This window comes from Dermacentor silvarum, chromosome 9, assembly GCF_013339745.2.
Source record: "Dermacentor silvarum isolate Dsil-2018 chromosome 9, BIME_Dsil_1.4, whole genome shotgun sequence".
NCBI classification, from domain to species: Eukaryota; Metazoa; Arthropoda; class Arachnida; order Ixodida; family Ixodidae; genus Dermacentor; species Dermacentor silvarum.
In genome coordinates, this window is record NC_051162.1 from 43,180,056 (window position 1) to 43,324,234 (window position 144,179).

Consider the following 144,179-nt stretch of genomic DNA (forward strand, 5'->3'; position numbering starts at 1 on the left):
TTACTGACTCTAGAGGCTGACTGGCGATCCTGAATTCTTGTTCCCTTGCCAGGTTATTGAACATTATCTTTGTCTTCTGCATATTAATCTTCAACCCACTCCTACACTTTCTCGGTTACGGTCCTTAATCATTTCTTGTAATTCGTCCCCATTGTTGCTGAATAGGAAAACGTCATCTGCAAACCGAAGGTTAGTGAGATGTTCGCCGTTGATCCGCACTCCTAAGCCTTCCTGGTCTAAGAGCTTGAATACTTCTAAGCATGCAGTGAATAGCATAGGAGAGATTGTGTCTCCTTGCCTGACCCCTTTCTTGATAGGTAATTTTGTACTTTTCTTGTGGAGAACCAAGGTAGCTGTGGAATCCTTGCAGATATTTGCCAAGATATTCACGTATGTCTCCTGTACTCCTTTATTGCGCAATGCCTCTATGACTGCTGGTATCTCTACTGAATCAAATGCATTTTCATAATCAATTAGAGAGGTTGATTGTACTCCGCAGATTTCTCGATTATCTGATTGATGACATAGATATGATCCATCGTAGAATACCCCTTCCTGCTAGTACTGGAAGTACTAGTCCAGTGATAGTACTAGAAAGGCTGCGGTAGCACTGGAAAGGTGCCTTGCGCCATCATGCCACCGCCGCCACAGCTGGTATGATGTCATGCTCCCCCGCACCGTCGCGCTACCACCGCGCACATTCAGTACTACCGCAGCCTTTCCGGTACTAGCACAGATGACGTACACGAGTATAGGTCTAGCTACGACCAAGAGACACAATCAATCGGCCAGCTTCGCTGTGTCTTGAGCACTCTTTAGGTGGGGACAATTCTTGGCTTCTGATGCTTGGCGGGAAATCCGATATGATTGAGTGACGCGCGAAAGTAGGTCACCGTGGTGAGGGACAGAATGGGGGAGAGGGAATCACCTTGACGAAGCACATACGGCAACGCGACGCCGCTTGCAGACGCTGTTTTCTGGCTGCTTGTGGTATCGAGCGTTCCTTTCCCTCGCAAGCTCTCGCGTTCGTTTTAACTCAAGTTGTGTCTTCCCGCCTATAGGTATCCGCTGCTGTCACCGGGCCGATGGACACGCGCCGTTGCTACATTATCTGGTCGATCGCGTCTCGCCAGTGTCCCCACCTAAAGAGTATATATGTTACCCCTTATGTAATGCCCCTCTGGGGCTTTTAAGGTAATAAAATGAAATGAAATGAAATATATCTTACACCGTGGTCTTGAGCTTTGCGCGGCCTAGTGCAAGCTTTCACCTTTTTTTTTCTCTCTCTCTCTCCAGGCTCAAATCGCCGAAGAGAGAAGAGAGGCGGGGGTCGGGAAGGGTGGGAGCTGGCGAGGAGGAGACCACGTGCGCATGCGCCGCGTCGCCCTCCTGGGTGTCGCCGTCCTCCCGGTGGTCATGGCTACGGCGCGGCAGTTTCTTGATACGAAACACGAACCACACATTACGGCTGGCTTAAACAGCTTCGCTGTTAAAACATTGGGCTTTATTTCACGCTTTGGTTGGCCAGTGAAGCTGTGGCATCACCTGATCCGATGGACTAATGTGACGTAGCCTTGCACGATGGAGCAATGTACTACATGAAATGATTGACTGCTGCGTCCTGTCTAGGCTGACCACGACGCTGTTGTGCATATTGACGTCACTGTTCCCGTCGCCGCTCATCTTGTTCACGCTGCTCTACGGGATTCCTAACTATGCGTGGCTTTCCCATATCGCTAACACAACGCAAATGAAATCACTTGCTTGGCGGGTTCTTTTACATGTGAAAGTCTAGTGACGTCCCTCCCTGCTTCGTATGCTACAGTTGCCGCTTCCCGGCAACTGCAGCGTATGCAACCGAAATCTTTACCGGGAAACGCATGCGGCGAACGCTAAGGGCTTCTCATTTTTCGAACGCGCCTTATCATCTATCATGTGATTTTGACACTTGTTTTGTGCTTTTCTTTATTCAGGCGTATAATGGGGTTTGACTTGCATGCGTCTTTCCAATGAACATACTTTTCACTTCAATTCGTGGAATGGTTTTCTGTCGACTGTTTTGTCGACGGAGACGAAGAAATGCCGGGGTGCGAGTCATACACAGCTTCGCTGTAAAAATGTCATGCTTTGTTCTATTAAGATATACGCGTATCCCCCTGAGACCCGATTACAGCTTTGGGGTATAATTGCTCTTAAAGCTGGTTTTTATGGTCTACTGGTACGTCTGGAACGTGCAAAACATCTTTTTTTAAACGCCACGATAAATTGTCAAAAGCTGCCTCTCCATGTACATATCAGAACTAAGCATCTCTTCAGGTTTGCTTTGAGAAGTGATGAGTGCTTATGTACACCCGTGAGCAAAAGTATACGGACCAGGGGTTGCTTGTTTATGCTTGTTGATTACGAAGAAACTCAGTTTTTTCGGTGAGTCTGTGGTCCGTATACTTTTGCTCACGGGTGTACATTAGACGGTAGCCCTACTAGAGCCGCTCGTCTAGCTTCGTGTTCTGCAGAAACTTCAACAGCGCTTTAGTTGCCCGCATTGAAGTTGCAGTGTCAGGCCACGGGCCGAGGGTAGCGTCCTCCGACAGTGGTTGCCTGTCAACACTGGCTAGGGAACCTTCCAACGTCCTTCGCTCCATCATATCTGCTGGGCAATCACGCAATATGTTTTCGAGCGTTTCAGGCGTCTGGGGCAATGCTCACAATCAGGGCTGTTCGACTGGCCGATGAAGTGTGCGTAGCGACGGGTGAAAGCAACGCCCAGATGAATCCGGTGTAGCAATGACGCTTTGCTCCGCGTAACCTTCGGGGGCAAACAGAATTTACCGTCTGGGTCGATCATATGTAGGCGTCTGTGGATATGTTGTGAGCATGGGCACTGTATGCCTTCGTAAGGTCCTGCATGAGTGTTTTGATCATTGAGTTGGTGTCAGGTCGCTAGTATGCAATCCGTACTTCATCCGAGGAAGAGAATGCCGACCTTGCCTCACTGTCCGCGAGTTCATTGCCAATCACACCACAATGACTAGGCACCCATTGAAAAGTGATCACGCGGCCACCTAGCTCGGCACTGTGATGATGTTCAGCAATTTCTCGCACGAACAGGTAATATGGTCCTTTCTTTAAAAAGCATTTTAGCGCCTGTAGCGCTGATTTGGCATCGCAGAACACCGTCCATTTATGAGGTGTCTGCGTTCTCATAAAACGGACAGCCTCCCGTATTGCCGCAACTTCCGCAGCCGTAGATGTCGATTTTTGGTCTAATTTAAATCGCCGACTAATTCCAAGTTCCGGGATAACAAATGCTGCCGTTGTGGCAGTTAGTATGACTAAACCACTATACAATATAAATTGTATAGTGGACAAGGTGAGCTGCTCGAAGTCAATGGAAGAAACGCGGGATTTCTTCGTAATTCCAGGTATTTGAAGCCTCACTAGTAGTCTCGGTAATGTCCATGGAGGTGTCTCGGGGATGTTTGTGGCCTGGAATGTTGCAGGTTTAATGCTTGCGTGACATTCAATTGCTTTAGAAAAAGCATAGTCAAGGTTGGTTCTTGGAAGTGTTGACAGAGGATGGTGTGAGTCTCTGGTCAGCAGGCGAAGATAGGTTCGCACAGGTTCACACGAACTGTATACGTCGATTGGGCGAGCCCGTGCTTCCAGCTATTGTGCCCTTAGTTGACGTGCAGCACGGCAAGCCAAGACATATGTTCTTCGAAAGTGGCGGAAAAAACAATCACATCGTCGAGGTACACCAGGCATGTCTTCCACTTCAGACCGGATAAGACAGTATCCATGAGCCTTTGAAACGTACGTGGCTGGGGCCGAGCATAAGCCGAAAGGCAGAACCTTGAATTCATAAAGCCCATCAGGCGTCACGAATGCCGTCTTCTCTCGATCACACTCATCTACCTCTATTTGCCAGTATCCACTCTTAAGGTCCATAGAGGAGAAGTAGCGCGCATGCCGTAGCCTGTCTAAGGAGTCGTCAATCCGCGGCAGCGGATACACATCTTTCTTTGTAACATGATTCAGCTTGCGATAATCAATGCAGAACCGCAAGCTACCATCTTTCTTTTTGACAAACACCACAGGTGATGCCCATGGGCTGTTCGACGGCTGGATGACATCATCCTGCAGCATCTTTTCAACCTGCTGCTGTATCGCCTCGCGTTCTTTCTGAGCTACACGATACGGGTTCTGTCGGATGGGTCTTGCTGTCTCCTCCGTGATGATGCGATGCTTTGTCAGCGGCGTTTGACCAACTCGCGACGTAGACGAGAAGCAGTCCTTAAACTGTTCAAGCAGTTCCATAAGCCGGTGTCGATCTGCAGGTGTTAAGCTCGGTCCAATGTCGACGGTGGGTGTGCATGGTGTTGTAGGAGCCTTGGCTTCTCCTTGCATAGCAAAACAGTCTTCAGTGTGGTCGATTTCATCGAGATACGCGACAGCGGTGCCTTTACTGATATACCGACGTTCGTTTGTGAAATTTGTCAATAGAACATCTGTACGCCCGTCGACTAAGGAGACGATGCCACAGGCGATGGCGACTCCTTGGCGAAAGAGAAGGGTGGTTGCATGTTCCGCGACCGCTTCTTCGGTGAGCTGTGTGCCACAACTGACGGAAACAAGGCTGCAAGACAGTGGCGGTATGCAGACGTCCTTGTCGATAATACGTAAGGTACGGCGCTGTCGCTCTGTTCTATTGGCCGTGTCGTTAGCAGGAGAAAACGTTACTATGTCATCGCGTATGTTGACAACGGCACCATACTCCCTTAAGAAGTCCATGCCTAAAATAAGTGATTTGCAGCACTCCAGCAGAATCACAAATTTGGCGACAAAAGCTGCGTTCCCGATCGTGAACCTTGCAGTACATTTGCCTGTAGGAGTCATAATCTGGCCGCCAGCATTGCGAATATAAGGGCCCGTCCATTTTGTCCTGACTTTCTTGAGTTTGTCTGCCAGAGGCTCGCTCATAATTGAAAAGTCCGCGCCAGTGTCCACTAAGGCCGTCACTTCGTGCCCGTCAATCGTAACAGCGAGGTCGGCAGTCACAGCTTTGTCGGCATTATTTACGTTTTGATCGGCGTCTTCCTTTCTCGGCAACAAGGGGGGATTTTCGGTAATTTGAGGACTTCCAACCTTCCCCCTTGAGGTCGCTGCTTTCAGTTTCCCCGCCGTGGGCTGGGAGAACGACCTCTCACGACGTCAGCAAAAGTGCGGCTGTTCGGCGAGGCGAAACGTGTTGGAGACGGTGAGCGCGACCGGCGATTCGAAGAGCTCGCTTGCCGGCCAGTACGGCTGTCGTTGAAGGGGACGCGGTTTTCGTCAGCCAGGCGACGCGTAGTGGCATATGGGCCGCCCTGGTAGCCAGCTGGGCGATGAGGGCAGAAACGATAGATGTGTCCTGGTTCGCCACAGTTGTAGCACAATGGCCGCCAATCTTCAGTGCGCCATATATCGGTCCTATGGAGCTGGGGCCGTCTGACAGGTTCCCGTTGGGCCCAGGCTGCGACAGGAGGCCGTTGACGGTATTGTGGCGCCGGCAGGGACGACAAGGGACGGTAAACAGCGTCTGTATGGCTGTATGTGTTCGGCTGGTACGGCGGCTCAGACGGCGGCGGACGGCGGACCGCGTCTGCGTAGCTGTATGGATTCGGCTGGTATGACAGCTCGGTACGAGGCTCGGAAGGGGCAAGCACCTGTCGGAGTTCCTGTCGTACCACTTCAGCGACGGAGGCAACCGGGAACTCGTGCGGCGGTGCGAGCCTAGCGTTCTCCTTCGCAATTTCCTCGCGCACAATCTGGCGTATCAACTGGCGCAAGCAGGATTCATCGTCCGTAACCAGTGCTGCGGCTCCTGTCGGTGCCCCGGCAATCAGACGATCGTACTGTTGGTACCGCTGCTGCAGCGCCCGCTCGATTGCTGTGGCCTCTTTAATGAACTCGTCCACTGTTGTCGGTGGATTGCGCACAAGGCCTAGCGAACAGCTGCTCCTTGACACCACGCATGAGATGGCTGAGCTTTTTAGCCTCCGGCATGTTGGGATCTGCGCGGCGAAACAAACGCGCCATGTCTTCGGCAAACATGGCGACACCTTCATTTGGCTTTTGGATGCGCGTATCGAGAAGGCGCAGTGCGTTTTCACGTCGATTTGTGTCCCCGAATGTGTCGAGAAACCGACGCGAAAAGTCCTCCCACGTTGTCAGACTTCCCTCGCGGTTTTCAAACCACGTCTTCGCACTTTTTTCGAGTGCGAAATAGACGTTGAAAAGCTTCTGGTCGGGGGCGCCAGTGATTCGATCTCGCTACCCGTTCATATTTCTCCAGCCAGTCCAACGCATCTTCGTGCGCGTCACCGTGAAATGGTTCAGGAATCCGAAGGTTTTGAACTGTTACCTGAGTTGGGCTGCTTGGAAGTGCCATTGCTGGAGCTGGGGTGGCGGCCGTTGATGAAGACGATGTTTGCAAGACGCCAAATTCGGGGCTCAAACCTTGCAGGCGGTGGCTTGTGCGGTGAACAGGCGTCTCGACGCGTGGGTGTCTTGTGGGGCTAGATGCAGGGCTGCTCGTAGGAGTGCCGATCATGAGGCGACGGTACCCAGCACCTCCACCAGTGTCGCGATGCACAAAGCTCAGGAGCTTTATTATAGAAGCACCGCGCCGTACTCGGGAGAAGGAACCAGAGAGGCGCAACAACAAGAATCTCTTCTTCTTCTCTAGATGCCTTCCGGAATCTCGAGCAGCCCGGTCGTCGTCTTTGTCGGCGCCAGGGCGCACTTGTGCACGAATACCGACGCGGCAATATGTGCGCGTTTTATGGATTCATAAGAGCTAATATTATATGCACGAGATTTTTGTCGGAACTTACCCTATCGTTAGGCAAAACATATCGGCTCTCATCGGCATTATTTTTCGATCAACATTCAGTTTCGGTCAACTTCAGCACCACAGGACGCGCCTATGAACGACACCCCCTCAAGATGCCCTGAATCCGCGTTCGTATCTGCGACAATTACACGCCAAACACCAGGGCTCATATAAGATGAAAATGAAGAGTATGATTACAAAGAACTTTGCAGGGAAAGGCAAAGGCATACTGGCTAGATGTACATTGGAAATCCTACTGCCAGAAGATCTGGGGCCAGTTTTCACAAAAAGATATTACAACAGCATTTGTAAGGGAAAATTCCAGCCAATGCTGATGCTGCACATATTATTAGTGAAGGCAATTAATGGACACTTTGAAAAAAGGTTACTGCGCATGCGCGAGCAAGTATATTTTCCAACCAACTAACCTCGACCGTGTCCAATTCAGCAACCATGGGGACAGATTGCAACAAATTATTGAGGACCTTAACCGAGAAAGTGTAAGAGTGGGGTTGAAGATTGAGATGCAGAAGGCAAAGATAATGTTCAATAGCCTCGCAAGGGAACAAGAATTCAGGATCGCCAGTCAGCATCTAGATTCTGTAAAGGAGTACATTTATCTAGGTCAATTACTCACAGGGGACCCTGATCATCGAGAAGGAAATTTACAGAAGAATAAAATTGGGTTGGAGTGCGTGCGGCAGGTATCGCCAAATCCTGACTGGGAGCGGTTGTGAAATCCGAGGGCCCGAGCGGCCACGAAGGTCCCATGGCTGGTGTCGTGCCAATTGCCGGGAGAAGGAGATATCCAGAGAGTTGAGAAAAGCGTTTTATATACATATGTACATGATATTTTAAAACAAGGGCTCCATGGTGATCGGACTCAACGACTTAGCATATAGTAATATGCTAAGTCGTTACATGTACGAGCGACTAAATCTCCGAGCGTCTACACGGTCGAGCGTCCCTGACAACACTCGAGCTCCGCTTTTTATGCCGTTAATTTCGCCCTTTCACTCGATGAGGGACTTCACTGCAGTTCTTCTTGGCCAATCACAAACTTCGACCTGGTCGCAATATCCCGCCCATGATGTCGCACCGTTCCGCCGGGCTCCGCCTCCAGTGTTGCCTGATCGCCCCCGCACACCAGGCAACGGGTGGCAACTTGGGAATCAAACGTCGACATGGTTCCCACGGGAAAGCTCGACATTGTCCCCTTGCAAGTATTAGTGGCGTCTCCGTGACGGTAAGTTTGACAGAGTCCGGAGACTGGCCTTCGCGGAAGCCACCGTTTCCAGGGAAGGCGGCGGCTGTTGTCGTCTCGGAAGGGGGCTCCTGGCTTGCGCGTCACAGTCGGCGCCGGGCATAGCCGTAGTCTGGGCGGGCGCTGGTGCTTCCCGGAAACACCCCAAAAGCGACGTTGTAATTTTAGCGTCGCACGAGGCCGATGACTCATTGCAGCCTGGGGTGCCAGAACTCGTCTCGCCCATCAGCTCTGGGCGGTCGAACTGCCGAAGATACGAGACAATTCGCCCCAGGTGACGCTGAATTAGTCGCCATCTCGTCGGCCTCGAGAAAACGACGAAGCGTGAACAGCACTCCACAGCTGCACGTCTGCCAGTGAAGTATTCTTTGTCCCGAAGGAGCGCTAGGCACAGCATAGCTTATACCACTCCACTGAAAAGAAAAGTGTACAATCTTTGCATTCTACCGGTGCTAACATATGGGGCAGAAACTAGAGGATACCAAAGAAGCTGGAGAATAAGTTAAGGACCGCACAAAGAGCGATGGAACGAAACATGTTAGGCCTAACGTTAAGAGACAGGAAGACAGCGGTGTGGATCAGAGACCAAACGGGGATAGCCAATATTTTAATTGACAATAAGAGAAAAAATGCAGCTAGGCAGGCCATATTATGCGTAGGATGGACAACCGGTAGACCATTAGAGTTACAGAATGGATACCAAGAGAAAGGAAGCGCAATCGAGGACGCCAGAAAACTAGGTGGAGGGATGAAGTTAGGAAATTTGCAGGCGCAAGTTGGAATCAGCTAGCACAAGACGGGGGTAATTGGAGATCGCAGGGAGAGAGAGGCCTTCATCCTGCAATGGACATAAAATAGGCGGATGATGATGATGATGACAGCCCTTGTGCAATCACCATCTTCGGCCACGGCGGCCGCATTTCGATGGGGGCGAAATGCGAAAACACCCGTGTACTTAGATTTAGGTGCCCGTTAAAGAACCCCAGGGGCGCTATAAGGTAAAATGATTCCAAACTGTTTTGATTCCAATTTCTGCAATCAGCCTCCACGATTGGTCAAAACATTTCCGGGCCACTTGCAAATTTGCCTGTCTGTCACGCGACGTCACGAAAACCGTGATAGCTCCCCATCTGATATAGCGTATACACACTGATTATGCATGAATAAACCGCGCAAAAGAAAAATAATCATTCCTGATTCGACGCCTTTTCACCATTAGCCCTCTGCTAATGGTCCAATGTTTTCTGGCTACGCCCACTTCGCCTGTCTGTCACGCGACGTCACAAAACCGCGAAAACTCACTACTTCAAAGTGACGTGTACGCAGAAAAACATGCATTAATATGCCGAACAAAGCTGAAAATTTTTATGAATAGCCACAGACTGCCCCGTTCCGAAAGGAATAGAAGATGGCTGCCCGCTGATCGTGCAGGCCCTCGGTACTCGAATCTGCCGGTGAGCAGTGTATTATTTGCGCATGATAAACCCTTTTTGCGTGGCAGTAAAATGTTATCGAGCCCTTTCGGCATGCATAGGACATCGCTCTTCCAATTCTTCCTTGCTGAGGATCCGTTTTAGCGGTATTCTTATCCTTCCGTTGCACGCCGCCGCTATTGTCGACCAACCATCGCAAGCTAAGTAAGGCGAACAGGACCAATCGGAGAAGCCGGCACCACACCGTTCATGCGGTTATCTATTTTCACTGTGCTGGCTCGGCCCCATCGAAACCCTCTCCACTTGAGCGTGCTGCTCACCTCTTGTCAGCCAATTAGATAAGAAAAACGGCTGAGTGTAAACAATGCTATTGGTTTTGAAAGCGAACAAAGGTGACCTCCTATAAACGATCAGAGTGTTTGATTGGATTGTTCAGACAACGCTGCGGATCACCGCCCGATGCTTGCGTCGGTAGTTACGTAAATTTGACGTCAGGAGTTAGAAATCAAAACAGTTTTGAATCATTTTACGTTATTGCGCCCCGGGTGGTCCAAATTTCCGGAGTCCCCCACTACGGCGTGCCTCATAATCATATCGTGGTTTTGGCGCGTAAACCCCCATAATTTAATTTTAATTTAATCACCATCTTCCATTTACCACTTCATATACAGGGTGTTTCAGCGAACACTTTCAAAATTCATTTAAGGCTGCCTGTGGCAGATAGCCCAATTTAAGTTAATGAGGTGGTCTACTCGAAGAGGTGGACATTACTTGCACAAGAAATTGAAATGCATAATCGAGTAATTAACAGAAATGCTATTATTAAGTTTTTAATAATTACCTGATGGCCCATATTGCAATTTACAAATTGTAGCCGTGGTTTTCACAAGGCGGATCCACTTGGAACGAATTCTCGGGATGACACCAGTTTCAAGATATTAATCCCCGAACTTTGCGGAGAAATGCATTGGCGTTCCAGTTAATTTTGTGCTTCCATGCATAAAGCGACGTTCTGTTAAGAACCTAACTGGAACGCCAATGCATTTCTCCGCAAAGTTCGGGGATTAATATCTCGAAACTGGTGCCATCCCGAGAATTCGTTCCAAGTGGATCCGCCTTGCGAACACCATGGCTACAGTTTGTAAATTGCAATATGGCCCATCAGGTAATTAGTTAAAAACTGAATTAGTTCATTTCTGTTAATTATTGGATTATGCATTTCAATTTCTTGTGCAAGTAATGTCCGCCTCTTCGTGTAGACCAGCTCATGAACTAGAATTGTGCTATCTGCCACAGGCAACCTTTAAGAATTTTTGAAAGTGTTCGCTGAAACACCCTGTATAGAGTGCTTCACAGTATTTTTCTTGGCACTCTTTGGCCATCCCTGACACTTGCGCCAATAAAATCTATATATCATCATACATACATACATACATACATACATACATACATACATACATACATACATACATACATACATACATACATGCATACATACATACATACATACATACATACATACATACATACATACATACATACATACATACATACATACATACATACATACATACATACATACATACATACATACATACATACATACATACATACATACATACATACATACATACATACATACATACATACATACATACATACATACATACATACATACATACATACATACATACATACATACATACATACATACATACATACATCAGGCGCGTAGCCAGGGGGGAGGGGGCTCATGAGGCTTCGGCACGAACATTGCGAACTCGGGCTGGATTTCGTGGCAACGCCCTTGCACCTGGAGTCACATAACGCAGGGACCCCATCCGAGCGCAAGCTTATAAGGTCTTTTCGATAGCGAGGGGGCGCGTTGCGGCATCTCTCAGCGGCCGCGGAATCTACGGAGCGCATGGATTTCAATTCCGAAACTTGCTGGGTATAAAGGTCTCATAAACTTTTGACACGAAAGGTGCACTACCATTTCCAAACGCATGCTTAAAAATTTTCAATTCCGGAACTTTAAGGGTGTAATGCTGTTATAAACTTGGACCAACATGCGCACACTGGGCCCTCGTGTCCAAGCCGTTCCAGAAATGGAAGCATGCGCTCGCAATCTTCCATACGCACGAAAATACTAAATATCACCGGGACTGTCAGATGGCAGCTGATAATTTTCTCCAAACATTTCCAGGAAGCGCACCCAATGTGATCGATCAGCTGGACCAGGGCAGACAAAGTAAAATGAGAGAAAACAGAAGAAAGTTAACGGTCTATTATTGAGGCAGTTCTTTTTTTTGCGGGCGACGAGGTCTGGCTCTCCGTGGCCATAGGGACAGTGGTCCTATGGATTTAAGCAAAGCCTCCGTTGAAACTACTGGTATTGTCAGAGCGCTTCTTCGCATGCGAGCTGATTGTGGAGATTCATATCTGAAGAACCATTGGGAATGTTGTCCCAGTAATGCCTCGTATTTAAGCCCAGATGTGCAAAACCAAATTATAGAAATTTGTAGTGAAATTGCCAAAGAAAGCCTAGATGCAAAAGTAAGCGCTGCAGGCTGCTTCTTCATACTTGCTGACGAAACAACGGATATTAATTGCTGGAATCGAACACCTTACTGTTTCTGGAAGGTACCTAAACATGGATGCCAACGACATCGAAGGAGTGTTTTTAGGTTTTAGCACCGGAATAGAGGCCCTCTCTCATTGTGACTGTAGGTTCTATGTAAATGTGTACAAACTGCTGCAGATTCTTGTCACCCTTCCAGTGACCACTGCCATCGCAGAGAGAATATTTTTTAACATGAGATTACTAAAAATCTACTTGCGCTCTACAATGTGCGAGGAACGCATGGTTAGGTTGGCGCTTCTATACACCCACAGAGACGTCGGCATCAACGTGTCCGAAGTCATTGCACGCTTCGCGAACTTCCCCGCCGAGTGATAGCTTTAGATAGCGAAGCAGCAAAAATCAATGCAAGTAAAAAGCTCTGTTCCTTCAGGTCCATAAACTCGTAATTATGAAAACGTATGACTGTTCATTAGCTTTTAAAACCGCAGAAATTTTCGCCGTTTATTCTAACAGTTAGCATCATGATCAAAATTATCAGGCGAATACGAAAATTATGAAGACATCAATGACCAATTTTAACCAACCTTGCTCATTGAAAGCCCGGCCCACGCGGCGTTTCCCAACAGACACACTCGGATATTGGGTAGTTCAACTTGCCACATGAACTGCTTTCGTTTGCCCTTTTCTTTCCTTTTTAGCTACCTGCTTTTACTTTTTGTTTTTGAACCGAAGCAATGCATTTCTTTAATTTTGTGTGCATAATATTTGTTGCCGCTCTGCAGGCCGTTAAATTACACATCTTCATGCTGATTTCTGTATTATTCCTCTATTATTTTACCCATATGTGCTGTCGCGACCGCCGCATGGCCCAAGTACATATCACGATTTCTGCGATCATAGTTTTGTTCTTGCCTGGATCGTCTGTCTTTCTATGCGTTACGTTTACTATCTGTGACTGCGGAACATGTTTATTTGTCTTGATTGGCGCATTATATACAGTGACGTTTGCTTAAATACGTAGATTTATTGCAGACTTATACGCATATAAATATTTTGTTGCTAGGTTTTGTGTATACAAGAAGTAAACTTTGTTTCCAGCGACAATTTTTTGCCCTTTATCAAGCTGTAACTTCGCAATCTGCTCATTTCTAATGCATATTTTGCAGAACTCCTGCTTTTTATATGTTACTCAGTGTTGCGACTATAATCTCGGTGTAATTACAATACACGACCGGTAACAGCTGCTCCTGCGCAATCCATTGCATCGAAGGACAGCATAATTGAGGTTTTTCCCTGGCCGTTGCATATGTACCAAATGTAAACAATGTTCTTGAATGCCAAAGATTCATCAAAATATTTGTCCTCAACTTGTTCATGTCAAGGCCTTTACGTTTTTCATATCAGCTGCATGCACTGCTTTGCTGGTTTCGAAATGATATAGTTCTGAGTTCGTCTGATATTTTCTTTACTCATTTTATGAATTTTTATCTATTATTTTATGAAAAATTACATATTTTACTTGACAATGCGTAGCGCTCAAAGTTCGCTTGCAGCATCGAATATACAACAGCATTGGCAATGGCAATGCAATTATAATTCATGTATTTGGTTGCTCGACAAATTCTATAGGGAGGAGGCCACGCTGAAACGTTAGCGCCCCCCCCCCCCCCCCGAACAATATTTCTGGCTACGCCACTGGCATACATACACGCATACATACACCCGCCGTGGCTGCTTAGTGTCGATGGTGATGGGCTGCTAAGCAAGAGGTCGTGCTTTCGAATCCCGGCCACGGCAGCCGCATTTCGAAGGGGACGACATGCGAGAACACCTGTGTACCTAGATTTAGGTGCATGTTAAAGAACCCCAGGTGGTCCAAAATTATTCCACAATCTCCCAGTACGGCGTGCCTTCACAATCAGATGGTGGTCTTTAGCACGTAAAACCACATAATTTAATTTAACATACATGTATATGCATACGTGTATACTCACACTTACATGCACACCTACATACGAATACATATGTGCAAATAGTACAAGACACTGACGCACATATATACATTCATACACGCTACTACGTACATCATGCACACATTTTTACGTACACGTATACCGGGTGTTTCAGCGAACACTTTCAATTGTTTCTTATTTCCTGTGGCAGATAGCACGATTGTAGGCCATGAACTGGTCCAGTCTAAGAGGCGGACTTTAATCGCGCAAAAAAATTGAAATGCATAATCGACCAATTAGGAAAAATTAAATAATTAAGGTTTTAGCTAATTAGCTTATTGCGCATGCTGCAATTTACAAATTCTAGCCGGGGAGTTCGCAAGTCCATTTGGAACGAATTCTCAGGATGACACCAGTTTCGAGATATTAATTCCCGAACTCTGCGGTAAAAATGCATTGGCTTTCCAGTTACTTTTGTGCTTCGATGCATAAAACTACGTTTCGTTAAGAAAGTAAGTGGAACGACAGTGCATTTTTACCCCAAGTTTGACGGCGCATATCTCGTAAATGACGTCATCGAGACAATTCTTTTCAAGTGGATATGCCTTGCAGTTTCACCTGCTAGAATTTGTAAATTGCAATATGTGCCATAAGGTAATTAGTTTAAAACATAATTAGTGCATTTATGTTATTTAGCAGATTATGCATTTCAATTTCTTTCGGAAGTAATGTCCGCCTCTTCGAGTAGACCAGCGAATGGTCCAGAACTCTGCTATCGGCCACAGGCAAATTAAAAAAAAGATTTGAAAGTGTTCCCTGAAACACCCGGTAGGTGCAACAAGCAGCGAATCTATGCATGGAGCCCCCCCCCCCCCCCCCCCCCTCGATCACGGACACTTCAAGCAAGCTGGTTGTCAGTTAAATTGGTCCAACTCGCACATAATGCTGGCAAGAACATTGTGCCGCGGCTGCCCGCACAATGGCTATTATTCACACAGAGGTCCGAAATTAGCGAACATGGGGACTTTGATTTCAGGCAATTCGGTGCATAGATAAAATATGCACCTGACGCTGTTACAGAATTCACAGAAGGCGAGGACGCAACGGCTTTCGGGAATGCCCGTGCGACGGGGCTCGCGCGAATTTTTTTAGACCCTGACGTCATAACTGACGTCAGGGACATCGCTGTGTGAACGCTTGTTTGCGTGTGCGTTTGCTCCGAATTTTGCTATCGAAATTATGAGCGTTGCACCGACGGTAGGGGCAGGCTTAAGCGGCCAAACCACTGGCAAAAAAAAAAAGAAAAAAAAAAAGAATAAGCAGAAAGAAGTCTTTGCAGGAAATCAACGACTGTGAAGTCGACCATTCGACCACTCGAAACGGCGCAAACAGAAGTTACGGTGTTTCTCGTCTAGATGGGGGCCCCGTTGTAAAGGACAGGCGGAATTCTTACGTCGCAAATGTCGTTCCGACCACGTCGCTAACATGCGAAATCTCCCACCGCTTTTACCCGCCAAGGTTAGGACACTTTCCAGGCTTTGTCGTTACCTACCTCTTTCATGCATTCGTAGCAAGGGCGCTCGCCGAAAATGGCCTCTATTTTCACATCTGTGCTTTAACGCCGGTCGTAAAAAGGGCGAAAATAACCTTTCTGACGCCATGACGAATATTACGATGAAGTCTGAAACACCTTTTTTCAGCACACTGCAATCGATTTATTCCAAATATGCAGCAACTCATGCAAGACCAGGGAGGAACGACTAATCATACAGCCCAGGCGGAAATCGCTGTATTCGATAAATTGAAAGAAACTCACTTAAACAACGACGTCGTATCATAACGCGTACGCGAAAGTGTAATGATAATTGGCGATGTAACAGTGCTATGAGGTCCGGAAACAAAAGAAAGAACGAACAAAAGCACGAAAGAAGAGCGCAAGTCGCGAAGGAAAAGCTGCACGCTCCAGCACCAAGCCTTCCACGAGGCGCAAACCGCAAAACAGAAGCAGCAGGATCGGCTCCTCAGCCCGCTTCGCCCGCGCAGGCAAACGGCGAAGCAGTCGAAAGAAATAGAGAGGAAGAGAGGTAAGAGAGAGAAGAGACGAAGCCGAGCACGGCGAGGTGAAAGAGAGTGAGAACAAGGTGGAGAGAGAGAAGAGGCGAAGCCAAGCACGATGAGGAGAAAGAGAGTGAGAAAAGATTGAGAGAGAGGTTGGAGAGAAAGAGAGAGAGCAGCGTGTGCGCGTGTCTCCGCCGCGCCAGGTTTTCGGCGCAGCAGGGCATGAGTCATCCCGGTGGCGTAAGCAAAAGCTGCACGGGGGGGGAGTCTGCCATGGCGGCCGAGAAGCGGCAGTGGCCGGTGTTGTGAGAGAGCTCTCGCTTCCTGCTGGCTCGAGTCCTTCCTTCTTCGACCACGATGGCACCGTCGCGTAGCGGCTCGAGTGTCCGCGGCCGCCGCACTAGTGGCCGGCCCGCTGCTTCGTCGAGTAGCGTCGTCGTCTAGAAGAAAAACACAAAACGTGCACCGCCGCCGCCGTGTGAAATGTGTGTGTGTGTGACTCGGGGGTGAAAAAGCAAGAAAAACACAGCCGACTCTGCTTTCGGGTTCGGATTCGTAAGCTGCTGCTGCTGCCCTGCGTCGACGGTTCTGCTATTGCCGGAGACGGCTGCTCTTGCATGGCCGCTGCTGGTCTAAACTCGGGGTGAGTTTTTTTGCAGTGGCTCAAATTTTTCTTCGCTCGCGCGCTTTGCGCGCTCGCGATCGCGTCGCTTCCCAAGTTTCGAGCGCGAGTCGCGAACGGCGGTCCCTGCGGAACGCGCGGCCGATGAGTCAGGGACCGCCGGATAAGAAACTGCCGGCGGATCTGACTCATGGAGAGAGGCGTACGTTGAACCGCCTCGCTCGCTAGCTCGACATCGGGGGGGGGGCTTTCTCCGCTGTCTGTGCCAAGTTCTTTTGCCCCTTTTTTGTGTGTTTTATCCAACGCCCTTGGCTGCGGAGGCCTTCCCAAAAACAGAAGCCCGCTGGGCAGCCTCCACCCGCGCAAAGCAACCCTTATTTGCGAGCGACTGTTCGCTTGCTCTCGCGCGCGCAGCATTGCGTGCGAAATTCGCAACCGCCGCTCGCAACAAACGCTATGCTTGAACGCCTTGCGCGTGTACGCACCAGCACAACACCTGCGCGTCACCTCGCGAGAACAAGAAGCTTGATCTATCTGATCGCTTGCACAAGGTGCGGGCAATACCGATGTCGGTTGCCCCACTGGCGTAAGGGTTTCTTCCAACACCTGCTGGCCGCTGTTTTGTCGCCTCTTGGTGGTTTTGCTGGACTTCAGATTTGGCGTGCTTTTTTTTTTTTTTTTCTGCTTCTGGACGAAAGGCCGCGCCACAACTTGGCGAGTGTTGCAGCAGAAAAGAGCGATCGGATGTCACCGATCGCCGAGTATGTTTTCTCGATCGAGCTGCATTCGAAAAGCGAGGCGTTGAATGCGCCGATGGAGCGCTCTGCCGTGACGAGGGAGGGGGGGGGGGGGGGGGGTGCGACAGGCAGCAACTTTTCGCGGACGTTCGTTTTTTTGGAACCGTGCCACGTTTCGAGTGACGACGTTGCAGTGTGTGCGCGGTGTTTGTCGCTTGCTCGCGGGGTTGTGTGTGGCTGGATGGAGGGGGGGAGGCTGATGGTTTTTCGAGCTCCGGAGCATGTACTGAAGAGGCAGGGCACCCCCCGTTACAATCGCGACAAACGCCGGTGCAGACTTCAAACGACCCGGTGCGCGCGATATTCCGGGTTGAATTCGACACCCTCCTCCCCCCCCCCCCCCCCCTCGGTCTTTTTGTGGGTCACTCGCTGTCGCTCCAGCGGTTGGCCTTTTCACGAGCGGTTTTTGTACGAGCGTGAGCGGCAGAAAACGCGAGTAAAATAGTGTTGATTGGAGCGTTCCGCCGGAGGACGTTGTTCAAGATATCACGTTAGATCACCTGTTGGTGTACGCGGTCGCGACCTGCGTCATAATCTAACCACCGTTCGTTCACCATGAAAGAGTACTGACAGAAAAACGAGGCACTAGTTTGCTTAACTGCCTGGTTGAAATTAGTTTTTAGTGGCAGACGGTGAACTTGCAAAGTAGCGATTTCAGCTGCTAGCTGGTGTCGTTTTACTGTACAGCGAGCGCCTTGCTCCTGAACTCGTAGCAAGCGCACTCATTCCGAAGTTTGAACGCTTCAGTGATTTTTCAAAGCCTCCATGAATGGGACCTCGCAGAGCGATGCGGTTTAACGCTTCTCGTCGGGTAGTCGCGTATGACGCGTTGTAGGGGGACATGGACACAAGACGAATGTCACGAGATGGGACGAGGGAGGTATTTAATAAACGGGGCGGGGGGGGGGGGGGGGCGAAGGGCGCTTGCTGAATCGAACTGATTGTCGCTGAGCGGTAACAGCTGGGTAGTCAGTTTAATTGCCGGCGTAATATCAGGTTTCAAGAGTATCTTCCTCAAATGCGTAAGTATGTTTTTCACATGTCAGCACAAAAAAAAAAAAAAAAAAACGAAATAAAATAGAAATAGTGTGTACTAAGAGAAGAGTACTATGACACCAGATTTCTTTCCGGTGGCAACGCACTCTGGTGGACGTGGCCGCTTTTGACGATCGGTGCTGTTTCGTGCTCAAATTATTCCACATTGTCGAATTCGCCGTGTCGTCAACTCCGATTCGATCAGATTAGGGTCGCTTCACTGATTGGCCCAGAATGCTAACGTAAACCAATTGGACACTATGGCATAATTTGAAGTCGTCCACATTGACACCATCGGTTAGTTTTGACGAGTGGCGTTCTTAATTTGTTTGTTAGGCTAGTATTGCATGCAGATTCTGCTGCGATTTTCAAATTTACTTAAGGAACTGTTCATTTGATTGGCGATTTGACTTAAGAAAATGGACGCTGGAGTCACTCTTGCGATCCAAAATTAAGGAACAAGTAGCTGAAAACTGCCATCACTACAGCATGACCTGAGCGCGCGCTCGGTAATAGGAATTAAACGTCATTAATGGCCTTTCGAAAAGCGGCGGGAACACCTGGAGAAAATAAAGAGCGATTTGGATATTTCCGACCCGACCGATAATGTAAAGGTGTCATTTAGCTGAATGTACAGTTCGGAATGCTTAAGCTGTCGCTATAGGTAGTTTCTATTTAAACAAAAGGATTGTGCTGTGGACTTTGCGGTGTAGAGCCGCACTAGGTAAACGGAGGAAGCTGCGCCACTAACGCGAATTTTTATGCCACATCGATGAAACTGGATAACACCGAACTACATATTACCATCCTAAAACAGTCTGCCACGGATGAGATCGGAAAATTGTATGGAAGGCTGTAAGTGAATACTTATGGGTGACCTGACCGAAAAATGTTTCCGCGCGAGCACTTGATCGTGGGGTTTAATTTGTGACCTTCTGGAACCTTGTTTGATAGCTGGCAGACAAATATCTGGATGTGCGCAGATGTAACCGGAAGTGGTTCTGTCGTCGACTTCCACTCAGTAGCTCGGAAATCGAAGATGGCGCTTCCGTAGTTCACTCTTTTTTTTTTTTTAACATTGCCACTTAAAATGTGGTTTATGGCGAGGAGACCAGCGCTGTAACTGGAACTTCGCCAATTATATAAAGAAAAATTTCGACATAACAGGAAACCATGAGACATAAACTGAGCCTCAGCATGTATCAGGTGTTCCTGTTTAAGCGGACCGATTATAAAAGACACTGTCATATGCACAGACCCCAGTCGTTCTTGCTGATAGGAAACGTGGCTACGTTGTGAATGTAGAACAGCGCTAAAAATATACGAGGACAAAGAAAAAGTAGACGTGACGTGCGCTGACTTCAAACCAACGTTTATTCAGAAGCACACGTGTAATATATGCTATTCTTATCCCAGCTATCTTACGTATCGCGCATAGAACAGGCAGAAAACAAAACTTAAGTACTATACAAAACTGTCATACAAAATTATATAAGTTGAATAGTGCAGGCACACATGTAAGTTACCAACCCGTCCAACTTGCTGCACTTGTCAGTTTAACTTCTACATGTCTACGTAAACATTGGCCAGCAAGAAAGTTTTGCTATGATGATTTCGCCAATTAGCTAAAATATATAGGCCAACTTTTGAATTACTAACTTTAGGGCACCTTTTGTGACTAGCACCACTTTCGAAATATGCGACCTTAAAATGGGTTACGAAATAAATTGGCGTTCTAGTTAACATTTTCCCAAAAAGCGTCCCTCCAACAGTTTGAGACGACTTTTTCAACTTTTTTTTTTTTTGTAGATTGCTCTTTGGCATCAAACAATTGCCATTCGTGATTGTAAGACTGACTTTCCCGCGTAAACATTAAAAACGTCATTTTATACAAGGGCGCTTAATAAATATAGATTACTTCAAGAATGCGCAAGCATCCGCCGGGGTGGCTCATTCAGCTAAGGCGTTGCGCTGCTGAGCACGAGGTCGCGGGATCGAATTCCCAACTTTCAGGAACACGCTATCGGCGGTGAGAAAGTCGCAGAAATCTGTGGCGCTGTGAGACGTGTAAGTTGGTTGCTGGTCTTAGTTCACATTACTAGCAAAAAAAGAAATATCAAGCCGGATAGGTTAACGACGCAGGCGCCAGAAAATATAGCGAAAAAAAGTTTTGTTAGTCCCACTCAGAGTACAGCTTTGCAATGTAAACTACATGGTCGCCAGGCAGGATTCTTTTTTTTTTTTTTTTGTTCTTGAAGGTGGACCCTTGAACCTCGAACCACTAATACCAGAACTTCAACTTCACCGATATTCAGTTTTCCTCTTTTTTTTTTCTATTTTCACTGGCGTCACTTCTGACGTGCGTTTTTTCTCTAGCGTTAATCGCGCGGTTGTTGAACTTATGTCGGGGTCCCTTCACAGTATTTAGTAATACGGTCACTACCGCAACTAGACACGGATCAGTTTGTAATTTTTTGTCAAGGCAAGCAAGTTACTTCGCATGCATATCAGCAATATAATAGCTCATCATCGGCAGCAACGATTTCCAAGAGGTCATGTTGTAATGCTAAACAATTAACAGTTCGTATGACACCTCCGCACTGAGAAGGTACGCCTCCATGAAAGACTCTGGATTGATTTGCGCCACCTGTATTTCTCCACAAGAAGATTCGTGTTCTTGAGTTCTGCCAGTATATTCGTATTCGTTACGTTTTCAACGGGTCTAACCTTGAGCGTCCGCGACGGGCGCGCGATTTCAAAAATTTAATAGCTGCTTGTGTAAATTTTATGAGTGTCCCCCTTCGCAATGTACATATATAAAACGTAATAACGCATAACTAAGTGCTATTTTTGTTTCACAAAGCTATCTTCAATATCGTGTTGCGCACTCAGTCAAACTTGTAAGGGGGAACCCGACTCCCAGTCAATTGGGAATAGACGTACACTTCTTGTTTGGGCCCATCCGTTTTTTTTTTTTTTGCAATTTTTGGGAGAAAAATGAAATTTAGTGCAATTCAGTGCAAACGAGGGCGATGACTGACGTCAGCAAGTTCGTAGTCTTCACCGTTGTTCTGCGTTTATTTCAGTCCCCTTAAAATGCATGATTCGTCTTTCTAAAATATGTCATTGCCCGAAAAGTAACGTTCCTTTCGTTCTGTCTTTTTCACCTTTCCGTCACCAGCCGTCTTTTCACTGTTCTCCACCGCCAGGTTCATTCGCCTTTCCGCTCCTCTCCCTAAAACTGAAGTCCCCGCGGAAGTTATATAGGTTCTCATTTACATGTGCATAGTTACAACGGCAGTCTACTATAACAAAGACATGCTCAGCAGTTTTCGTGCAGTTTCCGCACGCTAAACATCAACAGTGGTCACGGGCAAATCTCCGATAACTCCGCGTTCAGTGAGACCCAGATCTGACAGCCGGATCTCGGTACGGCTACGGGGCGATCCCATCCGGGAAACGAACCCGCGACCTCGATCGGGCTTCTGGGAACAGGACGGCAGAGCCCACGCGGTGCCGGTGGCAGGCTGAGCGGCTGTTGCTTTTGGGTGGAACGCCCTTGTGACGTCAGCGCAAGCTCCACTGGAAGAGCACAGGAAGCGTCCGAGGAAGCGCGAAGGGGTTTGTTCAACCGCTGTCGGGGTTTGGCAGGCGGGGCGGACCCCGGTTGGCAGGCAGTTGTCCTTGCGGTTGTCATCGCGCGGTCTCTCCAGTATCCGACAGCTGTTTGTACAGTCAACTAGTCCGTCCCTTATCTGAACTCCAGGAAGGGCAAACAGCAACGATAAATCAGTGTCGCCTTCATCCTGACGGGAGTCCTCTCCCCACTCCGTTTTTTTTTTTATTGGATGTTTGTTTTGCTCAAAAGGAGTTTGATCGCTTGATGTAATGTGGCTCGCAAAGTGATCGCGAAGTGGTGCGAAAGTGAAAGCGAAAGGAAGAAAGAAGAAAAAGTGAGGGATGGGGACACGGGCACGTGACGTTGCTCGGATGCACCCTTCAACGACCTTTCACCCCTTTCGCTGCTGATCGAGATAAAGTGGGCGTCGGTGATAAAGGGCTCTCTTGCAGCTTTAACCGCGTACTCGGCGCGCAAGCTGGCGGCGAGCGTCCTCGGCGTCGTCAGCGCGGGCAAATCTGTGGACGCCCTGGCCCGGTTCAACAAGCCGTTGCACGGGAGCACGTCTTCGAGGAAGTGAAAGAAAGGGCCACGTGCGAGCTTGCGAAAAAAAAAAAAGGTTTTGTGGACCTGCGGATGGCAGGGACTATACGCGGAGGACGAGGAGGAGAAGGACAGTTATTTGACGGAATGAATGGGGTTTATGGTGCGGGGCGCCCAATTGGTTCATGGGAGCTGAACAAGTCGTTCCAAGTTTTCTTGATGTATAACTGTCGGCATTAAGTGGTTGACGTGCGCTCAAATCAAAGTACAGGAGCGTTTATTATAATTTTTTTTAACACGAAAGTGTTTTATGCCGGGGTCCACCAAGACTTCACTGACGTATTTCCGTCACGGAAATGACGAAATGACAGTATTATGTTCTATGACGTATTTCCGTCACGGAAATACGTCATATAACATAATACAAAGAAAGAAACCAGAAGAAAAAGTTCCACAAACATGCAAAATTTGGAAATCGAACCCACGACCTCTCGGTCCGCGACGATAGATCGCCGAGCGTTTAACCCATTGCGCCACAAACGCATTTGCAGAGAGCTACACAGACGCGCCTTATATATCTAACGCTCCTCCGTGTACCCGCGCTCTTGCTCGGGGCGGTGCCACCGCCTACGAGCAGAAAAGAGAAGTACTGCATTATGACACTAACGCGCACCGACAGTGAACGCTTCGGTGGTCTCAGCACTACGACGCCTCGATGCCAGCATTCGAAGGGACGCTGGCATCAAGAAGCACTACCAACGCCACCTAGGTGGCGTTCACCGTACTCAGCACAGCGGAGCGTGGCCTCCGCAATTAGCTCTGAAAATGTTTCTGAAGTTGATCGCGGAGGCTGCAATTACGACGCGCTGTACGCGCTGATTTGACTCGGTGACGATTCAGTTACGTGCTTTGTCTTGCGCGTTGTATTAGTGTGTCAGTTACGTGCTTCGTCTTTCGCGTTGTGCTAGCGTGTGCAGCTTCCATATGCACGACGGTTGCTCATGGTCATCGACGTTGGTAGTCGTGATGGAGGAGACGTGCCACCAGGCGTCAGCGTGGGTGCATCAACGCCTAAGGGCGCTTTAGCCACAAAACACCAATAGACATTATATGTCAATGTGCAATAAACATTACACTACTTCTGTGAAGACACGTTTCACTTTCGTGTTCTATACCGATTTCTATATAAGAGGGATCAACCACCTTTTTTGCATTACGCTGCAATTGGGGAATGCGGCAGGGAATCGACCCTGCAACCTGGGGCTCTGCAGCAGCGCCACTCCACCGGGTTGAGTGTAGCAGATATAATCAAAATTGCTGCGCTGGCGTTTGTCGCTGCCACGTTCTGTTCGCTGTACACATCTGAGGCGTCGTTGTGAAAGTGAGGTGGGCCGCTTAGAGATAACGCGGCATCCAATCTTCAGCCGTGTGTGCATGCAAGGGTTCGAGAGCTGTAGATAAGGGATATTGCTCTCCATTGCACAAACAAGCCTCACCGAGCTGATCGTCGCGGAGCCACCATGCGTGGTATCTTATGCCATCAGGGAAGAACCTGGAAGAACGTGGTATTTTCGGGGAATTTGGCAGTTCTTTGAAATTCAGGGGGAAAAAAGGGCAGACTATGTTCATCCACGTGCTCTTAATCTGGGGAAATTGATGCTAATTAACAGTGGTTACGCCGAAGGTAGTGACATATGCCGAACGGAAGCGAAGTAGTCAAGTGAACCTAGATGCGGGGCTGGGAAGAGATACTTTTCAAGTGTATCGTGATAGGATACAAGATACTCGGGCAACAAGTGTTATAGATACAGATACAAGATACTACCGCAGTTATTGTATCCGGTACGTTACCTTCCATTTGTATGTTAAGATACTTCGATACATTCGCAGAGTTCTTATGATATACCTATATGACGTGGCAGCAAACGCGTATGCAAAAAAAAAAAAAAAATGTTTGCTTGGAAATTTCTTAGTCCCGACCAACCTCATTTCATTTGAATGAAATGTATGTTACTATCTGAAAATTGTGTCCTTTCTTGCTCAAAGTATCATATTTTCATTCCGAAACAATTTATTGGGGTTGCTTTAGCTGCTCAACATAAAAGCTCTTTATATGCTTCGCTGTGAGCGGTTTTCGCTTGTCGCTTTTGTAATTGATGGGGGTCGCTGCCCTGCTTGCCGACCAACACTGATACATGGTTACTCGTACGTGACAGTGGCTGTGCGAAACAAATAGCAAAAAAGGTATTGATACGGGATCGCCGAAACAGTAAAATTCGCGCATGCATATTGTATATAGTTGTTATAATTATGCTATCATTTTACGTTATAATTCAAAGTTATAATTTTTTGTACAATCGGTTATCTTTGGAAAACAAAACTATAAAGTTTACAATTCTGTACCTCAACAGTGAAAAAAATGATATCACAGTTCTGTCAATCGCATCTAATAGTACATCTAAAGCGGAGAAAATTGATGTAAAATGTATGGTTCGCAATTACACCCCTAATATGTGAGTAGCACTTTTGCAAAACCCTCGTAAACATTGTAACAATGTCACGTAACATAAAAATTAATGTCAAATTTCTGTGCTTTGGTTGTTCTAACGGATGGAATTTACAGAACTGGGGATATCTGTTCTTGGTGCATAGTTACAGATTTGTAAACATCGTGCGACTATTGTTTTCAAACTTATTAGGTTCCCGCATTTTGATAAAAAAAAAAAACAGGCCCTAAATCAAAGTTTTGCTTGCAGCAGTCATTAGAATTACACTTTTTCTCCAAAATCCAACATATTTCGCTAAAATCAGCCGAGCTTGCTTATCCCAGAAAAGAGCTTCTGCGTTTTACGCGTCGTATTTGAATAGATGGCATCGGATTTAGGCGCGAGCTAAAGCTTCATCTTAAATGAAAGTTCTCGACCTTATACTGACAGGCCTCGGAGCACGATAAATAATTTGCTGTAACTAGCTTTTTTTACGAACCAGCTTTGATTTCGTTTCCAAGGCTGTGCGTGTGGGTCATGATGCCACCCACTTGTACGTATATGCGTGCACCAGGTATTATGTTACACGTAAAATAACTCTATATAAAGTGCTATATATTAATTATTTTAAATGTTGCCCGTAGCAGATAGCACAATTCTAGTTCATGAGCTGGTCTACTCGAAGAGGCGGACACTACTTGAACAAGACATTGCAATGCATAATCGACTAATGAACAAGAATTCACTAATTAAGTTTTAACTAATTGCCCTACGGCCCATGTTGTAACTTACAAATTCTAGCCGTGGAGTTCGCAAGGTGGATTCACTTGGAATGAATTCTCAGAATGAACGTACCAGTTTAGAGATTTTAATTTCCGAAATTTGTGGTAAAAATGCAATGTCGTTCCACTTACTTTTTTATCAGAGCGTCGTTTTAATACACTGAAGCACAAAAGTAACTGGAACGCCAGTGCATTTCTCCGCGAAGTTGAGGAATTAATATATCGAAACTGGTGTCATCCTGAGAATTCGTTCCAAGTGGATTCGCCTTGCGAACTCCTAGGCTAGAATTTGTAAATTGCAATATGGGCCGTAAGGTAATTAGTTGGAGACATAACTAGTGAGTTTTCGTTAATTCGATTATGCATTTCAATTTGTTTGTGCCAGTAGTGTCCACCTCTTCGGGTGGACCAGCCGATGAACTAGAGTTGTGCTATCTGCCACGGGCAACCTCTAAGTATGTGAGAAAGTGTTCGCTGAAACTCCCGGTATACATCGGAGGCGGGGGCGCCCATATTCGTCGAGCTGCTGCGGCAGGTGCTGTTCGAGCAGCGTAACGTAGTGGCAAAAGACCAGGTGGAATGAGGGGGGTGGTATTGGCCTCGGCGTTCGCCGATCCCCACCAGGTGGCGTCGGACAGTTTCCGCCGTTTCTGTGCCCGCATGAGTGCGTCCTTGTTTCCGGCGGGTGTCAACGTTCTAGAACACGTGACCGCCGCGACCCCTGGCATACTATACTTACTGCAGGAGAGACACGTAGACGGCCAGGTTTCCGTCGTGTGAGGTCAGATCGGTGCATTCCGGTCGTATTGCGCAGCGCTGCGTGGCATTCGCTTGGCCATAGGACGTCTACACTCTTCTTATAGCAAACTATGCGTGCTGATTTTAATAAAACAGGCGGCGATTGTCGGACATCCAAGTCTGGAGGAAGATCGGGAAGTGTGATGTCACGGTTGATTTCTGAAGCAACTCAAGATAACTGTCGAAAAAAAAAAAGGAAAAACGCCAGTGAATAAACGAAACGCGAAATTGACGTTTCATTGCCGCATACATCGAGGCAACGGTTATTTTGCATGCCTTATTGTGGCAATACAAAAGAAAAAAAACACAAGGTCTAGTATTTCGAAACTTGGAACGGTGACAAAAACAAATGCTTATCTCTCATGCAACATAATTTACGAGCCTTCACAAAGAAAAAAAAAACATTTACAGTAATGTATTCTCAGTCTGTTTGTATTTGTCGAGCGTTGTGGGAAGGAAGTAAGAGAGTGTTTGAAGGCCGTAATTTCTACGTGGGTGTGGAACTGCCCGGTGATCAGTGTATCGCTTTAGGCGAAAAGCGAGATTCTGGTATAAGTTAGCAATATTTCTTATACGATTACTACCTTTAACTGTCTTCTATTTAAAAAAAGAAGATATCAGTTGAAATTCGTAAAATGAATTAGTAAACTTTTAAACTTTAGTAAGTTTAAACTTGATCTGCAACTATTCGAGCATATATAAAGGTATATAGGGTGTCTTTTTGTCATTATAAGAGTTCTCTTTCATTGCGGGATATTCGCCGCAAAGCATGTGTACTAAAAGAAATAAACAACAGACATCAAATAAGCACATGCAGCCCTGTATGATGCAAGTATTGCAGCAGTTAGCGCATTTGTTGACCGTCATCCAATGGTTTCATTCCTGTCCAACATTGGACTTGAGTTCCGCCTCCGTGGGCAAATCACGTGCCTATATCCTGAGAACCAGGGCAGTGTCACAGAAGGCACTGAATGTTGCTGATTGCGCGTCTGCGTTGTGGCCTGTGTGCACGTGGTGTTCAGCCAATGCGTTCTATACCAGCTGTGTGCCCTTTGAACGCGCGCTATTTAGATGCTGCCTCAGTCGTTGGTTACGCTGCGGAATTTCCGATATAAAATGCTCCAATGGTGAAAGCACGGTATACCTCGTAAGCAACTTCCACGTAACGTGCTTCTTCTATCGGGTGTTTTAGGTGAACCAAATTGTTCCTCAGCTTGTTAATGTATTGGTACCCGTAAACGGGCCCCAAGACGTCAACTTTTGTTTTGTTCTTGTTTTGTTTTTTTGTTTTTTTTTTTGAGGCAAATCTCTTGGCTCAAAGTTTGTTCACAAACTTTGTCAATCACTTGACAAAGTTTGACCCTTGTTAGACCATCGTTCTTCGCATTATTGTCAAATAACAAGGACAACGCTGTCTACGAACTTCGAAAAAAAAAAAAGAAATTGTACAAATGCCGCGGGCAGACGTTGTCCGATAAATAACATTATTTGAAACGGTCAGTTTTGGTCTAAGAATGATACATGTTGTATATCGCCCAAACATACAGTGTACAGCCGACGTTAGTCTGGGCAGAACGCACACTCCATTCTTGATGTTCAACTAGAGGGGATGCTGTGCACAAGTTCAAATGTGTCACTTTGGTTACGCGATTTACTTTGTTTCAATCGGCAATGAAAATGCCACCAAATGATTTTTTTTTTTTTTGTACACGGCTAGCAACTCCAACGAACGGGCTCACCGGCTGGCGCGCGAATTCACGACCCGGGCAGCCGACAACGGCCCTCTTCGTAACGAGGCTTGCATCCAGAAAGACCCATTGTACACCTTTCACGAAATAGTCTCACACTACCGCTTGGAAAGGAGGTGGTTCTCTCCTCCCCACCCAAAACGAAACAAACCACAAGCTATAGCACGCTCAGAATGCTACAAACCCGCACGTACTCCACTACGCTGTCTCTTAGCAGGATAGACCCAGACTTCCCGCAGTCGTGCCCCAAATGCGCAGCCGATTCATGCTATTTCGATCACATGCTCTGGCTGTGTCCCAGCCACAGAAAACTCTATACTTGCCGCAAAGGAACAGTGGAAGGAATTGCTCCAGGCAGTCCGGAGGGCCCACGACATCGCAACGGGACTCCGTCTCCCGGTGCCTATCGTGGGCGGAGCCACCGACTTGACCTGAGGAGCTTACGGACACAGTTTATCAGGACCCAATAAAGTTCTTGTCACCGTCACTGAATGTGTCGCCGCTTCCAGTAGTGCTGGCGAACCATATTATTACAAGTCTCACGTTTCTTCCGCACACGTTCTCAGAAAAAAAAAAAGAAAACGTAAATGTTAGATGATGTTCAGCAATGTTGTCAGAATTCAAGTAGTTACAGAACGTGGCTGTGCTATTCACATTTTGTTCACATTTTCTTATTGCGCTATGGGCAGAAACACGGATACGCAAACGAATGATGTCCAAACTTGCAACTGGTTTATTAGTGTCGTATCACTCATATATAAAGGGTAAGTATCATGTTCAGGAAAAAGTGCAAAGAAAAACTGAAGGGAAACACACCAAGGGCCGTTGATGCTTACCCAAGCCACTCCTGCAGATTGCAGGTTTTCATGTCGCATTTAGCACCAAAGAAATTTCGGCTTCAATTGGCTCTATGGCGGACGTGCTGAAACAATTTTTCTCTTCCCGAATACGCTTCTTTAATCTCTCCTATATCCTTGTCATCTCCTTTACATATGCGTGAGCTTACATACTAATAAACCAGTTTAGGTTAGTGTGAACAGCCGCCAACTAGCCCCCTTCGGCGTCCTTTTGGCGTCCAGCGTTACAGAACACGTTATGAAGCTTACCTATACGTTTCGCGTTTATAAACAGTATATTCTAACTGTGCGTGCTTAAGAAAGACGCACGAAGCAGTCTCTCTCTAGAAGTTGGCAAAACCGGAGCAGCATGAAAGATGCCGACTAGCAACGCCAACCTGCGTCGGCACTGTAGTAAGACGTACTTACATCATGTTTACGCTTACCTGCGGCGACTTGAATGAACGCTGATTTTCTTATCCTTGATACTTCGTGAACACAATTAAGGAGCAAAAACCACAGACCTGTTTCAACGATTGGCTGACAAATTCTAAAAGCTCGCAGTGTTTTGGCGTCCCGTAAGGCTACAGCATTTGCCTGTAGAATTACTGTTTATACACATCATTTGATAAAGAGTGTAAGTCTATAGAACAGTCTAGAATGTTTGTCTATAGGCAATAGTCGATAAAAGTGTTATCCGATGAGTCTTAAACAGTAACTAGAAGTGCTATATACATTTGTGTATACACATTCTATACACGATTGATAAAATGTTAAGGCCATCGGTCTATGAAGAAATCTATAAACATTCTATAGTCAATAGTCGGTACAAGTGTAAGGCCCATAGTCCTTACACTGTCTGTGATCTCGTCTATAGGATTTGTCGATGGACAGTCTATTTACACTTGGCAGTCTATATACAATAATAATTAGAGATCGCTGGGAGAGGCCTTCGTCCTGCAGTGTACTATCCAAATCGGGTGATGATAATGATGATACAAGGGTCGACAAAGGGTAATGCCATAAGTCATTGACTGTCTATAGACTAGCATATAAGAACTTTGAACAGAATGTCAGTAGACCTTTTAGACCAATGTCTATGAACTTTGTATACATTCTCTAGAGAAATTTTGGTCAGTGACAAACAGAAGCGAAAGAAATATGGCACATTCCTTGCCGGAGTCTTCCTTGCTTGCAGGATTTGCGCGCCCTGTCCTCGTGTCGTTCGCGACAGAAAGCATCGCGACGAACGCTGTAACTCGCACCCTTACGAGACTCAGAAGACGGCCGCACATCTGCAGGTGTCGTAAAAAAAAAAAAAAAAAAAAAAAAAACTTCAAAAACTGAGGACAAAACAAAGCTATAGACAGACGTGAGAGGAACTCATCTTTATACTGACATAAACTATCAGCCTTATTATTATTAACTATTGTTGTCTGGGTTCATCGCGGGATGGCTGTGACTCACATCTTCTTGCGGGATCCAAGAGATCCGCCTATTTTCCGGCACGAAGAGAAGTGTCAAGGCAAGGGACCCCCCCCCTCAGTGTCTCAAGAGCTCGTATTGTCATATCGCCTATTGTCTTTGGTTTGCTGTCTTTGTAGGATGCTTTCTACTCACAGAAAACCGAGCTTTACCATATTACGGGCATCTGAGGTTTAACAAAGCCGAGCTGTATCAATGTATCAATGCAATGTATTTGTCACTAGTTTTAATGAACACTGAAAACTCGGATGGCGATCACGTCACGTATGCATCGACAAAAGCGACGCCTGCAGGAGGCAAACCGACCCAGCAGGCTTGATGAACTGTTAATGAGTCATATCGCTTGCGCAAACATAAATACGCTGCTGGCTAACATCGGTGTTTCTGCAGTATAGGCAGTGAACAAATGGTTTTAGCGAAACGTTTGTAATTATAAGGAACGTCCCAACACTGACGAAAAATATTTTTCCCCAGTCTGGCAAGATTAAAGTCGTGGCCTATGCGATGGGTGGCTTCCGATCCGCGATTACCCAATGCCACTAAAGTTGTTTAAACGTTACTAGACGAATTTTAGTCGAGTGTAGTCCCCCCCCCCCCCCCCCCACCTTCCCCAAAGAACAAACAAGGAAGAACAAAGTGTCTACATCTCTGACGTGGTGTATTTGATCCTTATTTAAAGCATTCCCTTGTAACTTACGGTTTATACCTGTGTGAAAGATAAGCGTGGTGTTTTCATTCCTCTGGGGGACCGTTTAAGTTTTGCCGGTACAAACAGGAGGGGCGAAAAATACTAGTACACTCTAGTGCAAACCTATGGCGCAGTGTGTTACGAAAGGCGGTGACCAAGGTCGCAGCTAAGCACATCAAGAGGTTTGTACAGCTAAGCATATCAAGAGCTATTACTGTGTGACGTTGCGTCTGTGCGACTGTTCATCGAGACTTGGTGAACGTTTCAGAACCTGACGTGCTCAGCTGTTCTGGGTAGTCAGCTGTTCTGCGCGGCGCTTTGTTTATCGCAGTCAGGCCTGCAGCTCAGTCAACCGTAGCGTCATCATCATCATCATCACCATCATCTTCATCGTTCTCTTTCTTGTCGGCTAAAAAGACACTCAAGAGGAACACCTAAATCAGCTAAGGATGACGTTCGGGCAGAACTATATTTTCGTTATTTTGGCAGTAGTAGGTTGATCATTAAACGAGGAAGTGAAGGTCAAACTCCCATTTTTTTTTTATTTCCCGCAGTAACCTAAGCCCTGGCACGTCATTGTGACGTTACGGGTTTCTAAGCATTTTTTCGTACTTGGCCGTTATTGGCACATTGATACTTCTGGAAACTATATATATATATATATAAAGTTGAGTTGAGTCTCTGGCTCAACAGACGAGCGCTTTTGCATTTCGTCCTTTGGTATCGGCTCAGCGATTGGCTAATGAAAACTTTTCTACGTTTCAAATTAATGTTTGATTACGGAAGTCCCAGCTAGCCCGCAGACAGAGAACTTTCCGAAGGGCATTTCTCGTAGTTTAGAACACATTTTTTTTCTTCAAAATTTTCGTAGGGTGTGTTGTCCTTTTGTTCTTTTCTTGTAGTTTTTGGCGGCGCATGTTGTTGTGATGTACGCGCCATGCAGTACATAGTGCACAAATATTGTTTTACATACACTGCCCCTTACCCCCCGTTCCCCGTGCGGACCCAGTGTAAGCAAAAATTTGTGCACCTCTGTGCGACAGGAGCAGTTTTCCGCACGTCGACACGCCTTATTGTGGTTTTGGCAACAACGTAATGCAGTCTTTCGTAAGCTTTGCGAAGGCCCTTGGGAGCTGCACAAGAATTTGGAGCACGCTTAAGCTTCGCCTTTAAGAGTGGAACGCGATAGCATTCAAAGATACCCGACTGCTTCTCACGCTTCCCGGCAACTGCAGCTCATGCAACCGTAATGTTTGCCGGGAAACGCTGGCGGTGAACGCTACGCACGAAGGCGAGCTTTCTGGTTAGAAACGCGGCCTCTTCTCGCGTGGGCCGATCATCTGTTATTGTTTCGCGCTTTTAATATTTCCGCCTGAGAAGGTTTAACATAAAAGGCATGCGCAGTCGGTGTTTTGTTTCATGATATTTGTTCGTGACTTGTCATTCTCAAAATTCCGAGGAAAAACATTGTAAAGAACATAACAGAAAGTGTGAGCAACTTTCGTGGTGAAAAAAGTATGTAGTGTCTACGGAGGGCCTGCGTGGTTGCGGTTCGGAATGATTTTTCGCCAGACGACGGTCGGCGCCGACACCGGATCTTTTGCGACGTGAGGCCGGTAACGCTATCGCGTTAGTAAATGGCGCGAGCTCCTCGCGTTTATTCGATGATGCAAGGCTAGATAGATTGAAGGGGAGTGGAAAGAAAAGAGAGGGGGGGTGAGGCTCTTTGAAGAAACGCCGTTTGACGACGACGTATAACGGCGTAACCGATCACGTCTATCCGCGCGCGACGAAATGCACGAGCGGCTCTCGAAAGGCGTAAACACACGAGTCTGCGTTCCACAGTCGTGACTGTACATACGCGACGGGTCCCGCTGCTCGGTGGAGCGCGCAAGCACGCGTTCGTCGGCGCCGCCGTTGCTCTACGACGTGCGTCAGACGGCGATCGCTTGTGCGCATGCGCAGCTATAGCAGACGACAGCCCGGGGCCGCGTCTGTTCGCCGTTCCCGATTTCGCGCTGCTTTCTTCGTCTAAAACAGACTCCCATTGTCTCATTTCTAAAATGTTTATTACTGCGCTCTTATTGTTCTTTATTTGCAGAACAGTGGCGCCTTCTTTATTCTTCGCAATAAGCAGCAGGGGTGAAGGGGGGGGGGGGGGGGCGGACACACGCGGCTGTTGTCTTTTGAAAGAGCCAATACTAATTCATCGGTCCGCGACTGCTGCGCGAATTTTTGACGCGCGTGAAAAACTTGTCCTACGTAAGCGGCTGATTACGTACTTCTTTTGACGACATTCGCTGGTCGTCGACGCTGACGTCAGTGGCCCAGCTGACTTTTACGGAACCTCCCCCCCCCCCCCCCCCCCTCAATCCCGCGAAGGCGTCATCGATGTTTTTGTCGCGCTCGACTCGCGTTAAGGTATGCCTACGTCAGTATAATGCTGCGACGCGGGGGACCTAGTTGGGTCAAAACAACATGGCTAGACGGACAGGACGAGGACGTCTTAAAATAAAGTTTCATTTGAGAAGTTTCTTTCGATGTGTTAGCGACGAGGAAACGAGGGTCAAGCGCGCCACCTCACAAATGACTTATTTTCGTAACGTAACGGCGCGCGCCTGATATGCGGAGTACAGAGAGGGATAGAATTAGTGAGCTGCGTAGTGTATTACGCTGCGTAGCCCAGTGGCTTTGGCATGGCGCTGCTGAGGTCGTGGGTTCGCTCCCTGCCGCGGTGGCCAGATTGCGATGGGGACGAAATGCGAAAAAGGCTCGCTTGCTCTTCATTGGATGCATCTCAAAGAAACCTAGGCGATTAAAATTAATCCCCTAGTCCCCTCTACTATACGGCATCATGCCTTATAAATTTATAATGAGACCGTACTTCTCGGGGCATAAAACCCCGGAATTCATTTTATTTTTGTAAAGCTGTATAGTTTTAATCTGTATTGTTTTATATCTCGCTCTGTCTGTGTGTGTGTGTGTGTGTGTGTGTGTGTGTGTGTGTGTGTGTGTGTGTGTGTGTGTGTGTGTGTGTGTGTGTGTGTGTGTGTGTGTGTGTGTGTGTGTGTGTGTGTGTGTGTGTGTGTGTGTGTCCGGTTTGCTTTTCTGTATCCCATTCCTTTCTGTGTGACTGTACTTTGAGCACTGCACATCAGGGGCATCCCCGTTGCGGAAACAAATCAGTTGCGACATTGCTCTTCTTCAGCTATACTATAGTTTCGTTTTCTTGTCGCTAACTTGTCCCTCGTTCCGTCTTTGATCGGCGCCGCGTCTATCCGTGCGTACGTACACGTCTTCGACCTCGCATGCTGTGACGACGACGACGGCTGACGAAAAAGCCGTCCGCGACGCAGAGAAAAATGATCCCGCGCCCTCAGGTAAACAATTCCCGTGCCTGCGCAAGCAATAGACGCACACTCGCCCATATTGTTCCGAAAACGCACACGCAGGCGTTCGAGACAGAGCACTGCTTGCCTGCAGGTTGTTTCCGTGTCGACGTCATGGCGGCCGCTTGCTTACGTCGCGGAGGTGAATCACTGAGCAAGCCTCGTCGTGCGACGTGCGCATAAATCTCGCCGCGTTTTCTTTTCTTTTTCTTCTTTTTTTATTTTCTTTCGCAAATGCGCCTGCAGCTTGCATACTCTTGACGCATTCGCGGCACATCGCAATAACAGCGTCGTCGCTGGCGTTTGCGTATACTGCTTAGCTCATGGCAACGCTTCGGCTTTTTTCTATTGTGTCACATGACATCTTTGTTCTAACGGACTTCGGTCACGTGTAGCACATTTTTAATTTCATTTTATTACCGTATTTTTCACTTTCCTAACTTATTAACTTCGCGTTGCTAACTTATTACCTTAAGGTAGTAAGTTAACCTGAACTTCACGGTCACGAAATGAACGGTAAATTACGTATGCTTTAGAACGTGAGGAGGCGCCATGCACGTGATGGTCGTGGTTCAGAGTTCAATAAGTACGCTATGCGGGTGACATGTCTTAAACTAAGAAATGAAATACCAATAGTTTAATCGTAATGAATGAAGTTATCGTTATCGTAATTCTTAGCAGGTTTAATACCTTACGCAAGGACATTAAATGTGATTAAATTGACGCGAGAAGTCGTTGTGATCGAGTGGTATGCTCCTGAAACAGCGCTTTTTTTAGTGTTTGTATCATCAGTTTAAACCAGATTTCGTATCTACGCTGGCGGTGTGTGAATATTCGGATCTCTCAAATAATTTCTGTACGAATAATTCGTTTGTTTTTAACACGCAATAATGACTTGCCTTATTGCCTGTCTCACTCAAAGTGTATTTTGTATGCAGACGACATTACCGTCTCTGCTCACAGCTCTGACCTTAATGTTTCAATTTACAATTTACAAGCATGTTTAAATTTCCCTGGATGCGGTGGTGTGCTGCAAACCGGCTATCAATTAACTCTTCTAAATCCTCTTTATTGTTTTTTTTTATTTTATTGCTTTTTCATTCACCAAACAGAAAAATGCTTCTCGTTGTCTTTTCATCAGCTACCAGGCTCTTAATTTATCCGATTCAGACACGATTCAGACACCACTCCTGATACAATTAAGTGCCTCAACGCACCGTATAACGCTTAAATGCATTCTTATTTTAGACGGTCGTCAGAGACGACTGCCGATACAATTTTGTCTCGTTCTCTCCTAGTGCTTGTTGATCGAGTAAATCTCCGTCGCGGGCTCCGCGAAGGGGACCATATATTGCGATCGAAGTCTGTAGTAAGGACTTTTCCGACGAACCACGTTACATCCCCATTCAGTGTCGTCGACGACGCGCTATCGTCTTCGCGTGTCCGCTCGGAGTTCGGCGTATCCCGTGGGCACGTCGCACGCACTCGGTCGGCTTCTCCTTCCGCACAACATGGCTGCAGCTTCCGGTCGTTCGACGCCCCGGAAATATATCGCGGCGCGGAAGTGGCGGTGGGCAGCAGTGAGTCAGCGCGCGTTGTTTATTTGTCTCGATGGCGCGTGACAGCACCGAGCGGGTGAAACAAGTTTTTTAACGGCCACGTGTACGTCGCAGAAAATCCGGCGTCGGCGTGCGGCGTCCACGGCCAAGAAAGTCATTCCGAACACCCCGACCACGCATGCCCTCCGCGTGGCGCAGAGGCGCTGGTCGACTAATTGAATTTAATTATGGGGTTTTACGTGCCAAAACCACGATCTGATTATGAGGCACGCCGTAGTGGGGGGACTCGGGAAATTTGGACCACCTGGGGGTTCTTTAACGTGCACCTAAATCTAAGTACGCGGGTGTTTTCGCATTTCGTCGACTAATTGAATTTCTCAAAAGCAAAATGCGTCAGAAAAAATAGTAAAGTATGACTTAACCACAACTACAGACGTGATAGCGTCGGATTGTAATTTGAATATATCAGAAAACATAATTATGTTAGGCGGTAACTGAAACGTAAACCCCTTTTCCAGCGTTTCTACCTACCGTTAATACAGCGGCGCGCCTCGGCCGGAGTTCCTTGCAAGAACACCATCCAGATGGCGCTCGCCTCCTCGGTAGCGGCGCGCCGAGGCGAAGGTGCAGAAAAAAACAAAAATGCCGTTGCCGGGAAGCCTGACAAACAGTCAGGGAGCTTTGAATGCTATCGCGTTCTACTCTTAAAGGCGAAGCTTAAGCGTCCTCCATTTTTTTTGTTTTTTTAGTGCTGTAGCATTGTACTGATAACTCGATGAGTCGGGAATTCAGAACCTCAATACGTCATTTTACAATTGCACAGAGTGTCCCAACTGCCATGCAGCAAGATATAAAAGTATGCAAATACCACGTAGCTGGACAGAACCACAGTAATGTTGTTTGCCGTCGATTGGAGATACTCATATTATGTTGTTGCATTCCGCATAATTACATCATTAATCCTAATCGATTAATCAACTTCTACATATAATTAGATGAAACGTGTCCATGAGACAATTGTAGAGCAACTTCAGAAACACCTCGTACCGCTTTCTGTTGCTCAACACGTGATACATGATTCTGGGTCAACACGTGATACACCGGATTATTTAACACTCAGTGTTTTTCCGAGTGTTAAAAGAATCCCGCGAATACACGCAAAGCCAGTCGCGCGTGTGTGTCTTCGTTCCTTTGATGTAAAGAGGGGGCCGGAGGGGGGGGGGGGGGGGGTAGACACCGATTTGAACGCTTTTTACGTTTAAGGGCGTAAATTATGTTACAGTGCATTCGCCGATTGTTCTGCATAACCGCCCTCCTTCGATACAGGGCGCTAAGTGGATGCGCTCATACGCCGAGGAATTGCGTGGGAAGCAATCTTCGTGTTCAGTGCATTCGGGACATGGAGCGAGGAATGGACTATAGGAAGCGGCATTACGTCACAAAATTAGAGCCGACAAAAGTCGGCCCAACACGTGATCGTGTCGCCGTAAGTTTTAGACTCTCTCATTACCGCGCTCTCTTTGGCGAGGACAAACGGCCGCGACAGCCAAGCGGAGCTGCCGGACGCTTCAAGGAGGACGATGAATGTATGCGCCGAGATATAAACGACTGAATTCGCGCTATATCGCATATCCGGAGTGCATGTGCACAGAGCGGTTGGCAAAGTACCCCGAAGAAGTACGCGTCGATTAGAACCTACCGTGAACCAAGCACGCTGGGCTGAGTCCGCCGAGCCAACACCTCCTAGAACCATTGATGTTGGCCTAGCGCATGGTCACGTCTTGGGCCGACTTTTAGAGGCATAAGAGACAAGAGGCACGGATTCACACAGAGTTGGCTTGCGAAGGCTGGCTGCTTTGTGTCTAGAGTTTATCAAGGGGGCTATAAAAAGAAAAAAGTGCTGCACAAATGATGTCCTGAGTGTGAAGCCGGACTGCCGCCATCTTAGGAGGGGCATGATAAAGCATTAACTTTTGATGAACGAAAAGAAGCGCTTTCCTCACACCACTCAAGAGTTTAATAACATGGTTTGTTTCGACCTGAAGACATTGGTCGACGTTTGTCTTCGTGTCACTGGTTTCAAGATGAAGCCCGAAGGGGTTGGCAAACTTGTTGGAGAAAACGTCACCAGTGTACTCAGCCGAAGATAATAGTTTAGTCGGGAGCAACAACCAGCGTTTATTTTCTGATTAGCCTATACGTTTACATTGACAGAGCCAAATGTTCTGTACGTGGACACCACCTGACAAGGCTCTATTTCAGATATGTATAGTATAGGGGCACGCGCTGGCTTCACCTCTGCTGGTAAGAAGCTGCGTTAGCGTGCGCTCCAAATCTCCTTGGTTTACTTACTTCCCACAATTTCAGGACCGCACAAAGAGCGGTTGAACGAAAAATGTTACGCTTAACGTTAAGAGACAACTTCCAAGAAAAAAAGTATTGCCGCGTATCTGCGTGCTTCGCTGCAAAGGTCGTCGAAAGACGATATTCTTCTGCCGGCCGTACTACATGAGTGCTGGTCTGATCCGCGGCCACCCGTGATGCTGTTCTCGTATCATTTCCATCCTGGCATGATAAATGCAATGGAGGTTTGTTTGAACAGATTTCATTTTACCGCATTATTTCATCAAGCGGCCATTTATGTTTTGCCCTGCCTCAGACACCGCTTCCTTTATGTTGAATCGGCCGCATCTGGCTGGCATTGATAAAATTGAGGAGGCGCTGCGTGAGACATGGACGCCATCTGGCAATACATCGGGAAACACGAGCTTGTGCAGAGGGTTTCCTTCCTCCATGGCAGAGGGCGCTCGTCGGCGCGCAGTCGGGGAACGTCGTTCGTAGGCGCGCATAGCATGGCATTTTCAGCGCAGCTTAAGAAACTAGGGTCTTTAGAGTTACGTATCTATGTATTTTCTATTAAAGGAACACACCTCCTAATACTTACCTAGTGATGTTGCGCCTCAGATATGCGTAATATTTACTTTATGATCGATAACGTTCACAAGTATGAACAGCCGTACCAGTTTAAGTAGTGTGGGCGGTAAGCAAGTGGTCCAACTTTGGCCGGGTGGCTGAATCGGGTGACAGACAGACAGACAGACCAAATTTTCAGCGTTTAAGTTCCCCAAGAAAGACTATCGTCTTTAAAAAAAGCTCATCTTTCTTGTTAGAAGTTAGCGCTCTGTCTTTCATTGTGTTCTTCTCACGTACTTGCGCTATTCAAAATCTGTTGCCGTGGAATGCCAACAGGCCCAAATTGTCGCGGTTGTGAGCTGCTTCATCATAACGTCGGTGACTGCCACACTGCACTTCTAGAAAAGCCCGTATTTCTCCTGACTTTTTTTTCTTGTGTGTTTGTGGTACGCTTTGTGAAGCGCTCATTTGTACATCTCGTAACGCTTTCACCGGCGTATATGCTGTTCGCCGCATTGTAAAGGCGTTCCGCATAGTCCGATTGTCCCTGTACGTGAAGATTCAACCGCAAAACTTAACTGACCGCTGGATTTGGGAAAGCGTTGTATTTAGGTCTAACGTTAAGAGACAGAAAGAGAGCGGTGTGGATGAGAGCGAACGGGGATAGCCGATATTCTAACTGATATTAAGAGAAAAAAAAATGAGCTGGGCAGGTCATGTAATGTGTAGGATCGATAACCGGTAGACCATAACAGTTACAGAGTGGGTGCGAAGAAATGGGTAACGCATTCGAGGACGGCAGAAAACTAGGTGGGGTGATGAAGTTAGGAAATTTGCAGGTGCAAGTTGAAATCAACTAGCGCAAGACAGGGGTAATTGGAGATCGCAGGGAGAGGCCTTCGTCCTGCAGTGGACATAAATATAGGCTGATAATGATGGTGACGATGTTTCCAGGACATTCTTGGAATGCCCTGGAAACGAAATCATTGCGCTGCAGCAGGGAAGCGGCCTCTTCAGTAGAAGCAGTGCCTTCCGCTTTCCCAATTTGATTCGAAGCGGCACTCGGATAAATGTTGGAGGCTAAAGGGCTTGTGCAGTTAATAAAGCTACTTAACGCCGTTGGTTCAATTTCTTGACTGGCAAACTGCTTTAACGAAGCCTTTGCACGAAACAAATGCAGCTAACCAGAGCGACCGTGTAGGTTGCATATCAAGTCATATTAGTAACCGGGCAGAAAAATCTGCGTCTTCGTAATCCATGGTTTTCTCCTAAAAATTTTTGGAGGACGCTTTTAAGCTTCGCCTTCAAGAGTGGAAATGCGATAGCATTCGAAGATCCTTGACTGTTTCTCACACTTCCCGGCAAACTGCAGCTTATGTAACCGTAATGTTTACCGGGAAACGCTGGCGGTGAACACTATGCACGAAGGCGCGCTTTTTGGTAGAAACACGGCCTCTTTCGTGGGCCGGCCTTATTTTATTGTTTCAACCTTTAATATTTCAGTCTGAGAAGATTGAGCTTAAAAGGCATGTGCTGTCGGTGCTTTGTTTCATGACAATTGTTTGTGGGCTGTCACTCTCAAAATTCCGAAGAATAACTTTGTAAAGAATGCAAGACAAAGTGTGAGCAACTTTAGGGGTAAATCATATTTGGAGGGCCTGCGTGGTTGGGGATGATTTTCTCGGCCGCGGGTGGCAATGCCGACGCAGGATTTTCTGCGACACGGGGCCCTAAACGCTATCGCGTTAAAGTTGTCGCAGTTTCCCCCGAAAGGCGAAGCATCAATTGCGATAGCAAATTAGTAGAGAGCTATACGAAGTAAGGATATTAGTTTTATCAGCTGTATAAACTTGGACATGCAGCAGCACCAGCAACGCGCAGAACTTTTGTCGATGCCGTCGGCGTTTTGCCCGCGTTGGCACCGAACGCGCGCGGCGTTGGTGACTGTTGCCGGTGCCTCTGGGGGCGGCTCGGAGGTTTTCGACGAGATCAGAACGGGACACTCGTCGAGCAGCGTCGGAAGTCTTTACCACCGTCTCGCCTCGCAACGTTTTTATATAAATACATATTTGGTGCCGCAGCTAAACCTGTCCCCCCACGGCCTTTCGCGTGACGGAAGAATTCGTGTTCGCTCTCTCTCTCTCTCTCTCTAAATATATATATATATATATATATGTATGTATGTGGTGATTGTAAAGGAGGAAAAAGACGCTTCATTCTGCAGCCCTTCAGGGAGCACGGCGCAGAACGCCCCTTTGCTCTCCGCCGTGCGTTCGCTCGCTCCCCGTGAAAGCGCGTGTCCCTCGCGCCCTTGCACTTGCACATACAGCATACGGCGCGCGGAGACGATTTCATCGCCGTTGACGTCATACGGAACCTCACGGCGACGGCGACGCCGACGGCAGAAATCCGCCTTGGAGTGTCCATATAATTGCTATCGCAATAATAATTCTTTCAGCGCACATGTTTAAGCTTTGTGAGTGCATCTTCCAGGCCGCGAATGTTGTATAGAGTGCATTGAACTTTCACTGTGTCGCAATCATCGGTGGAATAATGAATTTCGTTTTCCAAACACACGATGATGAGGACACGAGTGATCAAGGAGCGTACGATTTTTTTTTACGATTAGGTCAGAAAAGTAAGTTCGCAGAGACGGCTATAGCTCACCAAAAACGTTTTGATTTTGCATCCATATCTCGCCGCATTTTCCAGCGTGCACGATCAAGTAATTGCTGGAGATATTTTCCAGGTCATTGCGGTGTTGCTGTTTGCATATTGTATGAGTTCAGTTTGGTTTCTTTGAGGTGAGTGAGGAAGCCAGAAGCCGTTCGAAAAGGCGTCGTCCGCGGATGCCTGATTGCGATTACGCATGCGCGCTAGGCTTAGGTATATTCGCCACCATCAGCTGTAGCGCAACGTCGTTCGGCAGGCGTTTCCTGCGTTGATGCGAGGGCAGCCACTGATCACTCGGTAATCGGTCGCAGTCAGCGATGAGGAACTTGAATATCTTTCCAGAGTGAGTGTGTAATGGCGTTGGCTGTGCCGCTTTAGTATGTGTCGCCATTTGTTGACGCATGCTGCGTTCTGACCGATTAGGCATTCCCTGATGCTGCCTGCTCGCGACGGACAGAAGGCGTCTAAAGATTGTTCGGCCCCGTATGTAACAAACCATCGCTCGCTTGCATGTAAGCATTCACACCATCGCAGAGGCCTAGGTCTTTTAGATGCGAAACATCTTATGGTCGGGACTATGTCACCCCCTCCCTCCGCCGTGCGGCGTCCACACCCCTACTGCGCATGCGCATCCTCCTCCCCTTCCTTGTCTCATCTCTCTTCCCTCCTCCCCCGCCGTGGTTGCTCAGTGGCTATGGTGTTGGGCTGCTGAGCACGAGGTCGCGGGATCGAATCCCGGCCACGGCGGCCGCATTTCAATGGGGGCGAAATGCGAAAAACACCCGTGTACTTAGATTTAGGTGCACGTTAAAGAACCCCAGGTGGTCCAAATTTCCGGAGTCCCCCACTACGGCGTGCCTCATAATCAGATCGTGGTTTTGGCACGTAAAACCCCATAATTTCATTTTTTTTTCTTCCCTCCTCCCCTTCCTACGCTCCTCTCCTCTCCGGATTGCGCAACGAATGGCAACACCTGCGGCTCCGCGCGCGATAATGCGAAGCAGCTTAGGTTAGAGGCGCGACGGTAGGCGCCCCAGAGGCACCGGCAACAGTCACCAACGCTCGCGCGCGTTCGGTGCAAACGCGGGCAAAACGCCGACGGCGTCGACAACAGTTCTGCGCGTTGCTAGTGCTGCTGCATGTCCAAGTTTATACAGCTGATAAAACTACCTTGAGTCGACCCCATGGCTACTTCGCATACTACTCAGGGTTCCCCTACGGGAAGATGGTGTAATTTTTTTTAAAGGCTGCTTTTTTCCCCATCGTACCTGGCTTAGCTATATACAAGATTGCAATAAAATGCACGCATCATATGGCTGCATCGCAGACCTTAGCGATTTCTCCGACTATGAACTGACGGCGCTTACCGTAGCCTCTGAGATCGCAACGGCGCATCTTTGTTGGTATCTCAGAGGCCTTTACTATCCTGACTCACCCAGAAGGAGAAGGACATCGGAGACGGGGATGGTGTCGCGTTTCAGTGGTTACACATCGTCGACCGTGGCGACATAAGAAGGCAGCCGGAGATTAGCGTGCTCGTGATGGCTCGGAAAGAGAGAGATCCACATGGCGTGCAGAAGGCGAGCGTCGGGAAATTGCAGATCGGTTGCACTGTAGCGCGTGCAATCGTGGTCGAAGCAATTTGCACGTTGTTGTGGCAACCTGAGCAAGAGGAAATATATCGGAGGCTGAACGGCAGGAATTTGTTTATTGGAGGCTTAACGGCAGGTGTTAGTGTCTAGACTATTAGTATTATATTTAACATGTATATAGTTTTGTCATTGTTTGCGTGTCGCATACGAACATTTCCTGTTACCTTTGCCAAAGTGCAATTATCGGGTACAGACCCCGTCAAGCCTTTTGTGGCTTTTAGTCTGTGCCCCGAGCATTTCGTGCATGCTTTAAATGTGCCATAATGTCGAAATAAAATTAATGAATGAATGCCTCCGTGTAAAGGGTCGTTCGTTAATGTATGCGTAAGAAATAGAAACGAAGGAATTAACTCACCGATGGTCTCACTGTAAATGACTAGCTCAAGCGACTAAAACTTATTAAATGGCGGCCGGTGAAGAGGGGCTGGGGAGATGAACTGGACAAGTGAGTGGACAGCTGAAAACGGCCGATGAGGAGATGAGGAAAGGCTATTTGCATACACTAAGGATTCGGGACTAGGTCAAATCGTTTGCCAAAGCTTACGCTTTGGGCGCGGCACATGCTTCTGGCGCGAACCTGCATACTGTTATTGGTAATGCGATCAAGATTTAAGTTGGAGGGCGGGGGTCAATGTGGTCCGTCATAGAATACATGGCGATAAATCGAGGAACAGATTTCGGGGCATGCATGTGGTGCGGAGACGTGAATAAGCTTGGCCTAGGAGGTGAGGCCCGTGCACGAATTGGGCGCGGGTGGCAAATGATGGAGATCATCTCATCTCCTACGTCACAACTGCGAGTCGGATCAAGTCGGTATGCGGATTTATGTCGAAACAAACGCGATATGGGAGCTTGGACATTGGTGTCCCTTGCCGATAGTGTCCTCATTTCTGTCACACCTGTCTCAAGGTGTCTGATGTCTGTATGTGTCAAACAAATCAAACATTAGTCGCGTTTGCATGAATACGACAGTAGCATGTCGAATTTCGTAGCGCATCGAGCTAGTGCTTACGCGACAGCGCTTACGTGTGGTGTATGCCCCTCCGTGCGAAACAAGCCGTAATCGAACTTTTTCCTGGTCATTCGCGAACACACGGTCGACAGCCGTCTCACTTTTGTTATCCCGCTCAATATGCACTTAGACAGCCCGTGTCGAACCACATTTTCGTGTCGCATCAATGCGATTCGCTTTCATGGCGCATTACCGCCGTTCACATGGACGCGCGACGCGGAAGAATCGCGGCGCAAAGTGCCTCTTGTCGCATTCGAGTGAACGGCGCGCCAACTTTTACGCTTGCATTCTACACTTTCTTTTGCATATATATGTGCGTGCAAAAGGTGGTTATGGTTCTCGGCAATCTTAGTCATGGGAATTTTGGGAAACTATTCGACAATGAAACTACTCGGCAAAAACGCACTGGAGATTGGAAGCTTTTTTTCTGTTTTTACTTTATTGAGAAAGCGATACAAAGTTACATTTTTTTTTAGCTTCCTTGCACTCTGTGCTCTATGTGGACCAATGTAGGATATTTTATAACTCTCCCTTAGTCATGATACGAAACCTCCAAACTCGCTCAGCAGATCACACTTTTCCCACTTACGGGGCTCGCAAGAAAAAAAAAGCAAAGAAAAACAACTATACATATGATGTTGATAAGCCGAAAACGTGTTCCCAAAGGGGAGATTAAACTCTATATAGTTCGCAATTTGTTAAGTTAGGTTTAGTATTGATGAAAGTAGATTTCTGAGGCGCATGTTCATCTGTCATGTTCGGGGCGAGGTATGTATGCGCGATATTGAAAAGGACGCAGTTGCCACCTGTTATTGCGTATGGTTCGGAAGCACCGCCCATACTCGTACTACAACACCCCCCACTAGCAAGAACGCAAACTCTGACACACACAAACACGCACGCACGAGTATGACTCACACGTGTGTGTATACAGATCCAAGCCTTCGCAGACACAATAAAAAAAAAAAAGAAGCAAGAAAAAGCAGACATTCACACTCAGCAAATCGCTTGGCCTTTATTATTTTGCTTTTCGCCTGCGCGCGCTGTGTGCGCCGGTGTATAGCGTCAGCCGCGCGGACCTCGTTAAAACGCCGCACCCCCAAACGCGTGGCCTATTAGTCACCGCCACTGTTGACTTTTTTTTTTGCAGCGCTGCCCTTTTTGCGCAGGCGCACAAGCCGGACGCTTGGCCCGTCGCTGTACTCCGTCCACCGGTGACTTAGGAAGCCTACATGTACTACACGCAACGCTGTTTGCACGTAGGCTCCCTACGATGACTCTGTCCGTATAGCGCTTTCTACACATGCGAGACATCGCGCGTAGCCGTGGGATTTCAGGCGATTGCAGGACATTTCTCCCGGCGATGCGCGGAAACGTGCGTAGCGGCGGCGGCTATACTTGCAACGAATTTCTCGTCGTTGGCAGAGATGGGTGAAAAGATACGCTATAGCTGAGATTGACACGGTGTTCAGCGATCCAGGCGGCGAAGTTCGCGGGAAAAGGTGACCGGTGTGTGTGTGTCCTTAGAGTAACGCAAGCCCATAGATACCAAGTTATGGGAAGGCATGTCGAAGGCGGCAGGCAATATCGCTGGGGCGAAGAACTTACGAAAATTCCGGGTAAAAGGTACGTATGCGGTTGACGCTGGATTCGAGACCTCCGGGTGTCGCACTTTTTGTCTCTTTTTCCTTCTTCTTTTTTTTCTTGTTACAGAGAAAGTACGGCTGATTGTTACGATAGAAGGGCACGACAGATATATGCACACGAGTGGCCTGGATAAACGAAGTTGCGTACAACGCGACGATGTCACATTTAGATTCATTGTACGCACGCTTTGTCAGAAGCATATGGGCTATGCGTTGTCTGCTGCCACCAGGCTGCATGTCTATACAGGCTGCGTTTAAGAGTGAAATTATTAGCCTCGTTTATACATGAATGCGACAGCTGCGTGTCGCCTTCTGCAGCGCTTCGCTGTAATTACTATGCGGCAGTGTTTGACATATTTCCCTTCGTCCGAATGAAGGTGGAACCTGTTGCTGGCGAGTTGCGTTGCGTCGATGAACGCAAGCCGTCTCTCTCTCTCTCTCAATTCGATACGCCAGTGTTTATACGCACCGCGCGAGGCGACTTAACCCGTATCGAACTACCCTCTCCTATCGCATCGATGCGATTCGCCTTCCTATCGCATTGCCACCGTTTACGCAACAAATGCGACGCGCTACAAGTGCGATGCGACGCGCCACTTGTCGCATTCAGTGTGAATGCCGCTATTGTAGTGTGCCATAAGTTCCATTCCCTGGGGAGTAAAAGGACTCTCTTGCTCCCCATCTGTAGACGTCTCCAGTGTCACGGGAACCGCGCAGCCTATCGACACGTGTGGTTAAGGGATGGAGAGCAGCCCACGTACTTTTGCCAAAAGGATGTATCTGGGAGCAAACAACGTTAACTCTTGTCAAATAACGCGCCGCTCCCGGCGTCTTCCGTTCTTTGTCTGATGTGTATATCGCTGTTTGCTCCGGCATTTCTCAATGCATTCACTCTTCCGCCGTCCAAACGCCTCTGTGTCGTGTGTTTTACTAATGAACATTCTTCAGTTCAGGTTCCTAGTTATTCGTAATCAAACGGCTAGCTTTATTCAGCTCATCATTAGTAACATTCCACGGCTTACGGGAGATCAACGCCTTCGCAATATTGTCCCGGGCAGAAGAAATAATTCACCGACGGTGGTCTCGAAACACCACATAGACTTGGAGAGAAGGCAGTTTCCAAGTTTAGTGGTTTATTCTTTATGCTGAGAATTATTTGATGAAATTCCGGTCCGCCTATGCTTATATAAGAAGGAATCGAGTGAATTAAAATGGATACAAGCGAACTACACTTCCGAGTGTTTTATCGAAAGATGCGCACAAAAGAGTGCAGTATTGTCGCAGTGATAAGAGTGAAAACGAAGCAGTAGCGATGAGCGCGTAACCTGCTTAGTAATCTTCGAAAGTGAGAACTCTGGTCAGAGCATGTAAAATGTAACGATCTTGACATCTGCAGAACGAAAAAGCCTACTCCACATCGAGCAGTAGAATTCACCGTCCTGGGCGTTATCTGAAGCTATTCAGGCTATCTCGGCTGTGTTTCTTTGGACATTGTCAAAGCGCCGTTGATTGATTGTATCTTTTTTTCTTTGGGAGTTGCAAGGTTGGTCGTGCGTCACGGTAAACACGCTCGGATAGTAGCACGTACGCGACACGCTGCAGATTGACGTCACGTATGTTCTTTTCTTTCGCTCCACTGGCGCTTACACGACCGCTCATAGCAACGCATCATACGCCAGTAGGAAGCGCAGGCTCGGTTGCGCTAAGCCATCTTTTCCAGCGTGCGCACATTTTGTAGGACTTTATACTCGGCATTTCAAATAACGAATCGAAAATGTCAATGGCTTCACGTTCAAGAAATCGTGCGTGATGTTCTATTCCATTCCGAGAGAAAGTCTGTTGAAATTAACTAGTCTGTGAAAACACAACAGAACTTTTATAACTTGTTGTTTTTGAGGGTTAATGGGCTGGAAAGATTGATACACGAAGTCCCTGTATACTATATTCTCTTATGGCCGAACAGCGGTCGCCATTGGGATTACAGAGTCGACTCGGAGAAAGATCTGTGATGCCACGTACGGTGACTGCTTCGTAGTTCTAATTCAAGTTAGCCTTAAGAACTTATCCACCCTTGAAGCTACTTCTTGATGTTCTGCGAGTTGTTGCTGTGAACAAATCGATTTACTCTTTACGATCTCCGCAAGTTTCATATCGAACAAATCATATAGAACTAAAAAATACAAAACATGCAAATAAAGAAAACGGTAGTATAATGGATGCGTAAAAAGGCGCGGTGGCAGTACGGCCCTCTTCAAAAGCCAAACGGCTAACCAAACGCATCAAAGGTAAAAAAGGAAAAAAAAAATCTGTAAGACTTGTTGCGCTCGTCAGAACTCTCGAACACGGTCATAGGAATTCGCAACTTGCAATTCTGAAAAAAAAAAAAAAAAAAAACGTAGTTCTGAGAAAAACAGGGATACTTGTGTAGCGCAAACCATTAAGACGAAATAGGTCATGAAAAGGCCACATAAACATACAATGTGCTCTTCTAGGATCCGCTTGCTGTTCGCGCTACGCTAAGGATGAACGCTTGTGCGTGTCTTTGCGTGCATATACTGCATAAGAACTTCGCACTTCAAGGAACTGCGATTGTCGTGTTGCCATATTCGCTTTACTTTATTTACCTATTTATGCATTTAATTATCCGTCTATCCACACTTTTACGACAATGTGCATTACGTCCAAGTCTGTAATTTCTCCTTCCCCCCCCCCCCCCCTCAACCCAACCCGCCATGGCCGACCGCTATGGCGGTGTCAGCAGATGTAGCTGGTAAATTACATTGCGGTCAGCTCTAATTTTGCTTACTTTCCATTTCTGTATTTAAATTAAATAACCAATTACTGCTGCTCCCTGCTCTCATCTTTCAGTTCCCTTTCCCCCTTCCCCAGTGCAGGGTAGTAAACCGGGCTAAGGCGGGTTAGCCTAATTTCTGAACATGCCAGCGCTGAGGTTAATAATGAAAATTGTAATATGTGTTAGAAGTAGTATAGCCTAACTGGTCTTATTAGCGATTGTTGCAGATACTTTGATTTCCACCACTACTACGAAGCTCGACCACACTTTTTTGTCTCTGGATCATCTGCCGTATAATATTATGGCGAGGCAGGTGGTCACCTGAAACACCGCATTTTATGTGCCGTGAAATTCCCCGTGTCGTCCGCGCCTTCTTCTTTTTTTTTTTTTTTTTTTTTTTTTTTTGCCCGCCACCCTGTAAAGCGGTTTTCACAGCTCGGTGGAGAAACCCCTCGAGCTTCCACAGCTGACGTCATCTGTGGGAGAAACGTCCTCCTCCCTCTCTCCCTCCCCATCGTTGCTTCTCTCTCCCTTCCTCATACTTGAGCGCCCCAAGGCCGCGCGCGCCGGGGTAGGCGATGCCGGCCCGTTCGGAATGTGTCCGCGACTCTCCTACACACACACTCACGCAGCCCTTCCGTTCCGTCAGCCCCCTCTCCCTCCCTCCTCTCTCGTCCGCCCGCCATGTTCTCGCGTAACCCCCCTCCTCCTCCTCGGATCCTCCTCCCCACAACCTCTCTCGACGCTCGATTCTTGCATCGCCCCGGCGAAACGACACCGCGTACCCGAACAGCGCAGCAGCGACGTATCACGTTTGCGTTCGTCACGGCCTTCTCCCGTAACTTAATTAGGCGCAAACTCTTGGAAGAATGCGGAGCGCCGCGTGAGTTTTGGAATGCGTTCGTTGTCGCTTGGCAGCGCGAAAAAACTGCGCCGGCGAGGAGTGGCCGGAACGGCGCTAATGGTGATGGCGATGTAAAGGCAGGTTGAGAGACGATACTTTATTATGAGCGGGCTGCGGGGGATAATTGGTATACGTGGTATTTAGAACGGAAACCAGCGCAAGGAACGGGACAGGGCAGACTGTATCTCTTTAATTGTCCCGTTGCTCGCGCTGTTTAGAGATTTTTTTTTTATTTTTCCCCTCTTCTTTTTTTTTTTGGAATATATATTTCTGGGGTTGGGCATGGTACGGGCCACACGTCATAATGTAGCTTTCACTGACAACCGATTTATTGTTTCGACCAGACAGGCGTTTAAATACTCTCGAAAGCCTCGTCCAAGTCACAGGAAGGGAGGCGCCAGTAGATCGCACTCCACGACGCATATGCGCGCCAGAAATGAGCGCTTCAGTCGCGTGTCTAATGATAGGTACGCCATTTCCTTTTTCTAAACCATACAGATAACGCATCTTTATTTCAGTTTTTTTTTTCTTTCTTTAGTTCGATTCAATTATTTCCTCGGTCATGCGACTGTCGTTTCTGGCTACTACGAACTTCTCAAATTCAGGTAACTAATATAATTCACTCGTTCGACATAACTCACTGTAATGTTTTCTCAAAGTCTTCTTTGCTCGTACCATTAGAAAAAAATAATAATGAATAAATAAAGAAAGAACTAAATACATGCTTAGTCGCTTATTTGGTCCACAAATAATAATCGTTATCTAAGATGCATTTTATTTCTTCACTGTAGTTAACACTCTGCTCTTCTTGTCTATCGAGAACGCTATCTGACGCTTACACGCCCATGCCTTTCGTGACCTCAATGAAAGGAAAGGCACACAGGACAGATTATTTTTGTTTTGGGGATAAGATAAGTTACAAAGGGTACAAACTTTCCTTACAGCGTACGCTGGCACTAAATTTTTTTCACGCCATGCTATATTTCGCTGCCGTCGGCCTTCAACTCGCGCCCGCCGCACCATTTACACCAGCCTCGAGCGATAAGCTGAATTTCCTATTCGATTGCCACCGAAAGATGTCTGTACCGAGTTTCGTTAACAGCTAATTAAGCTTTCATTCCGAGGAAACCGCACGGGTTTTTGTCGTCGATTCGAGCTGTATACTTTCGTGCGGATGAAAAAGTCTTCGTCATTTAATTGACTCGCATCGAGTCAAGATGAACCAACTCGCCCAAACCAAGGTATTGTTAATTCACTCTTCTCCCTCCCCATCTTCGCGACGACCCCCTCTCTTTTACTTTGTCCCATGACCTTCAACGGAGACGTCGTCGATTGCACCGCATTGGGGCAAACTGCCGTCGAGCGAGTTGCACGGCCTCTTGTGCATTGTCCGGAGCGCATCAGACGAGTGCCACTATGGTCACGTGACAGGGTCGGACCACTGCGCACTTTGGGTTTTGCGTACGTCGCTGTTCGTCCGCCGCGACACACACGTCTTTCCGAAGATGGACCGAAGTGGCTCTGCGACGCTGTGCGCGGCGTTTTGGCCTTGCAGCGGGCGGGTGTTTCGAATTGCTACCGCGAGCACTGGCTTCCAGCCGAAAGTAGGGAGCCTACATGCAAGTGCTTGCATGTAGTCGAAAGTAGGGTGCCTACATGCAACGCCGTTTAAACGGCGTTGCATGTAGGCTCCCTAGTCGAAAGCGTCTCAAAGCGTCCCCTAGCGTAGGTCGGCGAAATAAACGGAACTCCTTCAGACTTACCTCGCGCAACGTTTTTCTTTTTTTTTTTTTTTTTTGCTTACGTCTCACTCGCACTGGCTATAAAATTTCACTCAGCCGCGCTCATTCGAACTCCAATCTCACCAAAATTCTACCCAACCCAAAGGCAGGTAGCTTTTTCTTTTTTTTTTTTTTCCTTTTCAAGGGAGGAGTGGCAGGGGGGTTGTGTGGCAGCCGAACTGACTGTGTATTGAGGGAGGCACGCTAAATAATTCAGTCATTGTTGCGATCAGAATGCGGAAGTTTATTTACGCATGATACATTCCTTTCTGGCTGTTGTTTCAAACGTTTAGTATGTACTAATCGCGCTCAGTATGAACAACAACGCGGAAAGAACGCGGCAAAGTGTTTGCGCAGCCTTAGCTCATACTGAGCGCGATAGCACGACACGAAACTCCTTGTAGCTGCCTCAGATTTGCGGCGCGGAAATTTGCACGCCTTGTTAATACATTTAAAGCTTAAATTCTCCTTGTGTTAAAGTGGCGTGTACAAATTCGGTGAGCGTCAGCCAATAACGGACACACACTCGGCGACACATACCGAATGGCTAAAGCAAAAGCGAATCAAGCAAATTCAAAGAAGCCGCTGAATGTAATGCGCTATTCCGTTAAGATACTCGTCTGCTTGAGAAGTGCCTGTGGACCGACAGTGTATGCCCCCGCTTATGTGCGGGATTTTCTTGTTTTTTCGCGCAGAACTGGAGGTTCGTTTACTCGCACTACGTTGGCTGTCAGCATACGTCGTTTATATAAGCCTGTTTGTTGGCACCTGCATTGTAAGCACACATACGCTTCGTGTATATATATATATATATATATATATATATATCCTCCGAGATATTGAGCGGCCCTGCAGCCGCGCCAGCCCCGGTAAGGCAAAGAATGCCTTGCTTTGAAGCTTTGATAAACTGCCGTAAACGCTAACTCCAACGCAATTTTGTACCGAGTAAAAATCCTAGGTCAGAGAGTATAGATATAGAGGAGCCTGTGTGCATAATTTTACGTTTAAACACGGGTGGGTGCCTCACGACGAGCTCGTCAAAATACACGCTTTTGATAGCGACACTTTAAAAAAAAATGAGAAAAAAAAAGATATACCGTCAGCCGCATGCCGAAAATGTCGCAATCCCAAGACGTTGCCACCGAGCTCGGCTGCTCGGCATGGCCTCCGTGACTGGGCAGCGCCCGCGGCGTGTTGAAAATCTCGGAGCCGATGGGGCTGGGATTTACGTCACATCCGCCGACCACCAGGGGCACCCGTCGTCTGCTGAAGTGCTGTATACAGAGGCTGTTCATACGAAAATGATATAATTTCCAGCCCTATACAAGTCAGCGAAGACTATTTAAGTAATGTACCTATCTCTCTATAACCAACTTTGCCAAAGTGACATTTTATTGAATGTGGCTTTAAAGGAGAAGCAGTGACCAAACAAAGAAAGAATAAACACGCAAAAATGAAGGGCTAGATTGGTGGTCTCGTAACAACCATATCTACATTTATTCTTTATTGCTTAACTTTATTCATAAAGCTAATAACATATGCTGAATAAAGTTTCACTATTCAACCTTTGGTGGACATTTCAATGGGTGATGCTTTGACGAGGGTAGTGCGTCCAGTGAAAGATTGGCAGGTGCATTGTGCGAGGGATGCGCGATAACCTGTCTTTGTGAAGCTGTCTTTGATATATCGATAGAGCTTGCATAACAAAAAGAAAAAAAAAGAAGGCAGGATTGATGCAACGCAGAAAGGTCAGCTAGTTGTGCACATACTGAGCAGTAAAGGGCTTGAATACAGAACACTGAATGAGAAGATACGAGATCGCAGCACGTCTTTCCTCCTCTCCCGAAATAAATTTCCGTGTTTCTTCTTTTTTTTTTTTTTTGTGCGCTGTCATGTTATCGGCCGGGGCTCGGCCTACAGTGTTGGACTCTCTTATTAAGTAATACAAGCACGAGACATATGTCAATCTGAACCGCAATGCTTGCGTATCATGGTGTAGCACGTTCTAATGGAATGTCCCATGTCTCTTTCGAGTACTTTATTGAGGTGCAACGCTTTCTGGGGTCGATAGCCCGGCTTGCCAGCGGTCCACCAAACAATGCACCAAAACATGTCCGCTGCAGCAGGACGTCATTACTTGTTCGGTGGAAATCTGGATAATAATAATAATAAAAAAAACGATCTCTGGTGCGGGTTTTGCTTCCTGGGCTTGGGAGCTGAAACCTCGCCAACCACCGTGACAGTGGTGCTCTGTTTTGAGCTGATCGCGGGCTTTGGGGCGCCACAGAGATTCCTCCCAGGAAGCAGCGCTCGCGTCCTTGAACGGTGCAAACCGAGCGGCTGACAGCTGCCGTCACTGACCATATTTCGTCGTGAGAAATGGCTCAGGCCGACGCTGACTCAGACGGGGACGAGGCGTGGAGGAAAAGGCGGACAAGGAAGCCTGACCCCGACGGGGCGGGCGCATTTCGTTTGTGTTTTTGTTTCTTCGTTGTTGGAAGCTCCGTGTCTCTCTCTATTGGCGAGACCGTACTCGGCGCTTGACATACGGTTGGGCTGCGGTTATTTCTGTGTCGCAGACTCGCACGAAACCGATAGGAAGCCGCAGTTCTTTCGTTATAACGGTTATTTCGCTACGTCGGCGCAGCCACGTGACACGTAAGAAGAAAGGTTTAGTGCGGCGTGTACGTATGTCTCAGCATTGCACAATCCGCGCCATACGATGTCCACAGTGCGCATGCGTACTGCACATTTTCGGGTTTAAGATCTGGAGCCTACATGATGCGATCTCATATATACGCAGTGAGATCGTGATCTGCATCTTCAGTGCGTTCGCTGTATGCTGTGCTGAGTTGTCACCTGCCGTGGTTGCTTAGTGGCTATTGTAATGGGCTGCTCAGGGCGAGGTCGCTGGGATCGAATCCCGGCCACGGCGGTCGCATTTCGATGGGGGCGAAATGCGAAAAACATCGGTGTACTTGGATTTAGGTGCACGTTAAAGGACCCCAGTTGGTCCAAATTATTCCGGAGTCCCCCACTGTGGCGTGCCTCATAATCAGATCGTTGTTTTGGCACCGTGAAACCCCATAATTCATTTTTTTGCTGAGTTGTCTTTTCTGCATCTTTCTACGCTGTCTTGTGCCTTTGTAGAAAGATTATTCTTGGTTGCCAGGTTGGCTTGACAGGCAGGTAAGACAGACAGACAGACAGATGTGGTTGGTTGGTTGGCTGTGAGATGTTGATGAATTTTATGATATGCTTTTACCCTGCGTGTGTTACGATGTCTTTCTCAGCAGTTAGTCAACGAAAGCTTTTTTTAACTCTACTAGCAGCTTCATCGAATAGTTAATTGATTGGTTACGACGATTGTATTGTGCTAGTGCGTCAGGTTGTACAGGACCCGTCTAGGCGTCCTTCTTGTGAAACCGTGCAACATCTCAAAGATAACAACAACAACAGCAACAAAAAGGCGTGCTCTCGCTGAGTCGTGAAGGTCACGTTTGAACGCCGACCGACCATCGAAAATTGCACTTTCCAAGCGCTCTCCATTGAAGCGTCCATGCCTCGTTTCCTGACTTTCACGGCTGAAAGCGCGTGGCCATTCATGCTGTTTGTCCCGTATTGACCAGAGTTTCCTTCGAGCGTTGTTTGTCGTCTGCAGGGCCTCTTTATCGTCTGCTCCCGCGTTCGCGTGCTGTATACATTCAATCATGTCGTATCAACAGGCCCAAGTATTTACCTATCCCCGGTATGTTTTGGCTATATCGTATCTTCTTTCTTTTTGTCTGCGAGACTGCTCGGGAACAGAGGGTCACGCGCTCGGCTTGTATATCAGTGTCTTATCGGCTGACTCAGCGGCGGCGGTCACTGCAAATAGATGAACCGAAACGGAAAGTTTTGGCGCGGACTGGGTCGCCCACTTAGACCGCCTAGCATACCTGTATCACGTGTCCACATGACGTAACACCCTTGCTTGTAGGCGGTTGGGTCGGGGGGTGGTGGCGAGTTCAGCGCTACCAGTGCCACTCGTGGCTCGAGTCAACCTACTCTTGTTCAGCGGGTGAGTATTGGTGGGAAAAAAAGAAAGGGCTGAGGGTTGGATCATCACAGGCGTAGATATATTTAAGAGATAAGGCAGAGATGGGCAGAATGCTAGATTATGAAACGGTAACACGTACGTGCTCACACAGATGACTAGATGTCGCCTCTGCAGTTTAAATGGGTGTCAGTAGAAATCAATGTATCATCATCATCACGGGCTCAGCACCATCATAAAGATAACTGGTCGCCTATGGTAAAGGTGCCCGCAGCTAATGAAGTGTTCCGTTGTCACCTAGCAAGATATGACCTCTTGTCCTAATTGGACCGTCAGAATCATTCACAGCCGGAACACACTCTCGGATAAGGAGTGATAGCAGTATACAGACTCCCTATACGAAGGGTTACGCGTCGCAGCAGCCCTTTCCTAACTAGTCGACCTCTTTCATTGCAGTGCTCGATGAAACTTCTACAGCTATGGTCCCCCCCTCCCCCGATCCCATCCTCTAATTCTTCCACGGGCCTCATCTTGGAACCATGGCTTTCACTGCTTGCTGAAGCGCGGAAGCGTATGTGGCGAACCGAATTTCTCTTCTCTCATCAGCGTTATCTTCACGTCTTCTCGTTCCGAATGCGTTGGAAAGATGCCCGTCGCAAAATGGCCTCAGAGATTCGGTGCCGCTTCTTCAATTTTGGAGGCCATGATTTACCGTTGAGGTTCCTACAAAAAATTACTAGCGGGAACTGTGGCCCTAGTGCGAGCTACAAGCATGGTGGTTCTGACAGCATGGGAAAAATGGTTACTACATGGATTTGCCTAAACTTTGCCTTTGTTGCTTCAAATGAGCCTGAGACTTTGCAGATTGAGTATTTCAAATAATATATGGCGCTGTAAAGGCAACAGTTGGCAATGATTACGCGTGTGCGTAATCATTGCTTTCATGCGTATAAAATGGTACTGTTTCAGAAAAGGTATTGAATTTAGAAAGATAAAGCGCGATAAATAACTCACGTAAGGCGTCTGAAGCCACAAACAAGAATATTAAGACAAATCCATGTACTGTCCATCATTTCCGTGGTGGCAGAATGATGGCAACGCTGGTCTTACCTCTACCAATTTCAGCAGGAAACCATATACGTCAAATCACTGAGGCGATACACCCCACGTTACTTCGCACACAAATGATATCATGGAAGAAGAAAAGGATCGCTGCTATTCCACTCTGTGAATGTGGGCTACCAATGGAGCTGGTCTTCGGCAGTACGCGCTACACGCGGCCTCCCTATACCAGCGTACACAACATAATAACTGCCTATTCGGTTCTTTGCGCAGGCGCAGTAATGCAGCAGGTCGCTTGTTAGCAACCGTCCCACCAAATGATCGATGCACGCTACGGCCGTTAGCGCTCCCTCGACGTAGCGAAACCGAGCAGCTGCGCTAAGTCAGGAGCTGGGGTAGCTGTCAAAACCGCATCACGTTCATGCTTCGCCACATCTCGAACGTCACCAATCACCATCAGGTCGTTCTTGAACCACAGTCTGTCGCACACCGCGCAACTGGACCTGAAATGTCTGTCCAGAAAGTCCCTCGGAAATTTCGCATACGCTCGCTTGTGCTCGTCCAGTCTACTGGCGTGGTACCAGCTTCCTGTCGCACCCACCGCTTACGAGCAGCATCTCGGGCACCATCTTCGCTGCTACTCGCTGCCAGTTTCCCAGCTTTCCTCTTGCTACGCTAGGCGTCAGCACATGCCTTACTGGTTTGCTGCGTCTCCTCATAGAGGGCGCGGGAGCTTCGAGGCACGGACATTGAAAATTTTATGGGGCTGTAGACATATATATGCAGCTCCGTTGTAATAACTAGGGCGTAGCAATTACGTAACAAAAGTGAAGCCATTAAAATTCGACTTACACTTACTTGATCACGTCGCGGTAAGCTTTAGTGTCTTCCACCGCCGCGCACAGCACATGCTCGTCCGCAAAGACAGCGGGTGCGCCGGCAAAGTGCAGCTGCCGCTCTCGTTCGATGCAACGAAGACGGTAAATGCATGCGTTGCAGTCACCGACCGAACGTTGCACGACCATATCGGGAGTCAATGCGCACAGAACGGTTGGCAAAGCACCCTCGAACTATAGTGCGCGTCGATTCAAACTATACTGGGAATCAAGCACCAGCACAACTCCAGCTAGATAGCGAAATGCCTGTGCATTCTCCTTTGTGACGCCATGCTGCTATAGGCCCAAAGTTTTCATTTCCAAACCCGGCGTGATGAAAGTGGCGACGTCAAAATCACCGCGGACTGCTCGGGAGCATCCCCGTTAGATTCTATGACAGTCGGCCCCTATTATCATGACTTCATGGATTGCACAGGCCTTATGCTATCTAGGAAGCGTCGGCCGAGACCGCCGAGAGCAGGATCACGTGTTGGGCCGACTTTGTGTGTGTGAGAGAGAAATAAGGCGAAGAGGATTGTTTCACGGAGACTTGGCCTGCGAAAGCGTGGTTACTTATCAATCCGATTACGTTTACATTTCCAATGCATTGTCACGCGTTGTGCCTGTGTTGTTATTTTTTTCATTTTTGTATTTTTTTTCTTCTTTTTCTCTTTTTGGAACTTTGTAACTATGTAAGGTGTAATGTAACTTTTTTTTTTTCACTTCTTGCTGCTTTTATGGAATGCTTATCTGTTCATTTCTTCTTCTTTTTCTTTAGATCTGTCTGGTTTTTGTTATATGCAAGTTTCTTCGTTTTGTACCAATGTTTGATTCCTTCTAGCATCGATATCTTTTTACCAATTGTATTGTAACATACGCTACCCCCCCCCCCCCCCCCCACCCTCACCATATGCCTCTTCGTAGGCCTGTGAGGTCTTTCTAAATAAAAAATAAAATAGCGTGACGCAATTGATGGTGATAATGCTTCCTGCTAGGTTATTTCCTTCCTCCATTGTCTGAATCGGCAAGCCCGAAGATTAGACAAGTCTATGTGCTATTCATAATTGCCCTGGTAGCTAAACGATATCAACGCCTGATTTCCCCTCTAGGGATTTTCCTTTTTTTTTTTTAGAAAAAGAACTATGCGTCAAACCGCTAAACGACGTTGCGTCACGACTTTACGTCACGCGGAAGTAAAAGTATTCGGTCGAGGTCCAACGCGCATACTTGCACGTCTTCGGTGAAGTATCGGAAACAGCAGCTGTAAGGTGGAGTAGAGAGGCTGCACTAAAAAACACTTGCCCGGCATCGCAAAGCATGAGTCACCCTGCCCGATAAAGCTGCGCGTTTCACTGGGCTTCGTCACCGTGTTTGCGACGAGATAACTGCGCATGCGTCGATGCGTGGTCGCTCCTCCGACCGCCTCCGTATCGATGGTCGCTGCTTGCTCTGTAGTTCGTGTTTCATCGTATGGCGATAGCTGCGGGCATTCGCATCGCTGGATACTGCTCGCGGCTTTGCTCGGTCAAGAGAAACGAGAAAGGGAAAGAACAAACAAAATTTTAAAGTTGCGCGATCACATTGAAAGTGATAAACCAACCGAGGCAGAAGCTTGCACGTCAGAACGCGGCTATTCTTCTGAGAGACCGCCTACGCGGAAAGAGACTGTCAGCGGATCATTTGAGACAGCGCCTTTCAAGATGACAGAAAGGTTAAGGTGAGCTTTACTCCGGCAGTAGAAATATTTGGGAATGGAATCAATCTTTCGGACTGATCGAGTCGTACTACACGCAGTGTTACTGCAAACTCTGGGCCAGGTCCACCAGGTTGTGAAAGTAGGCCTGTTAGAGGAATCAAGGACGACGCTTTAGAAGCGAGAAGCACCGTTTACAAACGCTGTCATGCCGGTAGTCATCTGTACGATTCGATATTTCCGTTGAGCGAAGCCGATGTCGCACGGGTACAATATGTGCGTGGAACGTGTGCCTTGTGTGGGTTGGATGTTGCGCGCCCCAATTTGTTCCTCGACCCGGAAGCAACGTTTTTGTGCAGCGTGACCAATTTGTGTTGGCTGTCTATGTACGCGTCGGTCGCTAAACCCTCTGCTGACGAAGCACACCGTGCGGGCTGCGTTCAACCGGAGTGTTTAGAAATCGTACCGCATTTTTTTTTTTCTTTTGTCGGGCTGTGCTTCTCCTCCGTGAACAATGGTTTAGGCGGTGGCATGACTTCTTGAAGACTATTCGCTTCTTTTTCTTCTCACAGAATCGTACAGCCTAAGAACGCGTCTAGCAAATTCTAGTTCCGCACAGTGTCACATGAGCTTGCTAGAGACGTCTGTTCCGGCATAGGTCTGAGTACTACGATGGGTGCTAATAGGGCGTAACAGAGTGAACACGAGCGCTGTCCAGTCTGTGTCCACTCGGTGTTACGTCCTTGTCTCGAATTGCGCTGCCATATTCCATTATGATTAACCGACTAGCCCACGGCACCGGTACGTCTTCAGTACTACAGTTTCGCGGTAGAAAACTGCGCGCAGGTCAGGCCAAAACCTACAGACAATGATGCGTTGAATGCAGAGTAGGGCGACGCACTTGCAAAGATGGCTCAATCGTCGCGAAGGTTGAATGTCCTGGTAAGCTAACCATCAGAGAAGCGCAGCATATACGTGGCCGAAACGGATAGAAATGTTGGCAGACGATTGGAATCGCTGTCGGTATACAATAATTGGTTTTCTTTCAATAAATGCAGTTGGTCTACGCAATGCCCCGAGTAAAGTCATTGCGTGACTATCTGTGAAATATCAGGCCCATTCGACTCGCCTTCTGGACGTTAAATCCGAGAATATTTTTTTGCTTTTTTTTCTATGATGGCTGAATTTTAATTTCGTGCTAAAAACCCTTCGCCGGTATGCATCGGTGACGTCGCGAACCGGAATATATATATATATTTTTTTTCTATTTGGGCTATTTCTGTTACAGTGAAAGTTCTCGACACTTGCTAAGTTCAGTCTTTGAGCAATTTAGAATACAATGTAGTGAATATTTACCGCTAGTAAGTTAACTAGGCTCGAGCAGACGTCATTAAAATGTGTGACGTCATGATGAGCTGGTGCTGGAAGTTCGAGGCGGCGTCGCCACCGGTAGTTTCGGTTTGCTTCTTTTTTCGACTTCTCATGGTATTTGTGGCTTTCTTGGTATTTTAAAAGGGCAATTTACGTATTAAGCTAAACCTAGTTTTCTCCTTAGTTTCCCTGTTAGTGTAGATAGCTGTAAAGTGTTCAAGATGCACACTGGAGCAATTTCCTGCTGCGCCTGGTTTAAAGGAAATATTCGGTTTTCGTCCTGCAGTTGCCACGCTTATCGGTATAGTGGGCCAGGAAAAAAAAAACAAAGGAAACTTATCTTTAGACTGACGCCTCTTATTTTTATAGTTCCGCTTACGTAATTGGTAGTCACATTAGCCTGCTGCGCATACTGTTCCAGCAAGTTGTAAGTACTATTTTAAAACGAAACTTTCTTCACCTAAATGACCGGGGTTTGGTATGTCGTCGGCTGTCTTGCTGAGTTTGAGCTGTCGCTCAAAAAAAGAAGGAAAACAAACAATGCATGAATTGTTTGAAAGGGGGTTTCACACACATGTCCTTCAGCATGATAGCCCGATGCTTACCCATGCTTGACATCGGCATACTGCTTATGCAACTTTTTTACTTAGTGCGATCCGCGGCAGTGCCGTATTAAAAAAGAATCATGCTCCACATTAAATTCCGATGATCATATGAGTTCGTACGGGAACATACAGGTTTTTATACACGATTTCATAAAATGTGATATCTATGTTCAATTTTTTTTTTCTTACTAATGTTTCCTTCAGTGAAGAAAACCATCATTACAGCACTGCAGTGCTGTTGTAAGCTTTGTTGGAATGTTATTTGCCCTCTTTCCCTTCCATCGTTCCTTCAATTTTATTTGCTTTCTACGTTACATCCCCCCGTCCTGAATATTTAGACAGGCATTGTGCCCATTCGTGTGGCATTTTCCAGGGCGCTTACTTTTTTTCGTTGTCCTTTTTGTCTGCTTCTGCGTGTCTCCAAACGTAGTAATAATGAACAGTGCTTTTGTTCGTAGCTCGAGAGCACTTCAGCCATCATATAGGCAATCGTCAATCAAGTCGAGTGCAATTCTGCCAGTTAATAGGCGCACAGCCACTGTTTCTATTCCGCGTTAAGTGGCTGCACGCCCTCTGCTCTGTATGTGTTCTGCAGCACATTACCTGCGAACGTAATAGCTGGGACACCTGTATATATACGGAGACATAGGGAGGGTGAGACAATGTAGCGATGACTTTCAGGAAAAGGACTTGTTTGAAAGAAACGCGGACGGAACACACGTAACCGGACTTGTGCAAAGTATCTGCACGTCAGTCGCAGACAATGAAAAATACACCTGTCTGAAGTCTGCGCACGGCGGAGGAACCACCAATCCTTCTGTTGTTAACACAACAGAGGGCGACCTGCACTGTTCCGTGAGCCTGGGCTGCCAATCATTTCCGCCTCCATTATTTCGTGTGATAGACTGTATTTTTCTTTCCAATACAAAGGCTGCTTCATCGTAAAGGATTTTGAATAGCCCAAGTACTTGAGAAGAATACAGGAAAGACTGAGTGCTACGACTTCCAAGAAAAAAAAAAGCTCATCTTTTTTGTTAGAAGTTAGCGCTCTGTCTTTCCTTGTATTCTTCTCACGTGCTTGCGCTATTCAAAATCTGTTGCCGTGGAATGCCAACAGGCCCAAATTGTTGCGGTTGTGAGCTGCTTCATCATAATGTCGTTGACGGCCGAACTGCACTGCTAGAAAAGCCCGTATTTCGCCTGACTTTCTTTTTTTTTTTTTTTTCGTGTTTGTAGTACGCTTTGCGAAGCGCTCATTTGTACATCTCGTAACAATTTCACCTGCGTATATGCTGTTCGCCGCATTGTCAAGGCGTTGCGCTTAGTCAGCATGCCCCTGTACGTGAAGATTCAACCGTAAAACTTAACGGACCGCTGTATTTGGGAAAGCGTTGTATTTAGGTGTAACGTTAAAGAGACCGGAAGAGAGCGGTGTGGATCAGGGAGCTAACGGAGATAGCCGATATTCTAGTTGACATTAAGAAGGAAAAATGGAGCTGGGCAGGCCATGTAATGCGTAAGATGGATAACCGGTGGACCATTAGAGTTACAGAATGGATACCAAGAGAAGGGAAGCGCAGTCGAGGACGGCAGAAAACTAGGTGGGGTGATGAAGTTAGGAAATTTGCAGGCGCAAGGCGTTGGAATCAGTTAGCGCAAGACAGGGGTAATTGGAGATCGCAGGGAGAGGCCTTCGTCCTGCAGTGGACATAAATATAGGCTGATGATGATGTATTTCTGAGCAGTTTGGGACGGCAGTCAGTAAAGCCGTGCAACACTCACGAGTGCACGAGCGAGAGGATTGCAGCCGCGATAGTTCAATCGGTACAGAATCGCAGGTGCAATGCAGAACATGTTGCTTCGATCCCGCCTGGGGCAAGTTTTTTCGTCTACTGTCAGTTCTTTTTGCCTGGTTATTCCTACGTTTCATTTAAACATAACAGTTTATTTTTTGACGCTTTCTGTTTAATTGTCGGTTACTTCGTATCGTTGTGACTAAAAAAAAAAAAAAAAAGCTAGCCTCTCCGATCCTCATGTTTCTCGCTCGTACAACATTATGTTTGCATGTAGTATAGTACGCTGAAAATTGAAGTTGCTTATTGGCATTTTTTACGTGTATCTTATTGTATAACGTTGTTTCTAATGGTTATATCTTTGGTTATGTCCATGTTGCCATTATATCCCCATCGAGTTACCCTAATTTCTAATTACCACTCGGACCTACCACTAACCTCCGTCTACGTGTCGGAAAAGTGTTCGTGCTTCTTGTATGATCTTTTGAAAGCCAAATAAAGAAGAAAAAAGATTCGGCTGCTGGAAATGTTCGGCCTGTTTGTCAAATCGCGTTGTCCGTAAACTTTTGAGGTCGACCGTGCGCATAAACTTGCCTGGTCTTCCCTGGACGCGCAGCTGGCAGGCTATTTCTCGCTCCCCCCCTTATTTCCTTGCCAACCGAGCCTCGGCGGCTGCGATATCGGGGCCTCTTATCAGCGACGTTGGTGAAGACGGCGCCGTCCAGACGGCCGACACTTATCGCTGTAGCCTCAGTTGTCCGTAGAGGAGGGGGGGGGGGGGGGAGAGATCCACTTATCGACGACTTCCGGTGGTATGGGACCGCCGCTCTTGTTGCAAAACAAAGGCAAAGGCCTCGTCGTTGACTCTGCACCCTCGTTCACTGACTTATCTGCACAGCTGATATAATACAGAACCTATTTTCCGCAGAAATGTATTATCCGAGAGATCATCTGGTGCAGCAGATACGAAAGACCGTGACCCAAAGGCGCCGGGCGTGCATTGGTCTATAGCCCGGCCTGCAGGTGACAGAAACGTCGGTTGCTCCTCCACTTTCCATCTGTGTTGTGCACGTGATTGTGTGTGTCGTGACAATGTGGCCGTTTGTATTGTCTCGACACTGGAGCTGAAATTTACAGCCCGGAGCCGTATATGAAGACTCTACCGTATCATTATCATCGGTTATCTTACCCGGTAAATTTTTCAACGATGACATCGCCATGCAGCTGTAGGTGGTTGCTAAACCTTCATGTGCAGTCACGTTTTTTTTTTTTTTTTTTTTTTTATAGTTTTGGTTCTCTCTCACTCTGCTATGTGCACCCTTTGTGGAAAGCTTGAACCGGCCTGCTCAGTTTGACTTCATATTTCTCTTTGCTTAGAAATTAGAAAAAAAATATTTGATTCGATATTCGGAGTTAGCTTTCTTCTCGAATATTCGTTTTAGATTCAACTCGGAAATGTCAATTATTGGAACTGCTCTACATTTAAAGAGGATGCTTCTTTGTATGCAGAGAGAGAGAGAGGAGAGGGAGGGGGGGGGGGTGCGCTGTACGTGTGCGAAGTTCCAGCTCCAAATCTTGTTTCGTTCTTTTTCGACAACTTTAAAAATAGTCTCTCGACTCGACACGGTGTTTTCGCGCCTGCAGGTGCAACTGCCATGTCTGCGTTTCTGAGCTCTTCGAGAGCACTTCCTGGTCGGTTAGCCAACAAAAGTAACGAAGCGTTATTCGTTTTGCGGATTATTCACAATAGCGCTCGCGCTATGGTTTCCTTTTTTTTTCTTTGTGCTATTCCTCGAACTGCGAATAGAACCACCTGCTGTTTTATACCGCGCAATTAAAAAAAAATTGCCTGTACACAGATGGGCCAATTTGGCCTCGGTACACAAGGCTAATTTCTGTGGGCTACTTGCACGGCAACAATTAAATTGAAGTGTAATAAGGACAACTGCAACACAGCTCGCGCGACTTATAAAAAATATTATTACTTTTTTTTTAGGTATGCGTGCGCCAGTACTTAGACCTCATGGTTGTTCCTGGGCACGATAAATAAATGAGTGATCGAAATAAATTATTTATTATGACTATTATTATTATCCCGTTCGTAGCAATTTACCGCCATCGCCCTAGCGCTGACATTGGGCTTGCATTTGACCCTCACAACCGTCCCTTACCTGCCCACGTATTCGCGCAGACCTTGTATAAGCTCGTTCACGGAAACCTGAACTGCGCTGAGCTACATAATTATGTCGCGCTTCGGATTCCGCAGAAATGTCACAAGGGAACCCCGACCATTCTTCGTGCCGGCTTGTCACAGTAAACATTGTGCACTAGCTGTATGGAATTCAAAATCTGTACATGCAATATATATTTCGCTGATCTGGATATCAGTCGTTTTCGTCGTTCTGTTCAGCTTCGTATTGTCGTGGGCTTGTTTTACTAGGTATAAGTACGTGATATCTTTTGCCGCGTGATTCATACATTGTCAGCTTGCCTGGCGATATGTCTAATGTTCCAGTGTCTTTCGTTTTTTTTTTTTTTTTTTTGCCTCGTACATTTATTGTGCTTGGTGCATTGCATTTACACGTATTTTGCATGAATCGTTTCCCCCTTTATATATTCACTTTCCCTCACGTTTGTAACTTTAGCTGTACATTTTTCTTTTTCATTGTACTTGCTCGCTAATCTTCTGTTCCTTTTTGGTTCACCAAGCCTTTGTGGGTAGACAAGAGCTTGTTTTCGCAACTTTCCATGTCCTTTATTGTGTGCTAATATTATGCCCAAATGGCTTTTCTTTACATACATCTTTTTCTTTGATTTTCTTGCCTCACATCCCCGTGCCTTTGTATCCTTTTTTTTTAATATGTACATATTATTTTCCTTAGATTTCCTGTGCACCAGTACTAAAACCTCCTGGTGCTTCCTGGGCACATAATTTAAAGGCTGGATTAATTTTTATTGCCTCATGCATTGTTCGTGTTCTACAGCATAAGCTGTTATGGGCTCATTCCAATAGCTGTTTCGGGTCGCGATGATGCCGCCGCCGGCGGCGTCCGCCGCGTAACCACTATCGTCGGAAACGCGAAAAAAGTACCCGATTCCCGCCGGGATCGAACAGGCGTGGGAGCCAGGTACTCTACCACTGAGCCGCGCAAGCGCTTGTAATCGGGCCGCGAAAAATATCCATATATAAGGCAAGCACGCAGGGGGAGACGACTCGAGCCTCCGCCTGTATGGTGGCGCCATCTAGGTAAGATGCCTGCACACGCAGCGTCCGCAGGCGCAGACGACGATATTCGATTCGGACGAGGCGCGCAATCAACTCGCTGCCGAGCCTCCTCCAGTATGGTGGCGCCATCTAGTTAAGGTGCCTGCAAAGGCGGCATGCCCGACATGTAAGTTGCAGTTCTAAGGCTTGATCGGGCTCAGCAGACTGCTGTGCAGAGAGCATTACAAGCCGCAGCTTGCCGTCGAAGCCAGGCAGACAGTTCAGATCACTCTCGTCAAAATGAGGCTAAAAAACTGCCGCGAAGACCCTGTTGTGCGTGGTGCCCAAACTTGAACTACCTTGAGCCACTCCACCAGCTTACGCTGTGACTGTGCTGCGTGTGCCGCGCAGGCCTGTGACTTTTTTCTCCGTCTTTCTGTTGTGAATTCACCTTGGACTTTCTTGATAGTAAGCTGTTTCTTTTTATAATTTGTTTTCTATTGCTTGTTTTATTTCCTGTATTCGTATTTTTTTACCCGTGCGCCAGCACTCAGACCTTAGGATTGTTCCGGGGCACTATAAACGATTATGTTCTTGTTGAAAAAAAATTTTCTTGTTCCAAATCAGCATTGCTTTATTTCAGGCCGATCAACGACCACCAACCTTACGTTGTCAGCTTTGTGATGCAAGTTTTTAGGCCCGTCACGCAAACGGTGGTAGTTTGTGTTGCATGCTGCGACATCAGGGCAAAGCCTTTGATGTAATCTGTCATCCCGTACTGCTCGAGAAGCTTGCGCACTAGGTTGTTGAAGTTGATATATTCTAGCTTTACTGCACTGCTATCTGCTCGATACGTCCTGCTTTGCAGTTCATGATCAATCATGAACTGTCATGATCAGTCTTCTTTTGTTTTTCCGGTATCTAGTAGTGGTGCCCCCAAGGGTGCTCGGTCTTAGGTTCGCTTGTTTTCTTAATTTTCATCAGTGACGTTTCCTCAGCAATCCAGGAGTCTTCGTTTCTTCTGTATGCTGACATCACGATATTTAAGGCGATACTAAGTATCGAGTACTGTTGCGCCCTGCAGTCCGACCTGTGCTTGTTCTCTGAATGGTGGCAGTTAAACATTGTCACTCTAAATTCATTGAAAACCAGAATTCCGTCACATTCGTGTAAGGCCCATAATATCTTCCCTTATTCTGATGATCATGCAGTGTTGACGAGATTTGTTGAAGTAAGTGAGCTCGGTGTGCTTTTTGATAATGTGTTAAGCTTCTCCACCCACTCTAAGTGCATAACATCATGAGGCCTGTTCGCACTCGGTTCTGTCTGCAGACTTGCAAAGAAATGTCCGTACCCCCCTTTCCTTCATCAAATTCGTTATATCCATCTGTCTCCCATTACTTGAACGTGCCTCAGTGGTGTTTAATAGCGCAAGCAATTTAAATAGCATTTTAATTGAGCATGTGCAGAAAAAGTTCAAGGGTATGTATAAACATCTTATGCTGACATCACGCACCGACAAAATTTCAAGTCTGAATAACCTTCCTACACTTTTGTCACTTAGCTGCAGATGTAGTCGTACCGACATCCTCTGTTTTTATACATCATTCATGGAATTATAACTTGTTTTGGATCTACTAGCTTCTGCTTTACTGCGGGTTGCACAGAAGATTACCAGGGAACCCTTCCACGTTTTCCTGCCTTTTTCAGGATACACTCGCCTCTCCACAGAATGCAAAATCTTTACGACCATCATCTTCTCCATCTTGATCTTTTAAAACGTGTCTTCTTCCTGTTCCGAGTTTCGCACTTTCTCTTGAGTCTTTTTCTAGCTGCGCTCCTTAGCTGACTTCCCATAGTTTCTCTCTCCTTTCGTACATGTTCTCCCTCTCTCAGTTGCGTTATTGTTGTATTGTTGTTCTTCATGTAGCTGTTTATCCATTTCTTGTTTTCATTTTCTCATTCTATTTGTTTTATCCCTTAAATCTTAGTCGTAGTTGTTCTGCATGTTTGCCGTTCTTGTTTTTCTGTGTGCCAGCACGCAGACCTCAATGTTGTTCCTGTGTGCATTAAACAGACAGATTGATTGATTATTGTTATTATTGACGTGCAGTATTTACTGATCATGCATCTGAATCGGTATTCATTAAACGAAGCTGTCAACACTATTGTCACGTTGTAGTGACGGTGACGAACGCGTCAGTGTACAGATGTGCGCCATTCTTATCGTCTGCATCATATAGTTCAATGAACCCTTGCTCGGGTTTGAGCCTGTTGCTGGAACATTGCTTTATTTATTGCTTGCTCTATCTCTCCATTATTATTGTGATAGCAAATATATGGACACTTAAAGAGGATTTCTGCTGTCAGCGTTGCCGTCGCCGTGAGGTTCCATATGACGTCAACGGCGATGAAATCGTGAAAGAGCGCGAGGGACGCGTGCTTGTGACGGAGGGGAGGCGACGTTTAGCTGCGGCACCAAATGCGTATTTATATAAAAACGTTGCAAGGTGAGAAGGTGGTAAAGACTTCCGACGCTGCTCGACGAGTTTCCCGTTCTGATCTCGTCGAAAACCTCTGAGCCGCTCCCAGAGACCCTGGCAACAGTCGCAAACGTTGCACGCGTTTGGTGTGAACGCGGGCAAAACGGCGACGGCATCTACAACAGTTCTGTGCGTTGCTGGTGCTGCTGTATGTCCAAGTTTATACAGCTGATAAAACTACTATCCTTACTCCGTAAAGCGCTCTACAAAGTAGCTATCGCAATTGATGCTTCGCCTTTTGGGTGAAACTGCAACATTTTTCAATACACGCAGCAAAAAAACCCCAACACATATATAACTATTTATGCTTTCACTTCGAGCATTGCATGTTGGGGGGTTTGTTCTCACTGTGTATTTATAAATACCATATCTTTCAATTTTTTTATGTTATGTAGGGGAGTGCATGCGATATACGTACGTAGTGTCATATGTAGAGCATTATATACACACACATGTTATACTATGCGCATGAGTACCAGAGTATTAAGTATATAGGGTCATACGTGTAAAACGCTAACTTTTCCTGACACAATTAGTCGGCGCTGCATTCGTGCGCCAACATCTCATTTTCATCATGTCAATGATGATAATTAGTTATCTTGTTCAAACTTGAGCAAGTGTGCACACCATTACCATTTTTCACAAGCCTATGCCATACTTGTTATACAGCTCTAGCGTTTTGTGTTTTGCCGTAGCTGACGTCCTTTCACTTTTCGTTTTAATGTTGTACATGTGTTCACTCGCGTGTTTTCGCCCGTACTGGTTTTCAGGTGAATGGTTGCATCGCTGACATCTCCACCCATATTAAAACAGGGGAGTTGCAGGTGGCACTGTTGGCATTATTTCGATCTTTCTGTTGCGTTTTGTTTCTGAAGTTGATGATTCGTCTTCAAACATGCGTTGGCGCATGCTGGAATCTGTGTGAAGCGAACACGGCGATGCATACAATTTTGTTCACTTTCATGCTATGCAGCATGTAATCTCGTGGAATTTTTACATTGTTGATCCCCTGCAAAGGTCAGAACTTTATTGTCATACAATGTTTTTTGTTTACCCACTACATGACTCGCAAGCTAAGCCGGAATACAACTCGGGTAAATGCAGTCTGTGACGTATAGCACTGACATCACGAGGACGTAGGTGATATACGATGCTTGTTGAGGGAAGAATGGTGCCTGCGTAGAAAAGTATGCCACGTATGAAGCAACATTTAGGGATTCTGTACCTCTTGTGTCACAGTGGGACGTGCCTATTCTGGAGGATTGGCCTAGGACGGGTGCGCACCCCCAGTGTCGCATACCGAATGGCTAAATCGAATAAAAAATCAATCGCAGAGTCTGCCAAATATAGCTCACTGTTTTACTAACAGATCGTGTGCTTTAGAGATATCTGTGAGCCCATAATATATTGTCACGTAGTAGTGACGCTGAAGTAAACAGTCTTAAAACTGTGTATGACGAAACGAATTCTTTATTGGGCGAACCTGTGCCCACAAAAGCAAGCTACACTCGAAGCACAACGAAAGCGGCGAACACAGTCGGCGGTCGTTGAAATCTGATCAGCGGCGAGACGCGTCGGCTTTTATACCTCAGTCATCGAAGGTTCCAGATTAATCCCTGATGCCCGCGTGTCTTCCAGAAAGTTCTAGACAATTCGCGTCGGTCACACAATCAGATAACATAAGCGTCGGTGAAAACAGGCAACGAAAAGAAGCATCGATAACGTTCTAGAAACTTCCGATACAGGCGCGTCCTGCGCCGAGCGACAACGTTTAACACTTGTCAGCTGGTGGAAAGCGGCCACCGGCGAAAGATAAACATGTATACGTGTCAATATGCTGAAGTTTTATGTGCGGAGCTATTTTTTGTTATGCAGAACAGGTGTGCATACTTGGTCAGCATACTAGGTTTTGTATAAGCCACTTAATTGGTACTTTCATATGACGTTTGTATATATCTCCAAAAATATATTTGCCGAAATAGCCACCAACCAGGCAGCCATGCCAAACCCCGGAAAGTGTCAGGGAAAGCTTCCCTTTAAAAAAAGGGGCAAGAGTACATCGCAAAAAAGCTACACAAAATGCATACGAAAAAAGCTTCCAGGTGTCAAAGCCAAGCACACAGGCAAACAGAAAACTGCATTTTCACTGACACAACAATTTTGCAACCTTCAAGACCAGATGCGCCTTTCAGTAACGCCATCCCGTGTCCATGAGCTGCCTCATTTGTAGTTCCTTCACGGGCGAAGAATTCTGAACTTGTAACAACCGTTTCACTGTCCTGTAATCCTGAATGTGTTGAGCACACCACCAAATTGCTAAGCGTAAGCTTGAGAACCACTGCCCCTTTCCACAGATGTCGCGCTAGGACTGTGTACCTCGTACATAATTTCGCCTTTTAAGCGCAGCGTCATATTTGTTCAAGCGTGCGTGGAACGCCAGATGACCCCATGATACAGTTGTGTTGCATGCTTAGTGTTTACATTTACGCATATATCAAGCCTCTGCTTTTTTGTTTTGGCCCTTTTGTAGCCTTTGCCTTCAGGGGTCTGCAAGGCAACGAATTCAAAATCGATGACTGCTCTGGGAACGCCAAATATACTTTACGTTCATTGTTATAACTCGTGCATGATCACTTTCAACATCGCCAAGATATTTGCCGCGCCCTGCTAATAGGCATTCTGCTTTATTCATTGGCGAGCCACATTGAAATGATAACACTCTGACGGGTCTCTTGGCACGACTCTTTCATCGTAAACATTGCTTACACTCCTTGGTCGTTGCGTCGCAACAAAAATAAAACGAAAAAAATAACCGGTGAGTATCTGCGCAACATTTAGGACCTGTGCATCGCAGGCTTCAAGTAGTTATCCCGCACCCACAGTGATGACACGTAGGCGATTAGTTTTGCATACGTTTTATGGTTTATTTGTGGTCGAGAGTTTCCATAGTAACCGGAAAAAAAAACTCCGCAATTTTTCCGATGCTGGTGCGGGCCACGTCTGTGATCAAGGCGATGTGTATTTAAATAAAATCGGGGAGGCCCTCGTCATGTAGAAATTGTAGCACTGGCTTAGGGAACTTCTCGTCCATGAGCCAACACCTGTGACTGTCTGATTCGTTCGTAGTTTGGCAGCTTTTAGATAACCTCTCGACGCTGGGCAGAGCCACATCAGCTCTGATCGATGCCAGAGGGGAGGGTATGTGGGATTTCTGGTGCGGAGTGTCAATCAGTTTTGCGTGTGCATTTCCTATTCTGTAGCATTTGATTGCTCAAATTTTGTTCAGTGTTGGCTTATGTCATATATGGAATGCCGATGCCACCTCAAGGCACCAACATCTCCATCTCTTAATAAAAAAAGGAAAGCAGATCTTAGGCTGTGTATGAATGACGATGCTGGCACATCGCATGATACCGGGTGCCGGTAGCCAGTATGAAGGTGGCGCTGCCGAATCAAGGTAAAGGAAAACGCTGTGTGCAATTATGAAACAGCTTTATGCGGTCGCCTGCAATTCGGACACAAACGCCTGGACATTATTGTGTCCAGTCACTTGTGGTGTGTGCGCTAACGTGTGTTGCATGTTTATGGGTATATTATTTGTCTTCATTCTCTCTTTTGGTTCACCTAGTTGTTTCTCTAGTAACAGCCGTGTCATTGCGATAACTGGCTCTAAAGCACCTGTCCTCCTATCGTTGTCATGACGTTATGAAACAACTCGTATACTTAACGTCTTTCTCTCCTCCCTGTGCGCAGTCGTGGGACGCGATGGTGTGGCGGACGGCGGCATCTGGCGGTGGCCGCCTGAGCAGCGGGAGGCGACGTCATGGCCGACCAGCGTGTCTCCTTGGTCGGGGCTGCCCAGCTAGCCGGCCAGCTTCGCACAGACCCTGCACGGGTGAGAGAGAACTGATAACTGCTGCTTTGCTCTTTTGCGCACGCCACTGCTATTCCCTGCTTGTCCTTCCTGTGTGCACGTTGGTGGTAACCCAGGGTCTTCTTACCCACAACATTCGTTGCGCATTTTTCATTAAACCAAATCAATCGTAGAGCGCTCAGTTTGATACCTCAAAATTCCGATTTAAGTCGACGAAGGTTGTGATGTGGGCTAATTCTTGGTCGGTCGTATTGAACTCGAATGAAGTGTAGAGCAGCACCAGGGCATGGACATAAGCGTTGTGTTGTGCGTCATTGTCCTGCTGCTGCGCTACTCTTCAGCATAATTGAATCTGACTTAAGTGCGGGAAAGTTAACACATTGCCTATAGTAGCGTTTCTTAATTATGAATAGTTCAGCAAACCAAATAATAAATTACTATAAAATAAATTTTTACCCTAAATAACATTGTTTTTTTTTTACACATGCGTTCTGCGCGTGGCGAAAACTAAGAGAACAAGTTCTAGTTTTTCTTGGCGGGCAGCTGCATTTCGCCGTTACTGTGTTAACCAAGCAGCTTCTTGTACTAAGCATGCAGCTTGGCCGTGTCATCTGCAGTCACCTGGTAACGTTATACTGGTGGCGTTGTCACACCAGCAGAACAGGCGTGCTTAGCCTTTGATCGCTTTGAACGACGCGAAAGCCCGCAATACCGGTTCGACACACACTTTTGCTACCGTAAGTGGGCAATGGTGAATACCAGTTCAGAATTGTGCCATATCCCACGCATGTCGGAATCTACGTGCGACGAAGGGTTAATGAAATCCGCATTAGTTGTACAGCAGTACAACTGATGCAGATGCATATAATTGTGTACATTTCCACAATATGCAATGTGTAGTCACGTGCTGTATTTTATAGGCCAGCACATCGTCTCATATACCTGCGTAGGGCTATTTGCTGGGAAGCAGGCTCGATTCAATGCCTTCATGTTTGGTGCCTGGTCGGGTGGCTTTTTTTTAAAGAAAATGGTATAGACTAGCTGCTCAAGCAAACTGCTATAATACAAAAAAATGCAGACGGCAGCGTTGATGCTTCTGCGTCACTGTTCGCCGATGCAACCATCCTTTCAAAAGCAACTTTCATAAACTTGGCGACGCTATTTGCTCTTACCTGCAGAGAAAATAAGGGACAGTACAGTTTGTCACGGGCACTTTGACTCGTTTGATGGTCATAGTAGTAGTTGGAATTTATGAAATACTGTTTCACACAAACCGAGCGATTATTCCTTTTGTAGCACTTTCTTGTTCATCCTCTCAAGATTTTTCGAACTTACAGGTTTATACCGTCTACCGATTTTCAAGGATCTCTGCTCATGTTACGCAATCGCAACCTTTTTATCGAAAGTGTCCATACCTACAGCAGTTTCTTCGGTGAAATGACAAAACAGCATTTAGATGGTCCAAGCTCTTCCACTTTAGCGTACCGCGGCATCTTCAGCATTGATAGCGAAGCATCAAACCAATTGGAAATTTAGGGTATGCAGCTCTGGCAGGGAGTAAATTTGCTTTTGTTTACAAATTGCTCGAAACATAGCCAAATGTTATAAATTGTTGACATGCTTCTGCCGAACTCGTAATTCAATGTGACGCAACATTGTGTACATCTTGCCGTGTCGGCAAGTCGTCTTCGGTCGTCGTTCCATCGTGGTTTCATCGTTATGTGTAGACATGCATGATCCAGTGCCACAGGTTGTTTTTTTTTTTTTGAGAGAGAGAGAGAGAGAGGCAGAGAGGTGGTTCCCGCTGAAGATCTGTCCAAATTGGTGGTGGTGTGCTCTTTGCTTGTAAATGGACGCTAAACAAGAGCAGCATTCTTTGCACACAATAATGAAAGTTTCCCTTTAAGTGATTCTCACAGTGCGTGGCAGCTGGTTTACTTTTAAGCGTTCATACGTATTCCAGCTGAGCTGCACCCTTCTGAGGTGTTCTGTAGGCTCTCTAGTGTTCTGCTAAAATGGATTTGTGCTGGAGAATGGAAAATAGGCGCAACGCTCGTCGTTGGAGGCAGAAGGAATAAAGGAGATGCACGTGTAGGGAAGAATAAGGAACACTTGTAACAAACTTGGCTATTGTTGAAGTTTCCGGGTAGCCACAATAATGAATATTGGTATGCAAGGCTGCCTGAGGCTGTGTGACAATACCCTGTACCCCGCCGGTTTTCGGTGATACCTCACTTCAGTTACACACACAGTGAACATTATAAAGCTGCATTGGCACCAGTGGCATAAGAAACAGCTTTGGAAGACAACATATTGCACTTGCCAGTGGCTATGACTTCCGCATTGATGTGACGTCAGGTGCGTCGAGAATCTATTTTGTTACCACGTTTCGCCGTTGTGTCGACCTGTACGATCATTCCATATTTTAGCGACTTTCTACATTGATTTGAACCTATTTATTTTAATGCATATAACCTTGTTTTTTTTTCTTCTATAATTCGGATACGGCCTCTTCCCATTTGCACCATAATGAGGGCCGATATTTATAACTTGCTATCTTCCTGTAACCTAACTCATGTAACTTGTCTCTAAACATTAACTGCTTTGCATGTAGGTTCAGTTTTGTGTGCAGTTCATGTCTTTTTTTTCTGCAGGTATTTCGCAACTGCTAGGATACGATACTTTCTCTCAGTATTTCTTTTTTAATTTGGTGCATACTGCGGTCTAAATTTGACGAAGCAGATGCAGTAAGTGGTTCATGATTTCAAGCAACAAGAAAAAAAAAAGAGAAAACGCAGGGCCCGGACACGTCCGGGTCACCATGTTATAAGGACCGAGGTTAGGTTCACTATAACAATGTGAAAGTCAGCAAGCGGAAGACCCGAGAACCGTTCGGACCGATGACAGGATCCGAAGCAGCGTTTTTTTTTTTTTCTGCTAACCTCACAGCACAAGGCACGAGACACGCGCCGGAGTGTGCCATGTATACAAGGCGGCAGAGGAAGATGACCATGGCTGCTAGAGTTATATGTATAATATACAGATACAGCAAAAGAAAAGACAGATGTACGGGCAGGTGTGCGACAATAGTGTAATGATACAAGAAATCCTTTCTAAAAGGTTTAGATCACATAACGAAAGCAAGTCATAGCAGGGGAGAATGCGGTATCCCAGACTCCCGAATAAACGAGTCTGGCAAGCTTTCTACTTTATTGCTGAGTGCTAGCACCTTTATTAACGCGAGACCACATTTCTTGTTCATGCAACCTATCCTTACGATTTCCTGAAAAATAATTTTAGAGCAAAAAGAAAAAATAGTAGCCTCAACAGTCATGCATCATGTTTCTCCTGGAGCATAAGCATAGCATATCTAATAGTTCACTAAAGCAAAGTAACTTTCGATGACCAATAGAACTCACTCCAAAACATTCTGAAATAAATTTTATTCAAAGTGTAGGGATACAGGTACACTAGGTGAGCAACACCTAGTGTACCTCTACAAACAGTCACATCGTTTGACACTCAGCAGCAACTGCCACTTTACAGCAGATTGAACACATTCTAATAACATCTGGAACACATTAGGAAGACATTTAATAACGCTATCTAACAGCAATAGCATTCCATACGTGTGTTATTTTCTGTAGGGCAACCAGTCCTTCACACCTTTTTCTATTCTATAAAAAATCGTAAATTATGTTGTCCCACAACAATAATCATGTATATTGCCGCCATTTCCTTTCTTAGACGCTGCACACCCGGCACTTCCAGGTCACGAACGGCATAAGGGTTATCAGTGGGACATTGCATTCTTGATAGGAAAGTAGCAAGTGCAGAGTTTTCAAGAGAGGAAATGCTGGAAATGCCAAAGGGTGCAAATTTTTTGAAGAGTAGGAAAACGTTTGCACCCTCTGGGGCTTATCTGACCCCCAAAGGATAACCATCTATATTGTGTTCCTCGGTACTTACGCGTCACGAAGGGCGTGTGCGCATGAGCGTGATGCAGCGTTTTTGACAGGACCTGAAAATTCCGGGAACACAGTATCAAAGAAATGAAATGCATGCAGGAAAGATCACCAACTGTTTGAGGACAAAATAAGCCTGAAAGTGTGCGACATTTTCTTGGTGTTTCTCTGTAGAAGCATCTCTAGATGCCAGGTTATGTAGAAAGCCTTTTACCCTAACCATACCTCGCTTTTCTGGCTTGGCTGCTCGTTGATTATTGGGGCTATAAAATTGTGTGCGAAGCTATCTGGTACTCCTTCACCAAGACTTCCGAAATTTACTAAAGTTCGCGCTGAAAAAAAATGAATGTGCAGTGTTTGTTGTGTACCATGTGGCGACCTCATTTCTCCCAGGTGTTGGTGATTGACAGCCGGCCCTTTCTGGAATTCAACACATGCCACATCCGAGATGCCGTCAACGTCTGTTGTTCCAAGATCATCAAGCGTCGTCTTCAGCACGACAAGGCAAGTGAAACATCCCACCCCATGTGCTTTAGCTCTGTTAACCAATCTGCCCAATTGTAATGTCCTGGAAAGCATGCGCACAGAGCCTTTTCTGGGAGTCATCTGTGGGACTGCCTCGTTTGCAAGGATTAGACTAGATGGTTAATTGTCCTGCGGCTTTTTTTTTTTTCATTCGACGTGAATTTGCGTCCGTGGTGTCGGTCACCGGTATCTTGTGCCACCCATAGTTTGCAGAACTCGAAACGAGTAAGTAGAAAGAGGATAACGGGCCGTCCGTGTTCCAAGTGTGAGACCTTTAAACAGAAAAAAATGGCCTGACGATTTCATGCCCTAGATATTGGCCCCCGAAACGGATCTTGGCAGGCGTACATTGACTTTTTTCACTGGCTAATCGCTGTCAGTATTATCGCTCGGTGCTAGACGCACCTACACATACATACCTGTATATGAGTGAGTGAAACAACTTTATTTGGTCCACAATAGACACGAGTCAACTCAAACGTCGCCTTGGTAGGCCCACTCGGGGACCATCAGGTCAAACCTGTATATGCCGAAATTTCCTGAATCTAGTTGCCGATTCTGGTAGCGAGTCTAATCTGAATGCGCGCGTCACAATATTGGTGTCTCTTCTCGAACGTATGCGAGCGCCAGCGATTGCGCTTTAATGGACGATGAGTCGTGTATTAAAAGCTGTCGCTCTTGACCCGTGAAAAATCAGATTTCGTCGACCAACGACTGTGCTCGTCGCTATTGCGCTCATCGCTATTGTGCTTTGAATGACTTTTTTTTTAATGCTGTGGACACGTTCGCCCAATAGATTCGTGACTCAGTTTTGTCACTATCTTGCTCTTCACCGTCACCGCAACGTACCAATATGAAACGCGAAACGAAATGCGCAAGGAAGAATGCGAAACGTGTGAACTGAGAAAAAGACGTCGGCACAGCTTTCTTTGCTTCCCGTGAGTAAATTTTGACAACGGTTGACCTGCACATGCCGTGGCCACTACATGTTTGGCAGTTTAGAAAGAGAAAGCGTAATGAGTATAGGCTACAAGAACGTTTGGTGCTACATTCATGGCGATAAAGTTCATGTACTACCCCACATTCTTGTTGTACTTGAGTGATCGCAGTGCCAAATGTTATTCTAGTAGTATTTGTCAGAAACGTTACATGGTTAGAACACCAATTGAGGAACTCAAGGTAAAACGCCATACCTTGCAGTCGCTTCAATGCTTCGACCTTTGGGGTAGTCTGCCAATCTTCTGACTTTTCACCACAAGACCATGGGTGTGTCATTGTTGGGAAAAATTCTGCCAAGCTCCTCAAAACTGCAAGTCTAACTCGGTAACGCTTCAAGAAACGGTGCCCAATCCCTACAAGGTATGCACCACTTCAAGGTTAATTCGTGGCAACTCAAGAAAACACTGAAGTTCACGCATTCACCTAATGCTCGTGTAGGAGAAATTTGCAAAACAAGTTGGTCACAAATATTCACAGCTCATTTCGCTGACTGGCAAGGCTCAACAACACTCGCGCAGCCTTTTTTTCTTTTCTTTTTTTTTTCTCCTGCCCCTGACTTCCTAGCAGAAATAGACAGCTGGGATTGAGCCAGCACGAGAATAGCTTGAAAACCTTGCCGCTGCACCTTGGATTCGGAAACGAGCAGTGGCCGCGGCCTTGTCTTTAAATCTTTACTCACTTGGAAAACTTTTTTTCGGAAATAGATGCTTTATTTATTTATTTATTTATTTTATTTATTTATCTGGTCCTTGATTGAGCAGAAGTGACGTTAGCAGGAACTAAGTACTCGTAACTAGCCGTTTCAGTGCTTGCATTTTTAGTGCAGTGGGCTGCCTTTAAGATGAACATGAATACCTCAGAAGTCTGTTTCTTAAATTTTGTTCAGTGAAGTGCACATTATTCGTGAGGAAATAAGCAGAGGTCCCCAAGCTCTCCAGCTCATCAGAGATTAGTTCCGATGAGCTCATTAGAACTCATCAGAGGGAATAGTTCTTCTTTCTTGGGTTTTACTTGCCAAAATCAGTTCTGGTAATGAGGCACACCGTAGTGGAGGGCTCCGGGTTAATTTTGGCCACCTGGGGTTCTTTAACTTGCACTACAACGCAAGCATAAGGGCGTTTTTGCATTTCGCCTCCATCGAAATGCGGCCGGGATTTGATAGCGCGACCTCGTGCTCAGCAGCGCAACGCCTTAGCTAACTGAGCCACCGCAGCGTATATGGAAGGAATAGTGACGCGCACAAATGTGATGTCTGCTAGTATCTTCGTCGGCATTTGTAGCAGCCTATGCTTTTTACCTCACTGGGTGGGAGGCACATGGTAATGAACTGGAACTGAATCATAAACAACAAAAAAAAAATTATTTTTGCGAGAACTGGCACTGAACCGTTCCACAACGATGTTTTTCTCATTCCGAAATGCCACAGAAAAGCTAAACAGCTGCTTTCGGTTCATGTCTGGCCACCTTTTCTGCGTTTCTTCCACACATTGCCTGCACTTGCTGTTCAACTATGCTACTTTATTTGTAAATGCATTGGAGCTTGTTGTAATTTCAGAAATGACGACACGTTGAAAGCCGCATTGACGGGGGGTTTTTAACCTGTTGCGTTGGCAGGCATGCATAGTAGTACAGTCGTGAGCATTTGAAATCGGGGCGACTGTCAAATAGCTATCCGGGGGTGGGAGACTCGTATACGATTGCTGTAATGGAGAGGAGCGCTTCCTGGCTACGCGGTCGTGTTTGATCACACTGGTTGGAAGCTGAAGCTGTCGCGATAAGAGGCGCGTTTCTTCTGAGGTGCGCTTCCGCATGTGTTCTTTTCTTTTGTAGCTGCTACCAGCCTGCAGCACTTTTTTTCTTCCCCTTGCAGCCAAGCAACACAGTTGAGTTCTTGTACAGAATAAGTTCATGCTGTCTCCCTGTAAATATGTTCAAGTTATGCAAATAAACATAAGTGTGTTCACACCGGTTTGAATCGTTATCTTTTCGCTCCGGGGTTGAACCGGAACTGAACCGTTTTCGATGAACCAAAGCAAAACAAACATCGGGCTAATTGGCAGAAATGGTTTTCTTTACCTACATTGCACTCAGTGTGGCTGCGTTTATCATTTTCATGATACGAGTGCTAGAGCCATACATCAGTGATTGTACAATAATAATTATAGAAGCAGGCACCATATACCCATATCATATGGTGTGGCGGTGCCAGCGAAACTTCGATGGCCCTCTTTGAAATAGAGCTGTCATATCCGGGTAGTGTGCCATGTACTGTTCCTTTTTAGGTATTAAGTTCGTTTGTTTGGCTTTTGTAATAGTGCGATTCCCGTTAGAGTTTCTTCGTGGCCTGTGTGTCTTCACATTGGCGGTCATCTGTTCATTAAGTTTTGCATATGTATTTGTACAACTGAAACTAAGTATTTAGTCCTTTGTCCGTTTCTGTGCTACAGACGCGCTCCGGAAGGAAAAGCGGAATGAAAAAAATGGGAGGGGAGGCAGGGGGGGGGGGCAATGCCGTGCCGCGGCACCAAATGCGCATCTTGCAACTGGGGGCAAGGGAAACTAGCGACTCAATCTTCCACGCGAAAGGAGGAAAGTGGTAAGCCAGCGCGGGAGGGAGGGAGGGAGGGAGGGGGGGGGGAGGGATGGCAGCTTCTACTCTGCCAACAACTGCAGTTGTACTTTGCCTAGCTGTGGCGGTCGCCCGCACCGTCACCTAAAAGCGATCTTCACATGGCTCTGACCTTTGTATGCACTGTGCATTCGCCGCTCAGTTTCCGTTGAAGCAAACCTTTGCTCACTGCGGCGGCTGCGCTTGCTGCCAGCGTTTTGACAGTGGTTGTCTGCGGTCATTGAGTGAGATCTATTTGTTTGCTTGTGCGTGCTGACACCACGCTTGTTAATTCAGTTAGTAAGTGAATGTGTCCAAGTTTATGCAGCCGATAAAACTACTATCCCTACTCCGAATAGCTCTCTACTAATTTGCTATCGCAATTGATGCTTTGACTTTCGGGCAAAACTGCAACATTAAAAAAAAAGAAATTAAGGTACCGGCTACATTCGAGTAAGCATGGTCGATCGTGAGTCCAGCCCGACAAAACGGCACACACGTCCGGTCTAGTTGGATTCCCAAGTTCTGCACCAACTCGTCCTTCTCCTGCGCATGCTCTGTACTGTGCTCCATATGAGACCAGGTGTGAGATAACTGCCCGTTTGCTGTCGCACAGGTGAGCGTGTGTGAGCTGCTGCCCTCTGACGGTCGCCAGCAGCGGGTCGAGCAGGTCGTGGTTTACGACCAGGGGTCGTGGTCCGTCCCCAGCGGCGAGGACTCCTTCCTCGCCGTGCTGCTTGCCAAACTCGCCAGGGCTTTTCCGGGACGTGTGGCTCTGCTTGCAGGTGAGTGTTGTTGTGATCCGGGTCTTGGAATTTCGCTGCAATCACCAATGTTGCTCCTCTGATTCCTTGTGTGGTCCCAGGGAGAAGTTTCAAAGAGGAAACTTCAGCTTGGAGCTATTATTTAAATACATGGCGAAGGCGAAATCGTTTTTGTCGTCAACCACAGCACCGAATTTGATGTGGTTTGTGCATTTGAAAGAAAAAAAATATTGTTTGTTTAAAGCGGATGTTTATTTAGGTCGTCAGGTCTTGAAAAATGGTTTTAAATTGCAATTTTTCAGAAAACGAAACTTTTACAACTCTGTACCTCAGCCTTGAAAAACGATATAACAATTCTGTAAACTCAATCTAATAGTACCTCAAAGCAAAAAAAAATGTATTTTTTTATACATGGCTCTAAAGTACTCTGCTAATATACGAGTACAAATTTTGCAATACCCTCATAAACATGGCAAACAATTCACGTAAGATATGAATTTATATGTCAAATTTTCCCGCTCTAGATGCTCCATCGGATGCAGTTCTAAACACCAATTTACTTCTCTAAACAATTCCTTGCCCCAAATCAAAATTCCGCCTTCAATAGTCACCAGAATCTAACGGCTCTCTTAAGTGCAACTAATTTCATTCAAATCGGTTCACGGTTCGTTTCATAAAAGCGTTTCTGCATTTTACATGTATTTGAAAGGCGGCATCATAGGTGCGCCTGAGCCGAAGCTTCCATTAAAGGAACACTAAAGACAAAGTTAATCAGTTTAGACTGATACATATTATTTCAAAGCTTAATCTACGCAGTTCTTGGGTATAAAGTTTCAATCTTTAAAATTTGCGCTGCGGTACGTCGGCATTAGTACGTCAGTGTGACGTCATAGATATCAGTTTCTTTTTTTCTCCTATTTTGGCTTCTGTGGCTCGGAGAAAGTAATGCACATTTACCAGTAAACAATTAACTGCGCCTGCGCACGTGCAATCCGAAGCCATGACGTCACGGTGAGCTGTTGCGTGAACTTAAAGGTGGCGTCGCCACTTGTCACGTTTTTGTTTTTTCTGGCTTGCCGGGCCTTCTATCCCGGCAAGAGTGGCCGTTTTCATTTTTTTTGTATTGTAGATAGGTAACTTCTTCATATGGCTCAACTTCTCTGGATATGTGACGCAGGTGGACTGCTGGAGTTTTCGAGCCGTCACCGGGTGCTCTGTGAGGATGGCGGCTCCCGGGGTCCCCTGACGTCCTTGTCGCAGCCGTGCCTGAGCGCCGCAGGGCCGACGAGGATCCTCCCGTTCCTGTTCCTGGGCTCTCAGCGTGACGCACAGGACCCTGAGCTGCTGGCGGCGCACAACATCTGCTACGAGCTGAACGTGAGCACTTCGTGTCCCAAGCCGGACTTCATCCCCGACGCGCACTTCCTGCGCATCCCGGTCAACGACAGCCACGCCGACAAGCTGCGGCCGCACTTCGCTCGGGCCTGCCGCTTTCTGGGTGAGTGCTTAGGGGGCAATGAATGCGTTGAACACACGTCATCTCGACGTGTGTTCAACGCCTGTTTTCGGCTGGCCCTATGAGGAACTTTCAAGCAATAACTGTAGCCTACAATGTCCAATTACAGCATTGCCCTCATTCAATTAACTGTCCACGTTTTTTGTGCTTTACCTGCCTTAAAATGATGCCGATTCTAAAGCGCGTCGCCCCTCCCCCCCCCCCCCCGGAAATTAGGCCAAAAATCGCGTTTGCAGTGCTTGTATGCTTTCCCGCATAGCACGACTGTATTGCGCCGAAGCCGAGTTTAGGAAGCGTGCAGTGAAGCTGACTTTAGGAAACCGGCCGTCACTTTACAACACACCCTTGCCCATTTTTCTTGCTAAAAATCGTGCGCGCGTTATATTTCTACTTTGTTTAGGAGCTTTAATGTTATCTCTACATTAGTTTTCTCCTTTGGACACAAAAAGTGGCCACGCGTTTGATTCGGAAGGGTCGCAGTGGCGGCAGACGGAGCGCAGCTGCCCTTCTCTGTCGGGTGCGGCGCCCTGTGCTCTTTTGTGATGCTGCGGGTCGCTTACGTGGCAGCGCGTTCGGCCGATGTACTCAGCGCAGTGGCCAGTCTTGCACATGGTGATCAGCTGCTGACTAGTTTCTTGTCAACAGCCCCCCCCCCCCCCCCCCGGCTACGGGCCTGAAACCAGGCAGTTCATACGTACGTCCTCCTCACTTCTGTATCGCACTGGACCCATTGAGCTTCATACTTGAATATATAATACCGGGTCATCTCGTCGACGCTTCCGGAGTGCAGCCTGATCCCGACAAAACTCGCGCCGTCCGAGACTTTCCGGTTCCGAAGACAGCCGCAGACGTTCGCAGTTTTGTTGGGCTATGCTCGTACTTTACTTTCGTCGTTTTGTTCAAGATTTCGCGGCAATTGCTAGACCCCTCACTAATCTTCTGAAGAAAGGCGCACAATTTTCGTGGGGTACTTCAGAAGCCACCGCCTTCTCTCGTCTCGTCACTCTTCTCACCTCACCACCCATTCTCGCCCACTTCGACCCTGATGCCCTTACAGAATTGCGTACAGATGCCAGTGGTCATGGTGTAGGTGCCGTCTTAGCCCAGTGTCAGCGTGGCCAGGATCGTGTTATTGCTTACGCAAGCCGCCTCCTATCACCATCGGAGCGCAACTATTCCATTACGGAAAGGGAATGCCTTGCTGTTGTTTGGGCAGTTGCGAAGTTCTGTCCTTACCTTTACGGTCGTCCTTTCTCCGTAGTCACTGACCATCATGCCCTCTGCTGGCTCTCATCGCTAAAAGATCCTAGCAGGCCGGCTTGGTCGATGGGCTTTGAGGCTACAAGAATTTTCATATTCCTTGGTCTACAAGTCTGGCCGCCTGCACCAAGACGCTGACAGCTTGTCGCATTACCCTGTTGACGACTCTGACACCTCCAATACTGACAATGCTGCTTGCGTTTTCTCAGTATCCCAGCTCCTTCATTTCGTCGACGAGCAACGTCGTGATGCCTACATCAGAGCACTCATCGACCGTTTGGAACACTCTCCGGCGGATGCTACTCTACGCCTCTTCGTCCTCTGCGACGGTACTCTGTACCGTCGTAACCTTCATCCGGACGGCTCTGAGTTCCTACTTGTAGTACCTAAACACCTCCGCTCAGCCGTTCTAGAAGAGCTTCACGACGCACCAACGGCAGGACACCTCGGCGTATCTCGAACCTATGACCGAGTACGTCGCCGCTTTTTCTGGCTGGGCCTTGCCCGTTCCGTACGGCGTTACGTCGCCGCTTGTGAACTTTGCCAACGACGCAAGAAGCCTTCCCAGCTCCCCGCTGGTTACCTGCAGCCGCTCGACATCCCAGCCGAGCCCTTCCATCGTGTTGGCTTAGACCTTCTCGGCCCCTTTCCGGAATCTACATTAGGAAACAAGTGGGTTGCCGTCGCTGTGGACTATGCGACCCGCTACGCCGTAACACGCACTCTTCCGACCAGTTGCGCTACTGACGTCGCGGACTTCCTCCTCCACGATATCATTTTGATGCATGGTGCTCCGCGTCAAATGCTCACCGACCGTGGCCGTACGTTCTTGTCCAAAGTCATTGACGACATCATGCGTGCCTGCTCAATACAGCATAAAATTACCACCTCCTACCACCCACAAACGAACGGCCTCACTGAGCGTCTGAACCGCACGCTTACAGACATGCTATCGAAGTACGTTTCAACTGACCACCGTGACTGGGACCTGGCTCTACCTTACATTACCTTTGCGTACAACTCTTCCCGTCTCGAAACTGCTGGCTTTTCCCCGTTTTACCTCTTGTATGGCCGAGAACCGACGCTACCATTAGACACTGTGCTTCCGTCCACCACAGCTTGCACTAGCGATTATGCCCGTGATGCAATCGCCCGTGCTGACCATGCTCGCCAACTTGCGCGTGCTCGTCTGCAAGTGTCTCAAGAAAAACAAAAACAACGCTACGACCTCCGTCACCGTGATGTGCATTTTGCGCCCGGCACCCTCGTGTTGCTTTGGTCACCATCGCGTAAAGTTCGCCTTTGTGAAAAACTGCTCTCCTGTTACACCGGCCCATATCGCGTACTCCGCCAAGTGACCGATGTCACCTACGAAATCGTTCTCACCACGCCCACTACGTCCTCCGCTGTGACCACCAGTGATATTGTGCACGTCGCCCGACTCAAACCCTACAACTCTCCAAGCGCATTGGATATTTAACAGCACCGTGACAGCGCTTTTGCCGCCGGGGGGTTAGTATTACGATATCATCGAAAGATGTTCAAGGGACGAGCCGCCGCGAGAAAGACGATGAAGTGTGTCTGTGCTCTTGGTGCGAGCGAGTGTGGGCCTGGCTGTCTGGCTCCAGTGTAAATAGCCTGTAAATAGCCTCTTTCATCTGTGTCCTTCCACACCTAACAATATTAATTGAACAGGTTCTTAAAAACTATTGAACCGATGCGAGACTGCTCTCTTCGCTATGTGTTCCTTCGGTCGGAGGACAAGTGCCACCGCAATCTGATCACTAATAAATGAAATTAAATTTTTAGTTACTCAATTAAATGTGCATGTTCCGAAGGTAGGAGGGTGCCGCAAGCTGTCATAACAATTTGTATAATTTTAAAACCACTATCTATTAGAATATTGTCAAAATTGATGTTTTTCTGATTAGATTCTGAAAGGTTGGCTGCTTGGGCTGGTTGGTGAATCATTACTTGTCTTCTTCCTTCCATGTTTCTTGCCCACTAAGAAAAGTTTTCTTTGTCTGAAGTGGATTCCAATAATGTACACAAGAACAGCACTGGAAACTCTAGCAACACACACACGGGGAGAAAAACCTTATTATATGAACACATACAGGCCCCATCAGCAAAACCCCAGATGTTTTATCTTTCAGTGCATTTTTTTACACACTTAGCACATATTTTCCGTGATTTCTCAGCTCAGGTGCTATCAAAAGTTGTAATATGTATTGTGCATGCTTTTAGCGCCATTGCGTGTATTGCTTAAAGAAGCCCTCATCACAATACTAGAAAAGTCTTGTTGCAAAACATACTGTTTGAAAAGTGAGCAAATGTACCACAAGGTCAAAAATAATTTTCATGACAAAATTGAGGGAACACAGAGAGAACGCCATTAAAGAACACTGCACGAGACGCATGATCTTCCTACGTTGATTCACACACAAGGAGTCGTGTTGTGTGTTTTTGCATTTCAACAGCAATTCGAAACAGGAACACGAGCAGTCTTCTATATGCCCCATGTAAACTACTCGTATCAAAACAGACATTGTAGAAGGCAGTGTGAATGCATTTGTGCTCATTTCTGGCTATATAGTTGCTGCTTGGATTTTGGCTAGTGCTACCCGCACTTATTTCTTGCAGGTGTTGCGCAATTCAAGTCGCATCTTCCTGAGCCGCATAACACCAGGTGCTCGTGTTGTCTGCTGTAAGGTCATTGATACGCTGATAGTTTTAAGGCGTCTATGTGGTCACATGCTTTACTGCTTTGCTGCAGTTGTTTCAGCGACATAGATATGTCGAATTTTTCAGAACTCGACCGAAGTGAAATTTATATGCAGTTTGTTTTTACCATGGCATTTATAGTATCCTAAGGGGATTTGTTTTGTTTCTGGTGCGTCTGTTTCAGACAAGGTGCGCGAATCAAGTGGATGCGTGCTGGTGCACTGTCTGGCTGGTGTGTCACGGTCCCCAACGGTGGCGATTGCATACGTCATGCGACACTTGGGCCTCTCGTCGGATGACGCTTACCGGTGAGCAGCCACGCATAGGCATAATTTATCTGCGGCGAAACTCAGCCCCACGATTGCTATGTATAGTGGCGTGCATGGCAGGCATGTCGTGTCTCACTGGTTTGCACTTGAGGCAGTAGATCCCAGAGCAGGCAGAAAGTTTCCCACTCTGTGGACAGCCTTGTCGCATATAGTTTGCACATGCACACATTATGCACGCATATGTGCTCATACCTTTCACTGCGTACCGTATTTACTCGAATCTAGGCCGACTCCGATTCTAAGCCGACCCCCCAAAAGTTCGAAGTCCGAAAAAAAAAAAAACTTACCTCGAATGTAGGCCGAACGAAAAAGCGAGGACATCATTCGCAAAATAAAACAGCATTTATTAAATTTGAACATGCCGAGCTCATTCTATGTCACCATCGCTGCTAGCCTCGTCGCTATCTTCCTTACTGCTGACATCTTCAAACAGCGCGCTATATTCAGTACCATCCAGCGCATTAGAGATGCTGCATTTTTGGAAGGAGCGCACGTTGCGGCGCACGCAAAAACCATCTCCCGTGGCCCCCTCCAACGACAGACCGATGCCGAAGTTCCGCCCGGCTTGAACGTTTGACGATGCCTCTACGGCTAGCACAACTACCGTATTTACTCGATTCTCACGCTCACCTCGATTGTAACGCGCACCCGTTTTCTGTGAGGAAAAAGAAGTCCTTTACAGTACCGCGCACCTCATGCTTTCAAACAGAAATACAACTTTCTGTCATTTGGAAAAATAGATTTCCTCCCGATGCACTGAAGTTGCGATGAATAAAAAAACTCGCAGTTTCGCTTGAAAAGCGATGCATCGAATGCGATAGCAAATCAGTAGACCGCTATTAACAAGCACGGTGTCACGCGCGCACAAGCAAACATGAACACATCTCGCTCGTTGACCGCGTAAACGAACTGTCAGAACGCTGGAGACGGAGCGCACCTTCGTGCTAGCATGCGTCTCGCTTCGATGCGGTGAAAACACGGCGCGCGGCGGACTTTACCCGTCGCAGATTGCATTCAAGATAGGGCCAAGGCGATCGTATCGCCGTAGTGGATCGTCGCAGATTACGTCCTGCTTCGGTCCACTGAAGCCGTTCCGCATTGCTTCGCTGGCGAAAATCCTCTCCTTCTGTTTGCGCCAGTCCCGCTCGCAAGTTTCGGATTCTCCGAACGCCCGTGATGCGGCCCGATTTCCGTCCGTCTCCGCACAGATGATCACTATCCTTTTAAATGCGGCATCATGATGAACTCGGTACTTCATGCTGATAGATAGAGCAGACGCTGAGAACGTGAAGACAGAGGGTAGACTATTGCCTAAGCACGTGTACTGCAGCACACGGAGGAAGCTTCCGCATGCTACGATAGCTAGGCTCGACGCGCGTGCAAGGCGGCCATTCTGAAATGCCGACGCAGCTTTAGGGTCGTGTTGAAAGTGCGCGTTAGATTCGAGTAAATACATTATTTGTTTAGAAAGCGGCACTATAGTGGCATCGCCCATTTGGTGTCATTACGATAACGCCACACCGCGCGCCGATGCTGCACCATACCGATACGACGCAGGTCAAAATGGCGACGTCGCTCGTGTACTTCAGCTGGCTACTGGTGCGGCTAGTAGCGGCTGCGATACTGACTTTTCTAGATGGCGCTAACTATGCACCATATTTATCAGTTTCAGTTAAAAACTGGCGCGTTTTTTAAAATCCTCGAATCTAAGCCGACCCTAGAGTTTCGTATGTGAATATTTGAAAAAAACTATCGGCCTAGATTCGAATAAATACGGTATATCTGAGCAGTAATGTGTGGATACTGGCTTACCTAATCCAGCACTAGCTAATTGAATTTAAGTTTTAGATTGCATATAACTTGGGCCACGAAAAGTTAGGGACACTGCATACCATTTAAAGGCACATTAAAGAGCGAACTAAATTAGTTTCGGTTAGTTTGCTTTCATGACTGTCTTCGTTTATTTGGTGGATGAGGGTTAGCTACTAGTGAACGGAACAAGCAGCAAGGTTTCCTTTGTTGAATTTCGCACCCAGATGTCTACGCCGGTACATCGCTATGACATCATGGATTAAGGATTACCTTCGTGCGTTCGGGTGATTTACTGTGCATGAGTTCACAGGAGCACTTTGGCCATGCCTGCAAAATGTCGCGAGAGAGTTGCGTGTTGCTTCTGCGGAGTGATATTAAAGAACATGTGTGCACACTCCCAATCTGAGCCTTTAAACAGATGATTTGGCAGCCTGTGGGTGCTAGACACACAAGTACTTTCACATCAGAAGTTGTTGCAGAGTGTGCTCTGCATATAGTTTTTGTAGCTGCTGAGAATAGTCAAGTGTGGCGGTTCATATTGTGCTATAGGCTGTGAAAACGGCAAAGATAATGTAAAAGTTCATCACTTCTTTCCTGATGGCAAGGTTTGCATGCATGCATGCACACCACTCGCCAAGCACATTTACAGCAATATGTTGTTATATTAGGCATGATGACTTAATAGCTTTAGCCCAACTCTCACATAGTGCTCTTACCATACCCCATGTGCAAGGTACTCAGAACACGACTTCAGATCACCATAGAAATTTAGCTTTCTTATATCTGTCCAGACACCTTTGTCGTCACGCTGACGACCAGATGCCCACCATGATGACTTGGAGATTGCCCCACTTCTTCAGTGTGACAGCCTTTTGTTTTCAAGGTCGAAAATAAGCTCATAACTTTAGACAGCAATCTATCACGTGTGGCAAAACGAAAACAATAATGCCGATACTCCGATGTCATCTGGGCAGTATCAGTTTGTATAGCCGGCAGCTGCAGGCCTTTGTGCGTGGCCTCACTTTAGTGTCAGTGATGAACATATACATGCAACCCCATGTGATCGGGTCAAAACGGGCATTCCGTAAAATTGACGTTACGTACCAGTCCTACCCAGGGGCTTTTCGTCCTATATGGCCTGTGCAGCCGACGAGTGGCTGGCTGTGAACTTCTACAACAATGAACTTTCCAGAACATAGTATCTTAGTTTCCTGTTAGACTATATGTGCAAGGTTATCACTTAAAGGGAGATTGACAGACTGCCGCACAATACTGAACACTCGTGGAAAGGTGCTGTTGTGGAAAAAGTGACCATCATGAACAAGCATCACAGGATTTGATCATGCAGCTGTTTTTGAAGTTGCACTCAATTAAGTATTGAGGCTGAAGGGGAATTCATTAACTTGTTACCTTGCAAAAGCATGCTACAAACAGAACAATGGTGAGGTAACAAGTACAACAAACACAGCACTGCTTCCAAATTTCATTTGTGGAAAGGACCGGATGCGCACCAGAGAAAAAATTGTGATAAGCAGACAACAGATGTTGCATACATGCCTTTACCACGTGAAGGCATCTCTTGTCTGCTTTTTTGTTGACTATGTATTGCGTTAGCTTTTTAATTTATGCTAGTTGGAAGTAGTGCTGTGATTGTCATACCTCTAATTCCCCTTCCCTATTGTCCGGTTTGTTGCTCGCTTTTGCAAGTTTGCTATGAATTACGCACTTGCCACTTGCACTGTTCTTGACTTGTACTTGGAAAGAAATTGAATGCCATTAAGCAATGCTATAGGAATTGCAGTCATGTAGGCATTATGCACACTTCATGTGAGCCACCTCATGCTGCCTAAAGATCGTATGTCTATGTCTACACTGTCCCTGTGTCATTTGTGAGCTAAAGGATAAAATGGAATGCCAACATGCTAAACTTGTTCTGTCATACCTGATAATTTTGTAGTAAAGAATAAAACAACTTAATCATAAGAAATGTTAGAAACTCCTGACGATCAACACGTTTTGTTATTTCCAGAACTTTAATTGCAGTGCAAGATATACTTAAAATTTTACCATCACCTTTTCGTCTCTATCTATGTACAGTTACCGTCCAATTTTTAGGACTGCCTAGGGACCGCGAAAACGTCCGAAAAATCGGGCAGTCCGAAAAAATGAATGCATGCCTTTTACTGACCCCAAGGGCACAAATCACCGCAGGCACGTCCGAAATACTAGCTCTCAAGACCTGTCAGCACACATATTAGGCATATTGATGCTCATACAGTGATGAGACAGCGGGTGCACGTGTATATAATTAAGGAATACATAGCGTGTGCCGTTACAATTGCCCCTTCCCACTTATGGTACGCTTCACCGCAATACTTTGCGACACCGCGTAACACTGCTGTATTGAAGCGAAGCAGACTTTTGGGAACCTGCATTGTGCAACGCGCTGTGCTTTCAGAGCTTCGAAGCCCTTGGCGAGGATTACAAAGACGGAGTCAGCGCCATTGCTAACAGCGGCTAATTGGTTAAGTGAAGAACACGGCACCGAACAGCAAAAAGCTTGGTAACGAACGTCGCATTAGCTAGACCTAACGTTGCCGCTGCGGTGGTTACGGCTGCCAGCAGATCTGCGTGCGAAAGCACCGGTTCGAGGCGGCAAGATAACCATAACGGCGGTGGTGGTGGCTTCGATTAATATTGTTTCAGACCTGCGGTCATGGCAAGAAGTCTGGAAAATCGGAAGGCGAAGGTTTTTTGCGTCCGAAATTTCAGACGTTCTTATACATACCATAACCCGCCGTGGTTGCTTAGTGGCTATGGTGTTGGGCTGCTGAGCACGAGGTCGCGGAATCGAATCCTGGCCACGGCGGCCGCATTTCGATGGGGGCGAAATGCGAAAACACCCGTGTACTTAGATTTAGGTGCACGTTAAAGAACCCCAGGTGGTCCAAATTTTCGGAGTCCCCCACTACGGCGTGCCTCATAATCAGAACTGGTTTTGGCACGTAAAACCCCATAATTTAATAAATTAATACGTACCGTAATATGCTGAGCAAGCACCCCCCCTCAAGCAAGTCGAAATTACTGGAAGAGTTAGGGGGGGGTGCTATGCCGGAACAGCACCAAAATTGAAGATGGCAACGACAAAATTTTCCCACCCAAAAAAAAGTGCAGTGGGAATGGCTATAAAATTTTATTGAACATGAACTTTATTAAGTCAAACATTTGTTAGTGGTGTACTCTCAAAACGACCGAAAGAACTACAGAAAGCGCATCGACACTGCACCGACGTGTCGCCGCGACCGGCGAAACGAACATTTGTTATGGAGCTTCTATGCCAGGCAAAATTATGTCCGCTAGAGTAAAGTGACGCATAATCTTCACTTTATTAAAAACCATGTCCACGGTGAAACGTTTAGCACTAATGAGAGTTCTCATACAAGTCAAGCTCAGCTACAGTGCATGGCTACCGACGGCGGACAGCGAACCGCAGCTCAGCCATGCTCGCATCGCAGCTGGTGGAACCGCGAATATCAGCATGTTTTCTTCATCATGTGAAATTATTGTGAGGAGAGGGTAAAGCGGCAATGTCGGTAACAAAACATTGCTGCTTGGAAGCGTCGACGGTTCGTTCTGAAGTGCCGTCTGCTAAAGATTTGAAGGGAACCGGAAAAGGCCTAGCGACGATATCGGTGGCGAGTTATTAGCAGTGGTGAAGCTACCGGCGACGCCAGAGCATAGCTGCAACCACTCCTCTGTTGCCGAGTGGTCACGTCGCTGTGACCATCATCTGTGCCATGTGAGAGGCAGATCTCGCCGTTGGCCGGCGGTCTGTGAACTACAGACCGCCAGCTGCAGTTCACCCCAATGCGCACATGTGCCCACTGGGGTGCCCGAGTGCGACCATGACTCGATGAAATGGCTCATTGGGGCACCCCGATGCGCACCGGTGCGATTTGCCGAATTTGCTATTTTCGTGGACTGGATGTGGCAGGCCAGTGTTGGTGCGGAGTGGGCGGGGTGGGAGGCGCTTTCCCGGAATGGCTCGGAAATTTGACAATAGCACTGAAGTTAGGGGAGGGCTCTTGCACGGGTGGGGGCGCTTGCTCGGAATTTTACGGTAGACTCTGTGGGGTACGTGGCAGTGCCACGAAGATGACCGAATTACCGGGCATGTCCGAAAAATCTGGCGTCCGGAAAATTGGTCGTTAACTATAATCATCACAGAAAATGCTCCTGTGTACAGTGTTGTAAAGAAAAAGTTTTTAGATGCGTATTCCCTTTGACACAACTCCCAGCTTCTATTATGTTAACATCTTTTACCATCTGCTTTCTTCCTTCATAATAGCTTCTCACTATTTTCGTAAAAACTATGTGACTAATTTGTCTTGAATTACAGCAGCTACTGGTGACTGGAAACTGAAATTGAACATGTTTTTTTCGCATATAGCAGTTGTGAGAATGTTTCCTGCATGCAAGCATTTTGGTTAAATGATTTTTTATCTAAATGAATTCAATGAGTCAATCATTCTAAGTGTTTTGTATTCATGTGCCTTTAATCGAACTTCGTTGTGATTACTGGTGGCTTCCTTTGTTTTTTCACAAAATTTCAGTCTTACTTGAACTCAAATTTCACACTGCAAAATAAATATGGAGATCTTTCTAATAGCCTACAAGCTGCAGCAAGAACATAGATTAAGAATTCGAGTTCTATGCTTTCAGAACATGAACTGAACACAAAACCTCTTCCATTGCCCTGTTTTGGGACCTTCGAGGTATTATGAATAAATCAAACTGCTTTAAGACTACTTTCAAATAATTCAAAATGGAAGCACAATTGGCTACTTCTGTTGCGGTGTGCTTAGAAAAAGCCCGGTCACATGGCAAGCTTGCCTTATGTAAATCGTTGCTGTCAAAAAGAAAAAGATCGCCTGCTATGTGACCACATCAATAATGCCATAAACAAACGCCAGGACATCTGAATTTGAACATTTTTTTTCTTGCACATGGCACTTATGAATTAATGTCACAGTACAGTTCCAATCAAAAGGTGTCTCAAGGAGTGAGCAATGAGTCATTTTCATTAGCAATGCTAATTTTGAGGCTTTATCTTAACAAACCCAATTAATTGTATGTGCAGTGCCTGAAGTGGATATCTAGAGCTTGACATACTCTTGTTACATGCAGGTACGTCAAGTCTAAACGCCCCAGCATCTCGCCAAACTTCAACTTCCTTGGCCAGCTCTTGGAGTACGAGCGTGAGCTACGTGGTGAATCTGTTCTGCGGACAGGGGGTGCCGCTAGTGCACCAGTGCCAGTGGAGAGGCCCCCCGGCTGCTGCGAGGAACCTCGGCAGCAGCCCCGCGAGGGGGAACGGCCTCCCCCCCTCGTGCGTCCTGCCGCAGACCCACGGTCAGTTAGCCCTCCGGTCCTCTCTCATGGTTTCGTTGTTCTGCATTTTATGACCCTTGCACAAGTTAGAAATGTGTGGCGTTTTCATAGTAAAAGTTGGAATAAATGAAGGTTCTCCTACTCTTCTGACTTCCTTTGCTTTTGTCCTTTCACTCATTTCTCGTTATTTAAGTTTCGGTGCAGAACTCTGGTGACATCCCTCGAGTATCATAGGTAATTAACCATCTTCTGGTGCATGAATGCTGTTACAGAATAGCGGGCTGGGTAACGCACATTTTTGCTCTATATTGGGGAAGAAGATCGGCAGTTACACCCCAGAGGGCAAAGAATTGAAAGCGATAGCAAGGTCTAGCATTGCACTTGAGCTCCTCGGATAGTGTTCTAACAATATGCTGGGGCGACATGTTGGCACAACGCAGCAAGCAAGGCAAGTGCTACTGTGCGGCAGAAACAGTACTGCCACAGTTATCGGGCATGTCGCAATGCAAGGCGCGACGTGTGCCACGAGTGAGGTCGCCAACTGTCCTGAATTTAGTGGGACAGCTCTGACATTTTGAGTAAATGTCCCATGTCCCGACTTGACCCAGTCTGGATGGCCAAATGTCCGGACTATTGTTTTTTTCTCCTTTTTTTCTACTAGATAGCAATTAATTGACCAAATTTTCTTTTTATGATGCCTGACACATTCTGCTTAGACATTCTGCATTGTCGTACACATGAAGGCAGTTTCGTTTTGTAGTTCTGGTTCTATTGTGGGCACCACCTGCTCACAGTAGCTCCATCCGTATTTGTTGCAGTGTTATTCGAGCAATTGTACTGCACCTCTTCTGTTGTAAACTGCAACACAGTAGGACTAAAGAAATGTGTGAAACTTCATTGCACGCACAGACAGGCAGTTTCTGGCACTAACAGAGTATCATTGCCACTGCTCCCATCTCCCTCTTCACCCCCCCCCCCCCCCGTCTCAACTTACTTTCTGCTCTACTCAGACCAGCGTATGCACCATGCTGTTATACACAGTTGCTTTGCCAGAATGCTAGTGTACTAATGTGTGCACCATTCTCCTGCCAGCAGTGGAATAAGGCAGAACGCTGTCCAGCGCTGATTGAGCAGTGTGTGACGGTGCATACACTTGGCTTTGTCATTTTTGCAGCCAAACCCATTGCACATCTCTGGAAAGCAAACCTTCCGTGTGTGAACTATCTGCACACGCATCATGAGTACTGTGATTGTATGATGACATGAGCGGGCTTGAGTGTCTATAATTGCTATCGCATTAAAAAGCTAATGTGAGTGCTGGGTTTGGAGGTTGATGCTGTAAGCTGCAGCTATAGATGCCAGAAGTGTAGGTGAAACACAGGTTGACACTCAATGTGTATGCACAAATGCTGATCTGAAATGTGCATTTAGTCTCCAAAGTGAGAACCTCTCAGCACTTAGAAGTTGCCTTTTATGATGGTAATGATACTGCGATATTTGCTGAATATGGCAACGTGAGAGTTTACAGTGGGTATTCAGAGCTTCTTTGCAACCAAAATGGATTGTGCATCCCACCAGCTGTTGTCCTGCAAACTTTCTGGTCTCATTCGGCATGTCAGCCCCCCCCCCCCCCTCCCCTACCACCGTTTTCTATACAGTAGAACCCCGCTGTTACGTTCCCGGGTGCTGCGTTTTCCCGGCTGTTACGTCGTTTTCGGCCGGTCCCGGCACAGCTCCCATAGAACCCAATGCATTGGTAACCCCGCTGTTACGTCGCAACTGTGGGACCGTTCCCGCATCATACGTTGCGAACTGCCACACCGCGCCAGCCCGAGCGGCCATTTTGACTTTTCATGTCACTTGGCTTGGTTGCTTGACGATGGCATTGGCCGCTCAAAGTGCTGGGGGCGACATTTATTACGTATTTTCGGTTTCCGCCAGCAAAAGTATGGCCTTTGATATCCGCTTTTGCTATCTAAAGATGTCTATGACGCGTTGCGGCCCTAAAATTGGTTTTGGCCCATAGATGTTCCGTATAAAGTCCAAGGGCGATAACGCCGTCGCCGCGCGCCGTATGCTTTCTTTCGCGCGCGAGACGCAGTCGTCGGCTCCCCTCGCACGCTTTCACTCGCACATACAGCATACGTCGCCGCGCGCCGTATGCTGTATGTGCGAGTGAAAGCGTGCGAGGGAAGCCGCGCGGCCGTATGCTGAATGTGCGAGTGAAAGCATGCGAGGGGAGCCGACGACCGCGTCTCGCGCGCGAATGAAAAGCAGAGAGGAAGCGCGCCTCCTTCCGTTGCGCTCGAGGCACCAGCGAGGGGGGGGGGGGGTAGCGGGCAGCGTTGTGCTCTGGCATCATACTGCGCGGCGGCGCGCGCGCGGTCCTGCGGGCCCTATCTTAAAAGCGATCTGCGTGGGCGTAAATTCTACGCAGTGTAGGTGCGTCGGCGGCTCGTGGCTTTGTGCGTGCTGCGGGTTCTCGGCGCTCAGTTAGGGTTGAAGCGATAGACAACAGCACGAAGGTCACTTCGCTCGCTTCTGCAGCGTCCGCGCTCATCGAGTGTGATGTGTTCATGTTTGCCTTTGGGCGCTGACACTATGTTTGTTAATTAGTTAATAACCGAATGTTTACAAGTTTATACAGACGATAAAACTACTATTCTTACTTTGTATAGCTCACCGCAATCGATACTTCGGCTGTCGGGCGAAACTACTTTTTGTCGCACGTAACGAAGAATTAAAATAATATTGTGTGCAGTTCAACACTACTCCCATTTCTCAATTTTTCCTGTTTCCTGGCTCTTGCGTTTCCCGGCTCTTACGTTTTTTTTTTACGGTCCCGTGAAAAACGTAACAGCGGGGTTCTACTGTAGATAAAAAACTATGCATGTGCCTGGAGCACCGAAACACCTGAACATATAGGAAACGCCCATACTGTAAAGAATGGACTACTACTGTGAGCTTTCATTGTGGAAGCGACAAGGATAAAATCATTCTGTTCAAGCTGCTCTTAGGAGACATGATCATTGAAATGCTGGTAGGGGGAGCATTTCAGCAGAGGCGTGTCTTCATTGTAAACCAATCATGGACCCATCACTACTCAAGTGTCTAGCTCATGTCAACATTGTGGCATTCCCAATTAGTAATTGGTTGTTCATTATACTAATATACACCTGCTGTACAGGACCATGTTCACCTGGAGCAGATTAGGGGGTGGGGTTTAGCCTGAGATCGCGACTGAGTGGTTTCAAGACTTGGAGAAATGCCTCAAAAGCATGCAAAGATGTGTCAATATGTTCAAGCACCCCCAAGCCAAACACATGAGAGCACCAGGTAATTTTCATTGCCGAATGACAGTCATCATGCCATTCAACTAGCCAAAAGAGGTGGTATTCGGAGGTGCAGCTTCATATGGTGAGCCTGTTATTTTGCTGACCACTTGTCCACGCATTGCTGGGACATTGTCACAGCTGTCCCCGATTCGTCTTCGGCGCGAAGTCGATCGACAGGGTAGACAAGCTGGTTGGGCGTTCCATACTCAAGCGAGCTCAGTGAAAAGAGTCAGAGTTGGGAGTAAACAAAAAAACAAGATATTTATCGGCTGATAAATATACACAAATTAATAAAATACACTAGACAAACTAACACAACTGAACTTAATATAACACAATGATGACGGCAAATAACTACGAGCAATTAACAGTAGATATACAAATGAAACAGTGCGAGGATCAAATACACAAGAATACACTTAACAGTATTTCACTAAAGCAAAGTTCAAAAGAAAACAAATGGTGTCATACACATGGCCGGGCAGCAGCAGCAAGTCCATAAACCGTGGAAGTCGGTGCACAAAGCTTTCCCGAAGAATGCTGGCAGTCCGATCTTGTCGAGGTGGATGTGAATTGCTGGGCTGGGTTTCCCGGGAGTCTAGATTTGACGTCTTATCTCAAGCAGGTTGAGCTAACTTGAGGCGAACTACCGTGAGCTTCGTTGCAGACGCTGGTTTGACGTCTCGTACGTCAACAAGTTCCTCGGAGTTCCGACGTGGCCAGGCGGCCCAGGCGATACTGGACGGCACTAGCCCCCCCAACGGCTTCTCAGCAGCGCATAGGTTCAGCTTCTAGACTAATCAGCAGGGCCCATAACCTGCGCTTAAATAGCCTCTCCTTTCCCTAGTTCCCTATCTAGGGAAACTGCCGGTATGTAGAGTTCTCCGAATTCACGGCTCCTAGCTCCCAACAGTCTTGGCCGTGCCCTTTTCACCATGGGCGACAAACGCAGATTCTCCTCTCCCCCAAGGTCAAGGGCCAAGGTCGAGCCCGGCACTACCACGTGGCCGTACATGCACACTTCGGGGTCCGTAATCGGCGTGTCGCGTCTCGAATCGAGATGCCGCCCGTGAGGCCACGACGCTTTTGACACCCGTAATTCGGCGTGTCGCTAATCAGCGTCAAAACCACTCTCAAAAATATGTCGCTCCGTGGCAGTCGCTAATCGAATTTATACGCCACATAGTGAGTGCACCACGTTGTTGGCGGCCGTTAATTGGCGTCACTAACCCCTAGAACTCTCGAAAATATGCCGCTCCGTGACAGACATAGGTCCCTTTGCTGCCGCCATCACAGGTGCGGCGTTCGAAGTTGCTTTATGAAGGCAGAGTCTTCGGGGAATTCAGACTACTTGATTGGCTGAACATGGCATCACTGCTTTTACATGTCTAGGGATCTGGGGAAGATGGATGGTTTAAATAGGACATTTTGTTTGCTGCCAGAGGTGCGCTGCTGCTTGATGTGTACTTGATAATTCTGAATAATGGCTGCTCATTACGCTTGGATTTAAGTTCAAAACTTCTCGCAAATTTGTAAAATGTTCCTTTGGACCAAATGACACCTTCAACCACAACAGTACTTGGCCAGCCAGTGTCCCACAAGCTAGTCGCTTGAGGCTCAGATCAGCGCACGGATAGCACCACAACGTCAGCAGCTGCTTCGCCAGATCCCACGACGCTCCACACCTAACCAGCTGAGCTCTGCATCACAAGTGATGGACATTCAACGGTACTTTAAGTGCCTGCGAACAGATGAAGAGCCTTTGTTACTAGTGGCTGTGGACGACTCTTCTCTGACAGCCAGTGAAGCTGGCACTTCTAGTCAGCAGACAGCTGTGGCCTTCCCAATACAGAAATGCAGCAAAGTTCGGCTTCAGCGACGTGGTAAGCCACCACGCTTCCTCCTTTTCTGCTGATACAGCTCAAGTGACAGCAACTATGAATCGGGCTACTACGCATGTAAACTACTGTTCACGCCACGTCTGCGCATAATGCCATTCCTTGGTACATTGCCCTCCCCCCCCCTTTCTGGATAATTTTCTGCGGACGCTTGTGCCTGGTGACTTAATGGTACACGACCCTGCTGGTGTCGCAATGTGCAAAGAAACTGCAACAGTTCAGAGAAGAGCATGGTATTGTTTTTGAAACTTATGGTTTCTCCACTGCACATAGCACTGCCATGTTCGCAAGAGGTGATCTTCACAGGATTCTGTACATGATACGCTTGCTAATTTAAAATGCGTTCACATGTTCTCAGCACATCAAGGGCACACTGACACACTTATTTCAATCAGAAGCTGCAGCAGTCAGAAATGGTGGATGCAAGTACCGTATTTACTCGATTGTAACGCGAGTTTTTTCCAGATTTTTGCTACCTGAAGCCGATCCTCGCGTTACAATCGAATACCGAAATTCAAGTTGTCTAAAAAGTGCAGTGATGCACCCAATTCCAATCAACGAGTGAAATGTGCGAGTGAAAGCGCGCGATGGACGCGTGCTTTCACGGAGAGCGAATGCACGGCGGAGAGCAAACGCGAAGTCTTCCATCGTGCCAAAGTTCGTGGGGCGATGGGAGGGAGGGAGCGGAGGCGACGTTTAGCTACGGCACCAAATGCGTATCTTGGGACCGGGTGCAAGTGGAACTAGTGACTCAATCTCCCACGCGAAAGGAGGACAGCGGGAAGGCAGCGCGGGAGGGAGGGGTTGCGGCTTCTGCTCAGTGAGCAACTTGTACTTTGCGCAGCGCCAGGCGATTGCGCGGCGTCGGGTGATCGCGTGCACCGTATCTTGAAAGCAATCTGCAACACGGCTCCTCCCTTTGTATGTGCTGTGCTTTCGCTGCTCAGTTTCCATTCAAGCGATAGACCACACGAACCTTCGGGCGCTGCTGCTGGTGCACTTGCTCACGCTAGCGTTTTGATAGCGGTTGTGCGCGGTAATCTAGTGTGATCTGTTCATGTTTGCTTGTGCGCACTGACATCATGCTTGTTAATTCAGTTACTAGGCGAATGCGTCTAAGTTTATGCGGCCAATAAAACTACTGTCCTTACTCCGTATAGCTCTGTACTAATTTGTTATCGCAATTGATGCTTCGCCTCTCGGGCGAAACTGCGACTTTTTCATGCATCCAGTGGTGTCGCGTTACTTTAGCGGTTTTCTTTTTTTTTTTTGCCGGACGCAATGAAAAGTCACCCGTCGCGTTACTTTTACGGTTTTATTTTTTCTTGATGGACGCAATGAAAAGTCACCCGTCGCGTTACAATCGCAGTCACGTTACAATAGAGTAAATATGGTAAAGAGGAGAGGATTTGTATCAGCTGCTATATTCTGTAATTGGTTGTATTGAGAACAGATTTGTTATGCTTCCACTTAGGCCGGGCATGAGTGTGTTGAACTTAAGAATGAAGTAAGATTTACGTTGTCTGCATTTCGTTAGCTTTTATGTGGAAATTAATATTGCTCGCATGGTTCACAAATGAAAACATCAGTGTATCTCATTTCTTTGAACATTGCATCACAATTCAAAGCACTGTCCGAAGTCTTGTGCACAGCTTACAAAATCCCACATAAGCCTGTGCTCTCTTGGCCCTGCTCTGTTCTGAGAATGGGCAGAGGGTCACTTGTAGTGAAGACATGCGCTTTTATTGGACATACAGACCGTTGAGAGCACACCAGAACACAGACGATGGCATGCTGGGTACAAGTCCTCTGCTCATATGCAACAAAGTAGTAGTTGGCTGCACCTTGTCGTGGCATTCTGTTCTTTTCCATGTGTGTGTGTGTGTGTGTGTGTGTGTGTGTGTGTGTGTGTGTGTGTGTGTGCGCGTGTGTGTTCGTGCAAAATTTCAATCTCCCAGACTTCCTGCCACTTTGGACACCTATTTCATTTTAATGTGACACATGACATTCAACGCTTCCCTCTCATCCGTGTCTTACTCTCAGTGCCTGTCCACTCTGTCAGGGCACATTTCAAATTGGTGTCACCGAACTTTTTTGTTAAATAATAAGCTGAGACATATATTAGGAGGTTCCAAATTAATTTTCACCGCCTATATGTTCTCCTGGAAACAATTTGCTAGGAGTACCACCTACAGCTTGTTTGTGTGAATCTAAAGGCTTTGCTTTGAGTGGCCCTGGAAATTTTTTTCTCTTGCTATCTAAATAGATAAGTATACTATTTTATTTCATTTCTGCCACCGGCTGTTTTGCAGGTGGTCGCTTTGCCGGCTGAGCTTGGACTTGCGGGGCTCGAGCACCAGTAGCAACCGACGAGACGTGCAGCGCAGCCGGAGCTGCAACCTACAGAACTGGCCGCTACTCGGACCACACCCGGAGGAGGAATCGGCACCTGCATCGTCATTGTCAGCCACAGACTGCCGACTCCCGGAGCACCAGCAGACGGCACCGGACGAAGAGGAAGAGGTCGTCCTGCGTAGGCGACACAAGGCAGGCAACTTTGAGCCACGCAGGGACACTCGCAGCCACGACAGTGCTTACAGGTGAGGGACTTTGTGGTAGCAAAGCGGTGAGGAAGAGCTGTATTTTAAGTCTTCACATATGCTGCATTCAAGAGTTCGAGGGTTGGTCGATGTCATAGGCAAGATAGTGCTTTCTATTATATATTTATTTCCATGTTATCAGTGCTGGAGTTACTTCTTGCACAGTCTGTTGGTAAGGAAAGTATCAATATTCATTCAAGAGAATTAAGCCGTACCTGTTGTAAGAACAAGTGCATGCACTGAGCAATGGTATGGCTTAGGCCAAGGCAACAATGCACTCCTACTTACTCACAAAAAGTAAGACTTGTTTATAAGAAAAGGGGCACCGACAGAAGCCCTTATTTCACACACCCTAATGGAATTGTCACTCTTGCCTGCCAGCGTGATGCCCTTGACTGCAACCTCAATATGTCCAATATATGAAGCCATTTCTCGACAGCTTTGTCTCTGTGACGAGTGCCAGTACTATATACCATACAGCAGTTGTAGAATTTCCCGTAGTGTCAGGTGCAGCTCATCTCATGCATACCTGTTGGCACTGTAATTATCACCACTTGCATCGGAGGGAGGCTGCGATAAAGCGGGGATGGTAATGTCTTTATCTGTCAGGTTTGCAGACGTCAGTACATAGGTGTTCACATTACGAGAGGAGCCACCTACCTTGCTGTGCTACCGGTGGTCGGTATTTGATCCCAAAGGCCTGGGCTCAAATACCGGCCACTGCAGCCGTATTTCGAGCGCCCGTGTGCAGCGCATTGGATGCACGTTAAAGATGACGAGATGGTCAAAATTAAACCGGAGTCCCCTACTACGGCATGCGTGCCTCATAATCATACCGTGGTTTAGGCATATAAAACCCCAGAATATTTATATTTTTTTATTTCACAAGAGGAGCCACAAGAGTTTCTTCAACACCTGTTACACAAGAAGCTCAGCCACCAGTTTTGAGATTTCATCCTCATCATAATTTTGACTCCTACATCTGAAGATGAAATCGTGTCTATTTTGAAAGCTCTTGAAAAAAAGTCAGCAGCCAGAGAAGTTAATAAATATCTAATACTTCAGGTGATTGCATATGAAATTGCAAAGCCATTCACCCATATCTTGAATGAAATGTCATCTGGTAGTTTCCCTGATAGGCTAAAAATTGCTTGTGTGACTTTACTTCATAAAGGCGAAAAATGCAGTGGGTTGGAAAATTAGACTGATATCTGTGTTATCACTTTTCTCTAAACTTTCTCTAAAGTCTCATACACACATAAAATATTTATTAGCAAGTAACTTCGCAGAGCAATTCGAGTTTCAAAGGGCAAGTTGACAAAGAGGGCATTAGCGCTCATTAAAGATAAAATGAGCAGGAATACTTAAAAAATTAGTTGGAATGTATTGACATTTCAAAATGCATTTGATTCCATCATACATTATATTTTGTTTCTTAAACTCTCGGCGTACGGTTTTAGAGGTAAAGCACAAAACCTTATGCGTAGTTACCTGCACACTAGACTCCAATACGTTTGCCTCCCTGATCTTCAACTTGACAAAAGAGCAATAAACTGTGGTGTACCTCAAGGCCCTGTTTGAGCCCCCTGCTATTTCTCAATTATAGTGCACGTGAATAATATTGTTAATATTCCCACTACTGGTGAGATATTAATGTGTGCTTATGACACGAGTGCAGTCTTTTCCAATGCTAACTTAGAGGAGCTTTATGCAACATCAAACAATTGGTTGTCCAAACTTTATTTATGGGTCTCATCTAACAAACTAAAAATAAATGCGAAAAAAAGAACAAAGTTTTTTAACTTGTAAGAAGAAAACAATTGATTACGCAGTAATACTTCATTACTGTAACTCTTCACTTGATCTTTTAGATCATCATTCATCTTTAGGTGTCTCTTTTCAATCTAACTTAAGCTGGTCATGTCATGTGAGCAACATTAGAATGGCGGTAGTAAAGTCCCTTGGTATGCTGAGCGATCTACGTAATTTCTTGCCAACTATGCTAAAGTATGAATCACATACCATCAACGAAATATTTGTTTGAGGGTCGTTCCCGACGCTACTAAAAATTTCCAAGGTTGTGCCAGTGTTTAAGAAAGGGGATGAAATGATTGTTCGTTCACCGACACATATCCATATTTTCCCTGTTTTCTAAGGTTTTTGAGAAAGTAGTGCTAGCCCGATTAGATAAGTTTTTCAGAGCACCACGTTTATGCTAAAGAGCAATACGCATATGTAAAAAGAAAGTTGATTGAGACAGCGTTAATTAACATTGTGGAAGAAACTAAGATAAACTTAGAAAGAAAATTATTAACCACGGGTATTTTCATGGACCAAACCAAGGCTTTTGATCTTGTGAACGACATATTACTACAAAAACTTTAAAAGTATGGTATTCGTACAGTGCCCTTAAAGGGACACTGAAGGCCAATATTATTTCAATGTGGACTGGTAAAATATCATACCAGAAACTTCAAAATGCTTGTTTCGTGCGAAGAAAATACTTATTTTAAGAGAAAATTGCGTCTGAAGCATCTGCGTACCTCTAACGCAATTCAAATCGCCCGCCCGAGCTGGGCTTGATTTTAGCAATTTAAACTCCAATGAGTGTAACATGTGGCTGAGGGCTTGCGTTGCCAGCGTCGTTGCCTACTCGTTGCCTTGACACCAGCTCTTCGGAGCGCAAAAGCAGCGAGGACTCCTGCAATGCGACGTCGGGCGACGAAGCTAGTCACCCTTTGGACGTGCCGTCGCGACTCTCAAGCTGCTAGCAAATTCAAATGCGAGTTTAGAGAGCCAGCAACACCAGCGCAGCACTACGCGATAACGAAACTTCTGAAACTCGAAAACGCGCGGGGCGCAGAGTCGAGCGAAAACGAAACCTTTTGACCGCCCGCGTCGTTATCAAGTGTAATGCCAAAAAGGTAGTTTTTCTAAGAATCTAACAGAAGCAACAGAAGTAATCTAACAGAAGTACACAGGTAGCATTTTCTTCCGTCTTATAATCCAATGAAACAATCTTTTTAATACGAGTGGTTGAGTACTAGTGACATTTTTTTTTTCTGAGGAGTGCCTTCGTCATCGGAGAAGTACCGAAATGTCCCTGGGGAGTATGTATCTTACCATGGGTCCTGCATTTACCTCAATTTCTCGATTACTAAAGCTTTGTTCATTTTTATATTGACACCTTAGACGTTCTAGAGCATTGCTCTATCACTTTAGCTTGACTTTTTATTTGACTTAAGTGTCCCTTTAAGCCTAATTATCACATTTGAGAAACCGGCAGCAGTGGTTAACAATATCGTCATCCCAAATTATAGCTAACAGCGGAATTCCCCAGGGATCCATATTAGGCCCTTTCTTTTTGTAGCATACATCAACGATTTACCCGACTATCTCCCAGAAGACTGCATTTTATACGAGGATGATACCAATATTTTCCTGACAGCTAATACGGAAACAGATCTTTACAAAAGGGCATTGATGTCCTGCTAAAACTATCTAACTGGCTTCAATCTGTCTTCTCGCAAACACAAAGAAAAGTAACTGTATAGTTTTCGCTTTAAAAGACACTGACACCGGACTAATGAACACTAAATCATTAAACTTCGACTACTCTCCTTTAGAATGGATTAACAAGACGAAATTTTTGTGTGTCTACCTCGACAGTCAACTAAAGTGGCGTAAACAAACTACACTAACCATCTATAAGAAAATCCCTACACTGTATAAATTACGTGGCATTTTCCCTTTGAACACTCTTCGTACTCTTTGTAAGTTTTATACATTCGCATATTACATATGCTATTACCATATACAGACTCGCGTACCCCACCGCTTTATTGCCAATTAATTGCGGCAGAAAATACAGCACTTCGAGCTATTCTCTTCCTAAAAAGAACGGACCCAATCACATTCGCCTACCCATTACTTAATATACTACCCATGAAACATTGCATTGATTACCACGTTCTTGTTTTGCTTTATAAAATCATGTGCAAAATTATACTATATCCTTCTGTAAAAATTAAGTATCAAAATACTACATACACTTTATGATCAGTCACCTCAAAAACTCTAACCATTCCAAAATTTCGCATTAATTATGGATCATTTACATTCTCGCATGCCGCATCGCAGCTCTGGAATAAATTACCAACAGATCTAATAGCACAACAGCCATTTATCAGCTACAAAACTAACCTTCGCTCTTTTATGGTCGCGTCACTTGCTTAATTGTACCATATTTGTACTGTCTCACACATTTTTTTTTCTCACATGATCTAGTGTTTATATAACAGCATATAACATAGGGGTCCCCTTCACAACTCCTACAAGAGATATAGGGCCCCACCTTTATATCATACCCGATGTACATATCTTCTTGTCATTATTAAATTGAATTCAAAATTCAACAAATGCCACTTACTGCCTCAATCGGTGTAAGTGGAGTTTTAAAAAATTTCTGCGCAAACCGGCACACTAGTTTTCTTTAAGAAACACAGTCATTTTCGGCGACGAGCACGTCCCGAACTAGCTCACTCGAAATGGTAAAAGCCGCGACGGTGCACAAAGAGCAATGGTAAACAACAAATTGATAACAGTGGTAATGCTGTGAAAACCGGTTACTGTCAAAAAGCAAACCATGTTGGTGGCTAATAAAGTTTTAGAATAGGGGCCCCTAAAGTTTGGGGCCCCTAAAGTTTGGGGCCCCTAAAGTTTGGGGCCCCTAAAGTTTGGGGCCCCTAAAGTTTGGGGCCCCTAAAGTTTGGGGCCCCTAAAGTTTGGGGCCCCTAAAGTTTGGGGCCCCTAAAGTTTGGGGCCCCTAAAGTTTGGGGGCCCCAAAGAGCTTTGCAGGTGTTAGCGTTTGACGTGCAGGAATGAAGAGTGAACAGGCGTGTTGCGTTTGCAGCGTCACTACGGCATAAAAGAAAAGCTGTTATAAATATTAAAATAAAATATACCATTTCATGATAAGAAACATAATTTATACTTTCGTTTTTTTTTTGCCTTTGATTACGATTTAGTACTTATTCTATTAGCAGCATGCAACTTGTTGCGCTTAGTTTTGAGTAAACAACTTTATGCACCTTCACCTAGCCAAGTCAGTCCGTGATAGGCCTACGAGCCATGAAATCGAAATCAGCGACGTATAGTGAATCAATCTTCATTACACATGTTGAGAGAAAGCGATAACCACAATCACTTCTTCTAGCTTATGAACTTCATGCATTACCACGAATCGAGCCCAGTTTTGTGCTAGGTTAGAGCCGTCGCTTCGATGGGCGCCACCATGTTTGTTGACGAAAGCTTTTGGGGGAGCTTTTGGGGCTCCCGCTAAGTCGATGAAATAGCGTGCCCAACGCTAGACCCAAACACAGTTTCCGTCTTGCGCATGCGCAGTGGCTTCGACGCTATTTCTTTGGGATCCGAGTACGTTTGAGGCCCCTATTCTAAAACTCTAATAATTGCTGGGGTTTTACATGCCAAAACTACAATGATCGGGAGGCATGACACAGTGGGGGACTCCGGATTAATTTTGGCCACCTCGGGTTCTTTAACGTACACCGAAGTACACGGGTGTTCCTCCCTTTCGCCTCAATCGAAATGCGGCCGCCATGGCTGGGAATCAAACCCGCGTCCTCGAGCCAGCAGCACGACACCTCACAGGCTAAGCTAACACGGTGGTGAATATCATGCGACGTGGTGCACTGATGTCATCGTGGCAAACATGTTTCGATATTAGCAGAATGAGTATCTGCATCCATGACGTTACGGGCAAACCATCTAGAAGTAAAAGCATCAGAACCCACCTTTGGCTCGTGGTCTTGCTCCCATTCTTTTTTATACGTTCTCGCATACTTGGCCCACTTCCCCATGTTTGGATTCTCCTCTCTGAGGAGGATCTGATCTTAAGTCCAACCTATCAAAATGAATCTCGAATCTAAGCACGAAGAAAAATTCATCTAGCAGAAAAAGAAAAATGGCAGTAAAGCTTCGTGCCTGAAACGTGGAGTAGGTCGAAACCTGTGCCCGGCGCGATACTTCATGCGGAAGACATGGCCATGAACACACTGGAGCGTGTCATCCACCCGTGCTTCCTTTCTTTCATGTCGGCACCACGATCGCCCGACGGCCCCGACCCTATGTTATTGCTCTCCCTTCCTAAGCATAGCCATGTTAGTACAGTGTACTGAGAACACCCACTACTCCTAGGTTCACCCGATGCCTGGGGATCGTGTGCCTAACGGTCAAGCAGGGTGTAAGTTTAAGTGCATCAAACATCAAAGCCACCGGCTCAGACAAGGGCACAGAGAGGGAAGGAAAGGGGAGGGGTCATTTCACGCACGCACACATGCACAGCCATGCGGCCGGCTCAGCCAGCTAATACACAGCGTTCAAGATTTGCTTCTACCCAATCAGAGCCACCTCTGGAGCGTGGATTAGGGCTTCACTTATAGCCCAAACACAGCCAAGTCAGATTTTCAGTAGCCCAATTTGGCTATATATAGCCAAACCTGGCAACAATGCACTTAGCAGATCTTCAGTGCAAGCGCTTGTCCTAGATGTTGCCTGTATTCAAATGTTGGAATAAAGCATGTTATAGTCAAATATGCCATCATAATTAAAGCCAGCGGAGAGGGGTTCCTTTTGCTGTACTGAAAACGAAATTCTGCGGTGCCACTTTATCACTCTCACCAAAACGGCTCACCATTTCTTTTATTATTGCTTTTTGAAAATGTTCACATTTAAGTCGGGAAGTTCATATAAATAGCTGTCAAGTAAAGCTTATCGTGTGCCTATTGGTGTTTTTAACCTCATACAAATTTTTCCAGGCCCCGTTGACTGAGTTGCCATACTATTTTTGCAACACTGTCGCAGGTCCCTAACCTTGGAAGACATGGCTGAACTGGAAGCAGCAGCCAGTGCTGAGGCCGCGGATGCTGCATGTCCTTTGGCACCCCCTCCCCTTCCGCTGAGTCCCCTGAGTCCCTCGGAGAGCCACCTGCTCCAGGACTTTGCCTCCTCCCCACCTGCAGATAGCTGCTGCCCTGCAGGTCAGTGGAAGCCCTTATACATCTCGACAATCAAGCAGCCAATTTCGTTTTTAATAAAATTAGCTCGTTATCTAAATGTCTTGTTTAAAACATTAACCTCTTCAGGCACTATGTGCACAGTTGTGCACGGGAATGTAGTGCATCAAAATCAAAAACACCTAATACAATATGATATCTAAAATGTGTAGCAAACATCTTGAAACACTCCTGATTGGACCTAATCTCCAAGTTACAATAATGAGTGTAAAGTGTTTAATTAGTAAAATGGGTTGGAAGGTAGACTGCTGGATATTTGACCTCAGTGTCGGTTTGTCTTCATGTAGTGGGTTCACTTGTTCCATTGTTTTTCACGGTGCTTTACATCGGGCATATACTTCAAGTTGATGTTTTAATATCTTACGTTTCTGTAAAGAGCTCTCGAAAGCTCTAAAGTAACGACAAATGTGATAAAACTAAACTTTCGTTGAACCAAACTAATCAGCACCTGAATGGGTTGCAGAGTTGGTTGACGAATCATCTTATAAAATGCACAATCTTGTGTTTTTAATCTTCCACCAAATTTCCATGTTCGGGAGCTCATTCATTTGCCATGCATGCAGGCATTGATTTTAATAATCTTGGTAGGGTTCTTTAGCTGATTTAATTTCTGAACTAGAACTTGTCTTCGTCTCAGAGTCCATGGCAACCGCACCCTGATGCGTGCAGAATGTAGAAATGCTTCTGTACCATGCTTTATGTGCACTATAAATAACCCTGTGTGGTTGAAATTAATCTGTAGGCCTCATAGCCCGAGTTCCTTGTGACATTACACCCTCCAAATTAATTTTTTAGTTCTTCCCTGGAATTACAAGAATTTATTCTTATCGTAGTGTGTATTATTCTTAAATTTTAATTGACAATTGACTTCGTGTTCTGCTTTTCTGCTTATTCTATTGCTTTTGTGGTCATTGAATGTAATTGATGTACAGTATCATTGACTATTAAACAAATTACCCCCCTTAGTATTTGGTTGCGATGGAAGCCCAATTGGTTGTATGCAGACCATTATTATTGCATATTTGTCTCCCTAAAGCATCCTATCAACCGTTTTTTTTTCTCTCAGTACTATAAAAGTGCTTCAGCTATAATGGGTTTATTACCAACTGGGTGCTTCCTTTATAGGTGGACCATACTGTACATGTGCCCTGTTTCCCTAAGTGACCACAAGCACATTTCTTCATCAAGTATACTTCTGTTAATTCGACTCTGGTTAATTCTATCCCGACCGAAGGTATTGGCTGGTGCCCATACATTTCTATGGGACCAAACTTTCCATATTTCCTATCCAGAATTATCCTTCGCCAGATAATTTGGTTGATCATCACATACGCGCCCGACCCGAGTGGTGACCACAGTTGGTTACTCCCCTAATGGCAGTATCAGTCTTGGCATCGCTTATAGAGTGCAGTTAACACACAGAACATGCATGATCTCCGATTCGAAAACAGCAATTTTGAGCCTTTCCCAGGAATATTTTCAGGGGAAAACAGTCACAAATAATTTGTACAGTATTTTCCCGATTCTTATACATGCCTTTTCTTTCTTTTTCGAGAAAATTCGTTCGTAAATTGCCCGCACAGTACAATCTGATACAAGACCAAAAGCTCATTCACGGCATTTGTATTGTATGCTTTGTAGCATAACATGGTTGTATTGCGGCGAACCTGACTTTAGGAAACCGGCCGCTATTGTGCAACGCCTTTTAGTGCCCATTTTTCTTGCTAAAAGATTGGATGCAAATTGGATTTCTACTTTGTTTAGGAGTTTTGTTGTCACTTCTACATTAGTATTAAAGTTGGGACACAACGAAATTGGGTGGGCATTTGATTTGGGGGCATAATGGAACCGGGCAAATACTGCCAAGTGAATCGGCGGTGTGGTTTGGCGTTTTTTCCGCCTCTTGTTTGATTCGACCTGCCGGATAATTTGACCGATGTCGTCGGACCTGTCAGGGTCGAATTAACGGAAGTCTGCTACACTTGAACCAGTCAATGATGTCTATAAAGCTGCTGCCTAAATTTCAATTTCTGTAATACATTTTACTTTCTCCTTTCCAGAGAGTCTGTGGGGCCGGTCAGTCGAGCTCGAAGGTTCCCATGACTCCGGCGTCACCAGTGCCTCGTCCGGTTCTTTCTGGGGTGCTCCGTTGCGGGCGCCATCATGTTCCTCCTCCTCCTCTTCGACATCCTCGTCCACCTCTTCTTCTTCGTCATCACTGGCGGCGGATGCCGGCTTCCACGGTGGCGAGTGCAGCGCCTCGGGCTTCTCTTCGTCGTCGCGTGTGCTGCCGCGAGCCCAGTCGTGTCCCGTCATGCTGGGTGGCTGGCTGCGCAGGGCCTCGAGTCTTGACGAGTTCCCTCCCTGTTCTTCGTCATCGCACGCTGCGGCGCTGGCACGGCCACGTAACCGCTACAGCTGTGGCAGCCTCGAGGCCGTGCTCGGCGAAGCGGGGGCCTCGGTCGCCGCCATCTCCGTGTCATCGTTGCGCGAAGCCGCTGCCCGGCGCCAGACGCCGTACTCACGCCGCTCAGCCAGTCTCATCCCAGTCTCGTGACGGCGGCCCGCACCGCGGCCGCGAAGCCTAATGACGGCCGCGGCATCGCCGGCGCGAGCCCTCACTGGCGACGCAATCGGACTGCTGCTGGCGGCCGCCGCCGCTGCGCTGGCCTGGGCACTGGCGGGACTCGCGACGCTCGTCTGATTGGCGGCGTCTGCACAAGGAAAAGGGGAGCTTGCTTGAAGAGTGGCCACAAAAGAAGAAAGAGTGGAGGAGTGGATGGCTACAGATGACCAGGAAATCTGTTCAAGTGAAGTCTCGCAACCTCGATTGGCTCTGCAATGCATTCTTGCACAGCTTTCAACTGATTGCATATGTGCGATGAGACTGAGCTTGTACACGGCACCACGGCTTCGGCTTCCTGATCTGAGGAGCCGCAACCTTTGTAGCTGTACTGCTATAGAAATAACTGATTGGCATGAGTGCAGCATGCTGGCCAGCCACGTACATCGTCGCGTGGAGAAAGGAGTAAAAGGCTTCAACGTACAAGGCAACAAACAGTCGGAACCCAGTGAAAGCAAGAGTGCTCCGAGGTCTTCTGGCAACCGGTACTGCAGGACAGTTGTCTTTACAGCCATGCAGATGTTCGGTCACGACAGCCTAAGTTGCCGAGTGTGTTAGCAGCGTTACCTGGTTGCGCCAGAGAATGCTGAAAGACTGTTTCTTCCACTTTTAGTTCTAGCTTTATGACAAGCAGTATGGCTTCTCTTTCAGAATGCCGACTTTTCCGACATCCTCAACCACATATCTTTCTGCTGTGTAGCTCTCCTGTCGCTTTTTGAGAACTGTTGGCCAGTGGGAACCTTACACATCTAAAGCACTAGAGTATGCAAAATATAATGCCTTGACTAGAGGGCATATTGTAGGGTGCCACGACTCCAGGAGAGCAATCCTGCACCAAAGATCCTTCTCGTCATGTAAATAACATGGCACTAGGCCTATTGCAAATTTAATGCTTGAATGCGCATGACTGAACCTTGCGATATTAGAGCAATTTCCACACACGAAAAGTGCGTCTTCTTGGTGGTTTATTGTATTCTTGATTGCTTTGATGAAATCATCACATGGGGAAAAAAATGGCAGCGTAAGCTTTGGGCCTTGCACGTTCGTGTAAGGAAGATGCCCCGACAGTTGCCACAGAGTGCCCAGAAGTAGTGCACAGCAAGTAGATATATTTTGATGCCCATATCCATGTCTGCCATAGGATACCTTTAAAACACATGTGTGAAGCTGCATCCTAATGCATGCTACCAGGAAATGCAAACTGTATTGCTGTCATTGTGCATCTTCCTGGACTCTTTGCTTCCATGCTGTGGGTGTAAAATGTTTCACACTGATGCAAAAGCGGCAGCGTGCTCTTCCATCTACTTCGTCTTGTCTCCGACTCTGACATCAAAAGTCAAAACACGGCAGAGCCACTGATGCCTGTGGGAGCAATGAGAAACGAATGTGACATTGCTTATGAGCTATCATGTACCGCAAAACCGATTTACAGTGGTGACAGGGCCAGAGCAGTGCTGAGGGCACGTATTATCTGTGGCACCATGCCAGCTGTCTATTCTCTGCTGAAGTCTTTCAAGGCACACATCACCTTTCTTGCTGATCTTGGCTAATTCATCTGCCTACCTTTCGCACTTGAGTCTGCTCTTCCGGTGCATATTGTGGCAGCCTAGATGGTGCAGTCTTCTGAGAATGGCGAGCGGGTGTTGCACGGGGTACCTAATGTTGAGACTGACTTTTATACTAGATGTCGCTGTGAATGCATGGCTTGTCCCCCTGCGTCCCACTCACTTATGTGTGCCCATCCTCCTGTTTTGTGAACCGTGTCTTGTCGAGAGAATGAGTGGTTTTCGGGGCAGGAGCCATGCACTAAGAAAAGTCTTTACCCCTGCTCCAAAGAAGACGTCTTGCCAAAGCCACTGTGGCTCCTGGCTTACCTGATGGGGGGACAACGTGAAATGTCATGTTTCCCCTGGCAATGTACAAATAGTTTTTCCTTCCCTTCACCAAACAACCTTTTTGTGTCTGTAACATGTATTGCACTTGTTTTCTTTCATGGCATGGGCCTCCCTGAGACAGAAGGCCTCTGTAGTGCTAGGCATGTAGAGATCTATCCCCGAGCGGTATTTATTGAAAAACTAGTCGAGCAAGTTTAGGAGCATCCTAGACCCAGCTTCAAATCTGTCTTCCTATATAGTTACACCCTGCCCCTACCCGGGAGTGGTGCGGTTTTCCTTTTGTTCTCATCCTTGTTGTTGTTGTTTTTTGGGAGTGAAATGTGCATCTTGTCATCATGTCTGGCGTATTATGCACATTGGGGATGTTTTCAGGCCACGCAGACTGGCATGGCCAGCTTATCCAATGTCAATGCCAGCAGCAAGCTAGGCAGGAGAAACGAGGAAAAACTTCAGAATGAGTGGCCATAGTACCGGCCAAGGCCACCTATCAAATAGCACAGCTTTTTCTTTATTTCATGTTTTGGGAAACATTGCGGATTGATTTTACTAGCTACCAGAGACCTATCAAACAAAAACCAGCTTGAAAGCGTCAGTTGCATGCTTTTTTGTAAAGGCTAAAAAAAAAGAAAAGCCAGCAGAAAAGGAAGTATTATTGAGCCTGGTGCTGAATCCATTTTTTTTGCCTCCCTTATTTTTCTGAAAATTTCGCTGCTTTTACCATCATATACATATATATAGCTGGGATCCCGCCAGCTCTATAGAATTTTTGAGCTCGTCAGTCATAGCAAGCATTGCTCTTGGCATGATCTGTTGCTCATAACCCATATGTATGCACTGCCACAGCTCTCGTGCTTTTGCATTTGGCTTGTCTGTTTCGTGCTAACCACCCGTTCATACATTTAACCACATTGACAAGGCTGTAAGCTTTCCACCATTGCCTAGTGCCACAGCTACTTTGCAAAACAGTGAGCCTATGTGCTACCTCCAGTGTAACTTCAAATCAGGGTGTTAATAGTGAAGGATCAGGCAAAAATGTTTGCCAGTCATAGCGAGACAGAGATTCAATTTCTTTCTTTGCTCTCACTTATTACCATTTGACCTTTTCGTGTACGTGTATTGTATGGTACAATAGGGATCACGTGAGCCTAAACTGTCAAATGAAATCTCCAAACCCGGTTCATAGTTTTACAAAGTGTCCATAGCTGCATATCCTGGCATTCGTGCTTGCCAAAGGGAACACCTTTATGTTGTCATAACCTGACCAGCTTTGCTTAAGCCTCGGAATTTATACAATTTTATATGAATTTCGTAGGAAAATAGGTCATCGGCCTTTTATTTTGCTATCTTTGCGGACAAGGAATTTTGCTTTTGTTTGGCACTGTTCAAGTGCTGAGTTTGGCGTGCTTGGTTCTCAGCTAGCTCATAAAGTTGTCTCCGTCATGTTTCGCAGCAGAACAGAATCAAGCCAGTTGCAGTAATTGCAGCAGCATCATCGCATGAGTATGGCAATATCAGGCAATTGAAGTCCACCTTTTGGTCGTGTAAAGTGGGGGCACTAAAATCGCAGGCAACTTTATTGTCTAATGAACTGGATCCCTACAGCTTCTGTGCACTGTTAGATGTATGTATACACAGAAGCAAAATTAGTTCCTGGATTAAAAAATGATGAGATAGTGTGGTTTCAATTTTTCGTGTAAGTGAACATGTTGGTATGCTAATGTATGCCGCACATTTACGAACGCACATGTACTGGTTGTGTGTTCATAATGTGTAGGTCACAACCAACTAGGTCATCTAAGAGCATTAATCTTCAAATTCCGTGTGAGCCTCCAACTGGTTGTGCATCTTACTCAATTGAAGGTAGCTGGATGTTCAAGCCATGGACACAAACAACAGTGCGCGACACATTTCCTATGTAATTTCCTTATATGTAATGTCCTGCTCTTTGTGTGTTTCGCGTGAAGGTTCGGCCATTTTCAAGTGAAGAAGCATGACTGACAGAGAGAGGCATTCCTTGAAAGTTTAAAATTGTGAATACGCGTAACTTTGTAGGCAGACTCTGTTGTGCTCTGCAACTTTTTCGTTGCTTGTTGCACTTATGAGAACCAACGCCTTCTATCAACTGCTCGCTTGTTGACGTGTGGTCGGGTGACACCCGTGCAATGTGCGCTTCCGACCGGAGCGCCCCCTACGCAGGAAGCGTATGCTACTACTTGTGTGCAATCAAAGCTGCTGCCCATGGGTGGTAATCGTTTGGTCATGTCGGGGGTGAATTTTCCCTGGAGAGTGCATTATTTAGACCTCTGTTAAGTTTTTCCTCCTTCTCTGCTGCACATACACGCAGTGTTTGTCTAGTGCCTTGTGCTGTGTGTCCACTGACTGTGTAGCGCCGAACTGCCATAAGCATCTGTATTGTGCACGCTGTACCAAATGTGAACACGCCAGTGGGTTCCGCACCGCCTCCCCCATCTATGGCCCAGGTGCGTAGTGTCTGTGTGGGAATTGCAAAAGGAGCAAGCATATCAACTGCAAATTGTTTTTGGAACTCTCATTTGACCTGTCACAGGCAGGCGTATTTGGCTGTGTCTTTGGTGCCGAGTGTAGCTGGTGAAATACATGTGTACGGAATGCTGTCATCGGTGCGTGGCACTTGACAGATGCGTCGCGTGCACATTTCCTGTGTGGTTTCCTTTTGATGCCTGCCATCCGTCATGCATTGGTCCTCTTTCCTAGAGGCCTGATGGTAGTTGAGGCTAGATGGTTTACAATCGTGCAACCTTCCAGTTGTCGCGAGCCGGTGATGGTGCTGCCGGCAGTTTTTCTTTTGTTCGAAGTGCAGGAGAGTTGCGCTTGTGTTGGGCATTTGGCTGATCGCCCAGATGAGAAATAAAGCGCTGGTGGCCTCCCTGACTGCGTCTCTTTTGCTCATGTTTTTTTAATGCATCCTGCACCAACTTTGATCATCTGCAGAAGGGTTCGCTATCCACCGGCCTCATTGCGTGTGCTTTCTTTGAGTATCGCCCATATGCAGTGCCGTGCCGTTGATGCAGCCAGTGGTCTCAAATCTATACCCTGGCATGAGGTTGCAATGTTGGGTGTGCAGTGATGCCTTGAGCGGTCCTATGACCATTGGCAACTCTATTAGACGAAATAACAGATGGTATATTAATTGGCGAACAGCTGCCAAGAGAAAGGCTGCCTAGGGAAGTTGAGGCACATGACAGAGAACTAGGGACATGTGATATCATCCAGAGTGTTAAACCGAAACATTTTTGTTCTAGTTAAGCAAAAACGTTTGTCTTGGATCGGATCCATAGCGAAAAAAACTTTTCGAACCAGTTCATATAATTTGTATGCATAACCACCCCGGCCCTGGACGAACGACGTCTTGTCGCCAGAGCCCGGGATGGTATCGCGGCCAGAGGATTCCTGGAATGAGGGACCCTCCCACCTAGAGTGATCCACAGCTCAAACGCTCGGGAACACCGTCTCGAAAATTAAAGTTTATATCATCATCATCAACCTAGGGTTACAGCATTTATTTCTTGCAAACGCGACGGTGCTCCTGAGCAGCATGGAAACTAAAAGGTATGCGTGCTCATTTTCAGACTACAAGTTCACACACACAAAGTTAGATGTCTAACGCATATATTGGAGTCTAGGGGAATCAAAAAATTGGGGAAGTTGGTTATGAAATGCCATGCAATTGTATAAAGGTGAAAGCCTGTGCGCTCAAGAGACATTCATTGAATTACTGACATTCGAATGAAACAAGCTCAATGCCCTCATACGCAAGGCATACAAATGTGCGTTGGGACTTGCGCCTGGAGTGAGCACCACCAAGCTCCTAGAACTAGGCTTGCACAACACGCTCGAGGAACTCGTGGAGGCGCAACAAGTGTCCCAACTCGAGCGCCTATCCAAGACCCGCTCAGGCAGGCACGTGCTCGAAAAGCTCGGCGTTACATACCACACACAGCACGGCATCAAAGTGGAAATGCCAAGAACCATGCGCGAGCAACTATACGTGCCCCCATTGCCTTGCAACATGCACCCCCAACACCACACGGGGAGACGTAAAGCCAGGGCACAACACATGAACAAAAGTTACTCCAACGACAAGGAGGCAGTCTTCACCGACGCAGCCCGTTATCGAGACAGGAAGAGTTTCGTGGCGGCAGTTACTAGCCACCGAGGTAACCACCTCACGAGCGTCACCGTGAACACGACATATGCCGAAGCGGCAGAGGAAGCGGCCATAGCACTGGCCCTTACACAAACCAAGGCTACATACGTGATCTGCGATTCGCAAACGGCAATTCGCAATTTTTCAAATAGGCGCATATCGCAAGAGGCGTATCACATACTCAAGCGACATCCCATACACCAGGGAGAGGCCGACGTCGATAACCGAAGGCACTTGCTTTGGATCCCGGCACACACTAGACTGAGCACCCCCAACGAAGCGGCTCACCGCGTTGCTCGAGGCCTCACTCACCGAGCATCATCGGAGGAAGAGCCCCCGCAGATTACTGCAAACGTCTGGGCGTGGGAGGATCGTTTGACCAGGTTCCACGACATCACGACACCCTACCAGTTACAGAGACGCGTATACCCATTCCCTCACGCTAGGTTAGACGGCGCAAGCAGTACACTACAGGCAATTACAAACTGATTCTTACATAAACCCAAGACTCATGCACGCCATGTATCCAGACATGTACACTACAAACAGATGCACATCCTGTGGCGAGGTTGCCACACTTAATCACATGTTATGGGAATGTCAGGACATAAGCAATTCGGGCAGTGCCGACACCTCCGTCTCTTCCACCGCCAGCCTCCGCTCGCGTTGGAAGACCGCACTGCTCAGCTCGAACCTGACAGTACAGCTCTGGGCCGTTGTCAGCCAGGTGTGATGATGACACGCTTCAATTGGAAGAAAAGGTTATATTTATTAACATGAAAAACTGGAACTTAGCGATGCCATGTGCTTCGGCTCGGCGCGTTCCTCCCGAATCTCTCCGCGCCCCCTCGTGTCCGCTCTCACAAGCCAGAATTAAAATGGGCTCCTTGATGCCAGGTGGCGCTAGTCGTCCGTAGTGGACGCGGATCCTAACACACCCGGGCTCCTAAATAATGCGTCCTCGCATTACGCTAATCAGTCACGAAATCTTCAAGCCAACGTGGTGGCTTTCTTTGTCTGGGCCGGTCATAGGAAGCCGATGGGGCTTGAATAGTTTGGGTGGTGTCTTCTTGCAGTTGTGAAGTTGTGTCCTGTGTTTTCTCGTGGAAGCACTTTAACTGCGTTGCGGTAGCCAACCTTGTTTCTGTGCGGTTGTTCTTCGTTCTTGAAACAGTGTACGTTTCTTTGTTGCGGTGAGTTATCGTATATGGTCCATCATACCAAGGATCAAACTTCCCTACTTTTGCGGAAGTCTCGTACCATACTTGATCGCCTACTTCATACGGTGCTGGCGGGTGCTTTCGGTCATGCTTGGCCTTCATGCTACTTAGGTAGACTGTTATGTTGTCAAACGCTTCTTGCCTGGCCTTGTCAATGTCTTCTTGGGTCTCTTGGATGTCTACTTCCAGTTGGTTGTCAATTATCCTTCGAGGTGTATAATTAAACAACAGTTCGAAAGGTGAATTCTTGAGTCCAGCGTGGAACTGTGTGTTGACTTCGAACGTTGTTTTGGCAAGGTATTCACTCCAGTTGTCAACGTCTCTATCGACATTCTTGCGCAAAGGCGGGAGAATTCGACCGTTTGCTCTCTCAACAATTCCGTTGGTCCATGGCGCGTATGGCACGGTGAAGACATGTTCTATGTGACGATGCTGAAGGTAGTCATTAGTTGTCTTTGACGTGAATGCGCTGTCATTGTCACTGATTATGGCTTTTGGAATGCCAAATTTCATGACGATGTCTTCCTCAATGAATTGGATCACGTGTGACGCACTCTTACTCGGTACTGCCCGTGTCACAATGAATCTTGTAGCAGCGTCTACTGCAGTTATGAAGTACTTGTTCTCGTCGGCTGTGTTGATTGGCCCTACGTGGTCGATGGCCACTGTATGGAAGGGTGTTCGTGGTACTTCCCTCGGGTTGAGCGTTCCTGGTTGTACACCCGTTGCATGGTTGTGCTGTTGACACGTGCGGCATTCTCGCACATATTTTGCAATGTCTTGGTCCATATTCTGCGAGTAATAACGTTTGGACAGCTTGGACTTTGTTCGCAGGGCGTCTCCGTGACCTGCATGATTGTGGTGACATTGTATTACAGCGGATTTAAGTGATTTGGGCACCACAACACGTTGTATCGTCTTGCCGTGTTGGGTTGTACTGTGCATTAGTATGTCCTTGACGATCTGGTAACTTTTCCCAGCTTTGCTTTGGCATCCTGCTTCACCTGGAGTCTCGACGTCTGTAATAATGGCGACCAGTTCTGCATCTTTGTGCTGGGCTTCGCGAAGGCGGGAATCATTTGCCTTCAGCACAAACACTGCATTGACCATTCTTGATAGTGCATCTGCCACTGTATTTGTCTTGCCAGACGTGTGACGCACAGTGAAATGGTATGGGGATAGGTCTAAAACCATGCGTGCAAATCGTTATTACTGGCAGAATATGGACCAAGACATTGCAAAATATGTGCGAGAATGCCGCACATATGTCATGTCAGCCGCCATGTCAGCCGTGTGTCTGGGTAAGGACTGCTCCAAGCGCTGTGTGGGAAGCGTCAACATGTACTTGTGTCGGTAGACTTGGATTGAAAGTCGCCAGGATAGGTGCCTTGGTTAGTCGTTCCTTTAGTGTGTCCATGGCATTTTGGCATTCAGGTGTCCACTGAACAATTGCATCTTTCTTCGTGAGAAGTGTCAATGGTCGAGCAATTTTTGCGAAGTCTTTTATATACTTGCGGTAATGTGACGCAAGTCCAAGGAAGGATCTCACCTCACTTTTTGTTTGTGGCACCGTGTAGTTCGCTATCGCTGCAATGCGCTGTGGATCGATCGTCACTCTTTCTTGTGATATCAAGAGTCCAAGGAATGGTATCCGTTTTTCTGCAAACATACACTTGCTGTACACAACACGCAGTCCTAGGTCATGAAGAGCCTTCAGTACCTTGTCAAGCACTTCGATGTGTTCCTCAATGGTGTCTGTGAAGATGCACACATCGTCTATGTAGACAATCACATGGCCGTTGTCAATGAGTTCTCGAAGACCTTCGTTCATGACACTCTGCATTGTTGCGGGAGCGGTGCATAGGCCAAACAGCATTCGTAATGGTTCGAAGTGTCCATCTTCTGTTACGAAAGCGGCTTTAGAAATGTCTTCTTCACGCAGTGGTATGTTCAAGAAGGCTTTCTTAACATCGAGCTTTGACAGATATCGCGATCCTGCAACTTTTCGAATGAGTGTGTCAACTTTTGGCATGGGGTAGGCTCGCTTCACTGTCTTTGCGTTTAAAAATCGGTAGTCCACACACAATCGTTTTGGTGTAGTCTCGTGGTGCGGTTGGTCAACAATTACTGGTGAGGCATAGGCAGACCTTGATGGGCGGATGATACCTTTCCTTATCCACTCTTGTGTCTCTTGCCGTATGAACCTCCCATTGGCATCACTTGTGCTGTAGGGCTGCATCCTAACCGGTTTCTGGTCGGTGAGTTCAATTGTGTGTTCGACGTGTGTGCACAGACCTATGTCGTTGTTAGGGTGAGTGAAGACATTAATGTTGTTTAGCAGAGAAGCCTTCAACATTTCTGTTTGACTCTCTGTGAAGTCAGTGGGAACAGATTTATGTTGAATCAATTGGGCGATTTCTTCTGCTGATGGTAGTGTGGGTGCTTCACGTGCAAATGTTGCCTTTGTGTCAATGGCTCCACACACTTTGATGAGGTCTGTCGAGGAAAATTCTGCCTGATTGCACGTTTGCTTCGATATCTCGATGTTTTCGTTCTTTGTGAACTTGTCTGGGCTTTGAAGTTCTGTTACAAAGTTTGACATCGATGGCTGTGGTTCCAGGACATTCTTTGTCAGTTTGTACAAACACATCATTTTTTTTTCGTTTCGGAATATATTTGATCGTGTGGATTCCGTTGTCAAAGCGCTCAATGTAGTCGAATGGAATGGCTTGTCGCCAGTCGAGGCCTACCATCACCTCATAGGGAAGGTTCTTGATTACCTTTGCTTCCACTGTCGCGCAAGCGGCACCAATAACAATGTTCACTTGAGTCACACCAGTAGGTTTGCATGAGTTGCCAAATGGACCACCCAATACACAGTCCACGTCCGTAGCAACTTCAAAGTTGTGGTTTTGTGCAAACTGTTCATCGATGAGCGTTACTGCTGAGCCTGTGTCCCAAAGTGCATGTGACGCGATGCCATTTACATTGGCTTGTAGCAGTGTGATCCTGCGCCCACCAGTGTCTGGGATGGCGACACTGTTGATGCCTTGTGTTGGGCTTTTCGCTTGACGTCGTCGTGCTGCTGCTGCTTTTTCGTCTTCCGTACATGTGTCTGGATCGGGGCAGTTTATCGCTCTGTGTCCCTTCTTTTTGTAGCGGGCACATGGGTCAGCCAGTAGACGTGTGTATTTCGGCGCCGTAGTGTTCGCAGAGTCGGTTGTATTTCTCTTCGGTTGGCTTCGGAGCTTTGCTGGGTGTTGGAGGCTTTCTGTCGTCGTTCAGTCCAACATCTCGCCGGTCTAGTTGTTGCACGTAATGCAAGAACTGGCTGATAGTTCCGCATCGGAGATCGTGAAAGGCTGCCAACATTGGCTTCGCACTTGCTGAACGCACTCCCTGTACGAGCCAGTCGACCACGTCGTCGTCGGACAGTTTGTACGAACCACGTCTGATGCGCTGGAGGCGTGCATACATGATGTAGTCCGTCATGCTTTCGTTTTCTCGCTGTGCTCTTGCGTCAACGTAAGCAACCCATTGGCAAAATAGTAGTGGCGTGTCGAATTCCGTTTTCAGCGCCGTCGCCCATGATGCCCAGTCATTGTACTGGTTACCTGTCGTTTGGTGCCAAGCGGCTGCACGGCCCCTAAGTCTTGAAATGCCTGCGTTTAGCGTCGCTGCTTCCGTCCATGCGCAACGATCACGCATTGATTCCACCGCGGTTTTCCACTGTTCAAAACTGTCCGACTCGGTTCCCGAGTATATCGGCAAAGTTCCTGTTAGGTCCCGTGTTGTCGTTATTTGCAGTGGAACGCTTGTACCACTATCGTTCGACGTGCTGGACGGTGTTCCCAATTGCCTTTCTGAGGTCGTGCCATCATTTGTAGCGTTGTATTGAGCATCGCGAGCTCTGTCGTTTCGCTCGAGTTCGGCATAGTTCCGTTTTCGTCGTGGTTCGTCCGCGTCGCCAAGCGAGTTGTAAAAGGACTGTCTTCGAAGTTACCTTGTGGCGTCGTAAGCTGCAGATCGTTGGTGCCGGAGCCTGCTTCGTCCGTGATCAGCGTAGAGTTTTTCACTTCGGTGTGATCGTTTTCCATGCTGGTCGTCGTTGCTGGCTGCACTCGCTGCGGCTCGCCTCGGTGGGGACAGCCTCGCCTTCTCGCTTCGTCTTCAGTTTCCTGTCCGCCTCAGGTTCGTTTTTGGAGTCCTCGTCGCCATGTCAGCCGTGTGTGATGATGACACGCTTCAATTGGAAGAAAAGGTGATATTTATTAACATGAAAAACTGGAACTTAGCGATGCCATGTGCTTCGGCTCGGCGCGTTCCTCCCGAATCTCTCCGCGCCCCCTCATAGAGAAAGAAATTCAACAAGAGGGGACACTCGGCAAAAACTGGCAACAGGAAACGCGTCACTCTACGTCACGCTATACTTTTGACACCGAACGTTAGCTGCCGCGAGCATCGAAAAAAAAAGAAAGTGAACTTAAGTTAACAGGCATTGATTTATTTTAATTCTTTGCCGCGAAAACTAAAACGTTTTGCGTATAAATGAACTTAAGCTTTGCGACTTATTTTCATTGCCTTACCTAGCCACAGGTCAGTGACGCGCCAGATACATGCGTCATCCGCCAGACACTCCCCCGAAGCCAGCGAGGATGGCTGCGCGCGCGTTTGAGCGCTCGCGCGCGGCGACCCGTGTGTCTCCTTCTTTTTTTCTTTTTTAAGTGTAACCTGGTTTATTGGGCTCTCGGCGTATTCTGGCGTTCCTTCTGCACTGGGACAAGACACCACTGCACTATTGGACTACGGCAAGGTGAGAAATCTTGTTTCACAGTCTACGACGCAATTAGGCTTACGGCACGGGACCGAGACTTAAGACGCAGTTAGCGAAAAACAGCTCGGCCATCCTGGCGCAGTTAATTTGAGTTAATGAATCGTGCTGAGACATGTTTCCGACGCTTCCTATGGGACTATTGTAACTTATTTCGGTTTTTGAGCCGCACAGGGCGCCGTGTCGCAGTTAGCGAGAACTCAGCCGTGGTGTGTAGTCTAGTTCATCTTGCTAGGAGAAGTTTGTGCCGCTTTCTCTGACGCCAGACATTACTGAAAAGTAATTTCGTTACTTTCTGGGGTACTTTTGAGGCACGCTGGCCGCACAGCGCGCTGTGACGCAGTTAGCGATAAGCAGCTCGGCCGTGGTGATAAAGTTTGGCGTGTAATGAATCTTAGAGGGACAAGTCTGTGACGTTTTTTGTGGCTCCGCAACAACATATACCTTCTTTCGGTACTCACGCCTGTTGAAAACGCGATGGCCGATTGCCAAGAGTGATAACATGGGGTGTTCTGCTGGCGCCGGCAGAACGCGCGAGCGACGAACATATCAGAAACTTGTAATTCGAAAATTACGTCTTCTAAAGGACTGAAAAAAGGCATTGCGCCCACGCATTTGTCTTGAGTGCCTGTTGCGTCCGTCTCTATGTATGTAGCGTAACGTCGCGTCGCCCGAGGCCAAGTTTTGGAAACGCGAAGTCGCTCGTGTATTTGTGCTGCCTAAGTGCAGGAAATAATGCCCGGAAAGGCGGGAACGCTTGGAAACCAGATGTTTTCATATATGTTTGGGATGAGTCGGGTATTTTCTACGCCATGTATGTAAAAGCGAATTGCTTTTTGTAAGGCCGCCCATTCACCGCTTTCGCACGTTTCGCCTCTACACGCAGTATTCCCATGTCTAAATACCAAAATGACTGTAATGCAAATGTAACATGCTTGTAATTTACTTTTTTTTCAGCTGGTACCGTCCGGTGGAGCTTCATACAGGAACTACTGCCTTACCTGCTGGTGTCACAACGTTGGATGAACGCACAAAAAGCGCGGAACGAGCTTTTATATAGAGCAAAATAAATATTTCCTCATTGCACAAAAGGTCTTGCGTCTACTTTGTGAAATTGCACGTGGCACAGATTCGATGGGACTTTACGAGATCGTTCGCAATCATTTTAACTAAATAATAAACCGATTCTGCACGAAGAGCAAAAAAAAAAAAGGGAAAAAGGGGAGGGGGGGGGGGTGCGCAGCCGGCGTGCTAGCTTGCGTTCAAAATACGCGCGCCCAAAACCGAAACCGGAAGTGATGCAAGTGATCGACACCGACCGCTTGGCACGCTGCAGTCAATTCGGCCGCTGGGCCCTATGGGAGTGTCCCCTCTTGTTGAATTCCTTTCTCTATGGCCCCCTCGTGTCCGCTCTCACAAGCCAGAATTAAAATGGGCTCCTTGATGCCAGGTGGCGCTAGTCGTCCGTAGTGGACGCGGATCCTAACACCGTCCAGCGAGCCGAGGAAGCCGCTTCGAGACAAGGTCTCGGAACCGCGTCCGCGGCGGGTGCCCAGACCCACTAAAAATACGCCGGACTCAAATCTTATCGATTTGATAAGGTTTACGTTCTTCTTCTTCATTCGAATGCGTTGGCCCTCCTTATTGTTTTTCCAACCAAAGGTCGCACGCTCGAGTGCCTTAATTGACGCTACCTTAATGAACTGTGTCATAATTAACCTCGCCCTAATTAACACCAAAGGTCGTGGGTTCGACTCCCACTGCAGGTGGAGCTGCGACTCCCACCAAAGGTCGAGGGTGCGTCTTCCACCTAATGTCGTGGGTTCGAATGCCTTAATTAACTTAACGCCAAAGGTTCGACTCCCACACAAGCTCGGGGGCTGGACTCCTACCGAAGGCCGTAGGTTCGAGTGCCTGAATTAACTTATCTTAATTACCACGATGACGACGGTGACCCGCGCACCATCAAAATTGTTGCGTGAAGCCGTGAACGTTGCTTGCTTGACCCGCGCACCATCAGAATTGTTTCGCGAGCGTTGCTTACTTACCATAGAAGACAGTGACCCGCACACCATCCGAATTGTTGCGGGAGCGTTTGCATATAGGTAAGACACGATGCCGGGGCGGAGTAGTAAGTGAATTACTAAACCGAGTCGCCATCGTACGATACGATTTCACTTGACACGGTTTCCGCTCAAGGACGTTGAACGTCGACTGAACGATGAGACATATAAGGCATTCGCCATAATAAAAATTTGCCGCGTATCTGCGTGCTTCGCTGCAAATGTCGTCGAAAGACGATAGTCTTATGCCGACCGTACTACATATGAGTGCTGGTCTGATCCGCGGCCACCCGTGATGCTGTTCTCGTACCATTTCCGTCCTGGCATGAAGCTTTGTTTGAACAGATTTCATTTTACCGCATTATTTCATCAAGCGGCCATTTATGTTTTGCTCTGCCTCAGACAGCGCTTCCTTTATGTTGAATCGGCCGCATCTGGCTGGCATTGATAAAATTGAGGAGGCGCTGCGTGAGACATGGACGCCATCTGGCAATACATCGGGAAACATGAGCTTGTGCAGAGGGTTTCCTTCCTCCATGGCAGAGGGCGCTCGTCGGCGCGCAGTCGGGGAACGTCGTTCGTCGGCGCGCATAGCATGGCATTTTCAGCGCATCTTAAGAAACTAGGGTCTTTAGAGTTACGTATCTATGTATTTTCTATTAAAGGAACACACCTCCTAATACTTACCTAGTGATGTTACGCCTCAGATATGCGTAATATTTACTTTGTGATCGATAACGTTCACAAGTATGAACAGCCGTACCAGTTTAAGTAGTGTGGGCGGTAAGCAAGTGGTCCAACTTTGGCCGGGTGGCTGAATCGGGTGACAGACAGACAAACAGACAGACAGACCAAATTTTCAGCGTTTAAGTTCCCCAAGAAAGACTATCGTCTTTAAAAAAATAGAGGCAGCTTCACACTAAGTGGTGCGAAGACTGGGCGAACAGCCAAGCTGGTGGCCCTTCCCTAGCTTTAACTTTGTTTTCCTTTGCTTAACTTGGTTTGGCTTGGCTGGTTCTTAGCCTTGTCTTTGCTTTCGTTTGCTTAACTTCATTTGGCTTGGTTGGTTCTTAGCCAAACATAGCCGACACCGAGGTATCGGGACGATACACGGGTAGGGTGGCTAGAATTGGGAGGTGTGAAAAGCGGCCGCGGAAACCGGTCCCCAAAGCGCGCCGGTGCCGCAAGGGGCGCTGTACGCGGGGGCGCGGGGGCACTGTACGCGGGATCTATGGAGAACAGATGTAGACGAAATCAGCACTGGAAACATACAGAACTTTCAAGCACGAAATTGCCAAAGAAAATATCTACGATAATTCTGGGGGAAGCTCTTTGTTGTTTGAAGCCAGGACGGGAGTATTGTTGTTGTTGAAGCCAGGATGGTAGTAGAGTGGAGCAGACGGCGTACTGCGTAGCGCTGCTCGCGCCCGACGAATCTCGCTCGTGCTACTTTGTGCGCACCAGTTCTGAGTATTAAGTGTTTTTTTTCTGAGCTTCTGCACTAACATATGGCACACTCTAATCGCGCAGCTTGTTCTTCTCGAATGCCCGTGAAAGCATGCGCGTCGAGAGGGGACGGAGTGAGCTAGACGTGGCGCGCACCAACGAGAAACTGGATTTGATGACACGGTTTGACACGGCACAAGAGCATCTGATTTAGAAGCGAAAGTGTATCAGAGAGCTACACATTCATTCGGATCGTGTTAGGCTCCTCCTTTCAGGTGCAGAAATGTCAGGACACGGATCTTTCTTTGCATTCCGCAATGTAAACATTTAGCCAATTAAGGGTTGAATGCACCACCTTTTTTTCTTTCCTTTGCGGAAACATGTTCCGCTGAAAAAAAAAACATCAATAGTGCAAATGAAAGAATATATTAGCTTATGCATTATAGTTACAGCTATAGAGAAATTAACCAAACTTTTATGTCAGGAAAAAGCTTTATTCCAGACTCTCTAGTCAGAACTTTTCCAGATAGCAACTTAGCTAGCATTAATTTTAATTCCAATGTACTTTAGTGTCATGCCGTTTTCCCCATTACAATTATGAATCGCTGCAACTATAATTCAAACCATGTTTTTAATGTTTAGTCCCATTGTTAAATGCTTGCCTGCTCCTTTGCAGAAACATGTATTTAGACCCGTTACATGCCACTGGTCTCAAAATTGTGTGTACATTTTCTCTGCACACAGGAAAATTGAAATAAAAGAAATCCAGAGCCCTTCCGCTATTGTGAAGATGGAAGCCAGCGAAGCTGTGACTATGGTGGGTCTGCTGTAGTGAATATTGCTATAGTGAATGAATTTATATATTATCTTTATTGATTATCTTAATTGTTACGGGGGAAAAGACGTAAGCAATATATTTACAGGATATTTACAATAACTGTAGCGGCTGACAAGATGGTAGTTGTAGGTGTCGCCTAGCTCGCGAAATTAAGCGCATCGTCTTCTTTGGAGTAATCGTACACGTCTTCATCAGCCAGTCACAATATTGAGCGTCTTCGGCATGTTCGTCAAAGAGCAAGGACACCGGTGTCTTGTTTTCGCCCTGCGCGATGCCCAAATAATGCGTTTGCTGCGTCAAGCCCGCCCGCGACGCCGATGAGATCTCTCCCGCTCCTCTTCTCGGCGGCTCATGCCCACATATCCAGCAGCGCGGGTATGAGCCACACGTGATTTCTTTCTTAGCTTCCTCCTTTCTTTCGTGCTCTCTTTCTTTATTGTCCATGGCTCATACCCGCGCATATCCAGTGCGGGTATGCGCACACGTGATTTTATTATATCGTTAATCGTGACGTAACTGACGAGCATGTGATGTTATTGATCTCATGACCTATCAGTCATGTTACTCATCCGTTTTGACACCTGTGAGAGCAGCATTCCGGGCAAGTTGGTAATCCATTACCCAAGTATTACTTGAGTAATGGATGTAATGTAACGAAGTAATGGAATACAAGTATTACTTGTGTCCATTACTCAATAATACTTGAGTAATTTGACACCTGTATTAAGGCACAACTGCGGGGAAACCGCCACGCACACGGAGCCGAAATGCTGATGATGCTAGTTTTTTTTTTTCGGTGCTGGGAAAAAATACTTTTTCGGCGGACGACCGGTACCCAGAATTGCACTCAGGAACGAAGCACCAGCGTTCAGTTTTCTTCTTCGTTTTAAAGTGAATCTTTCCTACAGCTCACAAATGCATGACCCACGTAAATAAAAATCACGTGACCGATTAAAAAAAAAAAACGACGCAACAGCAACCCCGTGATGCTGTCCTACAGGGAATCTGCGACGGCGGTGGCGGCACGGCCCCGCGCCCCCTGCAGCAGCGCCCCTAGCGGCAGCGGCGCACCGAGGGACCCTGTCTGGCAAGGGAAACGCGCCGCGCTTTTCACACCTCCCAATTCTAGCCACCCTACCCCGGCGGCAACCGGCGTCGAGATACGACATGCTGCATTTCGCGCCGGCCTCGTCGCCTAGAATGGACCGCATCCGCGTATCGTCGAGCAAGATGGGCTGATGGATGCTGGTGGCGGCATGTGCAGCGAGTTCGCAGTTTCGTATCATCCTGAAACTAGTTTCGTATAAAATGCGCAAGCGTCTAGGTGGCGCGGCGCGGCGCACACGTTGGACTATAGGCACCGGGCGGCCGTTGTAAGGCGCCAGCGGCGCGCCGGCGATATGTTGGCGAACAGCGCCGCGAACGGCAGCTGTCAGAGCACTGGCATGTGAAGCAGACGACGGGACGAAGGCGCTCGGTGCTTCCAGTGATTTGGCACTGCGGGTTTTAAGGGCTGACGCACCGGAAAACGCACTTTCGTGTGTCTGATTTTGAGAAAGGTCGTCACTTGTACGAGGCAGATCACATTCGTGCCATGAAGTAGCATATAAAGCAGGAAGCGAGCGCAAATTGCGATGCAAACGCACCACGCGAGCGGAGCTCACCGCGGCAAGCTAAAAAAATTAAATTAAATTATGGGGTTTTACGTGCCAAAACCAGTTCTGATTATGAGGCACGCCGTAGTGGGGGACTCTGGAAATTTGGACCACCTGGGGTTCTTTAACGTGCACCTAAATCTAAGTACACGGGTGTTTTCGCATTTCGCCCCCATCGAAATGCGGCCGCCGTGGCCGGGATTCGATCCCGCGACCTCGTGCTCAGCAGCCCAACACCATAGCCACTGAGCAACCACGGCGGGTCGCGGCAAGCTAAGACGTAGAACTCCAGCAGTTATATTCCATATTCCAGATGTTACTTTGCTGTGCGCGTTAATATTCTCGCGTATTTAATCATGTAAATAGACGAAGAACTCAGAAATTATGGACAGAAAAAAAAAAGGAGACATACGTCTTCCTTATTCTGTTTCTTGAGCTGCTTCGCGGATCGCACATGTGTCAGTCGTTATCTGTCCGTTGTAGTTCTTTTATCTTTGCAATGCTTCCCCATTCTTAATTGCTTATAAACTAACCCAATCTTCAGTCACGTCCCATTTTATGTAGCTTAGCGCGACGGGAGCCGTCGGTGGCGGCGAGTGTGAACACGCCACTGAGTTGGCGTTCGCCGTCGATGCACAGCACAGTCATTTGCCGGACTCAACCAGAGTTGGGAATAGCTGGGAAGGAAAATGTACATTAAAAGGAAGACTGATACACTGATAAGACGGCAAAATGACTACAAATGTGAGTGTTCGCCTTCGGTTCCCAAGCTCCGGAGCCGTTACACTGCGGAGGCGAAGACAGGCAAGTGGGACACGAAGCTCTTGCGTATGAACGATTCTTTTAACGTTAGAACAACTAGACCATAGCAAATCAGCGTCGGAAACGTACAGTGCCCAGCGATTGAAGCGCTGGCAGCGCGCGGCTGCCGCCGTTTTTTTTTTTTTCGAGCCACAGGTGAGCGCCGTCGGACCAAATACAGTCATAATGCGTTACGAAGGTTCTCGCTTTCACTCTACGCCACAATGTATCAGTTTGGCGTCCGCAGCGCTTACAGTCAGTGCAAAAAGCGCTGGCGACCATGCGATTCGAGTATCGCGTTTCAATTGCTGAGCACCGTACGCGCTAGCTGTTGCCTACAGACCGCACATATACAGACTTTCCGCCTGAAAAACGCGATGCCGCGATGAACAACGATTAAATTGAATGGCCTAACCAGCTTCAGTCATGTTTCAGTAACTGTTGGTGCACCCAAAAACGCAACATGTTTGATCAGACTTGGTTTCACGGCAGCGCCTGCTGCGCGCGGCCCAGCCGCCACATGTCATTACATTCGCGGCGCAGCCGCATGAAGGCGCCACCGGTCCAAATTCATCCCGCGCCCGGTGCCTATAGGCGATTTTATATTTCACTCATGGGCGCCGCCATCTTGGGCTGTTACACAAAGAATTGCAAAGTTTTATGAGAAGCGAATTCATGTAACAGGGTTAGAAACGCTGAACGCTTTTATACAACTATTTTCATGCTTGCGATTCGACTGGAGTTACGTATACTTCGTCGTTAAAGACAGAATACAGCAGCGTTAACAGCCCAAGATGGCGGCAGCTAAACGTTTCCGTAAAATAGTCTATAGAGAGGTCGGTTTTCGCGCCTTCCATAATCACGACTATCCACCAGCCCATCTTGCTCGACGAGACGTGGATGCGGTCCATTCTGGGTGACGATGCCGGCGTGAAATGCAGGTGCCCCCCCTCCCCATGGCCAACTTGACCCCCTCCCTTTTGTTTAACCCCCTTTTCTGTCCTTGCACCTTTATGTACGGCAACTAAGATGTACGTAAGACGCGCAATCGTCTGCACACTCGCAAACTTGCGCAAAAAGCGCATTTTGTGTCAATTTCCCGTGAAGAAATTGACATTAGTGCTGTTTAGATGGTGTTGGCAAACTAAGGCAAGCTGTCAACCCCCCTCCCCCCTTGCAGAGATCCTGTGTGCGCTACTGTCTCCACTAGTAGCGTAAAGTTCAATAAATACCTTCAAGGCATTGTGTCGCTGTTCGTCGGAGCGGATCACACTGATAAGGGACAAATTGTCGAACCACAAATGCTTTCGTTCGATGTCTCGAGTTTTCTCGACCGCGGGGTTAGCAGCATCCGCCCGCCATTGCCGCTTGCGATTCTTCAAAATATAATTGCACCAAAATTAAATCTGTCCGTCACGTAAGATGATGAGTGGTTCATACCCCTTTAAGCAATGGCTCACACCCCCGTAAACGCGGCCACCTCATTACGACGACAGAAGACAAGTGAAATAGAGATGGGCCGCTCAGGAGCGAGCTGGATCTTGTGAGCGGCTCTTTTGTAGCGTTAGCTACACTGGCCTAGCCAAGCCCGTTTCGCGCGGCACATCAAGAGCCGTGCTGCGCATGCGCAAGGATCAGTGATGTCACACGGCTTGCGCACCGGAGCCACCGGAGCCGGCACCTCTCACGCACTCCGCCGCCGCCGCGCGCGACTCACCGCCGCCGGTCCGCGCATTCCAGAGGAGTGACGTCGTAGCCGTGGTAGACGCACTGGCGCCGGCGCTCGCTCGCTGTGCAGTCGCCGTCTGACACTGCGCTGGAGCCGCTGAGCTTCTGACTAGCGTTTGCCAGTGTGGTATAGCCATGGAGAAAGAGAGCGCAAATGCTGCTCAACAGCGCAGAAGAACGGAGAAGCTTGACTCATCGGATCCCGAAGTAGTTGCCTGGCAATTAGCGGTTGAGCGTAGGAGGAATGAACAGAAGAAGGCTAAACGTGCTGCGGAGACACTGGAGCAAAGGGACGAACGTCTAGCAAAGCGGCGTCGCCAGGAGGCTGAGCGACGTGCCCGACCACCCCTGCAGCAACAACAAAACGCCGTCGATGACGTCAAGGCTCGCCGATCGACTGAATATACTGTGAAACTCAGCGAAAGCGCCAATGCGACTCGGACCTTCAGCTGAACCTTTGCTAACGCTACGTATATCCTGGCATAGCCGAGCTAAGCCACTGCAACTATTTTTTTCTTACGTGGTATTTATTGTATCATGTATATGATAGAAAAATATCATCTGCAAAAAACGTGCAAGCACCAGCCAACACATCTCATATTCATGGCCCAGAAAGGATGGCCCAGAAAGGACCTAAAATCTCGTTAAGCACACCCTGCACACACAACAACTACAAGTAGCTTTGATCTTAAAAGGGTGGCAACGACAAGCAACGTAACAAAATGTGGTACCAGTCCGGTTGAAGCTCTGTCAAGTCATGCGTGTCCTTCAAGTGACCAATCATTTGTGCGTAGTGAAATTTCGGCGAAACAACAGGTTGAGCGGGTCGGTCTAACATTCGCGTCTTCCATAAGCTATGTAGTCCAATTAATAAAAACATATCAAAAGGCACGTCTTCTCCGTCAGGTGCAATCAAGTATCGGATGGTATGGTGATTCAAAATTAAGTCTTCCTTGAGAGTTCTTTGGAGCACATCCCAAAATAATATTGCGTCTTTACAACTTATGAAGCAATGCTCCATAGTCTCAGGTACATCACAAAGGCGACAATTCACAGTTGATACAAAAATTCCTTTTTTGTGCAACCAAGTGGTGACAGGTAATGTTTCACTGTGTAATTTAAAGAAAAATGTTCTGGTACATGGGGATAAAAGCATGTTGCGGATTCGTTTAAGTACGCCATTCCCTGGCAAACTGGAGAATGTAGAAAGGTAAAGGGGAGGTGGGAAAATCATTGATATCAAATATTTGTGCAGTTGTTTTTAGGACACTGTGCAGAGATAATCAGTAGAAAATCGAACCAAGCTGAACTGCACAGCGAAATAAACTTCATACATAAAACCCCACGAACAAGGTCTTTCAGAATATTGGCCGGGATGAAACTACCAGATTGGATAATGCATCGACTAAGTTCACTTGTATGAATGATGTAGTATGCATGGAGTATGAAGTATCTCTAAAAAAGAAGAAACGCCAAGCAATCTGTCGCACATATAGATGCACTAGGCCAAGTCCGCCAGCACATACGGGTCTAAAGATATTATCTCGTCTCATAGGCTCAAAGGTAGAGGACCACACAAAAGTTGCAAATATTCTATGAAATCGTTCAATATAAGTCCGGGCACAATAAAGTATCTGCAGTACATAAAATATTTTTGTAGCCAGGAACAAGTTACAAGCCGCCGCCCTACCAAATATAGAAAGGCGGTGTGGCGTAAAGGTATCCGCATGGCGTTGAAGTGCCGGTACACGTTCCCGCCAGAAATGTGCACTAAGCATATATGCATCAAAAGGTACACCAATGTATTTAGGTGGCACGGTTGTCCCTTCTATACCAGCATATTGAGTCGGTGTACATACCCATAAACCTAACCAAAGACCTGTGTTTTTGACCAATTTATCTGGGCACTAGAAGCCATACCAAAATTTTCAGTCAATGATAGCACCTTGTCAATGTTCGTTTTGTCTGAGGAGAAAATGGCAAGATCATCTGCGTAATCCAATACTTTGAGTTCATTGCCCAAAATGTTAAAGCCATGAATGTCACTGCATTTTAGAATGCTTATACACAATTGCTCTAAATAAAGGGCAAATAGAAGTGATAATAGACAATCCTGTTTTACACAGGAAAGATAGACACCGGCTCGGACAGATTACCATTAACAATTTTATTGGTAGAACAGTTAGTGTAGCACATGCGAACACCTTTGTAAACAACGGAGCCAACATTGACGTGTTCTAAAAGTTTGAAAAGGAACGCGTGGTTCACTCGGTCAAATGCTTTTGTTAAATCGATCTGAAGCAATGCAAAGTGATCACAGCGGGACGAGGAGTACTGAAGAGCTATTCGGACTAGATGTAAGTTTGTTTGTATGGAACGGCCTTTTAATCCGCAAGCCTGGTGATGTGCAATAAGTAATGCCATTGCATAATGGAGTCGATTAGATAAGACTTTTGCATAAATTTTGTAGTTACATTCGTCAGTGTAATGGGTCTATAGCATTCTATAAACCGCAATTTTTCTTTCTCACTACTTTTAGGGATTGAGATACTATGGCTTTTGGCAAATGATTCTGGTAGGCAATCTTCATCAAAACTAGCAGTAAATATATTAAGTAAAACAGGGCTTAATAAAAATTTAAAAGCTTTATAAAGTTCTCCGGAGATTCCATCAGGACCTGGTGTTTTGGAAAGTGGTAACTGATCAATGGCAAGTTCTATTTCTTGTTGGGTAAATGGTCCACTAATAACAGAACCATCATCCTCTGAGAGAGGGTTAACTAGGGAGACGAAATGTGTCAGAACATAAAGGCATGTTCTGCAAGCGTGGCTGTATAGCCTGCACTGTTCAGCTCAGCTCACACGCATAGGCTATACAGCTACGCTTGCAGAACATGCATTTATGCGAACCATATATATGATTGCGTTCAAACGTCGTCGTCTTCGTCCTCAGCTGGCTCGTTCGCAAGCGCTCGTGCTCTGCGAGGTGAAGAACAGGTTTTGCGCGCTATGCTCGGGAGAGAGATAAAGAAAATGAGAGCGAGAGAGAGAGAGAGACAGACAAAGAACTTTATTTGTGGTCCTGAGGAACCGCTTTAGGGTGGCTCCCTTTTCAGGGAGTCCCCGTAGCCGTCGCGGGCCGCACCCACGTCGGGGTCGGAAGATCGTGGTCCTCCGCCCTGTCGCAGGCCCTCTGGACAGCCCGTAGTTGCTCTGAGAGGTCGCCGCTCTTAAGGGCTGCCTCCCAGTCCGTTAGAGTGGTAAGCGATGAGCTGCGTAACGCAGGGCATTTCCAGAGCATATGAGATAAAGAGCAGTACGCCTCCCCACAGTCTGGACAGTGGGGATCTACATTAGGCGCGAAGTGACTGAATCGGCCCCTGGAGGGGAACGACCCCGTTTGGAGCATGCGAAAGGCCGACGATTGTGGTCTAGTGAGTTTAGGATGTGGTAGCGGAAAGGCCCGCCGAGCAAGTTGATAATGTTCCAAGATTTCATGGAAGGTGAGGAGCGAATCCCTGTACAGTCCTAAGTCACCGCCCGTGAGTCTACCGGAACCACCGCGGTGTGTTATACCTCGCGCGCAGTCATGGGCTAACTCATTGGCGTTAACAACCTCAGAGTGCACATTGATTCCCATATGGGCCGGGAACCATTTTATGATATGAAAACCAGCAGCCCCCTCGGTGCCGAGGATGGCCGCCGCCTCCTTTGATATCGAGCCGGAGGCGAACGCTCGGGCTGGAGACCTAGAGTCTGTAAAGATATGGGTACGTAGAGGGTCCTTCAGTGCTATAGCTACAGCAACCTGCTCGGCTACTGTTGCAGAAACCTTCCGCACGGATGCTGAGTTAATGAGAGAGCCATTGGAATCAACCGAAACTGCGACATAGTGATCAGAACGCCCGTACTGGGCGGCGTCAACGAAACATGCAAGATTCGGAGTGGCCGCAGCCACTTTTAATAGGGAACGAGCCCGGGCTACCCGGCGCCCTACATTGTATTGAGGGTAGACGTTACGTGGCAGGGGATCTACCTTGAACGTATCTCTGACCATGGGTGATAGGGTCGCGTTGGGCTCCATGATTTCCTGGTGACCGCATCCAACGGATTCTAGGATGCGTCTCCCCGCTCGCGATGATGAGAGTCGTATTATTTGGGCCACTCGTTGGGCCTCGATCATCTCTGACAGGGTGTTGTGCATGCCTAGTTGAATGAGACGCTCGGTGCTGGTAGTGAGTGGTAAACCCAGCACGCGCTTGATGCTTTTGCGCATGAGGGCGTCGATTTTGGCCTCTTCCCGTTTAGACCAGCGCAAAGCGGAAGCTACATAGTTAACGTGGCTCATAAGAAACGCGTGGTAGAGCCTGAGGAGATTGCTTTCACTTAAACCCCCCCGGCGGTTCGAGACCCTGAGGATAAGCCTAAGCATGTTCTCCGTCTTGGTGGTGATGCGGGCTATAGTCTGTGAGTTGCCCCCGAGCGATTCCAGCAAGAGTCCGAGGACCCGGATGGTATCCACTCTGGGGATTTGTTCTCGGTTCCTCGTATAGACGGCTATGGGAACTTGATCTAAGGGTGTGGAGCACCTAACCCCCCGTCTGGTAGGCCTATACAATAGAAGTTCGGACTTGGTTGGTGACAGACTCAGGCCCGTGTCTAGTAGGAAGTGCTCTGTGATGTCGAGCGCCTCTTGGAGCGCACTCTCAACTGCAGCGTCAGACCCTCCCATGCACCACACGGTAATATCATCCGCGTAGAGGGCGTGACCAGTTCCTCTTACTGTGGCCAGTCTTTCCGAGAGGCCCTTCATGGCGATGTTAAACAGTAGGGGAGAGATGACCGCCCCTTGCGGAGTGCCTCTCGCTCCCAATGTAAATTCCTTGGATTTGACCTGCCCTATTTTGACAGTGGCCTTGCGATCCCTGAGGAAGGAGCTAACATACGCATGGAATCGTGACCCCAGGCCCAGGTCCGAGATCGCGTCTAGCACGAACCGGTGCGAGATGTTATCAAAAGCCTTGGACAAGTCTAGAGCCAGGATGCCCCTAGTGTCTCTAGTGTCATCATCAAGGATTTGCCTCTTTATAAGCAGCATGACGTCCTGTGTGGAGAGTGCCGGCCGAAAGCCGACCATGTTGTGAGGGAATAACTCATTAGTTTCTATGTGCTTAGATATACGGTTGTGAATGGCATGTTCGGCCACCTTGCCTACGCAGGACGTAAGTGAGATGGGCCGCATGTTCTCCGGCGCAAGAGGTTTGCCTGGCTTCGGGATGAGCACCACTGAGGCTGTCTTCCAGGAGTCGGGGACGAGGCCCGTTTCCCAGATTTTATTGACTTCCTCGGTGAGCAACGCTACTGAATGTCCGTCCAAGTTTCGGAGGAGCTTATTGGAGATTCCATCCGGGCCCGGTGCAGAGCGACCGTTGAGCGTTTGGAGCACCTCCCAGATTTCGGATTCTGTGAAGGAGGCGTCGAGCTCCCCACTGCGCCCCCCCGGTAACGAGGATAATCCCCGTCACAGGAGGGGCCCAGCGGGAGATACTTTTCGGCCAACTCTTGCAGGAGGACGTGTTCAAATACGCCCGCCGCCTTTTGATTGTGAACTATGCGATCAATGGCTAGTCTTTGATTGCTTTTGCTTCGCGAATCGTCGAGTAAGTGCTTGAGGAGGTTCCATTTCACCCCCGCTCTCATCTGCCCATCAACCGAGGAACACACTTCGTTCCATTGTTGTTTGGACAGTTCGATGGAATGAGCTTCGATTGCACGATTGAGCTCCGCAATTTTCTTGCGAAGTCGGCGATGGAGTCTGTGCGTTCTCCAGTGGGCCAGGATGGAGTTTTTGGCTTCTAGGAGGTGCGCAAGGCGCGCGTCCATCCGATCAACTTTTAGGTCGGTCATAACCACCTTGGTCGCAGCTTGTACGTCCTTCTGTAGTCTTGTGAACAGACTATCGAGATTATCGTAGTCGGTCTGGTCTACTTCCCGCAATTTCCGGAAGGCATCCCAGTCCGTCACTTTAAATTCCCTGGTAGGGGCTGCGCTAATTGTTAGGGTAATCTCCACAATGAAGTGGTCGCTACCCAGATTCTCTTGCAAATTTCGCCATCCTGCTCCGGGGGCGTTCTTGACGAACGCCAGGTCCGGAGTGGTATCTCGGACTACCGACGTGCCGATTCGCGTCGGGTATTGAGGATCCGTAATCAATTCCAGTGAGCAGTCAGAAACTGCCTGGACTAGGAGATTGCCCTTGGTGGAGTTGCGGGGATATCCCCAGGAATCGTGGGGTGCATTGAAGTCACCCATTACTATGGGGGCCCCCTTGGTCAGGGCCACCGCCTTTGTCATGATCGTGGCGAATGCTTGCCGTTGATCCGACGGGGAGCTATATATGTTTAAAAGGAAGACACTGCTCTTTAGCCAATTGTTAGGGATCATTTCGACCATAATGATCTCCACCCTGGTTTTGCCAAGTGGTAATTTGTGTACTTGGAAGGAGCACTTCCGTGCGACCAAGGTTGCTAAGCCCCGCTTTCCCTACTCCCGTATCGATACGACCCGGTATCCCGGGAAAGTAGGCGTGCCATCGAGAGTTTCTTGTAAAAGAATTACGTGCGGTTTGACCGCCTGTGCCGAAACGAATTGCTGCAGCGGAGCTTTGCGCCGTTGGAAACTAGCGCAGTTCCACTGCCACACAACCAGCTTATTTGAATTGACCGCCATGGTGATTGCCTTGGATTGGCCATTCCACCGTATTGTTGACGGGGGAGGCGCTTGCGGGTAAAGGCGCCCGACTGGGCTCTCTCGAAGGCTGCCTAGCCGTAGCTAACGCGGCCTGTCCACTTTCCAGGGACGCCATCCTTTTAAGGAGGGCAGTCACGCTTTCAGTGAGCTGCTGGATTGCGCGCTGCATGCTTTCTAGGCCTTTGTTATTCGACTCGGTTTCCATAGAGTCAGCGTCCCCCTCTGGGGGCGTGGCCCTACGTTTACTCGAGCGCGCCTGTGGCTCCCCTGTTGGGGGCACCTGTTGCTTCTCGGCTTGCGAGGGGTAAGAATTACGGAGCGACTCAAAGTCGGCCCTCATCTGCTGCATTTCTGCTTTGAGTCTAGCGTTCTCTTGCATGAGTTGAGCGACTCTGGGATCTACTTTATGCTCCGGCAATGCTACCTGCGTTACCTTTGGAGCCGGCGTCGTCTGCTTCGGCTTGACACGAGCGACCCAGGTGGGCGTTTCCCGGATCCGCACCCGGGAGGTAGAGCGCCCTCGGGAACGAGAGCGCCCTCTGGAGAGGCTGCGTTGTCTACCAGTTGGCGTGACGGAGCGCTCCCTCCTGGGGGCTCCCGCCGCGCTGGAGTCACGTGGCCGGTTCTGCTTGGCCAGCTGTTGCTGCTGGGGCTTGTTCTTTGCGCGCTTGCGGCGCCGCCGGCGTCTTCGTACGACGTATGGGACTTGAAAGCGCTGCTTACACGTTTTGTCCTCCGTAAGATGCGCGCCCCCGCAGAGGGCGCACACCGGCGAACACTGGTGGTCATCGGGTGGGGAGGCTAGTCCGCAGCCTCGGCAATCCTTATTGGTGGGGTTGGGACAGACGTCCGCACGATGTCCCAAACCGCCACACGCGTAGCACACCTCAGTTTGGCGTTTGTACAGCGTGCAGCGCAGAAGGCTGACGCCGCACATGACATAGTTAGGCACTGTCATGCCGTCGAAGAGGACGACCACTGTTGTGGTGTTCTTGATGCGTTTGATTTCCAGAGCCTTCGGGTTGCGGTGGTTGACGATCATGCGCTGGAGTTGGGTCTCGCTGATGTCTGCGTCGACCCCTCGTATGATCCCTTTGCAGGTGTTGTCCGGGGCCACGATGTATGCGGCCACCTTGTATAGTCCTTCGCTTGTGCGGATTTGCTGGATCCCTGCATAAGCGGAGGCGTTCTTCTTCTCCGGGGTAGAGACGACGAGAACGTTTTGCGTGAAATTAGGGCAAACTATGCCGCCCTCGGTTTCTGTGGGGGCTAGTGCAGCCGCCATGGCCAAGGCTTGAGCCAGCCTGATTTGGCTTACTTTCTTGACGTTCAACCCATCCCTTGGGCGGACAATAATTCTTATGTGCTCCCTCGGTAGTCTAGGGAGCCTCGACGAGGCTGCGAGGCGTTGCAGCACGCCTTGCGTGGCAGCCGTGCGGCAGCCGCCCTTCGAGCTCACGTAGGATTTATTGCTCGTTGAAACTGGTGTTTCTTGCCGAGTTTTCTTATTCTTGCCCAACGCTGTCGTCCAGCCTGTGCTGTTGGCTTCTTTGGAGGAGATGTCCTCTCCTACAACCATTTCTACTTCGGGCATAATGCCCCTCTTCGTCGGGTTAGGCCTAAGCCTACCCGCGCCTAGCTTCGAAGCGGCGTGATCGACACAAAAAGTTCCACAATTTCCGCACAAGGGCCACTCACCGAAGGAAGTCCTCAGAAGAAACCCCGACGAATGATGTGCATGTCAGCGATAGGTGACACCAAAAACAGACTGAAAACATTAACGAAAGCGGGAGCCGATCTTTCCACGTCCGCACTAGTCGGCGCCTTCCAGAGAGAGAGAGAGAGAGAGAGAGAGAGAGACGCATTCACGGAGCGGGTCAGCTGGAATGCGTTCTCCGCTTTGCAACGCGGTGGAACGCGGTGTCGGCATTGTAACGCGGTGTCGGTGTTGCAAGATGCGCTATGCAACGCGCTGTGACGGACGTAAGTCCGAGCAACGTCTCCTCTAGAAAGATGCCTGCGGTGTCGCTCGCTCACCCATTGTAGCAGTCGTGCCTTGAGTTGCAGTCGGTTGTCAAGAGATGGCGCCAGCTACTTCCCTATCTCCGCCAAGGGCGTTGGGGCATACATGGTTGGGGTGATGTGGTGTCGCGGCGGTAGCGGTGTCGGCGGCGGCTGTTCGGAAAGCGCGGCGACACTGGGGTCATAGCGACACGTCTGTTCAGTTGCACTTGAACAAACTGATTGTGTTCTGGTCACTTTCGATCAAATGTTCACCTTTTATTCCCTTTACCCCTTTCCCCAGTACGGGGTAGCAAGCCGGTATTTACACTGGCTAACCTCCTTGTCTTTCTTCCCCTTTCTTTCTCTCTCTCTTTGTTTCTGGCACTTATCGCAATCGACGCGGAAGGCGTCGTCTGCGGTAGAGACGTCATCTGCTACGGCGCGCGCTCACGGCCGCGCTGCCATGCAGTGGTGTGCGCATGCGCGCATGTGTGTTGTAAGCTACCACCTCAAGTGGAAGGAGGAAAAGGGGAAAGGTAAGGGCAGCAGGTTTTTGGCGCACGCGGCAGGCATCTTTGTAAGGGAGGCGTTGGTCCGAGACGCGCGAAACGAAATTACCATCATCATGAGTAATAAGATGACAAGTTTCGCGCGCACTTCCGGAAAATGCTGGACTACGATCGCCCAGCTTCGCTGTTTCAAGCAGAACTTTTTGTTGGGCTAGTTGGTGCATGTTACTGAATTATTAAAGTGCCAAACAGATAACACAAGAAGAGACACGGACGAGCGCTTACTAACAATTGATGTTTTATTGAAAGAAACACACAATATATAGGCATGTTTGGCGGCGTAACTCACACGTTGTCGAAATTCGCATGGTAACCAGGCAAAAAGGCGATAAAAAGATTGTAAACGATGATGAAACTCGAATAAAAAAATGTGGTTGATCCCTCTTATATAGGAATCGGTATAGAACACGAAAGTGAAACGTGTCTTCACAGAAGTAGTGTAATGTTTATTGCACATTGATATATAATGTCTATTGGTGTTTTGTGGCTAAAGCGCCCTTAGGCGTTGATGCACCCACGCTGACGCCTGGTGGAACGTCTGCTCCATCACGACTACCAACGTCGATGACCATGAGCAACCGTCGTGCATATGGAAGCTGCACTACGCTGCACACGCTAGCACAACGCGAAAGACGAAGCACGTAACTGACACACTAATACAACGCGCAAGACAAAGCACGTAACTGAATCGTCACCGAGTCAAATCAGCGCGTACAGCGCGTCGTAATTGCAGCCTTCCGCGATCAACTTCAGAAACATTTTCAGAGCTAATTGCGGAGGCCACGCTCCGCTGTGCTGAGTACGGTGAACGCCACCTAGGTGGCGTTGGTAGTGCTTCTTGATGCCAGCGTCCCTTCGAATGCTGGCATCGAGGCGTCGTAGTGCTGAGACCACCGAAGCGTTCACTGTCGGTGCGCGTTAGTGTCATAATGCAGTACTTCTCTTTTCTGCTCGTAGGCGGCGGCACCGCCCCGAGCAAGAGCGCGGGTACACGGAGGAGTGTTAGATATATAAGGCGCGTCTGTGTAGCTCTCTGCAAATGCGTTTGTGGCGCAATGGGTTAAACGCTCGGCGATCTATCGTCGCGGACCGAGAGGTCGTGGGTTCGATTTCCAAATTTTGCATGTTTGTGGAACTTTTTCTTCTGGTTTCTTTCTTTGTATTATGTTCGTGTACATTGTAAGCTGACGTATTTCCGTGACGGAAATACGTCAGTGAAGTCTTGGTGGACCCCGGCATAAAACACTTTCGTGTTAAAAGATGACATTCGCGACAATGACACGTGGTGTATAGAGCCACAAGACCATAAAAGATAATGTTTAAGCGATACACAAAACAGCGCTTAACCCCATTAGAAAGCTAACGATTAAGACTTTTTCCAAGCGCATGCAGGCGGCGCATCAACGTGCTTAGTTCTAACCAAGGGCTTCTAAAAAGGACAGTTCACTTGTATACAATATATATGACGGTTCGCTGACTCATTCCAGGCCCTTCCTTTTAATGTGGAAGGCTTCCGTCAGCTCACGGGCAACGCTGTCTCGACTTCTCTCCAGGACAATGCTATCTCTTAGGCGAGGCTTGCACCCGCAATCTTTTTTCAATGAATGGCCATATTGGATCCAGTCCCTTTCTCTAGTGAGCGTTCATGCTCTTTTAGTCCTTCATTCAAACGCCCCGTTTGTCCAATGGCATGAGAGTGGAATTTGATAAACCACCCCTTCCTTGCAACTGACAAGTGGATCGGTATGCTGGGTTCTGCAGGTCATG

At 47.3% G+C, this 144,179-nt stretch overlaps 1 protein-coding gene across 2 annotated transcripts; it reads left to right on the forward strand.

Moving 5' to 3' along the window:
• The first annotated feature begins 16,402 nt into the window (after positions 1–16,402).
• LOC119465217 (dual specificity protein phosphatase 8) lies at positions 16,403–117,232 on the forward strand. 2 transcript variants are annotated; one of them, XM_037726010.2, is made up of 10 exons: positions 16,403–16,808; positions 72,864–73,005; positions 77,343–77,453; positions 81,698–81,866; positions 83,023–83,343; positions 87,530–87,653; positions 94,674–94,898; positions 102,423–102,710; positions 109,593–109,768; positions 111,865–117,232. In XM_037726010.2, the coding sequence occupies exons 2-10, from the start codon at positions 72,934–72,936 to the stop codon at positions 112,359–112,361; spliced, it is 1,983 nt and encodes a 660-aa protein (XP_037581938.1). In that variant the 5' UTR covers positions 16,403–16,808; positions 72,864–72,933; the 3' UTR covers positions 112,362–117,232. The 2 variants fall into 2 exon arrangements, with proteins under 2 accessions (XP_037581938.1, XP_037581939.1); XM_037726011.2 differs by lacking the exon at positions 16,403–16,808 and adding an exon at positions 59,367–59,617.
• The last annotated feature ends 26,947 nt before the right edge of the window (positions 117,233–144,179 follow it).

What these genes read in the sequence shown, in the direction of transcription:
- LOC119465217 (XM_037726010.2), top strand. Translation starts at nt 72,934, where the DNA reads ATGGCCGACCAGCGTGTCTCCTTGGTCGGGGCTGCCCAGCTAGCCGGC. An exon ending in TCGGGCCTGCCGCTTTCTGG is followed by an intron (nt 83,344 to 87,529) that starts GTGAGTGCTTAG and finishes CGTCTGTTTCAG; the next exon opens with ACAAGGTGCGCGAATCAAGT. An exon ending in TCGTCGGATGACGCTTACCG is followed by an intron (nt 87,654 to 94,673) that starts GTGAGCAGCCAC and finishes TGTTACATGCAG; the next exon opens with GTACGTCAAGTCTAAACGCC.